Below are 144,179 nucleotides of genomic sequence, written 5' to 3' on the forward strand. Positions count from 1 at the left end.
CTGAATGGCCTCCTTCTGCACTATGATTCTAGGTGCTAACTCTTTTATGGCCTCACTTAGAAACATAGAAAATAGGATAATGAGTAAGCCACTCAGCCCTTCAAGTTTGCTCCACCATTCATTATGATCATATCCAACTCAATATCCTGATCCTGCCTTTCCCCCAAAAACTTTGATCCCTTTCGTCCCAAGAGCTATATCTAATTCCTTCTTGAAAACATACAATGTTTTGGCCTTAACTACTTTCTGTGCTAGCAAATTCCACAGGTTTATCACTCTCTGAGTGAAGAAATTTCTCCTCATCTAAATCCTAAAAGGTTTACTCCTTATCTTGAAACTATGACCCCTGGTTCTGGACTCCCCCACCATCAGGAATGTCCTTTCTACATTTACCTTGTCTAGTTTTGTTAGAATTTTGGAGGTTTCTTTGAGATCCCCCCTCATTCTTCTAAACTCCAGCAAATATAATCCTAACAAACTCAATCTCTCCTCATATGTCAGTCCTGCCATTCCAGCAATCATCCAGGTGAACCTTCTCTGCACTCCCTCTATAGAAACAACAGTTTTCCTCAGATCAAGAGGCCAAAACTGTACATATCCCAGGTATGGACTCATAGTCTCACCGAGGCCCTGTATAATTGGAGCAAGGTATCCTTGCTCCTGTACTCATCCACTCGCTATGAAGGCCTACAGACCACTTGCCTTCTTTACCGCCTGCTGCACCTCCATGCTTACCTTCAGCAACTGGTGTATGATGACTGCCAGGTCTCATTGCACATTCCCTTCTCTCAATTTATAGGCATTCAGATAATAACCTGCTTTCCTGTTTTTGCTACCAAAGTGGATATCCTCACATTTATCCACATTTATACTGCATCTGCCAGGCATTTGCCCACTCACTCAACTTGTCCAAATCACTCTCTGTATCTTCCTCACAGCTCACTCTCCCATCCAGCTTTGTATCATTTGCAATTTTGGAGATATTGCATTTAGTTCCCACATCTAAATCATTAATATATATTGTGAATAGCTGGCATTCTACTGATCCCATTCGGCCCATCGAGTCTGCACCAACCACAATCCCACCCAGGCTCTATCCCCGTAACCCCATGCATTTTCCCTAGCTAGTCCCCCTCAGCATGGCCAATCTACCTAACCTGCATATCTTTGGGCTGTGGGAGGAAACCGGAACACCTGGAGACACTGGGAGAATGTGCCAACTCCACACAGACTGTGACCTAAGCCAGGAATCGAATCCAGGTCCCTGGCGCTGTGAGGCAGCAGTGCTAACCACTGTGCCACCACGCTGCCCCTGCTGTGAAGTTAACAAGATTATGGAAAGCAATGAGTGAAAGCTGATGAGCCTCAGTGGTGTCAGCCCTCTTTCAATGCTCTTCTGTTCTACTACAGTCCCATCAGGCACAGGATGACCCATCAGGCACAGAGAGACCATGGACAGGATTTTATGGTGCTCTGACCTTGTTGGACATTATTGTTCCGCAGAGTAAATGGCTATTTCACAGACTTGCCGAATCCGCCAGGGCGGGAGACATGGCATGGCGGGGGCTGTAAAATCCTGGCTGTAATTCAATATATAAATAACATACTGGTTTGATTGGATGACCCTTAATTGCCACGTCAACTACCCACTGCAAAATATCAGCCCTATCAATCCTCAATGCATAACACCTCCAGAAAGCACTGGAGGATGTAAGATCAATATTTATCAGATTTTGCTAAATATGGGGAAGCGATTATCACTAGACTATTAATCCAACTCATGGTCTGGGGACCCGGATTCGAATCCCACCACAGCTGTGGAATTTGAATTCATTTAAAAAAGCCCGGAATTATGAATCTACTAATGACCATGAAGCCATTGTCGATTGTTGGAAAAACTCACCTGGTTCACTAACGTCCTTTAGAGAAGGCCATCCTTACCTGGTCAGGCCTACACTTGACTCCAGAGACACAGCAATGTGATTTACTCTCAACTGCCCTCAGGCAACTAGGGATGGGCAATAAATGCTGGCCAGCCAGCAACGCCCATATCCCACAAATGAACAAATAAGAAAAAAATATAGTACCTCATGTTGTACCTCATTAGTTAAACTTGTTTGTGCACATTTAGATTTTAAAAAATACCCCCTCCAGACTGTGAGCTGAACTCAGTGAAGCAAGGGGAAGATCATTTGGTTGTAAGGATAGCCTCAGCAATTACAGGCCAGTCAGTTTAACATCTGTGTTGCACAAGCTTCTAGAAACAATTATCCGGGATAGCATTTATAGTCACGTGGACTATAGGAAGAGCCAGCTTGGATTTTCGAAAAAGAAATCATGTTCAGCAACCATACTGGAGTTTTTAGAAGATGAAGGGTCGATGAAGATAATGCTGTTGATGTGGTGTCTATGGACTTTCAAAAGGTACTTGGTATAGCACCACACAGACGTGTGAGAAATTTAGAGCTCATAGTATAAAAGGGACAGTAGCAAATTAGGTTACAAAATTTGTTGAACATTAGGAAGCATAGAGTACTGGTCAATGGATATTTTTCAGGCTGGAGGGAGACTTGTGGTGTTATTCCCCAGGGGTCGGTATTGGGTCCCTTACTTTTCCTGATGCATATTAATGATCTAGGTCTTGGTGTACAGAGGATGATACCAAACATGGAAGCATTGTAAACTGTGAGGAGGGCAGTGTAGAATTTTAAAAGGTCAGAGACAAGTAGGTGGAGTGGGTAGATAGGTGGCAGATGAAGTTCAGTGTGGAGAAGTGTGGGGTGATGCATATAGGTATAAGGAACAAGGAGAGACTGACAAAATAAGGTGTAAAATTCTTCAAGGAATACAGGAACAAAGGGTCCTGTGTGTATATGTGCATAAATCATTGAAGGTTGCAGGATAGGTGGAGAGAGCAGTTATTGAAGCATATAGTATCCCAGGCTTTATTAAGAGGGGCATAGAGTACAAGAACAAGCTGAGCTTATATAAGATACTAGTTGGGTTTCAGCTGGAATATTGTGTACAGTTCTGGCTGCCACTCTTTAGCAATGATGTGAATGCATTGGAGATTGTTGAAGAGGTTTCACAAGGGTGGTTCCAAGAATGAGTAACTTCAGTTATGAGGATTGATTGGAGAGGTTGGGTTAATCTCTTTGGGGAGAAGAAGGATAAGAGGAGATTTGATAGAGATGTTCAAAATATTGAGTGGAGTTGACAGAATAAATAGGGATAAACTGTTCCCACTCTTAAAAGGATCAAGAAGGCGAGGACACAGATTTAAAGTGATTTGCAAAAGAAGCAAATGAGACAATGGGAAAACCTTTTTCACACAACAAGTGGTTCAGGCCTGGAATGCATTCCCTGGAAGTGTTATGAAGGCAGCTTCAATTGAGTTATTCAAAAGGGCATGAGATGACTATCTGAATAGAAACAATGTGAAGGGTTACAAGGAAAAGGTAGGGGAATGGCATTAAATCATGATGCTCATTTGGAGAGCTGGAGCAGGTATGATGGGCCAAATGGCCTCATTCTGCACCATAACAATTCTGTGGGACCTCGGTGAACTTCAGCAGACAGCTTACAAATTATATGAAAAGGTTGAAAATTAAATGGAGAAAGAAGAGCAGGAGAGTTCAATTTAAAACCAGGTGTGAAAGAGAAGAGAAAAGAAAAGTAAGATTGGCAGAAAAAAAAAGCAACAGAAAGGAAAAGTAAGAATCATTTCTAAATCTCTGAAATAAACCAGTCTGAAGGAATGAGGCTTCACACTTGCAATAATTCACTCTCTGGCAAGCGAGATTGATTGTTACCATTAACAACTATCCCACCATTAAAATGGCACATACACTAACATTTACTAGACTTAATTTTATGTGGTGACTTAAAGGAGTGATTAGGTACAAATTTATTACTCAATGAAAGTCGTCACAAGGTTAAGCATGAGATAGTATTTTTCTGTGGTATTGTCACTGGACTAGCGACCCAGGGAGCCAAGGTATTGCTCTGTGGACCTGGGTTCAAATCCCATCATGGCACAAGGTGAAATCTGAATTCAATAAAATTCTGAAATTAAAAGTCTAATGATGACTATGAATCAATTGTCGATTGTCAAAAAAAATCCCCAGCTGGTTCCTTTATGAAAGGAAATCTGCCGTCCTGACCTAGTCTGGCCTACATGTGTCACCAGACCCACTGCAATGTGGTTGACTCTTAACTGCCCTCTGAAATAGCCTAGCACTCAGCTCAAGGCCAATTCAGGTTGGGCAATAATTGCTGGCCCAGCCAGCACTTCCCACATCCCCTGAATAAATAACAAAACAGCATAAATCAACCAATAGCCTGTGGCAATCTGCAATTCAGCTGGCATAGACCCCTTCAGGGCAGGTTGCTGGTTGTACTGTGCTATGGTAACAGGGAATATCATTCAGATACTTAACGTTTTCAGCAAAATCTAGTTCATTATGTTTTGTGCTGAACATAATCTTGAAATAACAACGAAGGAATGAAAAGATGCAATTTTAATTTGAGGGCTTAAAGTCTATTCCTGATAATTTTGTCATTTCTTGTGCCAAAAGCTTCAATAATTTGAATTATAAAATATAAATAACACAACAGTGTGCTTTTAAAAAATTACTCACTAGGTCATTTCAGCAAAGTAACTTCCCATTGAGGGGATAATCTACAGAGGAATGAAAATAGAAAATGCCATAAACATGTTGTCCGGTGTATTTCTAATGTCCGTGGACTCATTCAACCAGCACTGTGTACAATGGATTTTACTCAAACACCTCTGCATATATCAGGCAAAAGGACTACACACATGAACCAATAATAAATAACCAAGTCACAATGTTATTCCGGACAGTAAAAGATTTAAGCTTTATAACTTTAACAATTCCCTCTCTAGCTAATTGATTATTTAGAAATTCATATACTATCCCAGATCCTCGTGATTCCATCAGTGCGTTGAACTCTTAAGTCTGTGTCTGTCTCCGTCTCTGTCTCTAGAGAAAAGCTGCTCTTGTTGCTGCCATGTCCTGACGCGCTTCTGGGGGAAGCTGGAGAGGTGGATTCACTCGAATGCTGCATAGGTTTCTTACACGTGTCTGGCTATCTTCCGGAATCTTCTGAGGATTTGGCCTATTAGTGCTTAAATCTGATTAGTTTCACATTATTGTTAATGAGTTTCAATAGTGTTTGTGTGCTACAAACCTACCTCGATGTCTAGTTTCAGCTTCTAATATGCATCAAATCTTTTGTTTCACTGCTGCATGTCTGTCCCATGTATCTCGTGGTCATTCGTTTCTCAGGAAATGTATAACTGTTCTTTTACACATGCCCCTTTTACACATTACACGTGTCCTGGTGCATCTTTGGTTTTCAGTTGTCTGAGCTCAAATCTTGCAAAGGGCCTGTCTCCAGGCAGACTGTTTTGGACTGAGGTAATCCCAGCATACCTTGCTTTTAGGCCAATTTCAATGTCAGGCTCTTTGTCATTTTGCTGTGCCTGCACCCCTGGCTCGCCTGCAACTGGCCTCCCCCCAACAATTCCACCTACTCCCAGCTGTTACAAACACTCAGCATGTCAGGCAACATCGGTAGAGAGGGAAACAGAGTTAATCACCAGAACCCTTCGACCTCGTCCGCGGCTGGGAATCTCCGGTCCCGCTGCAGTCGGTGGAGTTTTGGCTGAGCGCCGAATTCTCTGTTCTCGCTGGCAGTGGGCCGGGTCTGAACGGGATCAGAGAATCCCATCCCAAGGTTTCAACTCAATGACCTTTTGTCAGAACTAGAAAATAGTTGGGGATTTGACAGGATGTGGGCAAGCACAAAAACTGGAAAAGGTGTGGCTGTGAGATGAACAGAAGGATCCAGGAAAGGGACGAGAAATACGTGTCAAAAGGGATGATGTTGGGAGGCAAAAGGAGATGGTAACAGGACAAGTAAAGGTTCAAAAGATTGGGATGGTGGAAATGTGAATGTGAGAGGCAGAATGATAACTAACAGCTGCCATCTGAATGAAAAATGGGATAGATTTTAGTTTAAATTTGTGGAACTCACTGTTGAGACTGAAAGGCTGTAGAGTGCCTAATTGACAGATGAGAGGGTGGCACGGTGGCACAATAGTTAGCACTGCTGCCTCACAGTGCCAGAGACCCAGGTTCGATTCCCAGTTTGGGTCACTGTCTGTGTGGAGTTTACACATTCTCCCTGTGTCTGCGTGGGTTTCCTCTGGGTGCTCCCGGTTTCCTCCCACAGTCCAAAGACATGCTGGTTAGGTACATTGGTTATGCTAAATTCTCCCTCAATGTACCTGAACAGGCGTCGGAGTATGACAACGAGGGGATTTTTCACAATAACTTCATTGCAATGTTAATGTAAGCCTACTTGTGACACTAATAAATAAACTTTAGATGCTTTTTATTTGAATGACTGGAAAGGCAGTTATAAGATTCACACACTATTCAATAACTTCAGTTGACGCATTGTGAATGGTTGTGATGCTACCAGGAATGGCTCTCCCAGGGCAACAGTTCAGTATATGGGTGATAACCTGCCTAGGGTGGCCACAGTCACAATTTGAGCTTCTCCACAGGTTGGTGAAAGTGACCACATCTTCCCTGTCCCGTCCTTAAGTGATTGAGGGTTATCCAAATTTTCCACAGATATTTGAAACCCGGGACTTCACCACTCTGGTCAGTGGCCAGGGCATGGTTGGTGATGTTTGCAGTCAACCAGGAGGTACGCCATCGAGAGCTGGGGCTGTCCTCAGTTTGTGAGTGTGGAGTTTGTTCCAGTCGTGCCTACGGGATTTGGAATGGGGGTGTGGGTTTTTTTGTCAAGGTTCTGTGTCAATGGGAGTACTTTGTTAGCTGTCAGATGATGGTGTTCCTTTTCCCAGATGACATCAGGAGGTTCAATATGCAGGAGGCCACTCCAGCTGTGTTGGTCTCAATGTCCCAAAATAATCCTCATGAGCTCCCTGGGGTGGATATCTACCAGGTTTGCGTGCCAGCTCCTGAGCTTGGTTGGGCAGCAGTACTCTGCTGTTGGGGAGGCCAACGTGAATGAAGCAATGCATCATATGTTGGCTCTGCTGCCTAGGTGGTACCCACGTTTTTGTCCCCTTCTGCTCTGAAGAAGTCATACCAAATCGAAACATTAACTCTGCTTCTCTCTCCCCAGACCTGCTGAGTTTTTACAACATTTTTCTCTTTTTATTTCAGATTTCCAGTATCTGCTGTATTTTGCTTGTAACATGCTACAGTTGTAAATCGTGATCACTAGGTGGGATTTTAGCGCCTCTGAACCTGAGAACCACACCCTGACATACCTAACACCTCCCTGAGAAATTTATTAGTGAATGTAAAATTTATTTGCGTAAATAGAGTAACAGTTTTTTACTGCTCTCCTATTCAGGTGGTGATGAATTAGGGGAGGTGGTGGTGTAGTGGTATTGTCACAGGAGTAATAATCCAGCAGAACCAGGGCAAGATCTGGGTGACCCTGGTTCAAATCCCACCATGGCAGATGGTGAAATTTGAATTTAATAAAAATCTGGAATTAAAAAATCCAATGGTGGCCATGGAAACATTGTTGATTTCTGTAAAAACCCATCTGGTTCACAAATGTTCTTCAGGAAAGGAAATCTGCCACCCTTACCTGGTCTGGCCTAAATGTGACTCCAGGGCCACAGCAATGTGGTTGACTCTTAAACACACTCAGGGATGGGCAACAAATGCTGGCCCAGTCTATGAACAAATTTTTAAAATGAATTAAGTGGTAGTCTCTGGAAGCACTATAGTGAGTCAAAAGGATTTTTAAAAACAATCATCAATGTATATTTATATTTTTGAAAATCATTTGTTAATTTCAACATTTTCCTTTAAATAATTTTGCAGGATTCTTGTACTTGAGTTATCAATATATCATATCAATTCTATACTTCCAGAACAGTTAATAATAGAATCATAGAATCCCTACAGTGCAAAAAGAGGCCATTCAGCCCATCGACCTTGCACCGACAACAATCCCATCCAGGTCCTATTCCCATAACCCCACATGTTTACCCTGCTAACCTCCCTCACACTAAGAGGCAATTTAGCATGGCCAATCAACCTAGGGAGGAAACCGGAACATCCGGAGGAAACCTAGGCAGACAAGGGGAGGACGTGCAAACTCCACGCAGTCAGTTACCCGAGGCTGGAATTGAACCCGGGTCTCTGGCACTGTGAGGCAGCAGTGCTAATCACTGTGCCAGCATGCTGCCCATGAGGGATTCCCAGGTCTTGCCCTGGGACTCTGGATTACTACTCCAGTGAGAATACCACTACGCCACTGTCTCCCCTAATTCATCGCCAACTGAATAGGGGAACAGTAAAAGGTGTTACTCTATTTACCCAATTATACCCATGAGGGATAAGAAACTGGGCACTGGTACCTCTTTTCTATCTCCCCTGCAGTGCTTTTGTAATGATGATCTCTTAATTCCTCCTCAATCTGCTGATATTCGATGGAACCCATTTCTCATCATCCCATCATTAACCCACACACCACAATGGTACTAATGTCACCTGGATTTAAATATAAATATGTCTGCAAGATATTGAGTTATAGAACATAGAACATAGAACAGTACAACACAGAACAGGCCCTTCGGCCCACGATGTCGTGCCGAGCTTTATCTGAAACCAAGATCAAGCTATCCCACACCCTATCATCCTGGTGTGCTCCATGTGCCTATCCAATAACCGCTTAAATGTTCCTAAAGTGTCTGACTCCACTATCACTGCAGGCAGTCCATTCCACACCCCAACCACTCTCTGCGTAAAGAACCTATCTCTGATATCCTTCCTATATCTCCCACCATGAACCCTATAGTTATGCCCCCTTGTAATAGCTCCATCCACCCGAGGAAATAGTCTTTGAACGTTCACTCTATCTATCCCCTTCATCATTTTATAAACCTCTATTAAGTCTCCCCTCAGTCTCCTCTGCTCCAGAGAGAACAGCCCTAGCTCCCTCAACCTTTCCTCATAAGACCTACCCTCCAAACCAGGCAGCATCCTGGTAAATCTCCTCTGCACTCTTTCCAGCGCTTCCACATCCTTCTTATAGTGAGGTGACCAGAACTGCACACAATATTCCAAATGTGGTCTCACCAAGGTCCTGTACAATTGCAGCATAACCCCACAGCTCTTAAACTCCAACCCCCTGTTAATAAAAGCTAACACACTATAGGCCTTCTTCACAGCTCTATCCACTTGAGTGGCAACCTTTAGAGATCTGTGGATATGGACCCCAAGATCTCTCTGTTCCTCCACAGTCTTCAGAACCCTACCTTTGACCCTGTAATCCACATTTAAATTAGTCCTACCAAAATGAATCACCTCACACTTATCAGGATTAAACTCCATTTGCTATTTTTCAGCCCAGCTTTGCATCCTATCTATGTCTCTTTGCAGCCTACAACAGCCCTCCACCTCATCCACTACTCCACCAATCTTGGTGTCATCAGCAAATTTACTGATCCACCCTTCAGCCCCCTCCTCTAAGTCATTAATAAAAATCACAAAGAGCAGAGGACCAAGCACTGATCCCTATGGCACTCCGCTAGCAACCTGCCTCCAGTCCGAAAATTTTCCATCCACCACCACCCTCTGTCTTCGATCAATCTGCCAACTTTCCCTCTATCCCACACCTCCTTACTTTCATCATAAGCCGACCATGGGGGACCTTATCAAACGCCTTACTAAAATCTATGTATATGACATCAACTGCCTTACCTTCATCAACACACTTAGTTACCTCCTCAAAAAATTCAATCAAATTTGTGAGGCACGACTTTCCCTTCATGAATCCGTGCTGACTATCCCGGATTAATCCGCATCTTTCTAAATGGTCGTAAATCCCATCCCTGAGGACCTTTTCCATCAATTTACCAACCACCGAAGTAAGACTAACCGGTCTATAATTACCAGGGTCATTTCTATTCCCTTTCTTAAACAGAGGAACCACATTCGCCACTCTCCAGTCCTCTGGCACCATCCCCGTGGACAGTGAGGACCCAAAGATCAAAGCCAAAGTTATCTCGATCTTTGAAGGAAGGTATGAAAATAGGTAATAGCCTCACAGCGCCAGGGACCCAGATTTGATTCCCAGCTCGGGTCACTGTCCGTGTGGAATCTGCATGTTCTCCCCGTGCCCACATGGCTTTCCTCTGGCTGCTCCCACAGTCCAAAAGATGTGCTGGTTAGGTGCATTGGCCATGCTAAATTCTCTCTCAGTGTCTCCAAACAGGCGCCAGAGTGTGGCAATGAGGGGATTTACACAGTAACTTCATTGCAGTGTTAATGTAAGCCTGCTTGTGACACTAATAATAAAATAAATAAATAAGAAAGGGTATATGTATTTAATTAACTTACATTGACTTTTTCAGTTCAAGTTTAAGTAGAGATGTTCCACATGATCAGGTCTACTTATCATGTGTGTTTTGTATAGAAAATGGTAAATCCATTGAACGTGCATTGAATATATCAATGTGTTGCACATAGATTTGCATTACTGACAAATGTAATAGCAATGTATATCTTTAAATGATTATCAGGTGACATTTTTCAAATTGTCTCATTTTGAGTACTCAAAACCAAATTTTATCCATGCTATTTGGGCGATATGGTGGCACAGTGGTTAGCACTGCTGCCTCACAGCGTCAGGGAACCAGATTCAATTCCAGCCTTGGGTCACTGTCTGTGTGGAATTTGCACATTCTCCCCGTGTCTGCGTGGGTTTCCTCCGGCTGTTCTGGTTTCCTCCCACAGTCCAAAGATGTGCAGGTTAGGTAGATTGGCCATGCTACATTGCCCCTTTGTGTCAGGGAGATAAGTAGGGTAAACACATGGGGTTACGGGGATAGGGCCTGGATGGGAATGTTGTCGATGCAGACTCAGTGAGCCGAATGGCCTCCTTCTGCACTGTAGGGATTCTATGATTCTATTTCAGTGCCAGTGTTAACCTATTAAAAGCAAACAGATTTAACAGTTTTCTTACAATATTACAGTCAAGAATGTGGTGGGAATTTGCTGTATCTCAGTGGGCAAGTGGAAAATATGCCTCACTCTCATTTTGAAAGTATATTCAGACAGTCTGAATGTCTGTAAAAAAATGTTCTAAGTCGCTTTAAAAATTTACCTTCAGAGTATTGTCAATCAAGCAAGTACTGCAGGACTGCACACAGATTTGCTCATTTATTTCTATTAAATATAGTATCATATTTCTGATCGTGCTGTTACTTAATCTACTTACTCTAAATTCTGTTGTTTTTGTAATGTCAGGTATTAACTATTCTAAAAATGTGAGGACCCATTCAGTGTGAGTGTACCCTAGCTTTAATGGTTTTACAATACGGCCAGTAACATTTTAGCCATCAACATAATTGCGGATGAGATTATGGCTCTTCTGTTCATAAAATGAGAAGCAACTTTTATCAAGAGGACAACAGCCTGTTACTAACAAAATAATAATCAGAACTAAAAAAAAATGAGAAAACACGTAACAAACAGTATGACGAGGACGCAACGCAGAGCTAGGAAAAACTGAGTCAAGTCAGAAAATTGCCTTTTTAAAAATTCTTTCATGGGATGTAGGCATTGCTGGCTGGGTCAGCATTTGTTGCTCATCCCTAAATTGCCCATTTCAGAGAGCATTTTAAGTGTCAACCACATTGCTATGGCTCTGGAGTCACATGTCGGTCAGACCATGTAAGGATGGCAGAGTTCCCTCCCCAAAAGGACATTCGTGAACCAGATGGGGCTTTTTTTTTACAACAATCGACCACAACATCATGGTCATCATTAGACTTTTAATTCCAGCTTTTTTTTTATTGAATTCAAATTTCACCATCTGCCATGGTGGGATTCAAACTCGGGTCCCCAGAACATTGCCCTGGGTCTCTGGATTACTAGTCCAGTGACAATACCACTATGCCACTGGTTCCCCTCGATTTAACCAGTAATTAAATGTAGCCAACGATTAAGATCTAAAATGGTCGAACAGTGTCGCACCGTTTAAATAAAATTGGGGATAAACGTAGCAGCGTGTAGTTGTTCCGTCTCCTGTTTCTTGTTTTTGCGTTCCCAATATATTCATCGAAAACCTCTTCCTAGTTATTCATAGCCACCTTATTGACATTGAATACGTGATTCAAATGTATGTTGCAGTAAGGGAAGCTGAAAGATCTGAGCTCCGAGGCCAAATATCACCAACGCTAAATCGATTTTACTGCTGCTTTAACTGTCTCAATTACGATCTCAATGGCAAAAATCGGCATCGACACCGCAAAGCGAGTCCGTATAAACTTCACAATTAAACTGACATTTGCTTTAATGACGTGCTGCCACCTCACTGAACAGCCTGCCTTGAAAACTGCGTGGAAAGAATGTCTTATTGTGTAGCTCGAGATTGCCTCCACTATTCTGGTTTGAACTTTTGCCATTCAGAGGAATGACCAATGCACCAGACTGTCCACAAAACCTCTTCAAATCCCAATTTTGCAAATTCTTCAAAACATTAAAGGAGGGAAGGAAAAAAAATCAATCATTTCTCATAGATAATAATATGTAGCCTGTAATAAGAATAAGTATTTGTGCTGCTTTTTTGTAATTTGAGTAGGATACATGAAATTGACACTGTGGGTGAGTTAAAAGCAAATCACTGCGGACGTTGGAACCCGAAACGAAAACAGAAAATGCCAGAATGCTGTGGGTGAGTTGTACTTGTATAGAAAACACATGTATCGCAGAGTAAGTATCTGATCTAAATGAAAAAGGAATTGATCAAGAATATTGTCTGTTGGAGCTAGTTACTCGAGGTAGTTGTATACTTTATTAAGAGTGAACACTGTGCACAGAGTGAATTCTCCCAAGGCATGAACGGAAATATCAAGAGGTCAAAACCACCTTACGACTACTTCTCTTAAAAATAATCACTTTGTAATGTAGAAGGATGTAAATCATGTATTACAATGATTTGGTACATGATTTATGCTCGCACACGAGTGTTAGAAAAATGTCTCAGTGTTCAAGCACTACCTCAGCACAATGTGCAGAGCAGTAGGAAGAAGAGAGATGCAAATGCAATTGACACTGAAGTTGTATTAAACCTCCCCATCAAGGGCAATAATGGATTAAAGGCCGCTACGGTGCTACAGTTTTCCAGTCAATATTCTTTATTTCCTGCATAACCTCTATTTCATCTTCTTCACACACCATTAGGAGGAGTCGATTTGCTGTCAATTGCCATCTCAGGCAGATGCATTAATGCAGGCTCACAAAAAGACGACGCACTGCATTATCACTTCACTCCCTTTCAAATTAGAGCATAATGCTGGCTCCTCACAGCTTGTGACATGTTAACACTATCAGCTATTTGTTGTGATTGGGCTTAATGCATTGTGTCTAAAGATTTCATCAGACGTTTGATGACAGAAATAAACCACTGCCCACTGGGAAATTGGACTGATTAATAGAATTAGACATTGTGTGGAATCAATACGAAAGAGGTGGCCATGTGAGCCCCTTGGAGACTCGGCGCTTCAAGGAGACTTTTGTCAACGTTCGAGAGCTGGCAGCCTCGCTTAGTAACCTGGAATCCTGTGTGTGTTCCGCTAATGGAACCCTCATTCCTCATCTGTAAAAGCTAGGATCAGGCCTCTGAGAGCAAAATTACATGTACATCCTGCTGCATTTGCTCAGCCACATAATCGCGATTCAGAATAATGATAATTTGTCATTAGTGCTGAGATATTGTTTTAAATTGCATTTTTTTTTTAAGATGTGAAGCATTTTTTAGATGGGGCCTCTGAGCTTATCCAACCATTTTTGACATGTTGTGCATCGCAATCATTTTGTTTCAACATCTGTAACTTAGATTTTCCGCCTGGCACCCAAAAAAATTCAAGTTCATTATTCAGCTGGAAAATAGATTTGAGAGGCCCAGCACTACAGAAAGTTTGGATTGGGTCCAGGGCAAGATTTAAGGTAGAAGCAGAATTATGAAATGTCACTGAAAATATAGAATCATAGAATCCCTACAGTGCAGAAGGAGGCCATTTGGCCCATCGAGCCTGCACCAACAACAATCCCACCCAGGCCCTATCCCTGTAACTCCAAATATTTATCCTGCTAATCCCCCTAACACTAAGGGACATTTTTTTTAGCATGACAAATCCACCTAACCTACATATCTTGGGGGAATTTAGCATGGCCAATCCATCTAACTCGCACATCTTTGGAGTTTGGGAGGAAACCGGAGCACCCGAAGGAAACCCACACAGAGACAGGGAGAATGTGCAAACTCCACACTGACAGTCACCCAAGAATGGAATTGAACCCGGGTCCCTGGCACTGCGGGGTAACAGTGCTAACCACTGTGCCACCAACATAAAGCATCACACTGAAGACAGAAAAACACTATACTTATATAACACTTGATCTCATTCTCAGGGCCTCTCAACATTATTCACAACAAAGGATTGTTCTTGAAGTGCAGTCACTGTTATTATACGCAGTGAAAACAAACTTGTAAAAGGTTATGCTTCACAAATGGCAAATGAGATAAATGATCGTTAGTATTCCAATTCGGAAAGTCAGTTGGTGAAGGAGAGCACAAGAGGCAATATTTACACAATCTTACATTTAATTACAGAATCAAATCTTTGCAAGTATACATTTCCTAACCCAATTTCATTTTTAATCTGAAAGGTAGCACAAGATCACAAGATAACCATGGTTGAGAATGGTCAAATTAATTCATCCATCCAGTTAGACTCCAATATCCCCATGTCCGCCACTGTAGTTTCCAATTGTGTTTTCAATGATTTCGGAATTTATGCCTCCACTGTTCCACTTTGAAATTTATCGCATTTAATTATTGCTTCTTGTTCGAAGATAATGGGCTGGGATTCTCCAATCCTGATCGCCCCTTCACCACTGCCAGTGAGAATGGAGAATTTGGCGCTCAGCCAAAACTCCATTCACTGCAGCAGGACTGGAGAATCCCAGCCGTGGACATGGTCAGAGGTTTCCGGTGAACATTTTTCATATCAGTCCTAAATTCGCCTGTAATTCTACCATTTTGTTTAAAGTATTGTTCCTGGTTAATTATTCATTTACTGCTAATCCCATCCAGGCCATCACATCTCACTTCTTCTTCCTGGACCAAAAAGCACAAGTTTTTCTCTTCTTTGTCTCAGGTCCCTGACAATACTTTTCACTGTATGTTAATACATGTGACAATAATAAATCAAATCAAATCAATGGCGTTTAGTCCAGTGGCTATTACCATCAGTTACAATTCCGGCCTTGGGTCCATAAGACCATAAGACATAGGAGCGGAAGTAAGGCCATTCGGCCCATCGAGTCCACTCCACCATTCAATCAGATGGGGTCACCATCTGTGTGGAGTTTGTACTTTCTCCCTCTGTCTGCATGGGTTTCCTCTGAGTACTCTGATTTCCTCCCACAGTCCAAAGTCCAAAGATGTGTGAGTTAGGTTGATTGGCCATGCTAAATTAACCCTAGTGTCAAGGGGATTAGCAGAGTAAATATGTGGGATTGTGGGAATAGGGCCTGGGTGGGACTGTGGTTGGTACAGACCCGATGGGCCAAATGACCTCCTTCTGTACTGTAGGCATTCTATGATTCTTCTATGATCATTGTATTCAGTGTTTGAATGTATCCCTTAATTATTGATGAACAACATGGATATGGCATTCATGGTATGGACTGACCAGATATAATCATTACCTCCAATGACTTATTGTTACTTCATTCACAGAAAGAGAGTGTCATTGGTATTTACTGCCCACCCCTATTTGCTCCTGAGAAAGCGGTGATGAGCCGTCTTCTTGAACTGTTGCTGTCCATCTAATGTAGGTCCATCTACCATGCTGTTAGGAAATGGGTTCTGGGATTTTGACCCAACGACAGTGAAGGAATGACGATGTGATTCCAAGTCAGTATTGTGTGTGACTCGGTGAGGAATGCACAGTCAGTGCTGTTCTCACTTGTTTTCTGAGCTTGTCTTTCTAGTGAGTAGAGTTATAGGTTCTGGAGGTGCTGTTGAAGAAGCCTTGGTGAGTTGCTACAGTGTTGATGTGGTGTGCCAGTGATGTAGTGAGTACATGTTCAAGGTGGTGAATGGGGTGCCACTCAAGCAAGTTGCTTTGTCTTGAATGGTGTTGAGCCTCTTAAGCGTTGTTGGAGCTGCGCTCATCCAGGCAAGTGGAGAGAGTATTCCATCACACATCTAACTCATGCCTTCTAGATGATGGACAGACTTTGGGGAGTCAGGAGGTGAGTCACTCACCACAGAATTCCAGCCTCTGGCCATCTCTTGTAGCCACAATATTTATGTGTCTGGTCTACAAAAGTTTCTGCTCAATGTTGATCCCCAGGATATAAATGTTGGGCAGGGGTTCAGTGATGATAATGTAACCAAATATCTAGGGAAGGTCGTTAGATTCTCTCTTGTTTGAGATGGCAATTGCAATGGCAATTAGTTTGGCATAACTGTTAATTGCCACTTATCAACGCAGGCCTGAATGCTGTTCAAGTCTTGCCACATGCAAGCATGGAAACTTCAATTTCTGAGGAGTTATCAATGGATCTTATATTCTACTGTTTTGGTCATGTATCCATTTGGCAATTGCTGCTCGACATTTATTGAACAAGTTTACTGTCAAACCTCCAAAAGCTCTTACATTTATTTCTGTTGTGGCTACTGCAACACTATTCAACTCTGCGTGTTGTCTTTGTTCATCTCCCAGGAGAAAAGGTCATGACTGAGATTTTATGACCTCGCTCTGGCGAGGCTGGTGAAATCCCGCCCGAGACCAGCAGAGAATTCCGTTCTGCGAGCCTCGCCCTCCCCGATTCCCACACGCCATGGCAGTAAACTTGTGGCACATGTGTTTTTGGACAGTTTATTTTTCTTCCCGGTTTAAAATTTCCGTTTTGAGAGTTCTGAGGCTGCAGTTTAGTTTTTAGTTTTAGCAGGGGCATCAAGGAAGAAAGAAGCTGAACTCTCTCTCTCTCTCTCTCTCTGTCTCCCTGTTCTATTTGGAAATTCTGCTGGTTATCTCAAGGCAACGTTTTGCCTTCCGGAAGGAAAGTGCAGCCTTCAAAAAGACTCAATTCCAGTCAAGTGAGATTTTAATCTATGCTGCGTTAAGCCTGAGAAAAGGGTTTTGTCTATGAAAGGATTTGAATTGATGGAACAGCTTTAATATTCAATTAAGGGTTAATACATTCTTGTGGTTGCTTTCTTTCTGTTTTTGTTTGTAATTGTTAAAAGTTATTGCTAATTTTCTTTCTATACATGTTAACTATTTTCTTAAATAAGCTATGTTTGATAAAAGCTCCCTAGTGGGTTGTTGAATCATACCTGAAGTGAAACATATCATGCTCATCCTAGCCAAATTCAAGATGCAAAACCTATGGTTTGAATGGTCTCCATAAAGTACTTTGGAGTTTCTAACCTGACCCATAACAGTACACACTCTTGTGGTAGTAGACTGTGGAGTCAGTCTAGATTACGCGCTTGAGACCTTGTGTAAAGGTTGAGGCCTTGGCCTGAGAATGGCACCAAAAGAGCACAAAAATGATTTACATTTTCACGGGATGTGGACATCACTGGTGAGGCCAGCATTTGTTGCCCATTCCTAATTACCCTTGAACTGCCTGGCTTGCTAGGCCATTTCAGAGGGCAGTGAAGAATCAACAACATTACTGTGAATCTGGAGTCACATGAAGGCTAGAGCAGGTAAGGACAGGTTTCCTTCCATAAAGGATCTGATGGGTTTTTACGACAATGGATGATCGTGTCATGGTCACCATTATTGAGACCAACTTTCAATACCGGATTTTATTGAAATCAATTTGTATCAGATAATTAAACAGCCTCATGCTGAATTTGAAAAATAAAAACAGTGCTGATTTTTGAAAGATGATTAATCTAGCTTAGAAATACAATCTGCAATTGGACAATTCACAAAATACGGGCCGGAATTATCTGGCCGTTCACGCCCCACCGCTGTTGCCAGCGAGGATGGAAAATTTGGCGTTCAGCCAAATCTCTGTTCATTGCAGTGGGACTGGAGAATCCTGCCTGTGTCTTTTGTCGTTTCCATTTCAACAAAGTGCAATCACCTGGTTACATAAAATGCAGACGCAGAACAAAAAAAATGTCAATTTCAATGCGACCGGTTGGCTGCAATAAATCAGATTTAGGGGCAAAAGATCTCCCTTCATGTCTTGAGAAATGACCCCAATCAGATCCTCATGTCAATAGACCTGTCGGCACAGCATTTCTACAGTCATTAAAACGGGTCAAATTTTACTTTTCAGTTCAGCATACTCTCACTCAGTGAACTGTTCAGTATCTGTTGTAGCCTAGTGGCCTCTAGAGTTCTTATATTGTTATTGCATGTGTTGTAATCAAGCAACACAATCTATAGTTATCCAGCATAGTGGGGCATTGTAAGCCTGGAGCACTGTAAGATTTCCTTTAGGATCAGATTTAAGATATTTGATAATTTACTGTAAATGTATGACAGCCTTAATCCTCCCACCACCCACCCGCCTCTTCCCCACCAAGTGGGCAGTGCCGGGAGAGAGGGGTTAGGGAGGGCAGGGGCGGGGGGGGGGGGGGGGGGTGGCGCTTGCTCTGGGGAAATCTATGGGGGGGGGATTTCCCTGTGTTCCCGTGTGTGTAGGGGTTTCCTGTGTGAGTGTGGGGTCCCCCTGTGTGGAGGTGATCCCATGCCTTTGGGCAGAAACTTAGGTCTTATTTTTGTACTTGTTGGGTGGGGATGCCCTTTAAAAAGGGTGCCCCGATCTCTAGAAGGCCGATATTGCCAGCAGGGCAGAGCCTCCAGTGTGATGGCGTGGGACCAGCGTCCAATAATCAGCACTTTTTTCCCCCCCCACTTGCTGGAGAATATTGTGGGGAAAACCGACAGTGCAGTTGGCGGGCTGCATTCTGCTTTCCTCGTCTGAAATAGCATTTTGAAGAAAAAATGGAAATTTCTGTCAATTGTATGAGACTGGAGTCACATTAAAGTTTTTAATTTTACTTATTACTCACAAGTAGGCTTACATTAACACTGCAATGAAGTTCTTGTGAAAATCCCCTAGTCGTCACACTCCGGCACCTGTTTGGGTACACTGAGAGAGAATTTAGCATGGCCAATGCATCAACCAGGCCCTATCCCCATAACCCCACATATTTATCCCGCTAATCCTCCTAACCTACACAGCTTGGGACACTAAGGGGCAATTTAGCATGGCCAATCTACCTAATCTGCATGTTTTTGGACTGTGGGAGGAAATCAGAGCATCCAGAGGAAACCCATGCAGGCATGGGGAGAACGTGCAGATTCTGCACAGACTGTGACCCAAGCTGGGAACTGAACCCGGGTTCCTGGTGCTATGATGCAGCAGTGCTAACCACCGTGCCGCCATGTAGCCTAGAACAAATAGACTGCATTATTGAAGGACATTAATATGCCAGTTTGATTTCTATATAATTGTGCAGCTTTCATGTTTGCATTCCTAGTGGCAGCTTACAGGTAATCAGATTTATTAAAACTAGTTTAACCATTTGTCATGGAGGTGGGGTTTGGACACAAATATCTCACTGCTATATTTTCCCATCAGCACTTAATGCAGTAAGTATGGTGCATGTTGCACAGGTCAATGCGGTGACCTTCTAAAGGCTATAACTACAGAATGGGACCAAGTTGGAATGAGGTTCAAATCGATGGGCAGTTTAAAGTAACTCAATCAATGAATGTTGTATTTAATAGTGTGGAAATGCTCATGAATTGGTGCTGTCAGAATTGCCAAGGTCAAGAATTGCAAATAGCAAGAAATGTGCATTAACACAGAGTATCTGGCAGCCTGACATTAGTTTGGAAAAATATTGTGGCTTTCAGTGAGATGGTCCACAAGAGATTTGGCAGAAAAATTCAAGCGGATGGTGCATGAGGAAATGAAGAAGCATGGATAGAAAATTGGATGATTGACAAGAGAAGTTGAATGTGTATGGCTCAGATTGGAGTAGTGTTGGCAGTGGTGTATCCCATTGCTTGGACTTTCATCGATGATTTGAACTTGAGTCTATGCAATACAATCACAAAATTGGCAGATGAGACAAAATATTTTCAGTAATGATGCTATCTTTGAGTAAGTTATGTGGCCTGTATGGAGGGGGAAAGTCAGGTTGGTGCACAAGTCGGATGGCATTGGTTGGCAGTTAATTGTAATCTCTATTTCGGCCTTGCGCAGTCCCAGATTGGATAACTAAAGGTTCCAATCAACCAATAAAAAATAGTGCAAATCTCAACCTATGGCTGGGTAGGATTCACAAATGGCAATCATGCCACTTCTGGAGAATATTAAAGATTTTACTCTAATATTACTAGCCAGGAGAATGTCCATATATTGATAAGATGTACAGGGAAAATGTCAGGGAGTGGCATTTAGTGAAATGTTCCTTTGGAGAGTTAGCACAGACGCAACAGGCTGAATGGCCTCCTTCTGTGCTGTAACAATTCCAAAATTTGTTATAAGGTGCAAATAAGTTTGTTAGCATTTAAATCCCAGATGATCAAGGTATGCTCTCAAGGTCTTAAATTTGGTTTTCTAGTTCGTTGCATCTTTTGTTCGGTCCCAACAAAATGAACGTGTGTCTTGGAGTGATAGCACTGCTAGGGTGGGATTTTATGGCCTCGCTCGTTCAGAAACTGCAAAATCCCACCCAAGATCAACTGACCTTTCCATAGTCCTTGCCTTTCCTGCTCCAAATCCTTTGGCGGGTGGGACAGAATTTAAGCGAGGCACGGGGTGCTCGTAACTCAGATTTTAGTACCTGACCTCCATTATTGAAGTTAAAGATTTATTACTTGATCCTAGTTGTCCAATTCTGATAATGACCCTGTAACTCATGTTCCTCGCTTTTTAAGGAAATATCTAAGTTTAAGCTTAGGCCCTAATCTTTGAGTTGCTATACTATCTTTCATATCATAAAACAGAGGTCGAAATGTTACGGCCGTCCATGCTGATGGGATTTTCCCATCGTGCTACGGTGGACGGAGATTTGGCTGGGCGCCAAATTCTCTAACCTCACTGTAATGGGAGTGTTGCATAAATGGCTGTAAAATCATGTCCAGAGTGTTCCCAAGAGTTCTAGGATGCTATAGAAAGATGTAGTAGCTGCACAGCAACTCACTGTACATTTGGTGTCTCCCAAAGAGAAAATTTTGAAGATCCTTGATGTGTAAATGTATTTTTAAATCCACCAAGAAGTTGGGTCTCCGACCTCATCACAATTGAGCGAGTGAACTGCAGACATTTTAATGGATATCATCAGGAGGTTAATGGGTGAGAAGGATTGGAGATTGCACTACCAGCAGTGACCCTCTGGTAAGTAGCCAAATTCAGCTGATGAGGAAGGGTGAATGAGTTGGGAAGACAGGTGACTGGGTCCAGAAGTGGGACCACTTTTGAGAAAAGTCGCTGCTGAGACATGAGAAGTGACCAACAGCTTCTGGAATCTCCTCATCACTGAGAATAGTTTCAGATGTAGGTGCTTGTCCAGTGGAGGGTTGGTGGAGGTTTTTAGCCTTGTTGGTATTGAGTGGGAATGCAATTCTTTTTTACGCGGAGTTAAACAATGGGACTTTCTGGCCGTGCTCGCCCCAAAACTGGAAAATCCCACCTGAGGTCAACGAATGTTCGCATGGTCCGTAACCCGCCTGCTACGATTCCCGTGGCGGTCGGGACGGTAAAATTCTGCCCAAAGAGTCTGAATGCCACTTGTAGCATGGGCCACAACTGCACAGTCATGGATGGGTCAAGGGTCACTTTCATCCTGGATCACTCTGTGTTGAGTCAAAGGAAATGTTGTGCCTCTAAATAATGACTCCTGATTTAGTCCGAGACCAAGATTGTCTGTTCCTTGCCACATGAGGAATTGTGTATACAGAATTTGACCTCTTTGCCAGAATTTTTAGCCTTGAAAGAGCAAGTAAGAGAAGTTGACATCCTTCATTTTAAAGCTTTTGAACTTTCAAGTAAACATAATTGCCGATGAACAGGTTGTTTAATTTATAATCAAAGAACTCTGATCTGTGCTTTCCTGAACACGAGGTGCTTTTCTATGGCAGATTCTGCCTAATGAATAAACTAGACCCCTGATCCCCCCCAACTGTTACACATCTCCAAACGGCAACTAATCCCTGTTCTCTTTTTCTCTGTACCAATTCATGGAAGAGATGAGAAGGATCCTAGTGCTTTATCTGACTCCAGCTCAATTAGCTCCAGTTGTCCAGTTCAGATAGGTTTAGCCGAACACTGAAAGCAGAGCTTTTGCTAATCACCGAGTCTGGCATCAGCTTGCGTCTAAAACCTTTAGCTCATTTGTTTCAGCAGAAATAAAGAAAGTATGAAACTACAATTCTTCTGTTTTGGTGTGGAAAAGATGTTGAAGAGGTATACACTTCGGTCTCCACAATGGCTATCTTTTCCGCTGTATGTTAATGTTAGTAACATCACGGACGTGGGTGAATTGTGGTGAAATGCATTGAGAACACTTTAATGGAACAGACACGTATGTTTCATTCTGAATAGGATTGAGCATTTGCTAAGGCCAAATTGCGTTGGGAAGTTGTGCTAGGCATTCAAGTGAGCTGACCCTGAAAATCTAAGTACAGTCAGCTGTGGGCTAAATGCTTTGGGATGGCTTGTGTTGAAAATGCAAATCGGCACATTTGATTACACAACACATGCCTATCTTAATGCATATACTTTCATTACAGTGTCATAATGCAGTGTGTGTTGATTTAACATGTACATACCACTACTTGTTTGTAACTCTTCAAGGTGCATAGTCACCATGGCTTCTGGAGTGTTCCTCCTGAATAACCTAACTGCTGCTGCTACCTTGTATGAAATGAGTTGTTTCTGGTCTTTGATACATGCTGCTTCCTTCACGCTCCACCATATTATCATTTTGAGGTTTTTTTTGCTTTCAGATGTTCAAAGTTTACCGTTTAAAGTTTATTTATTAGTGTCACAAGTAGGCTTTCATCAACACTGCAATGGAGTTACTGTGAAAATCCCCTAGTCGCCACACTCCAGAGCCTGTTCGGGTACACTGAGGGAGAATTTAGCATGGCCAATGCACCTAACCAGCATGTCTTTCGGCCTGTGGGAGGAAACCGGAGCACCCGGAGGAAACCCACGCAGACGCAGGGAGAACGTGCACTGACCCAAGCCGGGAATTGAACCCGGGTCCCTGGAGTTGTGGTAAGGCATTCTTCCCTCAACGCCATTTCATGTTTGATTCCTCCCCTCACTGGCTGACACTCAATTCTTAACCTCCATTGCACCTCCACATAATTGAACATTGTTGAATTCTAGGGGCTGGAATACTTATTGGCAATTCGTATTTCAGTGCACCTCGTGTCTGTCCTGTGCAGCAGACTGACAGTAACCAGGAGGAGAAAGACTGTCATCTTGAAATGTCACATGAAACATTTCAACACAATCTAACAATCATAGAATAGAATCATCATGGAATAGAATCCCCACAGTGCAAGCCCATCAAGCTTGCACTGCACTAACAACAATCCCACCCAGGCCCTATCCCTGTAACACCACATATTTACCCTTCAAATCTCTGACACTAAGTGGCAATTTAGCATGGACAATTCAGCCTAATGTGCACATCTTTGGAGTGTGGGAGGAAATGGGGGCACCCAGAAGAAACCCACGCAGTCACATGGAGAATGTGCAAACTCTACACTGTCACCTAAGGCCGGAAACGAACCCGGGTCCCTGGTGCTGTGAGACAGCAGTGCTAACCACTGTACCGTCAAATCAGTCCAATGCCAATATATTTTCAAACAAACCCACAATATTTCTGTGTCTTTCCAATTTTACTGCAATTTTTCTTCCTATAACAGTGATGGGATGCATCTTAAATGTTGACAGCTCTGCGTACCATTGTCCTTTCAGTACTAGTATATTTTTTCCTAAGCCTATAATCAAGGTCAGTGAGCTTATCTGAGATGGTGCGATTTCGTTTTGGAAACAGTTGGTCAGGTTCCATATTGGCTTGTGCATGGACAGTCTTTTGACAGTCTACATTATGTTGTTAACTGAGGTCCCTGGCCTATTTTTAAAGTGTGACAAGTATGATACGTCATGAAGGTAAGTTGTGCGATAAAAATAAATGGTTGCAACATGGAGCGAGGTGATCCAGGCTCACTTGCAGACTGATTTTTTAATAAAGCTCTTTTTCACATTGTCATCATAGTGGACGTGTACAGATATTAGCAGTCACCACGGAAGGTAGATGCCCTTCCAGGTTGTATGTAACTTTTACCCCCACACTCTTTTCCGCTTTGTAATTGAATTTTCCAGACGATTTTAAGAAGAGGCTCCAGTGTCCACTTGCCTGATTATAACCGCTGCACTAAATCTGGAATTAATGGTCACAAATTCAAACAGAACAGAAGACCTCATTGTGTAGATTTCTGGCAGATGCTTGAAAATTGCGAGAGGGAAGAAAAGAGACTATGACTTAATTGCTAAAGGTTTGTTCCTCGCTGGCTTCCATTCTTTGTGTCAAGATCAGCAACACACGGTCTGCTGGTTTCAATGAGAGAAGCTAACTTAAGTATATCGGGCTAATAACTTCAAGCAAAAAAAGGAATTAAAGAGTCTTATGATAATGGCTATAGATCAAAACATTGGTTCTGCTATTAGTATGCACCAAGCATGTACTAAAGAGGGAAATTGTGAATTTTGTGAAGTATTATGATCATTGATAATCATTATTTTATTAATAGCTATTATTTTGTTAAAAAACTGTAAATGTTGGAAATGTGCAGATGGCCTGGCAGCATCCGAGGAACAGAGTTAGCGTTCCAGGTCAATAACCCTTCATCAGGTAAAGGCAAAATACTGCGGATCCTAGAATCTGGAACAAAAACAGAAAATGCTGGAGAAACTCAGCATCTGTGGAGAGAGAACAGTGCCAACGTTTCATAGAATCATAGAAACCCTACAGTGCAGAAGGAGACCATTCGGCCCATCGAGTCTGCACCGACCACAATCCCACCCAGGCCCTACCCTGATGCGCGACAATCAAGCACGAGGTACAAGGCTTCAGCTATTGAAGGCTTTTATTAGCAAACAATGGAACTAACTAACACGAGTACACCAATTCAGACTGGAGGGGTCCCGCCTGAGCAGAGGGTCTTATACCTCTCCCCAGGAGGCGGGGCCCGACCGGGATGTGCCATAACAACATCTACCACAGGTAAACACCCTAACCCAACAACATTATACAACCCCCACAGTGGCAACACCCTAACCCAACAGTAACATAGGAATAACCCCACAGTGGTAACCAACGATGGTTCACCACATTCACCCCTCCTTTAAAAACAAAGGCCGGCGGGGTGCGAAAACAGGTCACATATATACAAAATTCACAAGTCCAGACGGTCTGGAGGACCGCACCGTCGCTGTGATCTCCTCAACACCGGTTGCGACACCGGAGCAGGTGCTTGCGGTGGCGTTCTCTCCAAAACAGCGTCCGGCTGTCCCCTCGAGGACTCCCGGGCCGGTTGGCCCTGGTGAGGCGATGGTGCAGGGGATCCTGGAACCTTCTGTGGTGGCGCCGATCTCCGAGTCTCAGGCAAGCTGTACATGGGAGTATAACTGTTATGCACTGGTCCCGGTGCTGACCGCGCCACGTCTGGGGAAGAAATAAGTGATAGGGGATTCGTGACAGGGGGTATGGGAGCGACAGGAGTTGCTACGTCCCCTGCGGGCGCCAGGTCTCGAATCGAGACTGTGTCCTCTCGCCCGTCAGGATATGCCACATAGGCATACTGAGGGTTGGCGTGGAGGAGTTGGACCGGTTCGACCAAGGGGTCGGACTTGCGGGCCCTCACATGTCGCCGCAGAAGGACGGGTCCTGGGTACGTCAACCAGGCTGGTAAGGAGATCCCCGAGGACGACTTCCGAGGGAATGAGAACATCCTCTCGTGGGGAGTAGCATTGGTTGCTGTACACAGGAGGGAGCGAATGGAATGAAGCGCATTTGGAAGGACCTCCTGCCAACGGGAGACTGGAAGGCCCCTGGATTTCAGCACCAGTAGGACAGCCTTCCAGACTGTAGCATTCTCCCTCTCCACCTGTCCGTTACCCCTAGGGTTGTAGCTCGTGGTTCTACTAGAGGCAATCCCGTATGAGAGCAGGAATTGCCTCAAGTCGTTACTCATGAACGACGAGCCCCTGTCGCTATGTATGTAGCAGGGGTACCCGAACAGGGTAAAAAGATCACTGAATGCCTTAATCACTGTGGCAGTCGACGTGTCCGCACAGGGGACAACAAACGGGAACCGGGAGTATTCATCTATTATATTGAGAAAATAGACATTCCGGTCCGTTGAGGGAAGGGGGCCCTTAAAATCCACACTCAGCCTCTCGAAGGGGCGAGTGGCCTTGACCAATTGTGCCCGGTCCGGTCGATAAAAGTGCGGTTTGCATTCCGCGCAAATCCGACAGCTTCTTGTTACTGACCTGACATCCTCCACCGAGTAGGGCAGGTTGCGGGCTTTTACGAAGTGGTAGAGTCGGGTGACTCCAGGATGGCACAGGTCATTGTGGAGGGCCTTCAAGCGGTCCTCCTGCATGATGGCGCATGTTCCGCGCGAGAGGGCATCCGAGGGCTCATTGAGCTTCCCTGGACGATACATAATATCGTAATTATAGGTGGAGAGCTCAATTCTCCACCGCAAGATCTTATCATTCTTGATCTTGCCCCTCTGCGTGTTACTGAACATAAACGCCACGGATCGTTGATCCGTGATCAGGGTGAACCGCTTCCCCGCCAGGTAATGGCGCCAGTGTCTGATGGCCTCCACAATGGCCTGAGCCTCCTTCTCCATCGCTGAGTGCCGAATTTCGGGACCTTGACGGGTGCGGGAAAAAAACGCGACGGGCCTGCCTGCCTGGTTTAGTGTGGCGGCCAGGGCGAAATCAGATGCATCACTTTCCACCTGAAAAGGGATGGATTCATCCACCGCGTGCATCGTGGCTTTCGCAATGTCGCTTTTCAAAGCCTTGAAGGCCAATTGGGCCTCCGGCGTGAGTGGGAAGGTCGTGGACTTGATGAGCAGACGGGCTTTGTCCGCGTAGTTGGGGACCCACTGCGCATAATACGAAAAGAAGCCGAGGCATCTCCTCAGTGCTTTTGTGCTAGCGGGCAAGGGAAGTTCAGTAAGGGGGCGCATACGGTCTGGATCAGGGCCGATGACCCCGTTTTCCACCACGTATCCAAGGATAGCTAACCTGCGCGTACGGAATATGCACTTCTCCCTGTTATAGGTCAGATTCAGGCGAGATGCAGTGCGCAGAAAGTTTTGGAGATTCGTGTCATGGTCCTGCTGGTCATGGCCGCAGATGGTGACGTTATCCAGGTACGGGAAGGTAGCCCGCAACCCGTTCTGGTCCACCATTCGGTCCATAGCACGCTGGAAGACCGAGACCCCATTGGTGACACCAAATGGAACCCTAAGAAACTGATATAGACGACCATCCGCCTCAAAAGCCGTATATTGTCGGTCCTCTGGGCGGATGGGGAGTTGATGGTAGGCGGACTTAAGGTCTATGGTGGAGAACACCCGGTTCTGCGCAATCTGATTGACCATATCAGATATGCGCGGGAGAGGATACGCATCCAGCTGCGTATAACGGTTAATGGTCTGACTGTAGTCGATGACCATCCGAGGTTTGTTCCCGCTTTTAACCACCACGACCTGCGCTCTCCACGGACTAGCACTGGCCTGTATGATCCCTTCTTTGAGGAGCCGCTGAACCTCAGATCTGATAAAGATCCGGTCTTCAGCGCTGTAACGCCTACTCTTAGTAGCGATGGGCTTGCAGCCTGGTACCAGATTCTTAAATAAAGAAGGTGTGGTGATCTTTAGTGTGGAAAGATTGCATGCGGGGCGCTTTGGGCAATTTGGAGGCTGCGGCTGATTCCCTACTGCCAGTGAAGGGAGTGGCCCACCGTACTGTAGGATCACACTCTTCATGTGGACCATAAAGTTTAGTCCAAGGAGAATTGGCGCACAAAGGTGCGGTAACACAAGGAGCCTGTATCGCTCGTACATTGTGCCCTGCACCTCTAGGGTTACCATACAACGTCCTTGGATCGGTACAGACCGGGACCGTGATGCCATGGAAATTGTCTGTTTGGCAGGTAGAACCCGGAGTCCACACCTTTTTGCAGTGTCAGGGTGAATAAAACTCTCGGTGCTCCCACTGTCAAACAGACAATACACAGTACGACCATTTACCTTGATGTTCATCATGGAACTGTCAAGCCTGTGATGCTTTGTCTGGTCCAGAGAGATCGACGCCACCGTTGGTCCCTGGGCGTCACTGCATGCAGCCGAGGTTGATACTGAGGACCCCTGCTGGTCGCTCCTAGTCGTCGTCGACCATGATGGCCGCCCCCATGAATCGCACGTGGGTGAGGGCGCCAAGCGTAGCGACTCCTGGTGGTCTTCCTCCTCCTCCGTCAGCCACGATGGCGCCGTCCTGGATTCGCACGTGGTCGGGCCTCGCGGGTACCGCGACGTCGAAGGAGATTGTCTCCGCTCTGGAGGGTCACAGGCTGCACTGCCGTTCTTGGGCTTCGACCTGCAAACTTTAGCATAGTGCCCCTTTTTACCACACTGACTGCAGATCGCCGTTTTTGCAGGACACTGTTGCCGTGGATGCTTGGCTCCGCCGCAAAAATAGCATCGCTGGCCGCCTGGAGCTGCCGCCGTCGTCGGATCGATATGGGAGCGCGAGCCCGTGGGACGAGGAGGGATTTGTGCTTGCTCCTGCCACGTTGTCTCCACGTGGTCCTCGGGGTACAGAGCCAAGCTTTTCGACGCTGCCTCCAGCATCTCAGCCATCTCCAGCGCTTGGGTCAAGTTGAGGTTCCCTTTCTCTAATAGCTTAAGCCGGATGTACGAGGACCCTACCCCTGCTACGAACGCATCTCGGGCGAGGTCGTACATATATTGCTCAGCCGACACATCTTTGCAGTCGCAGCCCCTGGCAAGCTGCAAGAGCTCATTGGCGTAGTCCTCCATGGTTTCGCCCGACTGCCGACGTCGTGTAGCGAGGAGGTAACGAGCGTGGATCTCGTTGGGTGGTCTCGTGTATCGTTTCTTCAAGAGCTCGATGGCCCTCGGGTAAGTGGTGGCCGCACGAATCGCAAGATAGACCGTGTCGCTTACCCTCGCGTGGAGGACCTGGAGTTTGTCGTCGTCCGTAGTAACAGCTGCAGAGGCTGCCAGGTAGTCCTCGAAACCACTTCCACCAGTGGTCGAAGGTGTTAGCGGCACCGACCGCACGTGGGTCCAGCGTCAGACGCTCTGGTTTTAGTATTTGTTCCATACTCCCTTTACTGTCGAGAGTTTTATGTTTGCTAATAAAATTGATGCGCGACAATCAAGCACGAGGTACAAGGCTTCAGCTATTGAAGGCTTTTATTAGCAAACAATGGAACTAACTAACACGAGTACACCAATTCAGACTGGAGGGGTCCCGCCTGAGCAGAGGGTCTTATACCTCTCCCCAGGAGGCGGGGCCCGACCGGGATGTGCCATAACAACATCTACCACAGGTAAACACCCTAACCCAACAACATTATACAACCCCCACAGTGGCAACACCCTAACCCAACAGTAACATAGGAATAACCCCACAGTGGTAACCAACGATGGTTCACCACATACCCCCACATATTTTACCCGCTAATCCCTCTAACCTACGCATCCCAGGACTCTAAGGGGCAATTTTTTTAACCTGGCCAATCAACCTAACCCGCACATCTTTGGACTGTGGGAGGAAACCGGAGCACCCGGAGGAAACCCACACAGACACGCGGAGAATGTGCAAACTCTACACAGACAGTGACCCGAGCCGGGAATCGAACCCGGGACCCTGGAGCTGTGAAGCAGCAGTGCTAACCACTGTGCTACCGTGCCGCCCCGAGTCAGGATAACCCTTCGTCGGAGCTGGAAGCGCTTTTGAAATGTAATACTTTTTCAGACAGGGAAACAGTAAGAAGTCTCACAAGACCAGGTTAAAGCCCAACAGGTTTATTTGGAATCACGAGCTTTCGGAGCAGTACTCCTTCATCAGGTGATCGCTGCTCCTTCATCACTCACCTGATGAAGGAGCAGCGCTCCAAAAGTTCGTGATTCCAAATAAACCTGTTGGACTTTAACCTGGTGTTGTGAGACTTCTTACTGTGCCCACCCCAGTCCAACGCCGGCATCTCCACATCAGACAGTGAAAGGAAGGGAAGGCAGAGAGAACAAAAACGGAAGGTCTATGATTCTTTGGAAGGCAAGAGAGATTACATGACAAAAGGGATCCATAGCGCAAGGCAAACGGAGTTAGAAAGAAAAGGTGGATGGAAAGCTTTGACAAAGGGTCATCTGGACTCGAAACATCAGCTCTTTTCTCTCCCTACAGATGCTGCCAGACCTGCTGAGATTTTCCAGCATTTTCTCAATTTTAAGGTGAAACATCATTTTATTGGAAGAAGAGAAGCCCAGAAATAGCTGACACATTCTGAATCACATGAAAATTACATTTTTGCAAAGCAATGATTTTTATATTGTGAGTGCCATCATTACGTGGAACATTTAGAAAACTTATGTTTAAGTTCATGAAACAATATTCCTTTAAATATTTTGCCCTGGTAATCATATAGTGCATCTTCAATGAACTAATCAAGGTTCAGAAAGCAGAACAAACCTGTTCTGTTGTAATTGGATTTATGCTGATGCTGTTCCAATAGTCCCAGACCAACTATGCATGAGCTAAATCTTTAGCTACACAATAGCTCACATTGTATTCAGAAATGCTATGAGATGTCATATTACCTCATTTTAACATAATGTAATATGATGAAAACTGCTTAATTAGAGCAAAAACATTGCCTGGAAATTATTATTGGAGATACTGAATGAGCAAACTTAGTTTGCTGAGTATCTTTCACATCTTTAAGAAATCCCAACAGATTTCAACAGTTAAGGAATGACTTTAGCCAGAACATGTGAACTTAACTCAAAGATGTGCAGGTTAAGTGGATTGGCCATGCTAAATTGCCCCTTAGTGTCAGGGGGATTAGCAGGGTAAAGACGTGGGGTTACGCGGATAGTGCCTGAGTGGGATTGTTGTCGGTGCAGGCTCGATGGGCCAAATGGCCTCCTTCTGCACTGTGGGGATTCTCTGATTCTATGCGGCTACAAAACCATACACAGCAATAACAATGAAATAATGATTATTTAATCTGTTTGGTTAGTGATGGTTGTGGGGAGAAGACTATTGACAATTACACCAAGATAATTCTCTTCAACTTATGATGGGAACCTTTACATCCTCACAAACCGATAACTAGAGACTGGCTTAAACAATCTATCCAAAACAAAGCTCCCCCAACAATTCAGCCTGAAAGTGTTACCAGAAATGATATGCTGAAGTAATCTATCTGACACAAATGCTTAACTTATTCATAGTAAGAAGTCTCACAACACGGGGTTAAAGTCCAATAGGTTTATTTGGAATCACGAGCTTTCGGAGCGTTGCTCCTTCCTCAGGTGAGTCACTCACCTGAGGAAGGAGCAACGCTCCGAAAGCTCATGATTCCAAATAAACCTGTTGGACTTTAATCTGGTGTTTGAGGCTTCTTATTGTGCCCACCCCAGTCCAATACCGACATCTCCACGCCATAACTTATTCATGACACATCTCTATGACCACAAGTAGAAACATCAGTTCATTTGGAATAAACAAGCTAACATCTACAGTAAAGAAAAGCAGAGACGTCATGTGAAATATGTCTGTTCTTTAATACACCGTAAGAAGTCTCACAACACCAGGTTAAAGTCCAACAGGTTTATTTGGTAGCAAATACCATAAGCTTTCGGAGCACTGCTCCTTCGTCAGATGGAGTGGATATCTGCTCTCAAACAGTGCACAGACACTGAAATCAAGTTACAGAATACTAATTAGAATGCAAATCTCTACAGCCAGCCAGGTCTTAAAGGTACAGACAATGTGGGTGGAGGGAGCATTCAACACAGGTTAAAGAGATGTGTATTGTCTCCAGACAGAACAGCTAGTGAGATTCTGCAAGATCAAATGCTGCAGGATTCTGTAAGCTTTAATACACCAACATGATTTCTATGCTTGTGTAACCAGTTGTAAGAAATATCAAAAAAAGCTAACAAACAAAATTGATGATTATATAAGAACATTCTGTTCATAATGAATTCAAAAGAACCTCCTAAAATCTACCCTCTTTTAAATAATCTTTTGCCATGAAACCCTATTTGAACTACATTAGTGTGTCTATGCAAAGAATTCATGCACATCACAGCCAGCTCTGGGGTTAGAGGCCCCAGTCAAACAGTAGGCCATCTGTGTAAAACAAGCAAGTTCTTATTCTTCTAAATGAAGCTCTTGTGCATGTCTTGTGTCTTAGAGTAAAACAATTCCAACAACAGGCTGCATTGAGTTACAACAAAATCCATGTGATTTATTGATTTGGACTCCAAGGAGCTATTTTGACTGCTTTGAGGATTGCCTGATAATTTTTGCACCAAAAATTGCAACAGTAAATAAAGGACTGGAGTTTATTAGCTTATTCTGAAAACTGTATGTTCCATATGTTCATTTACTTTTACTCGATAACATGCCTGGTGTATTTACAGGAACTTATTTTCGCCATGTGCCTAAATCAAAAACTTCAAAGGGTTAATTATATACAGGAGTTGAAGATGAGAGCAGGGCTCAGTGAGGAACCAGCATTATTGCAAAGACCCATCAGACTGATCATGTACGCGGTTCGTTCAAGAAGGATGTATTAGTTCCTTAAAAATGAAACACAAATTGGAATACAGTGGGAAGGATTTCCAAATTCAATAAAGCACAATGACTGGTAAGGAGACGGAATTCTTGAATAGTTCTGTGAAACACTCTGTCATTTAACTCACAGCTAATCTTTGCTGCATTCACTGGCGTTTTGTGAAGGCAATTACCCTGAATAATAATTGCAAAAGTGGTCATTGCATGCGGAAGAATTGCATTTTGTAGATTTTTGTGATTAAAAACCTATCACAACATCAGCAACATTTCCTTGAATGGAAGATAGGAGAATAGTCATAGGGCGGGATTTTCTGGACTTGCTCGCCCCGAAACCGGACAATCCCTCCCAAGGTCAATGAGCCTTTCCATGGTCCGCCCCTCACCTGCTTTGATTCCCGTGGCGGACGGGACAGTAAAATTCCGGCCATAGATTCCCTACAGTGCAGAAGGAGGCCATTCAACCCATTGGGTTTGAATCAACTCTTGAGTCCGGGTCACTGGCTCTGTAAGGCAGCAGTGCTAACAATTGTGCCACTGATATCTGTTCATAGTCGGAGTAAATTAATATATGACTTGATATAATGCTAGATTAAATGTTTGTGACAACATTACTTCATTATTTGCAAAAATCTGGGCTGAGTAAATCTGATAGTCTAAAGAACAAAGAACAGTGCAGCACAGGAACAGACCCTTCAGCCCAACATGTCTGTGCTGATGCAGATGCCTCTCTAATCTTATGTTTTCTTGCCTCTAAGTGGTCTATATCAGACCACCTACATTTTCCTAAAATCATTTATATATATTACAAACAGCAGAGGCCCGAGCACTGATCCTTGTGGAACACTGCTTGTCACAGACCTCCAGTTAGAAAAGTACCCTTCCACTGCGCTTCTCTGCTTCCTATGCACAAGCCAGTTTTTTATCCATCTTACCAGCTCACCTCGGATCCCATATGGCTTCGCCTTCTGTATCAGCCTGCCATGAGGAATGTGATCAAAGGCTTTAACTATTCCTCCAATGTCTACTCTGATGTCATTTTTGTGTCCCAGAAAATTTGGATTATTGAATGATTTGAAGTAAACAATGTGAGTGACACAGCAAAATGGAAAGTTCAGGATAAAAATGAATTAATGAATAATTTGCTTTAAGAGGCACAGAGTGGAGTAATGATTTATTGATAAATGGAAACACTGAACTCTTGGCTTCAGAATTTCTTTCTGAAGAATTAATGAGTTAAGCTATTTATTTTGTTTTATTTATATCTATACTAATATCGTCTGATCTATATAGAAATCATGGATACTATAATTAGATACCATGGCCGGAATTCTCCGTTTCCCACAGGTGTGGGGTGACATCAATGGGAATTCCCATTGACAACGACAGGATCAGGGAATCCCGTCGCTAGCAAACAACGCGCCACCTCCCGCTGGCAGGAAACATGCGGCTGGGAGGCCGGAGAATTTTGCCTCACATCTACAGTTTAGGCTACTGTTAACTATATTTTGTTTGATGTAATCAATTTCTGTTCCAATAAATCAGTTTATGAAAGTATGCAAATTAGAAATGTATGAGGCAGATATGGATGAAGGAAGGCTTTAGGTCATTCCCACCTCTCAATTCCAAAAAGAGGCATAACAATTTATTTCTGCAAGCACCCAAGTGTTTTCTACATGTTATCAAGCTTTTATCTCCACCGTCCTACCCCAAAGTGAGTTCCACAATGCTGATCATTCTTTCTGTGAACCCGCCGCAACTTTCCCAAGTTCCTTCGACAACATCTTCCATATTCCTGGCCCCTAGCACCGAGAAGGAGGAGAACAGCAGATGCATGCCACCACCCGCAGGGTACTTTCCAAAATCACACAACATCCTGACTTGAAGCTAGATTGCTTTTCCTTCACTGTCGCTGGGTCAATCCTGGAACACCCTCCCTAACAGCACTGTGGGTGCACCTACAGCACATGGACTGCAGCAGTTCAAAAAGGTGATTCACAACTTTAAGGACAAATAGGGGTCAGCAACACATGCTGGCCTTGCTAGCAGTGCTCACATTCCGTGAACAAATCATAAAACAATAACTTAAAAGCCGATGCTGGAATCTGAACCAAAAACAGTAAATGCTGGAAAATCTCAGCAGGTCTGATCCTCACTCACACAGTGTAAATCTTGTCTGATTTTCTTTGTCTTCAGTTCTGACAAAGGGTCATCCAGGCTAAAAAGATTGGCTCTGTTCTTTCTCTAAACATGCCGTAGGACCTGCTAAGATTTTCAAGCGTTTTCTGTTTTTGTACAAAACATTAACTGTTCTGGTGTGAGTCCTTAACTGATCTTGACTTGTTATTCCTTGTAAAATGGTCTAATTGTTTCCTATATTTCTCTGCAATCTCTTCTCAGTCATCTCCTTTCAAGGCTGAGGAGCTATTCCTCGTGATCCAATTTTCTGGCAATCTTCTGTCTTTTTATGCGTTACTATCAGATTTGAATGACCCACTTTGTATTTCAGTGACCAGAACACGTCATAGTAAACAAGCTGAACACATTCAAATAACATTGGTAAAAGATTATTTTAGCCTGATTATACATCAATAACTTTTTCCATATCCCTTACCATGTATTGGTGTGTGGCCAATCATGCTTTGTATACCTTGACCTCAAGGTTACAGGTGGAAATGTAACATTGTTCGCCCACTCTGTTATTCTTACACATGGGGCGGAATTTACCTGCCCCGCCTGCCATGGGAATCGCAGCAGGTGGGACATGGACCATGCAAATGTCCATTGACTCGAGCAGGATTTTCCGGCTTTGGAGTGAGGTGGCTGGAAAATCCTGCCCATGATGTTTGGACACCTGAGCAATTGTGAATCGAGACTGACATTATTCCAAATACAGTGCAGAATAAATCTGTGAAGTTAAAGCATTAAAAAATAAGAGACTGTTTCTTGAATCATCATGTCAATAGTTGGGCATTATATGTGAACAGAGACAGAAGCCGGAATTCTCCAGCCTCGCCTGCAGTTTTGATTTTTCAGTCCCGCTGCAGTGAATTGAGATTTGAATGAGTGGGGGGAACCTGCTGAGATTTTCCAGCATTTACTGTTTTTGGTTCAGATTCCAGCATCGGCTTTTAAGTTGTTGTTTTATGATTTGTTCACGGAATGTGTCAAATTCTTTGTTCTCACTGCAGAGTTCTGGCCAGAAGGCAGGATTTTCTCAATTTTCTTCAAAGTGCTTGTTCAGATGAATAAAATGGCGCACAGCTTTTGATGGCTGCACAGCAAGCTTTTCTCACCATAGCGAGGAAAAATATCCTGGAGGAGTGTCTTTGCCGTGACGCTGGTGGAGTGGAGCTGGAAAAAGCTGGCAAATGTCAGGTTTCCAGAGATCAGAGCGCCATTTTTGGAGAGCGCTCCGATCTCTTGTTAAAAATAGAAGAACCTCCTCTCCGCTCCCCCATTCCCCTCCCCCCATCACACACACTCGGAGAACCCTCCCCTCCCACCCCACAGAGCCAATCTCCCCCACAAACATAAAGAACTCCTCTCCCATAGACATGGGGAACCCCTCGCCCCGCGGTGATCCCCAAAGGGCCCTTCACCCTGGCACTGCCTCTTGGCACTGCCCATGCATGACCCCCTCTCCACTGGGGGCTGCACTTACCTGTAACCCCCCCCCCACCTCCCCCCCCCCCCCCCCCCCCCCCCGCGGGATGGTCTGTTTGCCAAGTTCACATTGTTCCAGACCTGTTCACATTGGTGAGGTGGGAAACAGTGATGTGGGGACAAAACAGTGGGGAAACCCTATAATTTGACGATAATATATTTAAACAACTTTCCTGGGTGGGAACCTCATTATGTCTATGGCGGGTGGCCAGGGGGGGGGTGGCCAGGGGTGGGGGGGGGGCATCAGGACTATCACGCTGTGAGGTCACACTAGTGAGATTCTCATTTTTTCACTCGTGTAGGATTTAGCACTCGCATCACTATTAGGGCGGCACGGTGGCACACTGGTTAACACTGTTGCCTCACAGAGCCAGGGACCCCCCCCCCCGGTTTGAGTCACTGTCTGTGCGGAGTCTTTGCATTCTCCCTGTGTTTGCATGGGTTTCCTCTGGGCGCTCTGGTTTCCCCCCACAGTTTGAAAGACATGCTGGTTAGGTGCATTGGTCATGCTAAATTCTCCATCAGTGTGCCCGAACAGGTGCCGGAGTGCGGCAACTCGGGGATTTTCACAGTAACTTCATTGCAGTGTTAAGCCTACTTGTGATACTAATAAATAAACTTTAAACACAGCAAACGCAGGCACAAAATCCTGGCCACAGATTGTAAATTTACTATACTCATTTTCATAAATATATTTTTCTTGCATCCTTAGGATTTATTAACCGTAGATCGATATGTGGGGATATTCCAGGACTGGAAAGGTAGGTGACGAACATTAAATCTTTTAATAGTATCTTTTTTTTAGTTGCTGCAATCAGGGATTCAGGTTCAAATATTTCCTGTAAGCTTTTCAGAGAAATGTTGAAATTAGATGGAATGAAATCTAGATACAACTCCCTCTGTTTGTAGAGATTCCAACAAGATTATGGCTGGAATTTTCCAACGTTGCCCATAGCTGGGATGTTCCAGTCCCGCTGCAGTGAATGGGGTTTTGGCTGAGTGCCGATTTTTCCGTTCTCACTGGCAGTGGTGGCAAGGTGTCCGGCATTGGAGAATTTCAGCCTATATTTGGGCTTCTTCCACTGGCTTACTCTTGCAGTGAAAATAGTTTGGGAAGATTTACTTAGCCTCTGTGTTTTTGTCATCTGTTGAAATACAAATATTGCACATCAACTTCATTTAACCAAACACTAATAAAGTCAAACCTTTAAAATTAGTCAATTTCTGGAAACAATGTTGAGATTTCAGGTTGTCAAAAATAAGCATTATCATTTGTAAAAGTCTGATTGAAGTTGTGCTTTTCATTAGTAAATATTTTAAATTAGGGAGGGGAAGATTAGCTCCTGAGCACTAGTTTGGTTTGAGCACTATTGGTTTGTGGACATATATGGACATGGGGTGCAGACTGCAATAGGCAGACCAGCATCAATTATCAGGGTTCACTTGGGGAATGGTCACTTGGGTGGGATTCTGGGGGCACATAGCACCATTGGAAGCATGCCCCACACAGAGGGCAAAAGGAACATCTCACTCCAAGCACTTATCAGTACTAACTGTGATTCTTTTACAGAAGAAAGTACCTGACAGTCCGTTCCTATGTTCGACTGATAGAAGCTGCATGTCCCACATGGTTGCCCCTCAACCTAGATTCCAAAGAGGAGACAGGTGAACTCCCTGGATTCGGACTTTACGCCATTGGATACAATACGCGCTGGAACCCCAGAATCCGCTATTATTTGACCAAGCTGAGTGGCAGAGGGTCAAAGCTGGTAGAGTCCTTCTTTACTCCAGGTGGCAAGGGTCACAAAGTCATTGTGAAGAAAGTTGAGGATAAAAAATGGAGAAATGTGTTCTACAAGTACGTGGACATGACAGTGAGTGAGATGGAATGTCTACAGCTTCTCCAGCGGGTGAAGTGGATGCCATTGCGCAGATGTACTTCTGAAGATGTTCTTTCTCGCATCACAGAGGAAAGTGGCCTTTTGGCATTAGGTTACAGTGGACTTAACACGGAGGTCAGTGTTTACCACATTTTGAAGATGAGAGAACCAGTCTGATAAGTACATGTCATATTTTCATACTGATTTAGAAACATAGAAACTAGAAGCAGGAGTTGGCCATTCGGCCCTTCGAGCCTGTTCTGCCATTCATTTTGATCATGGCTGATCATCAAATTCAATATCCTGATTCCCCCCCTTCCCTCCATATCCCTTGATCCCGTTAGCCCCAAAAGCTATATCTAATTTCTTCTTGAAATTGGACAACATTTTGGCCTCAACTACATTCTGTGATAGTGAATTCCACACATTCACCACCCTCTGGGTGAAGAGATTTCTCCTCATCTCAGTTCTAAAAGGTTTACCCCTTATCCTCAAACTATGATCCCTAGCTCTGGACTCCCCCACCATCGGGAACATTCTTTCTGAATCTACCCTGTTGAAATCTGTTAGAATTTTATAAAGTTCGATTAGATTCTTTCTCACTCTTCTAAACTCCACTGAATATAATCCTAACCAACTTAGTCTCTCCTCATATGACAGACCTGCCATCCCAGGAATCAGTCTGGTAAACCTTCGCTGTACTCCCTCTACAGCAAGGATATCCTTCCTCAGATAAGGACACCAAAATTTACTTTCTCTCGTTGTTTTTCTCTCGTTCTCTTGAAGGCACTGGCCCCGATTTTCCTGCTTGACTTTAAAACAGCATCAGGGACAGCGTGCCTGAATTTGAATGGGCTGGTCACATCTCTAGCACTCTAGCCCTGTACTTAGAACAGGGCTGAAATCAGGAGTGCACTTTATGGCTTAAGATGTAAGCAGCTTGAGGCTGGTCACTGGCCTCAAGCTCTTTGCATATGTCATTAAAAAAATCCAGAGATGCTGGAAAAGAAAGCTAGGGCCTACATTTATCCAGACCTCCCTTGTTTCCCTCAGATTGTCTGATGTGAGGAGAGCCAGTCACAAGACACATTGGTAGCTCCTGTGTTTCGGTGCCCTTACAGGGCAGAATGGTGGCACAGTGGTTAGCACCGCTGCCTCACAGCGCATGGACCTGGGTTCGATTCCAAGCTTGGGTCAATGCCTTTGTGGAGTTTGCACATTCTCCCCATGTCTTCGTTGGTTTCCTCCCACAGTCCAAAGATGTGTGGGTTAGGTGGGTTGGCCATGCTAAATTACCCCTTAGTGTCAGGGGGATTAGCTAGGGGTTGTGGGGATAGGGCCTGAGTGGGATTGTGGTCAGTGCAGACTCGATGGGTCGAATGGCCTCCTTCTGCATTGTAGGATTCTATGATTCCACAGGAAATCTTGTGCAAAATGAGATGGAAAGGGTGGGATTGCTATAAATGCGCTTGCCCTGTCCAGGCCTCCATGCAGGCAATCTGAGTCCTACTTTGGGAGAGACTTCAGCAATCCCACTGCAACGTATCAGAGATAAAGCCCTCAGTAACAGAGCCATCTCTGCCATAGCCATTCCCTGCTGCGGCATTTCTAAGACAATGAATTCTACTCCTGTCTTTGTTTGCACCGTTAATTATTTATGGTCAGATCGCAGACAAGTACAAAAGAAACATCTGAACTGACTTTGCAAAGGCATTTTCATGAAGAAAACTGGTGCCTGAATTTAATCAACAGACTATTTTAAACATAAGTACCAGGAAACACATTCAATTAGCACAATGCTTTATCTCCCTGAAAACTGAGATGGTGTATCTAGCCCAGATAGTTGGGATGATCACTCTTCTTTCAGCCTCCATATTAATCTTGAGAGGTCACACAACACCAGGTTATAGTCCAACAGGTTTATTTGAAATCACAAGCTTTCGGAGTGCTGCTCCTTCATCAGGTGAAGTGCAGCGAGGTTCACTGGCACAGAATACATAGGCGGAGTGACGATAGCCCGACACTAACAGGTAATCAAGAGGATAAGAACAGACAGTGTAGTGCAGTGTAGGCCAGCGGAATAACAAGTCTTCACAGGTAATCACTTGTTATTCAGCCAGCCTACACTGTATATTCTGTGCCAGTGAACCTCGCTCCACTTCACCTGATGAAGGAGCAGCGCTCTGAAAACTAGTGATTTCAAATAAACTGTTGGACTATAACCTGGTGTCGTGTAACCTCTCATCTTGTCCACCCCAGTCCAACACCGGCATCTCCACATCGTATTAATCTTATTTGAGACAAATTTGAGAGTCTCATGATTGTTTATATCACCACATTGCAGTTGATGGCTGCCCAACTTCAATGACAGTGCTGCAAAATTAACCAGGTATCATCTGATTGTCTAAGTGTGCAGGCAGCAGTAAATATTAATAGGCTAAAGTCTGTTTATTAGTGTCACAAGTAAGCTTACATTAACACTGCAATGAAGTTACTGTGAAATCCCTTAGTGGCCACACTCTGGCGCCTGTTCGGGTACACTGAGGGAGAATTTAGCATGGCCAATGCACCTAACCAGCACACCTTTCAGACTGTGAGAGGAAACTGGAGCACCCGGAGGAAACCCACACAGACTCTGGGAGAACGTGTAGACTCCACGGTTTATAAAGGAATGGCCATTTAATATAACCTGGATAATTAGAATATTACACACTATTAATGACCTGCTACTCATGTTGTTTTAGAACCTCAATTAATAACAGTAGCAAAGACAATTACGCATTCATTAAAACCACCAGTGGCGCATTTTATCGAGAGCAAGAGCTCCAGCCATTCTCTAATTGCTTTAGCAATCACGATTTGCTCTCATGTTTCTCAATTCAGGTAGGAGCAGATGTGTCAGACCAAGTTGGGAATCGAACCCGGGTCTCTGGCACTGTGTGGCAGCAGTGCTAACCACTGTGCTACCGTGCCGCCTAATAGACCTAAGCGATAAGACTGGATACCAATAGTTCTGGGCAAACTGGCCACTCGCAGACCTGGTCCTTGATATTGAAGATGGTACATAGCTTAAAACTGAAAGTGTTTTCTGGAAATTTGAATCAGCCATGCATACGCAATATGACTGCCAGTCCTTGCAATGTAAATATTCCGCATGAGGCACGGGGAATGAACAATTTGCTTAGCTGTTTCACTAAGAGGTAATTCTGTAATATTAAAGGACATTACTGAGTGATAGAGAATGCCAAAGTGCAATCGTAATATAAACAGAGCAATTGTGTAAATTGATTACAGTCTGAGGACATCTCTTAGTGGAAGGACAAGATCCGATAATAGGATGAATGTCAGGGAACTAAATAGGCCTTAATCTCCAATCTCACTCACAATACAACATAATGTGGACATAGGGGTGGCACGGTGGCACAGTGGTTAGCACTGCTGCCTCACAGCGCCAGGGACTTGGGTTTGATTCCCAGCTTGGGTCACTGGCTGTGCAGAGTCTGCATGTTCTCCCCATGTCTGTGTGGGTTTCCTCCAGGTGCTCTGGTTTCCTCCCACAATCTGGAAGATGTGCTGATTAGATGATTGACTATACTAAATTCTTCCTCGGTGTACTCAAATAGGCACCGGAGTGTGGTGACTAGGGGATTTTCATAGTAACTCCATTGCAGTGTTAATGTAAGCCTACTTCTGGCACTAATAAATAAAGGTTAAACTTTTAAACATCGGTTTATAAAGGAATGGCCATTTAACATAACCTGGTTAATTAGAATATTGCACACTATTAATGACCTGCTACTCATGTTGTTTTAGAAACACAATTAATAACAGTAGCAAAGACAATTACGCATTCATTAAAACCACCAGTGGCGTATTTTGTCGGAAGCAAGAGCTCCAGCCATTCTCTAATTGCTTTAGCAATCACGATTTGTTCTCATGTTTCTCAATTCAGGTAGGAACAGATGTGTCAGACCTGGATGCCACTGACAACTGGGTTGATGAATCAGCTGAAGACCAGGCTGCCTCCCCAGAGTCCGATACCGAGCGAGACAGTGAGTTCAGTGGAGTAATTCCGGTCAAATATTGCTACATTGAAGCTGTGATGTCAAACATCCGGGAGCAGCTCATGAGACTGCTCCAAGATCCTGTGAATATAATTGATTATCATCATGCCTGTGCAGATATCCATCACTTCATTTGGCACCCGTCTTCAATGGACCAGAGTAAACTTTACTGCAAATGGTATCCAGTGAAACCCGAGGTCCTCAGACAAGGCTGCATCCAGGAATGCCTGGAGTCAGCACTGGGCTATCGACTCAAGTACAAGAAACCTGGGACTTGCAGAACAAGATAGGCCAAAGTAAAAATGTTGTGAATCGCATGCCCAAATATTTAGCTCAATGTTGATGATCTTACTCTCATTTTCTAAGATGTCCCATTAAGAAATAATACCTTATGTAGATTTGAAAAATGAGCTGATATCACAAATGCACTTCCGTAAGGGAACTCTGATACGATCATTCATGATTTTTTAAAATACTGCCTATAACCACAATTTGCAAAGTCGCACAGTTCCCCTGAACAAATATCTATACCAATAAAATTATTCAAAGTGTTTCTTTTTCATATTTTTCATAAGCTAATCAAAGTTATTTCAGAACTTTTGCCTGAATTACACTTTGTAATGATATGGAGATGCCGGCATTGGACTGGGGTGGGCTAAGTAAGAAGTCTGACAACACCACTTTAACCTGGTGTTGTGAGACTTCTTACTGTGCACACTTTGTAATCCCCACTGAAAAGTTGTAGTGATTTGTTAATGGGAGGTGGTGGCATGGTGGTAATGTCACCAGACTAGTAATCCAGAGACACTTATTCTGGGAACTTGGTTCGAATCTCACTGCCGCAGATGGTGGAATTTAAGTTTAGCGCAAATCTGGAAGTAAAAGTCTGATGTGGAGATGCCGGCGTTGGACTGGGGTAAACACAGTAAGAAGTTTAACAACATCAGGTTAAAGTCCAACAGGTCTATTTGGTAGCAAACTTTTTGCTACCATATAGACCTGTTGGACTTTAACCTGGTGTTGTTAAACTTCTTACTGAGTAAAAGTCTGACCAGGAAACCAATGTTGATGGTTGTAAAAACACACCTAATTCACTAATGCCCCTTAGGAAAGGAAATGTGCCGTCCTTTTCTGGCCTACATGTGGCTCCATACCACATGTATGGTTGACTCTTAAAACTGCCCTCTGAAATGCCCTAGCAAGCCACTGAGTTCTGGGAGAACGCTTACCTGAAGATCCAAGGCTGAATGCCCGTGACTGCTGAAGTGCTCCCCCATAGGAAGAGAACAGTCTTGCCTGGTGATTGTCGAGCGGTGTTCATTCATCCATTGTCGTAGCGTCTGCACAGTTTCCCCAATGTACCGTGCTCTCATCCCACGTACTCCATGCGTTGGAGATCTCTACTGCCTCCCAAAAATACGCAAGGCAAACACACCCGGCCGTCCCATCGTTTCAGGAAATGGAATCCTGTGCGAGAACCTCTCCGGCTATGTCGAGGGCATCCTGAAACCCATTGTACAAAGAACCCCCAGCTTTTGTCGTGACACTACGGACTTCCTACAGAAACTCGACACACATGGAGCAGTTGAACCAGGAGCACTCCTCGTCACAATGGATGTCTCGGCACTCTACACCAGCATCCCCCACGATGATGGCATTGCTGCAACGGCCTCAGTACTCAATGCCGTCAACTGCCAGTTTCCAGAAACTCATCCGCTTCATCCTGGACCACAATATCTTCACCTTCAACAACCAGTTCTTCATCCAGACACACGGAACAGCCATGGGGACAAAATTCGCAGCTCAATATGCCAACATCTTCATGCACAGGTTCGAACAAGACTTCTTCACCTCACAGGACCTTCAACCGATGCTATACACTAGATACATCAATGACATTTTCTTCCTTTGGAGTCATGGTGAGCAATCACTGAAACAACTATATGATGACATCAACAAGTTCCATCCCACCATCAGACTCACCATGGACTACTCTCCGGAATCGGTTGCATTCTTGGACACACGCATCTCCATTAAGGACGGTCACCTCAGCACCTCACTGTACCGCAAGCCCATGGATAACCTCATGATGCTCCACTTCTCCAGCTTCCACCCTAAACACGTAAAAGAAGCCATCCCCTACGGACAAGCCCTCCGAATACACAGGATCTGCTCGGATGAGGAGGATCGCAACAGACACCTCCAGACACTGAAAGATGCCCTCATAAGAGCAGGATATGGCGCTCGACTCATCGGTCAACAGTTCCGACGCGCCACAGCGAAAAACCGCACCGATCTCCTCAGAAGACAAACACGGGACACGGTGGACAGAGTACCCTTCGTCGTCCAGTACTTCCCTGGAGCGGAGAAGCTACGGCATCTCCTCCGGAGCCTTCAACATGTCATTGATGAAGCCGAACATCTCGCCAAGGCCATCCCCACACCCCCACTTCTTGCCTTCAAACAACCACGCAACCTCAGACCATTGTCCGCAGCAAACTACCCAGCCTTCAGGAGAACAGTGACCACGACACCACACAACCCTGCCACAGCAACCTCTGCAAGACGTGCCGGATCATCGACACGGATGCCATCATCTCACGTGAGAACACCATCTACCAGGTACACGGTACCTACTCTTGCAACTCAGCCAACATTGTCTACCTGATACGCTGCAGGGAAGGATGTCCCGAGGCATGGTACATTGGGGAAACCATGCAGACGCTACAACAATGGATGAATGAACACCGCTCGACAATCACCAGGCAAGACTGTTCTCTTCCTGTGAGGGAGCACTTCAGCAGTCATGGGCATTCAGCCTTGGATCTTCAGGTAAGCGTTTTCCAAGGCAGCCTTCACGACACACGACAGCGCAGAGTCGCTGAGCTGAAACTGATAGCCAAGTTCCGCACACATAAGGACGGCCTAAACCGGGATGTTGGATTTATGTCACATTATCAGTATCCCCCACAGCTTTCCCCCTGATCTTGCAGAATCTCACTAGCTGTTCTGTCTGGAGACAATGCACATCTCTTTAACCTGTGTTGAATGCTCCCTCCACCCACATTGTCTGTACCTTTAAGACCTGGCTGGCTGTAGAGATTTGCATTCTAATTAGTATTCTGTAACTTGATTTCTGTGTCTGTGCACTGTTGGAAAACAGATATCCACTCCATCTGACGAAGGAGCAGAGCTCCGAAAGCTTATGATATTTGCTACCAAATAAACCTGTTGGACTTTAACCTGGTGTTGTTAAACTTCTTATTTTAACATGGGCATTAATGCAAAGTTCAGTTGTAGCCTGTTTGAAGAAAGGCAAATAGGAATTTCAGGTAATTCAAGTGAAATATTTATATAAAAGCAGCACTAATTTAAGTTAAACTTCCCAAATTTGCAGCAACTGTTACATTCAAATTGGAAGTTTAAAATACATCGCTGTTAAAGATACATCCCTTTGCTCTCCCCACTTCTACCAGCCCTGCCTATGTGGGGGTGATTCTCCCTGCCCGCTGTGCTGTGCCAGTACTGTGTCTCCCAGGCTATGTTTCATAGTGCGATGGGGGTTCGCACCGGAAATCATCGCGGCGGCAGTTTAAATGTGTTTCCGTATATTTCGATATCATTAGCGAGTTCAGGATGGCAATGTCCCCACTTCTCCCTGCTAGCATCTTCTCCCTATCCGGCATGATGTCATGCTGGCACCGTCTGCAACTGTCAATAAAAGTTGGAGCCTGGTCCAACACAGCACAGAAGAAGAGCGAAGACGTAAGTGGAATGGAGCTGCAGCCCCTGGAGTGCTGGAGCCCGGGGAGGTTGGGTGGTTTGCGGGGTGGGATGCAGAGGGGAGCGTGTGAGGCAAAGTTGCCGGATGGGGTGGGGGACTTTACTGAGTGCTGGTGGGGCTACTGTTTCCAGGCACAGGGATGTTCTATTGATGTCTCTGTGGGGTGTGTTGAGGGTCTTTACTGAGTGCTGGTGGGGCTACTGTTTCCAGGCACAGGGATGTTCTATTGATGTCTCTGTGGGGTGTGTTGAGGGTCTTTACTGAGTGCTGGTGGGGCTACTGTTTCCAGGCACAGGGATGTTCTATTGATGTCTCTGTGGGGTGTGTTGAGGGTCTTTACTGAGTGCTGGTGGGGCTACTGTTTCCAGGCACAGGGATGTTCCGTTGGTCAGGCTATCTACTGGGGTGGGAGAATTTACTGAGTGCTGGGGTTTTAGGGAGAGGGGTAAAAGGCGCCATGCGCTGCTTGTGGGCTCATCAAGTCAGGCAGCTGGTGCCCCAAGCAAGGGGGCCCATGTTAACACAGACACTCAAACTGCGTGGAGTCTGCTGAGAATTGGAACCCACATTGTGATAATCAGGAGGCTGCCCCTGCCCCGTCTGCCTGACCTGCAACATATGTCTGGAAGGCAATGCTGTAATAGCACCCATGGCAATGGCTCAAGGGTGCGCAATGGCCACGCCCACACACCAACCTGCATGTTCTCCCTGCCAGCTGTGGCCAAGATGCCAATGGCAGGTGACCTATTCAGGTGACGCATGGCACCCCAGATTGTGTCGGGTTGCCAGCATCCAACAGTGGTCCCTGTGATGGACTGGGGGTCCCGGGATAGTAAAAAGGAAACTCTTTCCCTCTCTCTCTCTCTGTAACCCTCACCTTGCAGATGGATTTTGTTGGGCATTGAGAGGGCCATCATTGTGGCAGTTGCAGAGGATGCTGAGGAGGTGGAGGAGGGTGTTGCACGGCCACTGCAAGGCTGACCAGTGCTGGAACCTGCAGGGGGAGGGCAGGGAGCTGCCAGTGAGGCCCAGGAAGTGGCAGTGCAGTCTCCTGTGGGGGTGGGGGGATGGGGTGGAGGAGGTGGAGATGCAGGGTGTACAGGACAAAGGTGTCTGAGGCCGTGAGCATCGGCTCCCCCCTGAGCAAGGAGACAGTGCGGCACCTGTGTCAGGTCCCGGCAGACCTGGCGCCTCAGGGGAGGGGAGGGCACAGTGGAAGTGAAGGTGGCCTTAAACTTCTATGCCACAGGATCATTCCAGACACCCAATGGGGACATCTGTGGCACATCACAGGCACCTGGGCACAGGTGTGCGCCAGGTTACGGATGCCCTGTAAGCCCGGGCAGACCACTACATACAATTTGATGTTGGCCAGGCGCAACAGGAGGCCCAGTCTACAGGCTTTGGCGCCGTTGCTGACATGCCCCATGTGCAAGGGGTTTTGGATGAGATGCACATCGCCCTGTGGTCCACACGAGGTGAGGGACAGCAGTTCATCAACAGGAAGAGCTACCACTCCCTCAATGTCCAGATAGTTTGTGACTACAGACTGATAAGTATGCAGATAATTACCCAGGGGGCGTGCATAATAGTTACGCTTTGAGGAGTTTGGACATGCTTTGGGCCTTTGAGGACCAGCCCAAGGCTGCTGGGATGGCTCGTGGGAGACAAGGGAGACCCACTAACATCATGGCTGATGATACCAGTGTGGAGGCCCGATACTGAGGCGGTGACCCGTTATAATGAGGCCCTCGCTACCACGCAGTCCATCATGGATAGGCCTGCTGAAGATGCAGTTCCGGTGCCTGGACCATTCTGGGGGTGCCCTCCGATATGTGTGGGCCCCGTGCATCATCATAGTATGCTGTATACTCCACAACGTTGCACAGCAGTGGGAGACCACCTGGAGGAGGAGGAGTGCCAATGGCAGTGTGTGGAGGAGGAGGCTGATGAGGAGCCGGAGGATGGAGGACAGGTGGCGAGGGAGGCATTCATTGCAGCCAGGTTCACTTAGTTGCTGCCGTAAAGTGTGGCGGCTGTTACTACCACCCGCCCACACACCCCAGGAGAGGTTACAGCCACACCAACCCCCAAAACTGCTCCCTCAAACTCCTCCATTACCCTTCCCCTCCTCCATGCCCCCCCCCCCCCCATGGGCCCAAGTTGCATCACAACAAGGTGGCGGCCTGGGCTGGCCGTGTTAGCGAGTCTTTGGCCAAGGTTGAAGGGTGATGACGACTCGCTGTGAAGCACACTGAGGTGCAGACCTAGTGCCACGCAAGTCTGACTCCTACCTGTTCTCCGACTGCAAACCTGTGGGCTATTTCTCAAGGAAACTAAATCGTCACCAACATAAATATTCCACCATTAAAAAAAATACTTTAAGCCTGGTATTACTGGCATTGCAACATTTTGAGATTTACCTTGCTAGCAATCCCACAGAAACAATCACATATACGGATCATAATCCCCCAAAATTGCTGGAAAACTTTTGAGATCAGAACACTAGGTTATTCCAATGGAGTCTATTGTGACAATGATTTAATTTAAAGTTATTCATGTGGCCGAAAGAGAGAACGTCATTGCGGATGGGGACATTGGGTGTAAATTCTTTGGGGTAAATTGACGAATGTATCTTTGGGGTATTAACATAGAAACATGGAAACCAGAAGCAGGAGTAGGCCATTCGGCCCTTCAAGCTTGCTGCGCCATTCATTTTGATCATGGCTGATCATATTCAATATTCTGATCCCCCCCTTCCCCCCCATATCCCTTGATCACTTTAGCCCCAAGAGCTAATAGAATTTATTCTTGAAATCACACAACGTTTTGGCCTCAACTACTTTCTGTGGTTGTGAATTCCACACATTCACCACTCTCTGGGTGAAGAAATTTCTCCTCACCTCATTTCTAAAAGGTTTACCCCTTATCCTCAAACTATGACCCCTAGTTCTGGACTCCCCCACCATTGGGATCATTTTTTCTGAATCTACCCTGTTAGAAGTTTCTATGAGATCCCTTCTCACTCTTCTAAACTGCTGAGAATATAATCTTAACCAACTTAATCTCTCTTCATATGACAGACCTGCCATCCCAGGAATCAGCCTGGTAAACCTTCACTGTACTCCTTCAAGAGCAAGGACATCTTTCCCCAGGTAAGGACACCAAAACTGCACGCAATACTCCAGCTGTGGCCCCACCAACGCCCTATACAATTGCAGTAAAACATCTCTATTCCTACGCTCAAATACTTTCGCTATGAAGACCAACATACATTTTCTTTACTGCCTGCTGTACCTGCGCGCTTACTTTCAGCTAATGATGCACGAGGACACCAAGGTCTCACTGAGTATCCATCTCTCTCAATTTGCACCCACTCAAATAATAATCTGCCTTCCTATTTTTGCTGCCGAAATGGATAACCTCACATTTATCCACATTATACTGCACCTCTCATGCATATGCCTACTCACTCAGCCTGTCCAAATCATGCTGAAGCATCTCTGCATCCTCCTCATAGCTCACCCTCCGACCCAACTTTGTATCATCCGCATATTTGGAGATAATACATTTAGTTCCCTCTTCCAAATCATTCATATATATTATGAACAGTTGGGATCCTAGCACAGATCCCTGCGGTACTCCACTTGTCACTGCCTGCCAATCAGAAAAAGACCCATTTATGCCAACTCTTTGCTTCCTATCTACTAACCAGCTGTCTATCCATCTCAAGACATTACCAGCAATCCCATATGCTTTAACTTTACATAGTCGTCTGCTGTGTGAGACTTTGTCAAAAGCCTTCTGAAAGTCTAAATCAACCACATCTACTGATTCTCTTTGGTTAACTCTATTAGTTATATCTTCAAAGAATTGGGTGGCACAGTGGTTAGCACTGCTGCCTCACAGTGCCAGGGACCCAGGTTCGATTCCCGGTCTGGGTCACTATCTGTGTGGAGTTTGCAAGTTCTCCTTGTGTCTGTGTGTGTTTCCTCCAGGTGCTTCGGTTCCTTCCCATAGTCTAAAAATGTGCAGGTTAGGTGAATTGGCCATGTTAAATTCTCCCTTAGTGTACCTAAACAAGCACCAGAGTGTGGCGACTCGGGGATTTTCACAGTACCTTCATCACAGTGTGAATGTAAGCCTACTTGTGACTAATAAATAAACTTTACTTTAAGAATTCCAGTAGATTTGTTGAGCTTGATTTCCCCTATGTAAATCCTCCATGCTGACTTTGTCTGATTATACCACTGCTTTCCAAATGCTGAGTTATGAAATCTTTGAAAATGGACTCTAGCAACTTTCCCCGTACTGATGTTAGGCTCACTGGAGAGCTGCATTGTCTCTCTGATGTTAGTGTGCCTTTAAGAAATGTTTTTTTAAAATGATGTTCTCTGCAGTTAGAATCATAGAATCCTTATAGTGCAGAAGGAGGCCATTCATCCCATCAAGTTTGCACCGACCACAATCCCACCCTGGCCCTATTCCCGTAACCCTCACATATTTACCCTGCTAATCCCCCTGACACTAAGGGTCAATTTAGCATGGCCAATCAACCTAACCAGCACATCTTTGGACTGTGGGAGGAAACCGGAACACCCGGAGGAAACCCACGCAGACACGAGGAGAATGTGCAAACTCCACACAGACAGTGACCCAAGCTGGGAATCGAACCCGGGTCCCTGGTGCTGTGAGGCAGCAGTGCTAACCACTGTGCCACCGTGCCGCCCCATAAGTAGCTTTGATTTTTTTTTCATTGTTGCCGAGCTGTCTGCAAGGACTCCTTTTATTGCTGCTTAATTGGTTGAAATGGGGTTTTGCTTATTTTTACCTTGGGCCTCAGGTACTTTCTGGGATTTTTATGACCCTGCATTGTTCGGGGGAAGAATGATTGACAGGTCAGGTGACAGGAGTTCATTCATTTTCAGTTTTGGGCAGTTTTATTTCGTTAGAAGATGTTTAGACATCAGACTGAAAAACAGTGTTTCTCTCTCCTTCCCTGGAATTGTAAATTCTGCGAGCTGTTTGGATTCAGTCAACATAAAAGTTTGACGTGCCTCCATTCTCCTGTATCTGACTTTCTCTTCACTGCGTTAAACAAAAACACTTGAGAGAGCTTGTAATTACTTTCACAACTGAAGAAACTGCCATTTGATTCTTAATAATTACTATTCAGCAAACAGAAAAGGTAGCAAAGCTAATCTGTTGCTGCGCTAGAATTACTTCTGGAGAAACAGGTTTCAGATTGAAACTAATATCTCATTGAGGTTCTTGGGTGTGTTGTGTTTGCAACAGCAAGATGACAATTAACTTAGATGTGTTTCATCTATGGGCGGCACGGTGGCACAGTGGTTAGCACTGCTTCCTCACAGCCCCAGGGACCCGTGTTCAATTCCGGCCTTGGGTCACTATCTGTATGGAGTTTGCACGTCCTCCCCGTGTCTGCGTGATTTCCTGCAGGAGCTCCGGTTTCCTCCAACAGTCCAAAGATGTGCGGGTTAGGTTAATTGGCCATGATAAATTGCCCCTAGGTGTCAGGAGAACTAGCAGGGTAAATAAGTGGGCTTACGGGGATAGGGCCTGGGTGGGTTTGTGATTGGTGCAGACTCGATGGGCCAAATGGCCTCCTTCTGCACTGTAGGGATTCTATGATTCATGGAAGAATGTGTCTGTACCAAAGCCAGGACTGGGATTGGCATCACTCACCCACCGCCACCCTGGCTATCTACCACATACATGAACATTGAGGAACAAAGCGTAGCCAATACCAAGAAGTGTCCAAGTTCAGCGCTAAAGTAATCTCCCCCCCATCATGTGGTAAGAGAAACTAAAGGATGTTTGGATTTATTGCTCTAGCTGCTTCGTCTAACAATTAGAAACATGTTAATTTTAATTTCTTCCCCTAAAATGTCATATTACTACTGTAACCAAACTTCTATCATTACGTAACACTGGCACAAAAGGCTAAGATTCCATTAGCCTCCCGAATTTTTGAACCAGTTCCATCTATGATTAGAGCCACGGAGGCCTGCTCCAGCTAACATTTAAAGCCACGGCAGAGAGTCTCATCTAAAAGATGCAGTTTCATGTCTTCGTTGATCCAGCAAAATACATTTTCCCAGACTTGGACATCTAAGCTGCATTGTGTGTTAACTATGAGCTGGATTTGGCTTATACAGTTACTATAGCGGATGCTGTTTGGGAAAAGGGGTGTCTTAGTTCAGGGAATGTGGGAATATTTTGGTAGCAAGAGATAATTTCAGATAAAATGGAATCAATCTCATAAAATTCTGCCCAATATCTCTTTCTTTGGCTCTGTGTCATATTTTGTTTTATATTTATAATGTTCCTATGGAGCGTTCTGAGCCATTTGATTACATTAAATGTTTTATGTAAACTTGCTGTTCTTTACTTCCAATGTGTATACACCATTTGCTGTACCCTATTCATTCTAGCCTCTCCTTCCATAGAATCATAGAATCTCTACAGTACAGAAGGAGGCCATTCAGCCCATTGAGCCTGTACTGATAACAATCCCACCCAGGCCCTATCCCCATAACCCCATGTATTTACTCAACTAATTCCCCTGACACTAAAGAGCAATTTAGCATGGCCAATCCACCTAACTGACACATCTTCGGGCTGTAGGAAGAAATGGGAGCAGCCAGTGGAAACCCGCGCAGACACAGGGAGAATATGCAGTCTTCACCCAAGGCTGGAATCAAACCCAGGTCCTCGGCGCTGTGAGGCAACAGTGCTAGCCACCATGCCGCCCCACTGTGCTACCGTGTCACCCCACTGTGCCACCCCTTCTAGGCCCATTAGACTCATTCTAATCTATTTCATAGTCAAATCTTACTTTAGTTTGCATTGTGGTTAACCATAAACTTCTACAGCTGTCTGGAATACTGCTTTCTATCTAATCTCAGCCAGTTTAAACTGCTCAAGGATGCCTCATCCTGTGTCAGCAGAAATACATGCTGACTACGGTAAGTATTCTTTTGGGCTCATGTCATTTACCCATGATTCCAATGCTCGCCATTTTCTATTACTGTATCTCGAACCTACCGATTTGAGAATCCAGCGATAGAAATCATTCACCTACTTGAGATCTTTAGACTTATACAACTCATACCTTGAAGAAAATGAGACCAGGAATTTCACAGTATGTAATTTATCTGGAGCCCCTTCACTAGCAGCACCCAGAGTGCACCTATACCACATGGACTGCAGCAGTTCATAAAGGCGACTCACCATCACCTTCTCAAGGGCAATTAGGAATGGGCAATAAATGCTGGCGACACATAAATCCCATGAATGAATGAAAAAAATAGTGTCAGGCAAATATATATGTAACATGGTCACAATAGAATATCATAGAATCATTACAGTGTAGAAGGAGGCCATTCGGCCCATCGAGCCTGCACCAACAACAATCCCACCTTGGCCCTATCCCCGTAACCCCACATATTTACCCTGCTGATCCACCTGACACTGCATGGCCAATCAACCTAACCCGCATATCTTTCGAGTACCCGGAGGAAACCTATGCAGACATGGGGAGAATGTGCAAACTCCACACAGACAGTCACCCGAGGTCGGAATTGAACCTGGGCCCGTAGTGCTGTGAGGCAGCAGTGCTAACCATCGTGCTACTGTGCTGCCCCTATGCATTGTAAAATGTTCTGGTACATTTGGAACTACAATCATTTTCTTCCCCTCCACATCCATCAACATATTATGCCAACAATTGCTTATCTGGGATTAACTGCTCCTTCTAAATCTGATGAAACCCATTGGTTAATGAAATAAAATTCATTATTTGAACATTAAATACTACAATCGACCGGTGGATCAAATTCAGTCACTGAACTGGCAGAAAGGTGAGTGTTTAAGTGATTAGTACTGCTGCTTTACAGTGCCCTGGACTCGGGTTCAATTCCCGGCTTATGTCACTGTCTGTGCGGAGTCTGCACACTTTCCCCGTGTCTGTTTAGGTTTCCTCCGGGTGCTCCGCTTTCCTCCCGCAGTCCGAAAGACGTGCTGGATAGGTGCATTGGCCATGCTAAATCCTCCCTCAGTGTACCCGAACAGGCGCTGGAGTGTGGCGACAAGGGGATTTTCACAGTAACTTCATTGCAGTGTTAATGTAAGCCTACTTGTGATACAAATCAATAATCTAAACTTTAGCAATGAACTCATCTATCTGCAGTAATGGAGCGCTGAATGTTCCCAAAGTTCCAGGATTTCAATGATGAAAAGTAATTATGTAAACTTTGCTCTTTTCTGGAATTTGCAAGGAATTATTTGGGTAAATTTAAATAATTTGCAGATGATGCTAAACATGAAAGTATGAGGAGGATAGTGATGGACTTCAAAAGGGCACAGACAAGAGGTGGATGAAATTTAATGCAGTGAAGTGTGAATGATTCATTTGGGTAGGAAGAATGAGATAAGGCATGATGCGCGTCAATAAGCACATGGAATCAAGGCTTCGGTATTGAAGGCTTTAATAAAGTAACAAGGGAACTACTAACACGAATACACCAGTTCAGACTGAAGGGGTCCTGCCGGAGCAGGGGGTCTTATACCCTGCCACCGGAGGCGGGACCCCACTGGAATGTGCCACGATAACTCTCATAACAGGTAAACACCCTAACCCAACAACATAGTACAACCCCCACAGTAATAACACCCTAGCCCAACAGTAACATGGTAACAAACCCCAGTGGTGAACCAACGATGGTTCACCACATTCACCCCTCCTTTAAGAACAAAAGGTGGCGGGGTGGACGAAAAACAGGTCATATAACAGACAATAACAGAAAAGTCACAGGATTCACAAGTCCAGACGGTCTGGAGGACCGCACCGACGCTGCGATCTCCTCAACACCGGTTGCGAAACCGGAGCAGGTGCCGATCTCTTCAACACCGGTTGCGAAAACGGAGCAGGTGCTTGTGGTGGCGCTCTTAAAGTAACGTCTGGCTGTCCCCTCAAGGACTCCCGGGCCGGCCGGCCCTGGTGAGGCGATGGTGCAGGGGATCCTGGAACGTTTGGTGGTAGTGGTGGTGGTGATGATGATGGTGGCGCCGATCTCCGAGTCTCAGGCAAGCTGTACATGGGAGTAAAAGTGTTATGCACTGGTCCCGGTGCTGACCGCGCCACGTCTGGGGAAGTAATGAGGAGTAGTGGATTTGTGACTGGGGGAATAGGAGCGACAGGGGTTGCTACGTCCCCTGCGGGCGCCAGGTCTCTAATGGAGACAGTGTCCTCTCGCCCGTCAGGATATGCCACATAGGCATACTGAGGGTTGGCGTGGAGGAGTTGGACCGGTTCGACCAAGGGGTCGGACTTGCGAGCCCTCACATGGCGCCGCAGAAGGACGGGTCCTGGGTACGTCAACCAGGCTGGCAATGAGGTCCCCGAGGACGACTTCCGAGGGAATGAGAACATCCTCTCGTGGGGAGTAGCATTGGTTGCCGTACACAGGAGGGAGCGAATGGAATGAAGCGCATTTGGAAGGACCTCCTGCCAACGGGAGACTGGAAGGCCCCTGGATTTCAGTGCCAGTAGGACAGCCTTCCAGACTGTAGCATTCTCCCTTTCCACCTGTCCGTTACCCCTAGGGTTGTAGCTCCTGGTTCTACTAGAGGCAATCCCGAATGAGAGCAGGAATTGCCTCAAGTCGTTGCTCATGAACGATGAGTCCCTGTCGCTATGAATGTAGCAGGGGTACCCGAACAGGGTAAAAAGTTCACTGAAAACCTTGATGACGGTGGCAGTTGACGTGTCCGCACAGGGGAAAACAAACGGAAACCGGGAATACTCGTCTATTATATTGAGAAAATAGACATTCCGGTCCGTTGAGGGAAGGGGGCCCTTAAAATCCACACTCAGCCTCTCAAAAGGGCGAGTGGCCTTGACCAATTGTGCCCGGTCTGGTCGATAAAAGTGTGGTTTGCATTCTGCGCAAATCCGACAGCTTCTAGTTACTGACCTGACATCCTCCACCGAGTAGGGCAGGTTGCGGGCTTTGATGAAGTGGTAGAGTCTGGTGACTCCAGGATGACACAGATCATTGTGGAGAGCCTTCAAGCGGTCCTCCTGCATGATGGCGCATGTTCCGCGCGAGAGGGCATCCGAGGGCTCATTGAGCTTCCCTGGACGATACATAATATCGTAATTATAGGTGGAGAGCTCAATTCTCCACCGCAAGATCTTATCGTTCTTGATCTTGCCCCTCTGCGTGTTACTGAACATAAACGCCACGGATCGTTGATCTGTGATCAGGGTGAACCGCTTACCTGCCAGGTAATGGCGCCAGTGTCTGACTGCCTCCACAATGGCCTGAGCCTCCTTTTCCACCGCTGAGTGCCGAATTTCTGGGCCTTGAAGGGTGCGGGAAAAGAACGCGACGGGCCTGCCTGCCTGGTTTAGTGTGGCGGCTAGGGCGAAGTCAGATGCATCACTCTCCACCTGGAAAGGGATGGATTCATCCACCGCGTGCATCGTGGCTTTCGAGATGTCGCTCTTCAAAACCTTGAAGGCCAATTGGGCCTCCGGCGTAAGTGGGAAGGTCGTGGACTTAATGAGCGGACGAGCTTTGTCCGCGTAGTTGGGGACCCACTGTGCATAATATGAAAAGAACCCGAGGCATCTCCTCAGTGCCTTCGTGCTAGCGGGCAAGGGAAGTTCAGTAAGTGGGCGCATACGGTCTGGATCAGGGCCAATGACCCCGTTTTCCACCACGTATCCGAGGATGGCTAACCTGCGCGTACGGAATACGCACTTCTCCCTGTTATAGGTCAGATTCAGGCGAGATGCAGTGCGCAGAAAGTGTTGGAGATTCGTGTCGTGGTCCTGCTGGTCATGGCCGCAGATGGTGACGTTATCCAGGTACGGGAAGGTAGCCCGCAACCCGTTCTGGTCCACCATTCGGTCCATAGCACGCTGGAAGACCGAGACCCCATTGGTGACACCAAATGGAACCCTGAGGAATTGGTATAGACGACCATCCGCCTCAAAAGCCGTATATTGTCGGTCCTCTGGGCGGATGGGGAGTTGATGGTAGGCGGACTTAAGGTCTATGGTAGAAAACACTCGGTACTGCGCAATCTGATTGACCATATCAGAAATGCGCGGGAGAGGATACGCATCCAGCTGCGTGTATCTATTAATGGTCTGACTATAGTCGATGACCATCCGAGGTTTGTTCCCGCTTTTGACTACCACGACCTGCGCTCTCCACGGACTAGCACTGGCCTGTATGATCCCTTCCTTGAGGAGCCGCTGAACCTCAGATCTAATAAAGATCCGGTCCTCAGCGCTGTAACGCCTACTTTTAGTAGCGATGGGCTTGCAGCCAGGTACCAGATTTTTAAAAAGGGATGGTGTCGTGATCTTCAGGGTGGATAAATTGCACGCGGGGCGCTTTGGGCAATTTGGAGGCTGCGGCTGATTCCCTACTGCCAGTGAAGGGAGTGGCCCACCGTACTGTAGGATCACACTCTTCATGTGGACCATAAAGTTTAGTCCGAGGAGAATTGGCGCGCAAAGGTGAGGTAGCACAAGGAGCCTGTATTGCTCGTAAACTGTGCCCTGTACCTCAAGAGTTACCATACATCGTCCTTGGATCGGTACAGACCGGGACTGTGATGCCATGGAAATTGTCTGTTTGGCAGGGAGAACCCGGAGTCCACACCTTTTAGCAGTTTCAGGGTGTATGAAACTTTCGGTGCTCCCACTGTCAAACAGACAATTCACAGTTCTGCCACTAACCTTTACCTCCATCATAGAATGTTCCAGTCTGTAATGCCTGGTCTGATCCAGAGAGATCGACGCCACCGTTGGCCCCTGGGCGTCACTGCATGCTGCCGATGTGGATGCTGAGGACCCCTGCTGGTCGCTGCTGCATGCTGCCGATGTGGATGCTGAGGACCCCTGCTGGTCGCTCTTAGTCGTCGTGGACCATGATGGCCGCCCCCATGGATCGCACGTGGGCGAGGGCGCCAAGCGCAGCGACTCCTGGTGGTCTTCCTCCTCCTCTGTCTGCCACGATGGCGCCGTCCTGAGATCGCACGTGGTCGGACTTCGTGGGTACTGCGACGCCGAAAGAGATGGTCTCCGTTCTGGAGGGTTACAAGCTGCACTGCCGTTTTTAGGTTTGGACCTGCAGACTTTGCCGTAGTGGCCTTTTTTACCGCACTGGCTGCAGATTGCCGTTCTAGCCGGACACTGTTGCCGTGGATGCTTGGCCCCTCCACAAAAATAGCATCGCTGGCCACCTGGAGCTGCCGCCGTCGTCGAATCGGTCTGGGAGCGCGGGTTCGCGGGGCGAGGAGGGAGCAGAGCTTGCTCCAACCACGTTGACTGCACGTGGTCCTCGGGGTACAGCGCCAAGCTCTTCGACGCCGCCTCCAACCTCACGGCCATCCCCATTGCCTGGGTCAAGTTGAGTTTCCCCTTTTCTAGCAATTTAAGCCTGATGTACGAGGACCCTACCCCTGCTACGAACGCGTCTCGGGCGAGGTCGTACATATACTGCTCGGCGGAGACGTCCTTACAGTCGCAACCCCTGGCAAGCTGCAGGAGCTCATTGGCATAATCCTCTATGGTTTCGCCCGACTGCCGACGTCGTGTAGCGAGGAGGTAACGAGCATGTATCTTGTTGGGTGGCATAATGTACCTATTCTTTAGGAGCTCGACGGCACCCTGGTAAGTGGGAGCTGCACGAATGGCTAGGTAAATCGTGTCGCTTACCCTCGCGTGGAGGACCTGGAGTCTATCACTGTCCGTAGTGATAGCTACCGAGGCTGCCAGGTAGTCCTCAAAGCACTTCCACCAATGGTCGAATGTGTTAGCTGCACCGACCGCACGTGGGTCCAGTGTCAGACGATCCGGTTTTAGGATCTGTTCCATACTCTCTGTTTTTTTTTCTTCTTGTTGCACAGTTGTGAGTTTTCTGTTTACTTTATTAAATTGATGCGCGTCAATAAGCACATGGAATCAAGGCTTCGGTATTGAAGGCTTTAATAAAGTAACAAGGGAACTACTAACACGAATACACCAGTTCAGACTGAAGGGGTCCTGCCGGAGCAGGGGGTCTTATACCCTGCCACCGGAGGCGGGACCCCACTGGAATGTGCCACGATAACTCTCATAACAGGTAAACACCCTAACCCAACAACATAGTACAACCCCCACAGTAATAACACCCTAGCCCAACAGTAACATGGTAACAAACCCCAGTGGTGAACCAACGATGGTTCACCACAAGGCAAAATTGAATTAATGTTGGAATTCTAAAAGGAGCACAGTCGTAGAGAGCAAAAGAGAAAACGCTGGAAAATCTCAGCAGGTCCGGCAGCATCTGTAAGTAGAGAAAAGAGCCGACGTTCCGAGTCCAGATGACCCTTTGTCAAAGAGAGACCTGGCAGTATATGTACACAAATCATTTCAGGTGACAGGGTATGTTGAGACTGTCATTCTTAGAGAAGGGAAGGTTGAGAGGAGATTTGACGGAGATGTTCAAAATCATAAGTGATCTGGACAGAGTGATGGAAAGCGAGTGTTTCCATTGGTGGAAGCATTGAGAGAGGACGGCAGTTTAAGATGATTGACAAGCAATAAATTAGGTTCATTACTGTAATGCAAGAAATGTGGCAACCAATTTGCTCACAGCAATATTCCAGAAACAGCACTAAGATAATGACCAGACTGTCTGGCCGGTATTTTATGACCTCGCTCGGGCGAGGCTCATAAAATCCCGCCCAAGGCCAAAGGAGAATTCTGTTCTGCAAATCACGCCCATCACGATTCCGGGGCAGGCGTGCCGATAAAATTCCGGTACCAGCCGTCATTCCTGTCTGAAGGATGGTTTTAACATCCCTTCCATGCTGGCTATCCATTACTGACCTGTCAGTTATACGCAGTACCTGATATTTAATTCTATTGCCAGCAGTGCAACTGAATATCAGGCACTGCATAAAATGGGCGGCTGATCTGATACTGCCCATCTCCAGAGAGACACGTCTACCTCCAAGACCCAAATTTAGAACTTTGGAAGTTTCCCTACACCCCCCCCTCCCCCCCCCCCCCCCCCCCCCCGCCACCCCCACCCCCCCACTCCCCACCGCCACCTCCACCTGACATGCTTTGTGGCAACAATGATAGCCTGCCATTAGAGGGTGTTCAGTTTTGGTCCCCTTACTTGAGGAGGTATACAGTGACATTGCAGGCATTTCAGAGGAGGTTTACTGGATTGATTCCAGAGGTGAGGGGTTTGTCTTATGAAGAGCGATTGAGCAGTTTGGGCCAATACTCCCCAGAGTTCAGAAGAACGAGAGGACAGCTAATCGAGGTATATAAAATGATAAAGGGAGTAGACATGGAGAAGATGTTTCCTCTTGTGGGGCTATCTAGAATGAGAGGTCATAGTTTTAGGATAAGGGGTAGCAGATTTTAAACAGAGATGAGGAGAAATTACTTCTCCCAAAGGGTTCCGAATCGGTTGGATTCTCTACCCCAGAGTGCGCTGGATGCCGGGGCATTGAGTAAATTTGAGGTAATAAACAGATTTTTAATCAGTAATGTGTTGAAAGATTATGGAGAACAGATAGGAAAATGGAGTTGAGACTGAGATAAGATCAGCTGTAATCATATTGAATGGCGGAGCAGGCTCGAGGGGCTGTATTGTCTACTCCTGCACCTCGTTCTTATGCTATTATGATGCATTCTGTTAACTGCATTAATTCATGAAGGATCTCCGGTTTAGCTTGTATAGAATCATACAGCACTGAAGGAGGCCATTTTGACTTCATAGCACCTGTGGCAACTCTTTAATGGAGTTATTCAACTAATTCTATTCCCATTCCCTTTCCCTATTGTCTTTCAAACATTTTCTTTTCAAGGACATATCTAATTCTCTCTCAAATGTTCCTGCTGAACCTGTGTCCATTGTCCAATCAGGCTGCACATTCCAAGTCATAGCAACTTGCTGCAACGAAACGAAAGCTTCTCACGGACTCCCGACTATTTACTTTGTTTAAAAACAGTTAAAAGAAAACCTGGTGAAGCAGATTGCAAAATCAAGTGTTGCTGCTTGTGTCAAATATACTGTAATGATGCCTAATGAGGGATAGTTAAAAAGTAGGAGGGATTACAAGCCATAAAGGAATCGCACTGAAGACAGGCACTTGTGTTTTCCTCACTGCTAGTGCCTTTCTGAAGCACTTCAAAACAAATTGTACTTCCCTGTGTCTTGTACTCCTTCAGAAGAAACACATCGGAATTTGGTACTGATATTCTGCAGGTATGGCTTGAGGGAAAATGATTTGTGTAATCTATTTCTGCATAACTACATTTGTTTTATTTTTAAATGCCAACATCCAGAAACAGTTAATAGTACAATAGTGCCAAAGGAAATGGCAATATATTTTTTAAAAAAGAGGGAATATCTCAGCATTGGTCGTGGCATTTGTTATGACGATGTGAAGCTTGAAACATTTATTGTTTTTTGATGGAGTGGAATTGCTCTGCAGTTGCAAATCTTGGGCTAAAGTCATCAATTGGTGTCAGAATTAACTCAATGGGCAATCATTGATTTGCAGGGAATAAAATGTGGCAAAATGAAGCATCAATTTCTTTTATGCTGTTAGAGGGTTTTTCTAATTATGAGAGGGAGCTCATAATTCATGAGTTACATGTCAAAGGCTTCTTAAAATCTAAAGTTAAAGTTAACATTTCTTCATTAGTCACAAGTAATACCAAGTTAGTCTTTATGAAGCTGATTGTGGTGTTGTTGCAAAGTTACATTTCCACCTTCCACACATCGAATAGAGGAGATTCCAAATAAGACATGATATGGAGCAAATGAAGGCTTTTTGAACAATTACTTGTGGAGTTAGTGATTCATACACTTCGTGTTGATATTCTGCTTTGAATTGCAATTCCCACTATTCCCGCAGTACAGTTACTCTGTTATTCATTCCTTGTCTCAGCTGAACATACCAGGCAAAAGAAATACTCCCTCCGATTCTTTTTTAAATCGTGCTTTAAAAAGGCATTTTGCTTTGTTAAAGTTTATTTCTTAGTCACAAGTAAGCTTACATCAACATTGCAATGAAGCTACTGTGAAAATCTCCTCATCACCACATTCCGGCACCTGTTCAGGTACACTGAGGGAGAATTTAGCATGACCAATGCGCCTAACCGGCATGTCTTTTGGACTGTGGGAGGAAACTGGAGCACCCGGAGGAAACCCGCCAGACACGGGTAGAACGTGTCGACTCCACACAGAGAGTGGCCCAAGCTGGGTATTGAACCCGGGTCCCTGGCGCTGTGAGGCAGCAGTGCTAACCACTGTGCCACCGTGCCACCCTCCCAATCTAAGGCAGGCCTGCTCAATGAACTAGATGTCATAGAGTAAGTAGAGTTGGATAGTTTTCCAAATGCTTAATTTGTTTCCCTGTGTTGCTTGATTTGGAACGCGTTTTGCAAATGTACAATAAAAGTTGGACAACCTGACTGCTTGATAGACGACATGGGAATCTTGTTTGATATTCAAAATAGTGTTTCAGAAAGGCCACAGATATGGTGTTAGGTCAAATTGGTTGAGTTTCATTGACTATATGATAACCTGCTGACTCTCTGAAATCTAGCATACCTGGAATGTTCTTGCACAACCCCCACAATATACTGCCCAGAGATTTCTATCAAATCACTTTAACATGTTGTAAAATCATCAGCAACAACTTGCGTTTATGTTGCACAAGTTTCTGGTATAGAAAAATGCTCCAAAAAGCTTCAAAAGGAGTGAGGTCGGATGAAAATTCACACTGGTCCAAAGAAAGGATGCTAGGAGGGTTGACAATTCGGTTTGCTGCCAGGGGACAATTGGAATTATTGGGGTTGAAAGACAATAAAGGTATAGCAGAGAGGATTTCAGCTGCAGGTAGCATGTGGCAGAGACAATATTACAGAAATGGAAGTAAATGATTTTGGTGAATGGGATTGAAGGAGATAAGCATTTGGAAGGCAGTGGTATAATCAGACAAAGTCCGCATGGATTTACAAAAGGTAAATCATGGTTGACGAATCTATTGGAATTTTTTGAGGATGTAACTAGTCGAGTTGATCGAGGAGAACCAGTGGATGTGGTTTATTTACACTTTCAGGAGGCTTTCAACAAGGTCTCATATAACAGATTACCATGTAAAGTTAAAGCATGTGGGATTGCAGGTAATGTCTTGAGATGGATAGAAAGCTGGTTAGCAGATAGGAAGTAAAGAGTTGGTATAAATGGGTCTTTTTCTGATTGGCAGGCAGTGACTAGTGGGGTTCCACAGGGATCTCATAGAAACTCATAAAATTCTAACAGGGTTAGACAGGGTAGATTCAGAAAGAATGTTCCCGATGGTGTGGGATTCCGGAACTAGGGGTCATCGTTTGAGGATAAGGGATAAACCTTTTTGGACTGAGGTGAGGAGAAATTTCTTCACCCAAAGGGTAGTGAATGTTTGAAATTCACCACCACAGAAAGTAGTTGAGGCCAAAACGTTGTGTGATTTCAAGAATAAATTAGATATAGCTCTTGAGGCTAAAGGGATATGGGGGGTAGGGGAGATCAGGATATTGAATTCAATGATCAAAATGAATGGCGGAGTAGGGTCGAAGGCCGAATGTCCTACTCCTGCTTCTAGTTTCTATGGGTGGGATTTTATGGCCTCGCTCGACCCGAGACTGGAAATTCCCGTCCGAGGACAACGGACCTACCCAATGTCTGCCCCTCGCCTGCTCCAATTCCCCTGGCAGGCGGGGCGGTAACATTTCAGCATATGTTTCTATGAGAGACAAAGTGGCTCAGCTAAGAGTCAAGTATGACTCCATGTGAGGCGAGGAATTGAAGCAATGGAGGAGAGTCCTGTTCATATATATTGATTCTTGCCTTTCCAAGCTTAATTGGAACTAACTTCAGTTATCTAGGACCACATTCTGGGCAAAAAAAGCAATCACGGTTGATAACAGCCTGGTTTGAGCTACATATATGTGGAATCTAATGTGTAGTTTTGGTGATGTTGTAGAGAGGCAGCATGTATATGAGAACTAGGGGGACGTCAAGCAAAGGTGGTTCTGGCGGTCTCAGTGTTGAGAGGATAATCAGTCCTGGAGATTCTCTGGCAACAAATAGAACTAGGTGACAGCAGTGCCAACCTGCCCGTCACCAGAAGAGTATTGTAGGAGGATGATCATAGAATCCCTACAGTGCAGAAGGAAACCATTTGGCCCATCGAGTCTGCACCGACCACAATCCCACCCAGGCCCTACCCTCTCCACATCATGCAGTTACCCTAGCTAGACCCCCTGACACTAAGGAGCAATTTAGCATGGCTGATCCACTTAATCTTTGGACTGTGGGAGGAAGCCAGAGCACCCGGGGGAAACCTACTCAAACGGAGGAGAACGTGTAAACTCCACACAGACGATGACCCAAGCCGGGAATTGAACCCGGTGCTGTGAGGCAGCAGTGCTAACCACTGTGCCAGTGTGCCGCCCAATGATGTATGTGACTGAATCAAAAAGGTTGAAGAGACATTGAGCAGAGCCCATTGAATCATTACTTTAAGTTAAAGGAATATCAAAGTTTCTGTTCCTGACTCACTATCCTCCTTAACAAGATTCGTTCCATGCTGCTCATTATCCAGACAATGCCCAGGTTAATGCCCAGAAATGGAGATAAAAATGTATCCCACACTTCTCAGCAATCAGATAATCAAATCCAGATCAAGAGCTGGATCACTGGCCGAATTTTCCCCTTCTCAAATAAAGCATTGAGGCTCATCGTGTTAGCAGTATCAGCAGACCGAGCAGCGAATTCTCCACCCTCTGGAACATGGATTGGGGACTAATTTGCATAACTTGTCCATTTTCGAGACTTGAGTTGTAGACTGGGCAAAGCTATTGGAAGCGTAAAGAATACTGAGACAATTTTTTCATTCCCTACTGTTGACAGGATGACCTCCGGACAGAGTAACGGAATGGAAGATTTCCAAATGCAGGCAAAGCAGCAGCTGAGGATGCCAAACCTTCCATCACGCTGCACCTGGAGTCTGGGGACACTTGCATCCAAATCTCCACATACCCAAGACAAGATGTGAGTATTTCATACGGTTCGGAAATGTAGGGTCAGAGTAGAAAGATGCATGTCATTTAAGGCTATATAAAGTGAGGTATTACTTTGAAAGGCTCTGAAAAAGTCGAGTATAATTTTATCAGGAGTTTTTGATCTAATTTTTGAGGGATCACATTCAGTTACTCTACTTATTTTTATGTATAATCATTGGAGATTACCAAGATGATTCCATTTGAAAGATTAAAGTCCAAACACATTCAATGTATTCAGATCATTTCTCAAGTGAAGGACGAACTGTTCTGGTGTTTTTCTCTGCTCATTTAGCTAACTCTCTTGATTAAGAGTGTAATCTATTGTCTGCAACTGCCTCAGCCAGAGGAATCATCACCCGAGCCTGTAAAGTAAATACTGAATAGATTACAATTGGTCGTAATCTAATCAAAGGTCCCGTAAACATCAACTAGAAGAGTCTAGACTTAGTGGCCTGTAGTCTTCAAGAGATTTAATGTTGCCCCACCACTGCGTTTAAAATTCAGAGTTCTCGTTGAATGATCTGCATTCAATTAATGACCATTTAAAGGCCAAATTCCCACATCCGCCAAAAGTTAATTGGCGACAGGAGGGGCTAAGCACCCAGGCTGGCAAGTTTCCCTGGGCCCATTGGAGCACCCCTCAATTTCTAATGTCTTAGAATCCCTACAGTGCAGAAGGAGGCCATTCAGCCTATCAAGTCCACACTGACCCTCCGAAGAGCATCCCACCTCGGCTCAAAACCCCTATCCCATCCCCACAACCCCGTGCATTTACATGGCTAATCCACCCAACCTGCACATCTTGGATGTTACCCGTCCTCTCTATGACCTTTCAAACCCCAGCCCCCAATTTACCTGCACCCCTCACCAGGGCCCACCAACCTGGCCTGAGTGAGACACCTGAGGATATATCCAAATCCTGTACCAGCTCCCCACATTTGTTTCCCTGGAGACTAGGAGAGCTGCTGGCGTCTGTTTGACATTGGATCTGTTATAACGTAACCAATGGTAACATGCTGTGAGGGTCAGCTGACTAGTTGACCTGGTAGACAATGTAACCAATGCAGCACGGTAGCACAGTGGTTAGCACTGCTGCTTCACAGCTCCAGGGACCTGGGTTCGAATCCTGGCTCGGGTCACTGTCTGTGTGGAGTTTGCACATTCTCCCTGTTTCTGCGTGGGTTTCCTCCGGTGCTCTGGTTTCCTCCCACAGTCCAAAGATGTGCGGGCTAGGTTGATTGGCCATTCTAAATTGCCCCTTAGTGTCCCGGGATGTGTAGGTTAGAGGGATTAGTGGGTAAATATGTAGGGATATGGGGATAGGGCCTGGGTAGGATTGTGGTTGTTGCAGACTAGGTGGGCCGAATGGCCTCTTTCTGCACTTATAGGATTCTATGATTCAATGACAAAATGATGTCGTGGTCAGCTGACCAGCTGACCCAGTATAAATAAGAAGCAGATGGGAACTGTGGGGAACTTGTATGGCCTAGGGTGTGGCCTCACGTGTTGGAGTAATGAAATTTCTTTATTAAACCTTTTTCTTGGATTTACTTTCTGAAGTAAGCTCCTTTTATTGCTTGCAACTGAAGAATTCCTTCTGCTGGATGAACATTGGTGGTAGAGGAAAACCCATCTTAACTTGGTGTTGTTCTTGAAGATTCAGGATAGAACCTTGGCAGATGGTAGAAATAAACTGACATTGTTTGATTGTCCCTCTGTCTTTTCAGATGTCGAACCATATCGGCAATGGAAGGCAGAGGTGGAAATGTGGACCCTTGGCACCTCAGTACCAAGGAACAAGCAACGTATGGCCTTACCTTACCTTAGTCACTTCTGACTAGAAGTAAGATAAGGAGTAAAGTGTTTTCCGAGTGGACTGCAGGTGCCCTAAATAAAGAAGAAGGGTTACAGCTCCTGCTGCGAAACCGAGATACATTTTACTAAAACAGATGAGTTTTTGGAGAATTATGAAGGATGGGTGATGTTTGACAGGATTAGGAGACAAGGGACCCAGTCCATGGAGGATTTTAATAGGGGCCGTAACAGGCTAATGAAATTTAATTTGGAGATTCCAGATGCAGTATTGGCCTTTAAGTTGTTGGACTGTGCATGTCTGTTGCAGATGGATAGTCTTCCAGTAAAGACTGGAATACAATTAAGGGAAACAGAGCGCCTCTTTGCTCAAATGACAAATCCATTAAAGAAGTCTTTTGGGAAACAGTTGTTCCCCGCCACCTCTTTCAATCCAGATCGGAATGCCATAGCGCCCAGAATACAGGATTCAATGGTAGCTCAGCTGCGTGGCAGACTAAATGGTGCACAAAGGCCCTTAAACAGAGACAGTTATGCTAACAACAAACCAGATATAACCGATTTGATAATGGGGCAAGAAGACGCACATGGGAAAGTGATAAAAGATGCTTTAGTCAAAAATGCTGAAGGGATTGTGAATCGCTGTTTCCAATGCGATTCCCCATATCACTACATAGTAAACTGTCCGAAAAGAAGAAATCATGCCTTTGAAACTACACATGACATAGAATACGTAGAAACCGACAGTGACAAAGATAAGGATCATGAAGGCATTGTTTTGCTCACAGAAAAATGGAGTCCTATAATGAGTGTCCTGATGATAGACTCTTTCAACTGTGCTGTTTTGGATAGTGGATGTACAACCACTGCCCGTGGCCAAGATTGGCTAAATTGTTATTTAGGGTCTCTTGATCATAAAGACTGAAAAATATGATAGTTCCACCTGTTTTTGATTTGGAGATGGCAATACTTTAATGTCTTCTGAAAGGGTGGTACTTCCTTGTAGGATTGCAGGAATCAGCTTGTTCGTAAGTACAGATGTTGTTTCCAGTGAATTATTAGGCAGGTCTGCGATTGAAAACAGGCCAGATGAGCATTGATTTGAAACATGATAAAGCTGTGATATTTGGAAAAAGTGTAGACCTACATTTTACAAGATCAGGCCATTATTGTCTTCCCTTAAGAGAACCGTAATTATCAGACCAAAGGATTCATGACACATTAGTGTCACTTATAGACAACAGCATGATGGACAAAAAGATTATTTTGAAACTTCATAAGTAGTTTGCTCACCCAGCACCATAGAGACTGAAAGCATTGCTGCAGGACGCAGGTGTGCTGGACAAAGGATATAATGATCTCATACAGCAAATATCAGCCCAGTGTGAAATTTGCATAAAATATAGAAGGACACCTCTGCATCCAGTCGTGGGTCTACCATTAGCACAAGATTTCAACAATGTAGTGGTGATGGATCTGAAGATATGGGATAAAGAGAAAGGCGTCTATTTATTGCACCTCGTGGACATGGCCAGTCGATTTGGCATATCCAAGGTGATTTACAGCAAAGATAAAAAGACTATTATGGATAAAATTGTGACCCATTGGATTGGAACAGGGTTGGGGACACCGTCTAAATTCTTGACGGACAATGGGGATATGTGCGGAAATTTAAATACTGTAGTAATGCACACTGCAGCAGGAAGCCCATTCAGTAATGGCCTCTGTGAAAGGAACCACGCAGTTATAGATGATATGCTGCATAAAGTTTTGGCTGTAAATTGCAGATTGCATTAGCGTGGACAGTGCATGTGAAAAATTCTTTACAAATGGTGGGGAGGCTATAGTCTGTATCAGTTGGTATGCAGGAGGAACCCAAAATTACCATCAGTATTGACAGAAGCTCCTCCAGGAGTAGAAAGGGGAGGCATTAGCTCCATTTTCTCTGCACATCTAATTGCCATGCATGCAGGAAGAAAGGCCTTCATTAAGATTGAGGTTTCAGAACGGATAAGACGAGCCCTAAAGCATCACAAAAGACCATCGGGAATACTTTTCGAAAAAGGTAATATGGTCTACTTTTAAAGAGAAGATATAAAGAGGCCCAGGAAAGTGATAGGGACAGATGGCAAGGTAGTTATACTACAACACGGTAACCAGACAGTGCGAGCCCACTCTTCGAGAGTAGTGGGGATTGATTATGAATTTGGAGCATTTGAACAAGATGTAGTAACACAGGAAGCACCTTGTACCTCACATACACTCACCTTCAGCAACTCTGATGATCAAACAGCTGTAGATGAGAGGAAATCTGATGATCAGCTCAGTAACAGTGAGGCAGGGGATGAAGCTGTTACTTCAAATGTTCAGTTACCCAAAGTGGGCACAATGGTATCATAGGTACCCGAAAGGTCAGGTGAGTGGAGGGATGCCACTATAATCGGAAGGGCAGGAAAATATAAACACTGGCTCAACGTCCCAAGAGCAAGGGCAAAAAGCAAAAGCTATAGATTGGGAAAGTAGGGTGGAAAGATGGAAGCCATAAAAGCGGGATTTAAGTTCTGAGGATGAGTCGTGAACTCAGGAAAAGGTCACGGATCTGTGACCGAGGTTGTGTCAACAGAGAACAGCGGTCTGAGAGTAGCAGGGACAGACACGGCACGAGATGTCGGAGTCTAATGAGGAAGGCTAGGAATCAAAGCAATGTCAGTAATAGGAGTAGAACTCCCATGATAGAGAAGTGTTGGTGGCTGCCAATAAAATGGAGCTTATGGAAATAAGAGAGGCCAAACAAAGAGAATTGGACAGTTGGAAAGTGTTTGGGTTGTACACCGAGACACCAGACGAAGGGCAGCCTTCCCTGTCCCATCGGTGGGTTTGCATAAAGAAAGTTTTGCAAAACGGGACTTATAAAGCAAAAGCCAGATTAATAACCCATGGATATGAGGAACACTTGGAGGGGAGAGACATTAGGGTTCATTCACCACAGCAGGGAAAGTGACACTAAATTTTTTTCTCTGCCCTAGCCTTTAACAATTGGGAATGTCAGTCGATAGATATCAAAGCAGTATTTCTGTAGTGCAAAACATTTCAAATAAAAGTTTTTTTGAAGCCACCCAAAGAAAGAGGTAATACACGGGGACATTTATGGAAATTGAACAAATGCGCGATGAAAAATGAGAAACTAGCCAACGAAAAAGAAACAGAATTGTTGAGGAGTATAATAGGACAGCTAAATTGGCTATGCACATAGACAAGACCGGACGGGATCTATAATGTCCTACAGCTAAGTAATATGTTGAGGCGCACTTCAGTTAGAGAGATCTTGCAGGCAAATAAAACTGTGTAATTGAATTTTCAGCATTAGGACAACCAGAAAACATGAAGTTAGTTGTATTTAGTGATGCTTCACATGCCAACCTACCAGATGGGCATTCGAGCGGTGCCAGATTCATAATATTCTTGCTAGGTAAGGGAGGAAAATGTTGCCCCTTGGCCTGAGAAGCAAATAAAATAAAAAGGGTAGTCAAACTTGCGCTGCCTCAGAAAAGCAGCCAACATAATTAAGGACCTCACGCAGCTCGGACATTCTCTCTTCCACCTTTCTCCGTCGGGAAAAAGATACAAAAGTCTGAGCTTCTTCCCTGCTGCCATCAGATTTTTGAATGGACCGACCTCACACTAAGTCGATCTTTCTCTACACCCTAGCTATGACTGTAACACTACATTCTGCACTCTCTCCTTTCCTTCTCTATGAACGGTATGCTTTGTATAGCGCGCAAAAAACAATACTTTTCACTGTATACCAATATATGTGACAATAATAAATCAAATCAAAATGTATATTGGCAGCTGAAACTCTAGCGTTAGTGGAGGCCGTAAATATGGGGATATATTTGTCTGATAAATTAACAGAGTTATTTTTCATGGCAACGTTGTGAAAGAAAGTACCAATTCATTGTTATGTGGACAATCGGTCTTTATGAGACTAATATTCATTCGATAAAAAGTGTAACAGAAAAGCGACTGAGAATTGATTTGGCCAGCATTAAACAAATTCGAGAAAACAAGGAAGTTTCAAAGCTCAACTGGGTTGGTGCAAATCGACAGGTATCTGACTGTTTTACTAAAAGGGGTGCAGGTACTGGAAAGTTGTTAAAAATACTGGAGGATGGTTGTCTTAAATTAATTTGGAAAAAAAGGGAAACTTTTAGAATGTAACCAATGATAACATTGGATCTGTTATAATATAACCAATGGTAACATGCTGTGAGGGTCAGCTGACCAGGTAGACAATGTAACCAATGACAAAATGATGTGGTGGTCAACTGACCCAGTATAAATAAGAAGCAGATGGGAATTGTGGGGAACTTGTATGGCCAGGGTGTTGGAGTAATGAAGTTTCTTTATTAAACCTTTTTCTTTGATTTACTTTCTGAAGTAAGTTCTTTTTATTGCTTGCAACTGAAGAATTCCTTCTGCTGGATGAACACGCTCTGCCCTATCTACGTAGCACCATGGCTAATCCACGTAGCCTACACATCATGGATCACTAAGGGGCAATTTAGCATGGCCGATCCACCTAATCTGCATATTTGTGGACTGTGGAAGGAAACTGGAGCACCTGAGGGAGACCCACGCTGACACGGGGAGAATGTGCAGACTCTGCACAGACAGTGACCCAAGGCTGGAATCGAACCCAGGTCCCTGATGCAGTGAGGCAGCAGTGCTAGCCACTGTGCCACCGTGCTGCCCCATTGGTATGGGGCAGCAATTTGGCATGCAACAACATGAAATCCTGACCTAGTACTGCACCACACAAGAGCGGGAGTAGGCCATTCGGCCCCTTGAGCCTGCTCCACCATTCAGGAAGATCATTAATCCTTGACTCTGTGGCTGCTCAAAACTTTAACTCAGTCTTGAACATCTTCAATGGCCCAGCCTCTACTGTTCCCAGAGGAAGACAGTTCCAAAGACTAGTTGTCCTCATCTCAGTTTTGAATGGGAGGCCCCTAATTTTTAAACGGTGTCGCTTAATTCTAGACTCTCCTTGTGTTGCCTTTACTGGCAGCTCCGATTATTTAAGATGCTATCGTAGTATTATGTTAAAATGTATGCAATGTTCTTTTGCAGAAAGGATTCGTCCAAGATCTTGCCCAATGTGCTTTATAAGATTGGTGACACTCCCCTCATCCGAATCAATAATATAGCAAAGGAGTTTGGACTGAAGTGTGAGCTATGTGAGTAATATTAAGTTTCCGTCTCCCAGGAACGAGCTCCGATTCTTCGATAGACCTGTAACTTCTAAAATAAAACACTTCTTTGTGGTTTTGCAGCATATAAAAATGAGAGACTGGAGACAAGCTTCTGTGTGACAAGCGAGCTTGGAGCTGTAGCATTAAATTTATGCTACAATCATATTGCTGCAGCATTTTAAGGAGCTGTTAGAGTTCAAGTCATTGTATAATAAAGATAGTGGGTGGCACAGTGGTTAGCACTGCTGCCTCACAGCACCAGGGACTCAGGTTCAAATCTGCTCTTGGGTGACTGCCTGGGTAGCGTTTGCACATTCTCCCTGTGTTTGCGTGCGTTTCCTCCGGGTACTCCGGTTTCCTCCCACAGTCCAAAGATGTGCAGGTTAGGTTGATTGGCCATGCTAAATTGCCTCTTAGTGTCAGGGGATTAGTAAGATAAGTACGTCGGGTTACGAGGATAGGACCTATGTGGGATTGTTGTTGGTGCATGTTCGATGGGCCAAATGGCCTCCTTCTGCACTCTAGGGATTCTATAAAGATACAAAATTTCTATTGATTACAGTCAGATAAAAATCTGCGGGTTCACCCTTCAATCAAACGATCTTCAATTTGTTTATACATTTCACAGGAATACTCATTTTTCAAATCAATATTCTGTAAAGTGAAAGTTTACATTAGAATATTTTAGAATGAGCTGCCAGAGGAGGTGGTAGGGGCAGGTACAATCACAATATTTAAAAGACATTTGGACAGGTACATGGATGTGAAAGGAATATGAACCAAACCCAGGCAAATTGGCTTAGTTCAGTTTGGGAAACCTGGTCGGTATGGACGAGTTGGGCCGAAGGGCCTGTTTCCGTGCTGTGTATCTCTATCTGTGATGACTTCAGCCAAGCTAATGAGGTTGGCTTGCGAGAGTATGAACTACCTGATGAGTCCTTAAATCACCTTTTGGTTTGATGTTTTAAGTTTCCTTTCGACTTTGTTTTTGGTTCGGGCTGTTCCCCCTTCCTTTTGGGGAGCTGCCCCTTTTACTTTGTCCCTAAGTTAATTTGAGTTCGTTTACTTGGTTGGTGTTGAAAGAAATACCTGATGAGTCCTTATCAAAAGACATATTAAAAGACATACCTGATGAGTCCTAATTGATGGTTAAATCAGGGAGCCTCATGCTCCCTATTTAAAGCAGGTGTGTCAGACTCCCAGCCTGCATTCAGCAGGGAGCAACTGGAGAGCTAGCTGTGTACAGATGTATAATGTAAATAAAGTAACTTGGTGACGGGACTTTCGCATCCGTGGACTTATTATACTATGACTTTATGACTCTATGATTAAAGGAGATCTCTCCCTTATTAGTAGGCTTATAAAAGTGGAGAACAAGAACAAAGAAAAGTACAGTGCAGGAACAGGCCATTTGGCCCTCCAAGCTTGTGCTGATCATGATACTCTAACTAAACTTTAAAAAAATCTTTCGGCCCTTACTCGGTCCGTATCCCTCTATTCCCTCCCTATTCATGTATCTATCTAGATGCCTCTTAAATGTTGCTAATGTGCCTGCTTCCACTATCCCCTCTGGCAGCGCGTTCCAGGCACCCACCACTCACTGCATGAAAAACTTCCCCCGCACATTTCCCTTAAACTTTCCTCCTCTCACCTTGAACCTGTGCCCCCTTGTAATTGATACTTCCACCCAGGGAAAAAGCCTTTGACTATTTATGCCTCTCATAATTTTGTAGACCTCCAACGGGTCTCCCCTCAGCCTCTGTCTTTCCTGTGGAAACATTCCTCATAGCCAACACCCTCGAGACCAGGCAACATCCTGGTGAACCTTCTTTGCACTCTCTCCAAAGCTTCCATGTCCTTCTGGTAGTGTGGTGACCAGAACTGCACGCAATACTCCAAATGCGGCCTAACCAAGGCTTTATATAGCCGCAACATGATTCTCCAACTCTTGTACGCAAAAAGATGAAAGATTGAGGTTTGACTTTAATCTTCTCACCCTGACAGAAACTGGGCTGCTTTTGGTTACTTTGTGTTAGAATGCTTTTGTGTTAGAAAAAGAAATGCAAAATATTATTTTTAAAAATAACAATACCACTACCAACTTCCATTATTTAATACAATACAAACTCTATATCTGATGCTACTTTTTATTTGCACCGCCATCATTTTGGTTCTTTATAATAGATATTGATGAAATGTTGGAACAGACATAGCTGGACACCCAATTCCCCTAAGGAGACTTTTCTATCATTTTTTCTAGTGGCAAAGTGTGAGTTCTTTAATTCCAGTGGGAGCATTAAGGACCGCATTGCTTTACGGATGATTGAGGATGCTGAGAAGCAAGGCATTCTGAAACCAGGAGATGTAATCATTGAACCGACCTCAGGTAACACAGGTAAGAATTATTTTGACATTGGATAAAAGTTCCAAGTCTAAGTGGGTCACTGGACTACAACAAAGTAGAAGATAACACTACATCTGAGGAGGTACATTAAGAAGTCTCACAACACCAGGTTAAAGTCCACCAGATTTATTTGGAATCACAAGCTTTCAAGCACTGCTCCTTCCTCAGGTGAGTGGAGAGTTGGGTTCACAAATACGGCATATATAGAGGGACATAATTGCAAGATAATGGTTCGAATGCGAGTCTTCACAGGTAATCAAGTCTTTACAGGTACAGATGGTGCGAGTGGAGAGAGGGGTACTCACAGGTTAAAGAGGTGTGAATTATCTCAAGCCAGGACAGTTAGTAGGATTTTGCAAGCCCAGGCCAAATGGTGGGGGTTACATGTAGTGTGACATGAACCCAAGATCCCAGTTGAGGCTGTCCTCATGAGTGCAGAACCTGGCTATCAGTTTCTGTCAGAAACCCACCATTTGACCTGGGTTTTCAAAATTCTACTAACTGTCCTGGCTTGAGACAATTTACACCTCTTTAACTTGTGATTATCCCTCTCTCCACTCGCATTGTCTGTACCTGTAAAGACTTGATTACCTGTGAAGACTCGCATTCCAACCATTATCTTGCAATTGCATCTTTGTCAATATATGCTGTGTTTGCGAACCCAACCCTCCACTCACCTGAGGAAGGAGCAGTGCACCAAAAGCTCATGATTCCAAATAAATTTGTTGGACTTTAACCTGGTGTTGTGATACTTAGAAACCCTACAGCACAGAAAAAGGCCATTCGGCCCATCGAGTCTGCACCAACCACAATCCCACCCAGGCCCTACCCCCATATCCCTACATATTTACCCACTAACCCCTCTAACCTACGCATCCCGGGACACTAAGGGCAATTTTAGCATGGCCAATCAACTTAACCCGCACATCTTTGGACTGTGGGAGGAAACCGGAGCACCCGGAGGAAACCCATGCAGACACGAGGAGAATGTGCAAACTCCACACAGACAGTGACCCAAGCCGGGAATCGAACCCAGGTCCCTGGAGCTGTGAAGCAGCAGTGCTAACCACTGTGCTACCGTGTCGCCCCACTTCTTACTGTGCCCACCCAAGTCCAACACCGGCGTCTCCACATCTGAGGAGGTAATCAATGTAATCCTTCCTCCATTGTGCGTCCAGGTTTTGTACTATTTTCCAGGTCTTTTGTCCAATTTGCACGACTGCGTCTGAAGGTCTCTGAAGCCAATGGAACAGGACCTGATACATAATATGCCAATTGCCCGGGAGTAAAACGACTGCAAAGAATATCAATGTCCTTCACCAATCTATGCTAAATTTGTGGGGAACATTTTGTAGATGTCCCGTGTGGCAAATTGGTGCAGCTTTCAATGCATCCTGGGTGTATTTTGCCAATTGCGCTCCTAGCAGATGTACCACATCAATGAGCTTCCAAACACAACAGTCAAAGTAACCTGTTCCATTTCATTGCTGCGGAACATCAGTCGGAAGATCCCAAAACACAATGAATAAACACTCACAGTACACTGATTTCTGTGTTTAAATATTTGTCCAGCTCCTGGAATGTGAAGGAAAATTGAGGATATAATGAAGCTGATTCTATAACATGAGATGGAGCAAGTTGTCATGTTTCTAGATGCGTACCCTTCCAGCTTTGCCATTGCCCACATCCTGGGGCACACAATATCATAGCCAACATCAGCAAGGAATGTTGGTGGCACAGAATGGTTGTACGACTGTTCTTGCCAGCAATGTAAGGATTAGAATACATACCCTTGCATTACATGTCAAATACTGCCCACAGCAAAATAGTTCGATTTTGAATTAACTTCTCTCTATCTTCAGTGCGTTATGTACTCCAGTTGCCATCAATTATATCAGGAAAAGGTTCCACTGTCCTGGTGAGCCAGGAAATCAGGGGCCAGAACCAATATATTCCAGCATGTAAGCCGTTAGATTTGAGTGATTAATCATTTTTGATGTTGAGGACTACATTCTATCTGTCCTGAGTGATTAAGTAATATCTTCATCAATTCATATTTTCACAGGCATTAGCCTGGGATTGGTGGCTGCTGTGAAAGGTTATCGCTGTATCATCGTCATGCCAGAGAAAATGAGCTTAGAGAAGGTAAACGCAGCGTGAAGTAACCCTGAAAATGAATTAAAGGAAATACCCGACAGGGGGGCAACTATCAATTTCAGATGCAACAAAGTTCCTGCTGGGGAAATTAATCCAGAGACGGATTTACAGTTCGTGGGGTCCTGTGCTCCGTTTCATTTTTGGAGTCTGCGCTACCAAGGGATCAGAAGGCTGAAATTTACCCCTTGGACACACTTTCTCTTGTCCCTTGCATACACTCTCGCTTCCTCCCCACCCCTTGCGCACACAGATTCCCACTTACCTAAAAAAAGAAGTATGGGAAATAGGACAACTCGAATGGTTCTTTCTGACAGCAGGTTAGTGCCAATAATGGGCCAGATAACTACCATTTTCACTGTGAAACTCTATAGTTCCCACATGGAAATCTGATATCATCTCAGGTGTATTGCCATCCATTATTTCCCAACATGTTGAGTAAAGAAGGAAATTGTAGCCTGTACCGTCAACAATCTATTTTCCTGCCACACTACCTATTGAATAAGGTAACCCTAACCCTAATCTCCAACCAGTTATCATTGTTTCATAATATACATAGCTAACTCTAGGTATTGTGCTTATGCTTCAAATAGGATAAAGGAAGTGATTGACAAAACGTCTATTGAAACCTATACATTCGTAGAACTTGGCTGTATGTGTATCAAGTCTAGATAATTATAATATTTATTTATTAGGTTGGAAAGCCTAAAGAGCTTGTTGCCCTGGTGTTGAGATTCTATAATAGAAATCATTGCCTTGATTTGCTAATGCTTGCGAGAACACAAAGGAAGGAGGGGAGATGGTGCTGAAGGAAGAGGGATGGGGTTGAAGGAGAGGGTTGAGATGAAGGAGCTGGTTGGGGTGAAGGAAGGAGATGGGGGGTGAAGGAGGGGGATGGAAGGTGAAGGGGGAGAGTTGGGGGGTGAAGGGGGAGAGTTGGGGGGTGAAGGGGGAGAGTTGGGAGGTGAAGCGGGGAGTTGGGTGCTGAAGGAAGAGGGATGGGGTAGAGTAGGTTAAATGCCTGTGATTCAAATTCCCGCTGCCTGGGCTGGATTTACAATTGCACACCTCACATTCAAACCCTGCCCGTGTACAGCCGCTCCTGCTCATGCTCTCTCAGGCACCATAGAATGGGTCTCCGTCTGATTTCATACCGATGCTCCTCACGGCACAGACGCTCAGCCATGTGCAGTAAGGGTACTGTGGTTCCCAATTGGTGAATGTCTCCACAATGCCTGTGCAGAACCTAGAGTTGCAGTCGTTCAGATAAGGCCTATCTATACTTGGCTGAGACTTTTGAATTGTGAGCATGTATAAGGTATGTCTCTTAAAGAGTGACTTGTGAAAGATATCAGAGAGCCAAAACTTGGGGCCTCCCGGCCTTTGGAGGTCCCATGCCAGAGCACAGTGTGTTTCGTTGTAAATCCATCCCTGAATTAATCTGATGAATGTTTCCTCACAGCGACTCTTGGCCCATTTTATAGAAATATCCCGTGGCAATCTGAAATAACGTCATTCAAAGTGAAGTGTGGTCATAGAGAGAGTGGATAGGGAACCAGGGCTATCGGTTATTACATAATAGATAAAATAACTCTATTGCTTCTGTAATGAAGAGCATTCTGTCTATACACATCCCTTCACTGAGGTCCTTAGATGAGTTGTGTTGTTTGCATATTCTTTGGAGCAGTGGAGTAGTCAGTGAGGAGGAGGGGAGGGGGGTTTGCATGGGGGTGGGGGGGAAGGTGGGTGGGCTGGGGTGGAATATCTGACCTTAGCCTTCTTAAAATGCTGTCTGATCTTTTTCCTTTGCAACATCCCACATCCCTGCTTCTCTCACTCAGTGAACATTTTTATTTATTCATTCATGGAACATGGGCGTCACTGGCTGGCCACCATTTATTGCCCATCCCTAGTTGCCTTTGTTCAGAGGGCAGTTGAGAGTCAACCACATTGCTGTGACTATGTAGGCCAGATCAGGTAAAGACGGCAGATTTCCTTCCCGAACATTCTTCCGATCATCACGAACCCCTCATTTCCACCAATGTCAGCTGATCCTGGCAACTGTTACACCTTGTAATTCACAAGCACTGAAATCTAGGAGGACATTTTGGTTCGATGCAGTATTTGAGGAAGTGCTGTCTTTTGAATGAGATGTTAAATAGAAACGCTTGCTGGGATTTTACTACCTTTCTCGGCCGAGGCTCGTAAAATCCTGCCCGAGGCCAACGGAGAACTCCTTTCTGCGAGCCTGCCCTGGGGGGGGGGGGGGGGGCATGCCAGTAAAATTCCAGTACCTGTGTTAATGATGTTGGCTGAAGAATAAGTACTGGCCTGAACATTGGGAGAACTCACCAACTCTTCCATGATTTAGGCGGTAAAATCCCGGCCACTGTCTGCTCTCTTGTTGGATGTAAAAGATCCCATGGCACAATTTCAAAGGTAGACATGATGTGGAGATGCCGGCGTTGGACTGGGGTGAACACAGTAAGAAGTCTCACAACACCAGGTTAAAGTCCAACAGGTTTATTTGGTAACAAATACCAAATGTTCACATTTCCACTCCAACTGACGAAGGAGCAGCGCTCCGAAAGCTTATGATATTTGCTACCAAATAAACCTGTTGGACTTTAACCTGGTGTTGTGAGACTTCTTACAATTTCAAAGAACAGGGGAGTTGCCCTCAGCACCCTAACTAATAATTATCCTTCAATCAATGTCACTCAGAGATTGTGTAGTCATTTTCACATTGCTGTTTCTGGGAGTTTGTTGGGCAAAGATTAGTTGCTATATTTCCTGCTTAACATGAATAGGGGCTAGGGGAAGAAAGAAGATTTGAGATAAAGGGTGGGATTTTACACACACACCGAAACTGTAAAATCCCACCTGAAGTCAATGGGCCTTCCCATTGTCTGCCCCTCACCCACCCAGATTCTCATGGTGGGCCAAAAGATCATGTACAATCTTATTGAATGTCAGAGCAGACGCAAGGGTCTTAATGGTCTTTCCTATTTCTTATTGCAATTAATGGCTACACATCAAATTTATCTCATTGGCTGAAAAAAGCTTTGAGATATCCTGTGATCATCAAAAACACTATTTAAGTGCAAGCGTTTTTTTCTTTTTCTTCACTGGCCACCATTGTCACACACTTAAATGACCTGGCCAAAATGTCGTGTGATTTCAAGAAGAAGTTAAATTTAGCTCTTGGTGCGAAAGGGATCAAGGGATATGGGGGAAAGGCGGGATCAGGATATTGAATTTGGTGATCAGCCATGAACACAATGAATGGTGGAGCAGGCTCGAAGGGCCGAATGGTCTACTGCTTCTATTATCGATGTTTCTGTTTCTCACTTTGGACTTGTGGGCCAAACAAAATGAGCTCAGGAGATTCAAGGATTTAATCTCTGAAAGGAAAACTGGAATAAAAATTTCCAACAACATTTTGTGGTCAAAAGTGGATACTTGTCTTAATTAGACATTGGCTTTACACAAAAAGGCGGCACGGTAGCACAGTGGTTAGCACTGCTGCTTCACAGCTCCAGGGACCAGGGTTCGATTCCCGGCTTGGGTCACTGTCTGTGTGGAGTTTGCACATTCTCCTCGTGTCTGCGTGGGTTTCCTCCGGGTGCTCCGGTTTCCTCCCACAGTCCAAAGATGTGCGAGTTAGGTTGATTGGCCATGTTAAAATTGCCCCTTAGTGTCCTGAGATGCGTAGGTTAGAGGGATTAGTGGGTGAAATATGTAGGGATATGGGGGTAGGGCCTGGGTGGGATTGTGGTCGGTGCAGACTCGATGGGCCGAATGGCCTCTTTCTGTACTGTAGGGTTTCTATGATTTCTATGAAAAAAGGATTGGGTTTTTCTAGTTCATGAATGTGTTTTCGCATGTCAGTATGTTTTTATTATTGGAGTTACTTGCAGATTTCAACAGTGTTTATTTTTGGTATCATTACACTGATTAGCAACTATTTCCCTAATCATCTCCCTTTGTGTAGGCTGATATGTTAAAAGCCTTGGGGGTTGAAGTGGTGAGGACACCAAATGCTGCAAATCTCAATAGTCCTGACTCTCACATTGGAATGGCCTGGATGCTGAAGAGCAAGATTCCAAACTCGCATGTTTTTGATCAGGTGCAAACTCATCTTTCAGTATAACTACTATAAATCTGCCACCCTCTTTATATTACAATACATTGTGCGATATATATTTCAAAAAAATGCATCTAGCAAAACACTGAACCTCCCATCCATTGACCCCGTCTACACTTCCCGCTGCCCCGGGGGAGAAGCCAGCATAACCAAGTACCTCACACACCCCAGATATTCTCCCTTCCACCTTCATCTGTTAGGAAAAGATACAAAAGTCTGAAAACAGACAGATTCAACAGCAGCTTCTTCACAGTGTCATTGTGGTTAGCACTGCTGCCTCAGCGCCAGGGACCCAACTTGGGCCACTATCTGTGTGGAGTCTGCATGTTCTCCCTGGGTTTCCTCCGGGTGCTCTAGTTTCCTCCCACAGTCCGAAAGACGTGCTGATTAGGTGCATCGGCCATGCTAAATTCTCCCTGAATGTACCTGGACAGACGCCAGAGTGCAGAAACTAGGAGTTTTGCAGAGTAACTTCAGTGCAGTGTTAATGAAAGCCTACTTGTGACTAATAAATAACTTTTCCCTGCTGTCATCAGACATTTGAATGGTCCTATCATATATTAAGCTGATATTTCTCTTCACCCTACCTGTAACTGAAACACTATATTCTGCACCCTATGTATTTTATGAACAGTGTGTTTTGCCTGTGTCTTGCACACAAGAAACAGTACTTTCCACTGTATCCCAGTACATGTGACAATAAATCAAATCAAAGTAGATACCCTCATGGGACATAAGGGGGTGCAAGCCATTTAAGTTCAAATAAAGTATAGTATAACTTTCAGAAAGTTTTGAAACTGCAGCCTCCCCAGCAATTCTGAAGGCTTGTCTCTAAATCTATTGCCTTGATTTAAATGGGAAACTTAGCATCAATATTTATTTTATCCACAGTATCAAAATGCTGGCAATCCATTAGCGCATTATGACATTACTGCGGAGGAAATTCTGGAACAGTGCGATGGTAAGTATAATGGATAGTGATTCTTTGCAGGAGCTATTCTTAACTTGTCCAAGAACACACAAAACACCTTGTGCCCGAATGGTATTGTAGGTTGGAATAATGGCTGAGCAATAAGCTCTGTTATACTCATGCTATCCTTGCATGTTAGCTTTCAGTGAAAAAATAAAGCAGGTCACAATGTAGTTGCCAAGCGGATGGAAGTCTTCACACCCTTTGTCCACCTGAACATGAGGTCTAATGCAAACTAGGATGAATTTCCAGGAGTGTTCATGCCAGTGTTCCAGGATGTCATTGTCACAATCAAATGGTTCGATTGTGCACAATTTTCTTATTTTCTAAATTTGCGCACAGCTAGAATTTGCATTTAAACCAGAAACATTAATGCTGGAGATTATTTTATTTATTTGATTTTGATAGATAGTTAATACACCCCCACACTGAGTTTAATACAGCCCACACTGACACCGTGTGGAGTCTGCACGTTCTCCCCGTGTCTGCATGGGTTTCCTCCGGGTGCTCCGGTTTCCTCCCACACTCCAAAGATGTGCACATTAAATGGATTGGCCATGCTAAATTCTCCCTCAGTGTGCCCAAACAGGTGCCCAAGTGTAGCGACTAGGGGATTTTGACAGTAACTTCATTGCCTACTTGTGACTAATAAATAAACTTACTTAGTTTCTCCTTCTGTGCTTATGGATTTAATTTGGTGTAACCCAGAGTGATTTCAAGATCCTTCCTATTCATTAGCTACAAGCTATTGCCTTGTACCAACACCTACAAGCACTGGAATTAGCTTCTATACGGACATTGACAGCAAACTCAAACTCTCTCCCAGCACCATCATCTTTAGGGCGGTTGTACCAAATGACTGAATATCTCTCAAGTGTTGGATGCCTCCGCAATGTCAGCAAAACTGAAATCATCTTACTTGCCACTACTCTCTGGTATTGACTCTATCTTATCTGGCTGTTTAGGAAAACCCCTTTCATATCACAGTATTCTGTTCAACCCAGAGGTCAGATTTGTGTGCCATATTTGGTCCACTGCAAGCTCATAGAAATCATAGAAATCATACAGTACAGAAAGAGGCCATTCGGCCCATCGAGTCTGCACCGACCACAATCCCACCCGGGCCCTACCCCCATATCTACCCACTAAAGCCTCCAACCTACGCATCTCAGGACACTAAGGACAATTTTTAGCATGGCCAATCAACCTAACCCGCACATCTTTGGACTGTGGAAGGAAACCGGAGCACCCGGAGGAAACCCATGCAGACACGAGGAGAATGTGCAAACTCCACACAGACAGTGACCCAAGCCGGGAATTGAACCCAGGTCCCTGGAGCTGTGAAGCAGCAGTGCTAACCACTGTGCTACCGTGCCGCCCCAAAGTATTTGCCAGCACACCCCTATGCCACACCATGTGCCAAAATGTATGTCAACAACTGCATGGCATTGAGCAATGAGTTCTCAAATGTCAAAGTTTCCCACCTCCCCACAACTTCTGCTAATCCAAATCTACTCAGCCTGAGAATTTATCTGTCCACAGTTCTGAACATTTATTACGCTTTCTTTGCTCCCCAATTCAGACTTCAGGACCTTTGTCTTCATGTTTAAATCCTATCTTCTCCACCATGTATTCCAGTCCAAGCGCTGGATGATCTTTTATCCTTTGTGATCCACCAATGAATGGTAACCTCTCCAGCCCCTATGGCCCAGTTTCTGGAACTCTCCTCTGAAATCATTCAGCTTTTCTGCTCCCACCTTTCCAAATAACCTTCCATCAATCGACTTTTTTTATCATGACTTTTCTCTCATTCTTACCCTTTCTCTCTCTCTTCAGGTACTAGGTCCTAGGAGGGCATTGGTAACCTTAGGCCTCCATGTTAATCTTGCTCTGGAGGAGTGGATCATCTTCATTGGCAGATGTTTACAGAGTGCGGATTATTTGTGGTTGTATAGGCATATCTTTCGACTGAATTAATCAAAAGAATGACAGTGCCTACCCATGTCTCTTAATAAGGAGCAAAGAGTAACCTCATTGAAATAACTCCTCAGAGGCCGGTGTCCCTTCACCAGATTCCCTTTATTTACAAACTTATCTCCACTCAGAAGAGTGCTTCAGGTACAAAGTCAGAATCTGGAGTGCCAGTAGCTCTGATGATCTTTAATGTGTTTGTGAAATCATTGGCTCATTACTAATTCCAACATTTGACGGATTTTCCATTTTGTTTGATATTTATAGGACAAGTCGACATTTTGGTAGCAGGTGCTGGAACTGGCGGTACCCTCACTGGCATAGCAAGGAAATTCAAGGAAAAATGTCCTGAGTGTCAGGTACTTCATGTCATAGAAAATAAATGAATGCCAAATGAGTAAGCCTATTCACTAATATTGAATCGGCCACTGCCTTTGCAATGAAAGAGATACTTGAAAAAGATGATAACTTTCTATTGCCTTTTAGAGGGTAACAGTATCCGTGTAATAATCTGCCAGCCTTGCCTGTCAACTGTAATTACTAATGTTAGAATAATTAATTTGTATTTGTTGAGGGACTGCAGATATCTATCCGGTTATGTGTGCATGAATCCAGAGGTAGGTCACTTTCAATTTTGGGAGTTCGGGTGCCTTGAATTTTATGCTCATAAAAAGAGGGAATATTTGGCCAAGAAAATGAACCACACTTGAAAGCACAATGGCCGAACTTTTATGAAGGCAAGGACTAGGGCCCCACATTCTGAAGAGACAGCAGAGAAAACATTGCCTCTAACTCTGAGAGACCCACTGCCATTTTACACTCTAAGGAGCATTGATTGCCTCAGTTAGAAGGAAGCCCCACTTTGCAGAGTTGCCGGCCAGTCAGATTGACTGACAGTTCTCCAGTGCCTCCGACAACAGCGCTACAGTGGCTGGAAGAGGCACTGCATGGAGCTGTCAGAGCCTAAGTCCTAGGAATCAGAGGTCCAGCTAAGTGTTGGGGTCTCAGGCTGGAGAGGGTAGGAAAGTCCTGGAGGATTAAAAAGGGGGGTGATCGGGATCTCAGGGGATAGGCTGAGAATGCAGGGGCGGGTGATGGGCGGTCTGGAGGTCACCTGGCCTTAAGGGGAGGGCACCCCCCAGTCAGAAAGGGGCTTATGATAGAGGCTCTCACCCACACCTTTTTCCTGCCTAAGATTGATCTTCTTTCATATCGGGTCTCCTCCCTGAGCTGTCATCTACCCGTCACCCTACAAATTGAGGCAGAGCAGGATACAGCCATTAGTGTCCAATAACTGACCAGTTAAGGGCCTCAACAGGGGCAAGGGGGGGGGGGGTGGTGGGGGGCAACCCATCTGAGGTTCTGCCTGCCCCAGCATAAAATCGCTGTGAGATCAGTGCAGGTGGATATTCCTCGGGGATCCCGTCTATGTAATTTCACAGTCCCCCTCACCCCACCCCTGCCAATATCACAAAGGCGTGTCCTTTTTCTCCATGCCATCATAAAATACAGAAGTTTATCTATTTATTCATTCATCATAAATAGGCATACATTAAAACTGCAATGACGTTACTGTGAAAATCCCCGAGTTGCCACACTCCGGCGCCTGTTCGGGTACACTGAGGGGAGAATTTAGCATGGCCAATGCACCTAATGAGCACATCTTTTAGACTGTGGGGGGAAACTGGAACACCCGGAGGAAGTCCATGCAGAAACGGGGAGAATGTGCAGACTCCGCACAGACAGTGACCTAAGTGTGTTGTTACCAAACTCTTGCAAATAAAGTATTGTTGTGTCATATTTACTAGTCTCATTTATAATGACAGAGGTCTGCGCTACCAACATTATATGGCTCTTAGAGCATATACATCACTGAAATCTCGGCATTGTGATGGTGCAATATTTGACGAAGAGCTCACTAACCTCATTCCAAGGTTGAAACCGTAGAAAGTGGTCATTTTATGTAACCAGAACTCTGCTGCAATTTTAGCTAAGTCAAGTCAGGAAAATGTAATTCACCTTCTTTATCCTTGTTAGATCATTGGTGTTGACCCTGAAGGATCAACCATGGCTGAACCAGACGCACTGAACCTGACAGTCAAGACTTCATATGAAGTGGAAGGAATTGGCCACACATTTATACCCACAGGAATGGACAGAAAAGTATGTCCTGACACCCCAAACAATGGTCATAATTATTTAACGGTCTCACTAACCGTAATTTATGATAAAATGAGGACAATATGATATTTCGAATTCATTCAGCTTGAATCTTTGTTTAAAATGTGCAACATTTAAGGCTAATTTCATTGCAAGTGCTTTCCATTTGAAAATAGATCCAAAAATTGCTTTCAGTAATGATGGTCTGGAGAAGAACCACTCTTGCTTCTGCTTGGCATTATAATTTAGAAATGATTTATTGGCATAGCTTCCCTCAGCAGACAGTAAACATCACTCATTTGAGATTTGAGCTGTTTAAAATTTGGAAGAGCCCAATATAAATGAATAAGGAGGTGCTATTCAGCTGAATGTTCCTGCTGCTTCCAACAGACCATGACAATTTTTTCCTCATAGGCTTTTGACGTATGAACCAATTAAGGATATATCCCAACTTGTTCCAAAACCTTTGCTTCTGCTTTGAACAAAATACATGGGGCTGGCAGGATGATGGTTTCTTTCTCTGATGTTTCTTTAAAGTTTATTTTTATTAGTGTCGCAAGTAGGCTTACATTAACACTGCAATGAAGTTCCTGTGAATCATTGAATCCCTACAGGGCAGGAGGAGGCCATTTGGCCCATCGAGTCTGCGCCGACCACAATCCCACCCAGGCCCTATTCCCGTAATCCCACATAGTTACACTGCTAATTCCCCCTAACACTAGGGTCAATTTAGCATCTAACCAGCATGTTTTTTGGACTGTGGGAGGAAACCAGAGCACCCAGAGGAAACCCACGCAGACACAGGGAGAAGGTGCAGACTCCACACAGACAGTGACCCAAGTTGAGAATCAAACCCTGGTCCCTGGCGCTGTGAGGCAGCAGTGCTAACCACTGTGTGACCCCTCTGGAGGAACATAGCTGATTCATATCACATCTCATGTGGGATAGGCAAGAACCCTGCCTATACCATCACAAAATGTAGAAGTGTGCCATTACCAAGCTCTTACCAATGCAACACATGCAATATTTCCCTACCCAACAACAGTGTCTACTTAAAGATGTGTTTAATTAAATGCTTTAGTGGCAAATTGGTAACTTCTGATAGAACCAAATAGCTAAATTATAAATATTATGACCTTTAGCTTAATTTTAAAGGGTGGCACAGTGGCTAGTACTGCTGCCTCACGGCGCCAGGGACCTGGGTTCAATTCCGGCCTCGGTCACTGTCTGTTTGGAGTTTTCACGTTCTCCGTGTGTCTGCGTGGGTTTCCTCCGGGTGTTCCGGTTTCCTCCCACAGTCCAAAGATGTGTGGGTTAGGTTGATTGGCCATGCTAAATTGACCCTAGTGTCAGGGGGATTAGCAGGGTAAATGTGTGGAGTTACGGGAATCGGGCCTGGGTGGGTTTGCGGTCGGTACAGACTCGATGGGCCGAATGACGACCTTCTGTACTGTAGGGATTCTATGATTCTTCAGAGCAACATTCTCCCACATAATAGTAACAAGAATGTTCTTTCTCAAAAAGGTGATTGACAAATGGGTGAAGACAAATGATGAGGAAAGCTTTGCAATGGCTCGGATGTTGATCAAAAAAGAAGGATTGCTGTGTGGTAAACCATGTTTCAGACAGTACTTACATGATCTTATTCCTGCTTTTGTATCAAATGATATTCACAATGCACATCTTCCCAACGATCATGTTTCCCAGGTGGGGGTGTAATTGAATTGTGGGACTTATTGCTTTTGATCTAAATATAACCAAATACAGATGTCCTGAATTTGGTCCAGAGCACAACTGGAAACTTAAATGGTCGATCTCTCGCAGGATGTTATTATCGACTAGCGCAGCTCCTTAATAATTACCAGCACTGGAAACAGACCTTGGAAAAGAAACGTTGCCTCAAATGTTCCATAAAGGGATACTTGAGTCTTAACAATAGTCATGGTTTTAAAGCATGCCTCAGTACTTGTGTTGCATAGCATGTATTCATCTGATAGGTTGTAGCAGCTACCTTGGGGAATTTGATGGACACTTCTGTCACGGAGCCATTATCTTTAACTCAATGGTCTATCAAAGAAGACACTGGTGTTATATAAACATGGCATCTACTGAACCCTATGGTGGGGCCTAAAAATGTAATTGATAATGCCGTCGCATTTCCCACATCCTTATACAGTTGAAATCCCATCAATAGAGAGCACTTTATAAAGAGTGAGTCCATTCTACAGCTAGCATGAATGAAATGATAGAACAAGTAGTTTGAGGAAAGTGGTTTTGGATTTGCTTCCTGGTTATTATTGAACAGATTTTGTTTAAATTGTGAGACAAGTTTGCAAGTAACAAATGATTATTGCAAAATTGAAAATTTCATAAAATCATAGAATGCCTATAGTGCAGAAGGAGGCCACCGTCTGCACCCATCATAATCCCACCCAGGCCCTATTCACGTAGCCCCACATACTTACCCTGCTAATCCCCTAATGCTAGGGTCAATTTAGCATGGCCAATCAACCTAACCCGCACATCTTTGGACTGTGGGAGGAAACCAAAGCACCAGGAGGAAACCCACGCAGACACGGGGAGAATGTGCAAACTCCACACAGACAGTGACCCGAGGCCAGAACTGAACCGGATCCCTGGCACTTTAAGACAGCAGTGCTAACCACTGTGCCACCATGCTGCCCATTTGCTCTCCACTATTGTCTGTTCATTGATATCTATGTGCTGGGAGATAGCCTCATAATTTTCCCTTAATGTCATACTATTTTGATTATAAAATTAACTAAGGAGAAAGGATGCCTCCTAGACAATTGTCCAAAGATGTGCAGGTTAGGTTGAATGGCCTTGCTAATAATTTCCCCCCAAGTGTCAGGGGGAGTAGCACGGTAAATACTTGGGGTAAGAGGGATAGGGGCTGGGTGGGATTGTGGTTGCTGCAGACTCGATGGGCTGAATGGCCTCCTTCTGCACTGTAGGGATTCTAGGAATTGTACATTGCAAGAAGTATCTTTTTCAAGGTTTTGAATAGTATCCCTTCATCTAGTTAAGGGAAAGAACCAAAATGGCATTAGTGAGGCAGCTGAAGATTTGCTTGTCTTCTCTGAAGCACCTTCACATTAGAGTCAAATTGACATTATTGGTCTGACAGAATTTGGAGAAAACCAAAGTTTTCAGAGTCATTATGAGTTATGGTTTTGGATATTTGCAAAAGGGCCAAACTGGTCCCAGCATGACATGAGATCTTTTTGAAAAATTGGGCTCTATTGGTTTAGCTTTCAGGACAAGACTGGGCAGATCGGGGTACCACAATCTTGAAGCCACTTAACAGCTGTTACGGACACAGTTTAAACATAAAATGGTCTGCCATTTAAGACAGAGACGCAGAGACATCTTTTCCTTCAAATACTGTTAGTTTGTGGAGTTCTCTTTCCCAAAGAGCAGTGGAAGCTGGGTCATTGAATATCTTTAAGGCTGAATTAGCAAGATTCTTCACTGATATTTTGGCATGTCCACCAAAGTATCCTGATATACTGTGGGCTAAGTATTGGCCAGGACACAGGGGATAGTTCCCCCGCTCTTCAAAATAGTGTCATCACATCTTGACCATCTACGGAAATTCGGCATGTCCGCTACGACTCTCACCAACGTTTACAGATGCACCATAGAAAGCATTCTTTCTGGCTGTATCACAGCTTGGTATGCATCCTGCTCTGCCCAAGACCGCAAGGAACTACAAAAGGTCGTGAATGTAGCCCAATCCATCACGCAAACCAGCCTCCCATCCATTGACTCTGTCTACATTTTCCGTTGCCTCGGCAAAGCAGCCAGCATAATTAAGGACCCCACGCACTTCGGACATTCTGTCTTCCACCTTCTTCCGTCGGGAAAAAGATACAAAAGTCCGAGGTCACGTACCAACCGACTCAAGAACAGCTTCTTCCCTGCTGCCATCAGACTTTTGAATGGACCTACCTCACATGAAGTTGATCTTTCTCTACACCCTAGCTATGACTATAACATTACATTCTGCATTCTCTCTTTTCCTTCTCTATTAATCCCATGTGTATGTCCCAAACATTTATTTCACTGTAATGCGTAGCTCTACATGAAGAATAATCAGTTCACTTTACGAGTTGTCAATGGGAATACTTCAATGTGATTTGTTATTTGCCCTGCTTGATGAGATTATTATTGCGAGGCACATAGAAATCCTTTACCCTGGCAGATTCAAACTCGCATCAGGAAAATGGAAATCCATGCCTCAGCGATCGCTAAGTGTTTGTGGGCAGTTTTGTTTGATGTCGTGGTGAGCGTTGTTGCTTCAACATTGACTGAAAACATCTGGCCCAATGTACGATGAACATGAGCCTGTGAGTGACGTTTTGTTTCCATCTTTCCTGCCGTGTAGGTGGGAGTTCTGGTAGTGCCCTGTGTGGAGCCGTGAGAGTGGCGAAAGATCTGAAAGAAGGGCAGCGCTGTGTGGTGATACTCCCAGATTCTGTCCGTAATTACATGTAAGTCATGAAGTAGCATTTTTCTATCCAACACAGGAACGCTCATACCTGCCTTTTACCCGAAAGGCTTTCTTTTCATCTCCGAACCTCTGTTGATTTTGAGATGGGACTTTGGTGATATTCAATGTTGTTTCTTCTCCTGACGAAACTGGCAAGCAAAGAAACTAAACAGAATGCATGCACCCCAGGAAAAGTGAATGATCCCTTAAAACTATTCATCCTATCAGGATAAATTTGCAAGTCTGCCAGTCTTGAGGGACACAAGTTGGTTAGCACTGCTGCCTCACAGTGCCGGGGACCCAATTTTGATTCCCGACATGGGTCACAGTCTGTGCGGAGTCTGCACATTCTCCCCGTGTCTGCGTGGGTTTCCTTCGGGTGCTCCAGTTTCCTCCTACAGTCTGAAAAATGTGCTGGTTAGATGCGTTGGCCATGCTAAATTCTCCCTCAGTGTACCTGAACAGGTGCTGGAGTGTGGCGACTAGGGCATTTTCACAGTAACTTCATTGCAGTGTTAATGTAAGCCTACTTGTGACACTAATAAATAAACTTTAATACTTAAACTTTACAAGTTGAGCACAGAGGATGCACCTGTATACACGCTGCCAGATTTCAATTACTCCAGTCTTTGTTACTTCTTCAAGCATAAACCCGGAGTGAAATAGCAGAAACCCTGCAGTCTTTCACCGCACTCTGTAGAGTTGTCTGACCAAATGTTGTTTAAGCGACCTGATTGCATTTACATTGACCAACGCGTAGCGAGGCATGAGTGCAGAGTTATTACCACTGAACAGTGAAGCTGGATTAACCATCACTGAGAGTAGCCTGCGAGTAAGCCTTGATAGAGAAATGGAACTTTTAGCACAGTTGACATCTAGATTTGATCTTAAAATCATGAAGATGGCAGGAGAAGCTGAAGAGACCACTCTGAGGTTCAGGGAAGAGGAAGTTTATCATAGAAATCATAGAAACCCTACAGTACAGAAAGAGGCCATTCGGCCCATCGAGTCTGCACCGACCACAATCCCACCCAGGCCCTACCCCCATATATTTTACCCGCTAATCCCTCTAATCTACGCAACTCAGGACACTAAGGGGCAATTTTAGCATGGCCAATCAACCTAACCCGCACATCTTTGGACTGTGGGAGGACACTGGAGCACCCGGAGGAAACCCACGCAGACACGAGGAGAATGTGCAAACTCCACACAGACAGTGACCCAAGCCGGGAATCGAACCCAGGTCCCTGGACCTGTGAAGCAGCAGTGCTAACCACTGTGCTACCGTGCCGCCCTTTATAGTTTACAAAGGAAGTTGTGCATTGAGCTGAATTTCAACTTGGATAGCTAACATTCATGGAACTTCCCGGAATCTCCAGGAGATCGAGATTAATCTCCTTGATACTCGGTGAAGGACACAGGGAGATTTTCTGATAATCCATCCATCCATGCGCTCGAGGCACGTCCTCTTTGCAAACCTGAAAATGTTCAGCACTTCCCTTTACATTGTATGACTTTGTTTTGGTAAGCTGCAGATAGACCTGGCATCCTGTGTTCCATGGAATTAATTCCATGACGAAGGTATGGAATTCCTGTCCAATTGGAAAAAACAGTTTGAACCAGTATTCTTATTTCCCTGATTTTACTGGTGTTCCATTTTAAGGTCTACATGGGCAGTTCAGATGAGTATTCTTATTTCCTTGTTTTTACTATTTTCCACCTGGGTAAGTTCTTGCCGATACTCTGTTTACTCACACTTGCCTCTACGGCAGGTCTAGGCTGTAAAGGTTGCCAATGGAGGCAAACATTTCCTGCCACATGTTGACCAGTGGGATCAGGTCCTCCAAGACCCAGTTCAATATGCTGCAGCTTTTCCCGGTGACTTTCTCCCAAATTTTCCCATTCACGTCAAGTGTGGAAAGTTATGTGGTTTCAATCGATACATCAAATCTGAATTGCCAATTTTAATTTCAACTCGGTGTCATAGAATTATACAATCCCTAAAGTACAGAAGAAGCCATTTGGCCCATCGTGCCTGCACCAAACCTCTGACAGTTAAAGTTACCCATGCCTTCTCCCCCGTCCTATCCCTGTAACCTCACACATTTGCCATGGCTAATCCATCTAACCTACACATCATGGAACACTAATGGATGATTTAGCATCTCCACATCATGATTTAGCATGGCCAATCCACCTGACCTGCGCACCTTTGTGCTGTGGCAGGAAATCAGAGCACCCAGAGGAAACCCATGCAGACACAGGAAGAACATGCAAACTCCACACAGGCAGTCACCCAAGGCCAGAATTGAACTAGGTTCTTGGAGCTGTGAGGTAGCAGTGCTGACAACTGTGCCGCCCGCCAGAAATAACATTAATGAAAAGGCTTTGGTGGTGGTGTGTTACAGTTCACGCAGCATGCCCGAGTTGCCGTGGCAACGTGCACTTTTACATGCATATTGTAGTCTGAAGCTTTGAATTGTGATGATAGAGGGCTGTTTTCAATATATGGCTGACCAGGCATCTCATCCAGTCTTACTGCTTGCCATTGGTGTGCATTGGAAGGAATTGCCAGTTACTACTTAGCCTCTTTGGTGGCATGATGAATGCAGTAAGGTTTAGCAGGGTTGATAAAAATATTTCAGCAAAATGTGGGTGGCATGGTGGCACAATGGTTAGCGCATTGCCTCACACGCCAGGGACCCGGGTTCAATTCCAACCTTGGGTCACTGTCTGTGTGGAGTTTGCACATTCTCCCTGTGTCTGCGTGAGCTTCCTCTGGTTGCCCCGTTTTCCTCCCACAGTCCAAAGATGTGCGGGTTAGGTTGATTGGTCATGCTAAATTGACCCTAAATTGTCGGGAGATTAGCAGGATAAATATGTGGGGTTATGTGGAGTTGAAATCAACCATGATTGAATGGTGGAGTGGACTCAATGGGCCGAATGGCCTTACTTCCGCTCCTATGTCTTATGGTCTTATGTGGGCCTGGGTGGGATTGTGGTCGGTGCAGGCTCGATGGGCCGAATGGCCTCTTTCCGCACTGTAGGGATTCTATGATTAATTAGACAAAATTATTTAAATTTAGGAAGCTTTTTGACACCATTATAGTAACAACCTGAGAAAAATAATCCGGCATTGGGCATTTATGTTTGAATTTCTGAAAATTAACTATTCAATTGTTATTTATCCTGCACTAATACAGGTCAAAATTCCTCAGTGACAATTGGATGGAAGAGAAAGGGTTTCTGCAGGCAGCCTGTGACCAAAAGAGGTACAGAATTAAAGTGAGCTGATTGGTTCTCCAATGTGCTGAGGTATAGTTAATCAAACAATTCTCTGGGTGGAATTTTCCCGTCCTGCCCACCATGGGAATTGTAGCAGGTGGAACATGAACCACGCAAAGGTCTGTTGACCTCGGGTGGAGTTTTCTGGTCTTGGGGCGAGCATGCTCGGAAAATCCCATTCTCCAACGGTAGGCACTGACCTCCTCACTAACCCTCACTGATGGAGTGCCCGAATCGGACTTTTATGGAGCATATCTTTTCCAGGCTGATTCCAGATTGGGCAAGTACAGTGGTAAAGGCAGATGTGCTGGTAAGGTGGGCATGCATCTCATTAAGTGGATTGAAATCCATGCAAAAACATTTAAATTGACATTGTGCCCATTTTGAACGGGTTCCCGATCGCGGCCATTTTCGGGCCTTGGAACCGGACGCAGATTGCGCTACTCGCCTCACGCCCGACTTTACCAAATTTTCGCACTCGAAAACAGGCGCAACATGATGGCAAAATCGTCCCCAGTGTCTCATTTGTCAGGTAATGATTTTAAACAGGAGATATTCACACAGTGGCGTAAGTACATTTCTGAGAAAGAAACTCCTCCACTGGAAAATTATAGATAAATTATTTAGTGGTCATTCTGAATAAAATATTGGCACCCTTATCAGTTGCGTTGCAACTCAGGTTTCCAAACGTACAGGTTCCAATGGTGTGGCCAATGTATTAGAATATAAGGAGTAGTAATGGTTGCTAAATATTTGTAACCAAATAGGATTATCTTGTCTTATGAAGAGAGATTGAGCTGTTTAGGCCTATACTTGCTAAAGTTTAGAAGAATGAGAGGAGATCTATGTGAGATGCTAAAGGAGATTGACAGGATAGACATAGAATGGATGTTTTCTCTTGTTGAACATTCTAGAACGAGAGACTATAGTTTTGGGCTAAGAGATGGCAGACTTAAAACAGAAATTGGGAAAAATTACTTCCCTCAAAGGATTGTGAATCTGTGGAATTCTCTACCCCCGAGTGCGGTTGACACCAGAACGCTTTACAAATTTAAGGAGGAGATAGTTGGGCTTTCAATTAGTAGCGGGATGAAGGCAAATGGGGAGCAGGCAGGAAGGTGTAGATGAGGCCAAGATGAGATCAGCCATTATTGTGTTGGTCGGAGGGCTGAGGGCTGAATTACATACTCCTGTTCCTAATTCTTATGTTCTTATATATTTAGAGAAAGTTATCTGACCCAACTAATATTTACATTTATGGCCACTGTGAAGAGTTCAAGGGGTGACCAGAATGATAATTAGAGTGGCAGGGAGTTTAGCGATTAAATCACCTCAACTCTATTAATTGAATTGACCTGTGGTTTCTTTTGGATTTTGCAGCTGGTGGAATGTACCGATCAATCAGATGAAGATTCTCCCACCTCTGATTGTCCTTCCAGAAGTCACCTGTCAGATCATCATCCAGCTTCTCAAAACGAGTAGTATGGACAATGCAGTCGTTGTTGACTCCAATGGGTAGGCGCTATACCAAGAATTAATTTATGGTGAAACTGGGAATCTTATACTAAAGACTAATTAATTTTCACATGCAATTGCTAAAGGATATTAGATGTGGATATGGAATTCACAAGTATTCCCAATTCGATTCCCTATTACTCTCTGCAACTGTTTACACCATCATATTTTGTGTATGACAAGAGCTTTTAAATCCTTTTTTGAAAGGGATGCACGGTGGCATAGTGGTTAACACTGCTGCCTCACAGCACCAGGGACCCAGATTCGATTCCGGCCTTGGGTCACTGTCTGTGTGGAGTTTGCACATTCTCCCTGTGTCTGCGTGTGTTTCCTCCGGGTGCTCCGGTTTCCTCCCACAGCACAAAGATATGCAGGTTAGGCGGATTGGCCTTGCTAAATTGCCCCTTAGTGTCCAAAGCTGTGTAGGTTAGGCGAATTAGCCATGGTAAATGCACAGGGTTACGTGGATAGGGCCGGTGGATGGGTCTGCGAAAGTTGCTCTTTCGGAGAGACGGTGCAAACTCAATGGGCTGAATGGCCTCCCTCTGCACTGCTGGGATTCTATAGTTTGATGGAATCTATCAAGAAGAAAGACTATTAGGTGCATACAACGTGGTTACTATGTCATGTGAGACATTTTTCAATCTGTGCAGAATAGTCACTAACCTGCCCTAGTGGGCAGTATGGGAGCATAGAGATCCCACTGCTGATCCCACTGCTGCCTCACAGCGCCAGGGACCCGGGTTCAATTTTGGCCTCGGGTCACTGTGTGTGTGGAGCTTGCGCGTTCTCCCCGTGTCTGCGTGGGTTTTCTCTGGGTGCTTCGGATTCCTCCCACAGTCCAAAGATGTGTGGGTTAGGTTGATAGGCCATGCTAAAAATAGTTGAGGTCACAGCGTTGTGTGATTTCAAGAAGGAATTAAATATAGCGCTTGGGCTATAGGGACCAAGGGATATAGAACATAGAACATAGAAAGCCACAGCACAAACAGGCCCTTCGGCCCACAAGTTGCGCCGATCACATCCCCACCTCTAGGCCTATCTATAGCCCTCAATCCCATTAAATCCCATGTACTCATCCAGAAGTCTCTTAAAAGACCCCAACGAGTTTGCCTCCACCACCACCGACGTCAGCCGATTCCACTCACCCACCACCCTCTGAGTGAAAAACTTACCCCTGACATCTCCTCTGTACCTACCCCCCAGCACCTTAAACCTGTGTCCTCTCGTAGCAACCATTTCAGCCCTTGGAAATAGCCTCTGAGAGTCTACCCTATCCAGACCTCTCAACATCTTGTAAACCTCTATCAGGTCACCTCTCATCCTTCGTCTCTCCAGGGAGAAGAGACCAAGCTCCCTCAACCTATCCTCATAAGGCATGCCCCCCAATCCAGGCAACATCCTTGTAAATCTCCTCTGCACCCTTTCAATGGCTTCAACATCTTTCCTGTAATGAGGTGACCAGAACTGCGCGCAGTACTCCAAGTGGGGTCTAACCAGGGTCCTATAAAGCTGCAGCATTATCTCCCGACTCCTAAACTCAATCCCTCGATTAATGAAGGCCAGTACGCCGTACGCCTTCTTGACCGCATCCTCCACCTGCGAGGCCGATTTAAGAGTCCTATGGACCCGGACCCCAAGGTCCTTCTGATCCTCTACACTGCTAAGAATGGTACCCTTCATATTATACTGCTGCTTCATCCCATTGGATCTGCCAAAATGGATCACCACACACTTATCCGGGTTGAAGTCCATCTGCCACTTCTCCGCCCAGTCTTGCATTCTATCTATGTCTCGCTGCAACTTCTGACATCCCTCCAAACTATCCACAACACCACCTACCTTGGTGTCGTCAGCAAACTTACCAACCCATCCCTCCACTTCCTCATCCAGGTCATTTATGAAAATGACAAACAGCAAGGGTCCCAGAACAGATCCCTGGGGCACTCCACTGGTCACTGACCTCCATGCAGAGAAAGACCCCTCCACAGCCACTCTCTGCCTTCTGCAGGCAAGCCAGTTCTGGATCCACAAGGCAACAGCCCCTTGGATCCCATGCCCTCTCACTTTCTCAAGAAGTCTTGCATGGGGGACCTTATCGAACGCCTTGCTGAAGTCCATATAGACCACATCCACCGCTCTTCCTTCGTCAATGTGTTTGGTCACATTTTCAAAGAACTCAACCAGGCTCGTAAGGCACGACCTGCCCTTGACAAAGCCGTGCTGACTACTTTTGATCATACTAAACTTCTCTAGATGATCATAAATCCTGTCTCTCAGGATCCTCTCCATCAACTTACCAACCACTGAGGTTAGACTCACCGGTCGGTAATTTCCCGGGCTGTCCCTGTTCCCTTTCTTGAATATAGGGACCACATCTGCAATCCTCCAATCCTCCGGAACCTCTCCCGTCTCCATCGACGATGCAAAGATCATCGCCAAAGGCTCCGCAATCTCCTCCCTCGCCTCCCACAGTAACCTGGGGTACATCCCATCCGGTCCCGGCGACTTACCAACCTTGATGCCATTCAATAGTTCCAACACATCCTCTTTCTTTATGTCCACATGCTCGATCCTTTCTGTCCACCGCAAACCAGCAGTACAACCATGGTACATATGGGGGGTGGGGGGGTGAGGGGAGGGGTGGGGGGGGGAGGGGGGGGAGGCGGGATCAGGGTATTGATTTTGATGATCAGCCATGATCAGAGTGAATAGCAGAGCAGGCTCAAAGGGCCAAATGGCCTACTTCTGCTTTTAGTTTCTATTTTTCTATAATCCAAGCCAATTACAACTGCAAAAAGTTAACTGTTTTCTACGCAGTCTGTGCATAACTTTCTTATCACATGGCTCGCAGGACTGAAGGCAGAGTAGAAGCAATTGAGTTTGAGGTTGGTTTTTAACTTTGCAAAGGTACAAAGCAATGCCCATATAAATCATCCAAGATGTCCATTATATCACTGATATGAAATGTTACACTGGTTGATTGTGAAAAATACCAGGTACAGCCAATAGTTTTGCCAATTCCAGTATTCTAATTCTACCACAGAGCACAACAAGAGACGATTGGAAGTCATTCTTAATGCTCTAAATAGCTCCACAGAGTGACTTAAGAACATAAGAACATAAGAAATAGGAGCAGGAGTAGGCCATCTAGCCCCTCGGGCCTGCCCCGCCATTCAACAAGATCATGGCTGATCTGAGGCGAATCAGTTCCACTTATCCGCCTGCTCCCCATATCCCTTAATTCCCTTATCGATTAGAAATCTATCTCCCCGTGATTTAAACATATTCAACGAGGAAGCTTCCACCACTTCAATGGGCAGAGAATTCCAGAGATTAATTACCCTCTGAGAGAAGAAGTTCCCCCTCAACTCTGTTCTGAACCGGCCCCCACTTATTTTGAGGCTGTGCCCTCTAGTTCTGGTTTCCCTTCTAAGTGGAAAGAATCTCTCTACCTCTACCCTATCCAGCCCCTTCATTATCTTATATGTCTCTATAAGATGATCCCTCAGCCTTCTAAACTCCAACGAGTACAGACCCAATCTGTTCAATCTCTCCTCATAAGCTACACCCCTCATCTCCGGTATCAACCTGGTGAACCTTCTCTGACTTCATATCACCAAACTCTTTCTGAAGTATACGAGCCATTACAAACAGCTTAATGCCTTGATGGTAATGTAAGTATGTAATTATTGTTTTATTAATTTATCTGCAGCGCGATATTGGGTTTAGTCACTCTGGGGAATGCTGTGTCATCAGTTAATGAAGGAAAACTGCAGCTCACTGATCCAGTGTCCAAAATAATTTACCAGCAGTACGAAAAGGTAAGGGATTCTCTTCACAAACCACAGATGCGCTTGTTGACTTTTCCTGGCAGTCTATTGAGGAAATCAGTATACGCTCTGAAATAATTCTTAGCCACAATTTTATTGCTGATTTATCTTTCATTTGACATGGTTAGAAAATAAAATAGAATTTAAAACTTGACACCAATTTGTTCTATGAAAAAATGCAGGTATCCTCAATTTTAAAGCTCTTTAATGAAAAGGTATTTCTTGAATGACAAATTAGAGTACATTCTTGTCCCTAGGATATTCAGATTTTTCTTTCTACATTAACGGCAGAATTCTTCCATTCAGGATTATGGCATGGGCGGGGACCGGGAGTGCTTCCTGCTGTGGAGGCCAATGGGATACCAGGCCATAAGGTTGCAATGGTGGCACACTGGTTAGCACTGCTGCCTCACAGCGCCAGGGACCCAGGTTTAAACTGGCTTTGGGTCACTGTCTGTGTGGAGTTTGCATGTTCTCCTCATGTCTGCGTGGGTTTCCTCCAGGTCCTCAGGTTTTCTCCCACACTCCAAAAATGTGTGGGTTAGATGGATTGGCTGTGCTAAATTGACCCTTAGTGTCCCAGAATGTGTAGGTAGATGGATGGGAAGTGTGTGGGGTAATGGGGGACAGGGTGGTGGAGAAGGCCTGGGCAAGATGCTCTGTCAGAGAGTCGGTGCAGACTCGCTAGGCCAAATGACCTCTTTCTGCCCTGTTTGGGATTCCATCTGCCATCCCTGGTGTAATGAATGATGCATCCAGTGGCTTTGTGCCGTCTCCTGCGACAGGGCAATACCTGTGGGGCTGAGAATGGCTGGGGTGGGGTTCTCTAAGAGAAGGGGAGACCGGTGTCCACGTGGAGGGGGTTCCCTGAGGGAGAGGGTCCTGTATCCATGTGGGGGGGGGGGGGGGGATGGGAAGGGGAGGTTCCTGGGGTGGGGGCAGTTCTGTGTCCATGGGGGTGGGGGGGATTCCCTGGGGTGTTTCTGCTTTCACTTTTTATTTCTGCTTTAATTTTTTTTACAGATTGGTGCACACTTTTATTAGGGCGGAGTTTCTGGCAGGGTGGGCTCATCCAGAGCCTACCACCTCCCCGCCCCCCAGCATGAAGTTGTGGGACCCGCCCGTTCCATTTTTCTTTCAAAGTGTTAAAAAATATGACGAGAGAATGTGGCAAGGCAGCTGACCGACTGCCCTCCACTTTTTTCACCTGAGACAACGGGCACGATTTTACCATCTTCATTCTAAGTGCTGAATCTGGGCACAATTCAGATCTGACTTGGGAATTTGTTCTCAGGTGCCCCCATGCGCACTCAGCCTGAAAACAAATTGCAAGTCCGAATCGCGCTGTGGGCAGGGCTTATCGCGCCTGAAACGATCGGAGCTCAAACTGTGCGTGTGCAGTTTAAAAAAAAATTTGAAAATCACGCCCCTGTCACATCGCTCCCAGGCCGCAAAAAGCGGATAAAGCGGCTCAGGAGCAATGGCCGCCACAGACATCACTCCCACCCCTACAACATAGCTGTCCCCATTATCCACCCATGCCTGCCCCCCACCCCGCCCACTGCCCAAACCGATTGCGACCCTCTGTCCCCTTTTCCCCCCACTGACCACCCGCAGAGTGGCAGTAGACCAACCCTGCCCCCGCGCCCCCCCACCACCCTTCCCGAGATCCATCTGGCCTCCCTCCCTCCGCCCCCCACACTCCCTTGAGAATGATCGGGCCTCCCCCACCCCCCCCCCCCTCCAGAGAACGATCGGGTCTCTCCCACACCTCCTCCCCACCGCCCCCCCCCCCACCCCTCCCAGAGAATGATTGGGCCTCCCCAACCCTCACACTCATCTACCAGTGATACATTTCACCCGCGTCCTCCCCCCCACCCCCAACCAGGCAACAACCTGGCCTCCCTCCTCCCTCACCCCCACCAGAGAATGATCGGGCCGCCTCTCTCCCCCCCCCCTCACCAGACGACAATCTGGGCCTCCTTCTGCCCCCCCCCTCCCCCCCCCCGCCCCCCCCACCAGAGAGCGATCTGCCCTCCCTCCCCCCATCCACCAGAGATACATCTGACCCGCCTCCTCCCCCCCCCCCCCCTCCCCGCCCCCAACAGAAAATGATTGGGCCTTCCTTCTCCTGCGCCGCCCCCTCACCAGAGAATGATCTGGCCCACCTCCCTCCTCCCCCCCACCACCACCGATCTGAGTCAGAGAGCCGTTGGAAGCTCTGAACTTGCGTCTTCAGAAGCTGCAGTGCCAGAAACAGACCTTTTTGCGCTCAATCTGGACGCGCGAATGCGATGGTAAAGGGGGAAATGCTGATAAAGTTGGGCGGGCAGTTCATTAATTCAATTTAAATGCATGCAAAAGCATCTAAATTGCCGTTGCGCCCATTTTGGGCGTGAATTGGATCATGGCCATTCCCGGGCCTCGGTAAAGTGAGCATTTGCGCAGACGCAGGCGTGGATCGCATTAATGGCCTCACACCCGACTTTACCACATTTTCGCGCCCGTTTTTCGGGCACGATGCAATGGTAAAATCGGGCCCAACGTGTTGAAAACAAATTGTAAAATTCCACCCGTTCCAAGCTGACTGACCATGCTGTCTACTTCCAAACTAACTGCAAACTGCCTTCTGCCACCAGACTCTGTGATCACCACTACTGATTTCTTCTCCAGCTTCAAGCTAGGGAAATCTTCCAGCTACTTTTTCCCTCATGAAACTGAGCACGGGTCTCACCCACATTCCACACAATGAATGACAAAGTTAGCATTTTTTCTGCTTAAGTTGCAAGACAGACTAACGTATTTTCTTCGGCTCTTCCAACTCAAGTGATCCGCAGTCTAAACCAAAAGTGCAGCTGCCTGCTTTCTGAGCAAACCCATAGACAACAAAAGCCCCACACCCCATCTCTATGACTACGTGGAAATTTTTGAAGTGGTCTCAAACAGAAGTGTAAACAAATTATTTTACCTTCAACACAACTCTATAACCCTCTCCCCAGACTCCCTTGTTCCACTAAGGGGTCCAGAGATGTGTCACCCACTGTTTAAGTTTTTTGTTTCACTGTCAACTCTGACGGTGTATTATAAACAGTAAGAAGTTTAACAACACCAGGTTACAGTCCAACAGGTTTATTTGGTAGCAAAAGCCACACAAGCTTTCGGTGTATTATAAACACAGGCTGCAAACTGCTATCTGTTAAATATAATACACCCAGGCTTGTTTGAGTTGCATTTACATCAGTTTCTCCATCAGATGTCTCAATTTACCTACAGTTAATACATTAATTCCTAAAACTAAAAGCTATGCTAGTCTGAAACATAAATTACAAGCTAGATTATTGCAATAGTGCTCCAAACCGTTAATGAGATTGCATCAATATCTGGGTAGTTTTTTGCCATGTTACGATATGTTTACATAAAAATCACTGACAGTCCAAACATACCCCCATTTTATTCTCGAATATCAAGTGGCTGCTACATGGGTCACTCTTGGATTGTATAGGTGCAACCCCATAGGTATTTGGGCTGCCAATATAGCACTGTGTTCATGCACCATTATTGGATGTTTGATTTTAAAATAATTTCTCCTATTTTAACACCAAGTGTAGCAAACAGTGTTTAGGGAAAATTATGCTGCTGTTTTCTTCACGTTCGTTTCTGAATATTTAAAAATATTTACTGAATTCCTTTCCATGCTTGAGATGTACTCATGCAACTCTGACACATGAGAGGATTACCCCTGAGCCAAGACTGTCACTCACGTTTACAGCCATTATACCACTCCTGTTATTTGAATGCCTATATTGCTGTAGTTGTCGTGTGCTTATGGGAACACAAATATCTAAGTTGAAAATGTTTCAAAAGAGTCCGCCTAGGCCAAAACTTTCTGACCATTCACGTCCTGCCACTGCTGCAAACAAGGGCAGAGAATTTGGCGCTCAGCTAAGTCTGCGTTCACTGCAGCGGGACTGGGGAATCCCACTGGCGTGAACATCGAAACAAATTATTGTTGAGGGAATGCTTTGACCAATTTTTTTATTTTGTGTTTTACTTCCCTTCCAACTCAAAACATAACCTTTGCTTTTCCAGATAAATATATTTTCTTTAGATTGCGAGAATGCAATTCTATCTAAGGTAAATTGAGTAACCCCTTGCCTCTCTTTACAATCTGTACAACTCGATCAGCTAATCTATACACACTGACTTATTTACATGTTCAGGCAGAAGAATATCTTTGGGTGTTCAATATCGATAGGATTATTACTCAATGGCCAAACTTAACAGTTTAATGAAAAAGAGTCGTAATTACAAGAAGTGATCTTCCTCACTTTAACTTTGTAATGAAGGTAGCTGGCAATATTGTGACTTGTACCACTTCTAAAGTGTAATGAATATCAAACACACTGCCACAGTTTAACCACCTGTTTTCTCTGATAGGTGAAGTTAACTGATAGTCTTGGAAAGATATCTCGGACTTTGGCGCTGAATCACTTTGTCTTGATCATTCATCAACAAATACACTGTGAGTCATGACTGATTTTATTGCTCTTGTTATAAATGCATACTGTAAAGGGTGGCATGGTAGCACAGTGGTGAGCACTGCTGCCTCACAGAGCCAGGGACCCGGGTTTGATTCCCAGTTGGGTCACTGTCTGTGTGGAGTTTGCACGTTTTCCCCGTGTCTGCGTGGGTTTCCTCCGGGTGCTCCGGTTTCCTCACACAGTCTGAAAGACGTGTGGTTAGATGCATTGGCCATGCTAAATTCTCCCTCAGTGTACCAAAACAGGCGCCGGAGTTTGGTGACTGGGGGATTTCACAGTAACTTCATTGTAGTGTGAATGTAAGCCTTAATTGTGACACTAATAAATAAACTAACCTTGATCTTCCCCACCAGATCACTGCTCAGGCAGAGGGCAATGCAACTAGAAAATGCTGGATAAACTCATCAGGTCTGGCAGCATTTGTGGAGAGAGAAACAGAATTAATGGGCAAAATCATACCAAAAAAATGACAGTATGTTTGTTCTGGCACAAAACGGAATGCTTCATGCCGAAAGCGCCGGCATGTTTTTGGGCCTAATCTTATGGTTCATGTCGCCAGCACCATGCTTCACAGAGGGAGAACTGACCAGACTGCTCGATGGAACATTTGTGAAACAGGCCCATGGGGCTTAAGTGGCCTAGTTCCATTCGTATATCCGTATGTTCTGAAGTTATAGAGGTTCAGTATGGTGTCATCGAAACTTACACCATTATATCCTAACCTTTATTAATTTTTTTCTCTTTGTTTGTTTAGGTAACGTTGATGGTGAAAGTGGAAAGAGAGAAATTGTTCACGGCGTGGTAACATTTAATGATCTGATAACCTTTATTAAAGCCGAGGAAAGAAACGATGGCTACAACGGAAAAAAGCAAGCTACAGATTTAAGAAAGTGATAGAATATCAACAACATCAGCAATTTGTTTGATGTTTTGCCTAACGCAGCTTATCTATGATTGTGGAAACATTGCACCAATTGTGTCTCTATATAAAATAGTTGTAGCATTTGGTTCCATGTTATCAGCACATCCAGTATACCACAGCTTAGATCCATCAGAATTAATAAAAATTCAGAGCCTTAAGAGTTTCAGTTGAGTTGTACAGTCATTTACAGCACATAATAAGACCATTCGGCCCAACTGACACTTTCTAGAGTGTATACTCCATTTAAGCCGTCCCCTGTCTTTCCCCATCTAATTGTATCAGCATAACCCTCTATTCCATTCTCCCTCACATGCTTACATCCTCTTTAATGCATCTATACTATTCCTTTCAATTGATTCCTCCTCGCTATGTTAAATTGCTGGCCTCCACTTTTGCTCTTCCCTAAAATCGGACCCATTGTCTCTGCTTCTACTCTATCAAAACCGTTCAAAATTCGAATGACCTTTATTTGGTTACTTCTGCTCCCCAAGAGAAAAGAGATCCAGCCTGTTAATCCTCTGCTGATGCCAGTTGCTCCTTTGGTATAGCTGCTGATACATATTAATGATCCAGATCTTGGTGTACCGGGGCAATTTGCAGACGACACAAAACTTACAAGTATTGTAAAATGTGAAGAAGACAGTGTAGAACATCAAAAAGGATGTAGACAAGTTGGTGGAGTGGGCAGATTGGTGGCAGATGATGTTCAATGTGGAGAAATGTGAAGTGATGCATTGTGAAAGGAATAACATGGAGAGACAGTATAAAATAAGGGGTAATTTCTTAGCAGAATGCAGGAGCAGCGGGACTTGGGTATATAAGCGCATAGGTTGAAGATGGCAGGACAGGTGCACAGGGCAATGAATAAAACTTATAGTATTCTGGACTTTATTAAGCGGGGCATAGAGTAAAAGAGCTAGAAGGTTATGCTGAACTTATACAAGACAATAGTTAGATGTCAGCTGGAATATTGTGTACAATTCTGGGCACCACACTATAGAAAAGATGTGAATGCATTGGAGAGAGTGCAGACGAAGTTTACAAGAATGATTCCAGGGACAAGAAACATCAGCTATGAGGATAGATTGGAGCAGTTGGGACTGTTCTCCTTGGAAAGAGGAAGGCTAAGAGTTCTAAAGGGCTTACCTCCTATTCTGAAACTGTGTAAATGGCCTGATATAGGAGCCTTGGGGACACTACACTTAGAGTATTTTACACAGATTGGTGTTCTTACCTAAGGAAGGATACACTTATGGGGAGGTGATGGCCTAGTGGTATCATCGCTCGACTATTAATCCAGAAATCCAGATGATGTTCTGGGGACCCGGGTTCAAATCCCACCACGGCAGATGGTGGAATTTGAATTCAGTAAAAGATATCTGGAATTAAGAGGCTACTGATGACCATGTTGGTTGTAAGGAAAACCCATCTGGTTCACTAATGTCCCTTAGGGAAGGAAATCTGCCGTCCTTACCTGGTCTGGTGTACATGCGACTCCAGAGCCACCGCAATGTGGTTGACTCTTAGCTTCCCTCTGAAGTGGCCTTGCAAGCCACTCAGTTGTAACAATCGCTACAAAGTCTCAACAAAGAAATGAAACCGGACGGACCACTTGGCAAAAGTGGACCACAACGGCAAAACAAACAGTCCTGTCAACACTGCAAAGTCCTCCTTACTAACATCTGAGGCTAGTGCCAAAATTGGAAGAGCTGTCTCACAGACGAGTCAAGCAACAGCATGGCATCGTTATTCTCATGGAATCATAACTTACAGATAATGCCCCAGATGCCACCATTATCATCCCTGGGGATATGTCCTGTCCTGATATGGGGACACTACACTTTAGAGTATTTTACACAGATTGGTGTTCTTACCCAAGGAAGGATACACTTATGGGGAGGTGATGGCCTAGTGGTATTATCGCTCGACTATTAATCCAGAAATCCAGATGATGTTCTGGGGACCCGGGTTCAAATCCCACCACGGCAGATGGTGGAATTTGAATTCAGTAAAAGATATCTGGAATTAAGAGGCTACTGCAGGACAGACCCAGCAGAGGTGGTGGCACAGTGGTATACAGTCGGGAGGGAGTTACCCTGGGAGTCCTTAACATCGACTCCGGACCCCATGAAGTCTCATAGCTTCAGGTTAAAGATGGGCAAGGAAACCTCTTACTGGTTAGCACATACTGTCCTCCTTCGACTGATGAATCAGTATTCCTCCATGTTAAACAACACTTGGAGGAAGCACTGAGCGTGGCAAGAGTGCAAAATGTACTCTGGGTGGGGATTTCAATGTCCACCATCAAGAGTGGCTCGGCAGCAGTACTACTGATCGAGCCCTAAAGGATATAACTGCTAGTCTGGGTCTGCAGCAGGTGGTGAAGGAACCAACAAGAGGAAATAACATACTTGACCTCATCCTTACCAATCTGCCGGCTGCAGATGGATCTGCCCATGACAGGATTGGTAAGAGTGACCACCGCACAGTCCTTGCGGAGACAACATCCCGCCTTCACACTGAGAATAACCTCCATCGTGTTGTGTGGCACTATCACCGTGTTAAATGGGACAGACTTCAGACCGATCTAGCAACGCAAGACTGGGCATCCATGAGGTGCTGTGGGCCATCAACAGCAGCGGAATTGTACTCCAGCACAATCTGCAACCTCATGGCCTGGCATATCCCCCACTCAACCATTACCATCAAACCAGGGGATCAACCCTGGTTCAAATGGAGAGTGCAGGAGGGCATGCCAGGAGCAGCAGCAGGTATACCTAAAAATGAAGTGTCAACCTGATGAAGCTACCAAATAGAACTGCTTGCATGCCAAATGGCAAAAACAGCAAGTGATAGAGCTAAGCGATCCCACAACCAACGGATCAGATCTAAGCTCTGCAGTCCTTCCGCATCCAGTCAAGAATGGCGGTGGACAATTAAACAACTCACTGGAGGAGGCTCCACAATATCCCCATCCTCAGTGATGGAGGAGCCCAGCACATCAGTGCAAAAGATAAGGCTGACGTATTCGCAGCAATCTTTGGCCAGAAGGGCTGAGTGGATGATCCAGCTCAGCCTCCTCCAGTGGTCCCCAGCATCTCAGATGCCAGTCTCCAGCCAATTCCATTCACTCCATGTGATATCAAGAAACAGTTGGAGGCACTGGATACTGCAAAGGCAATGGACCCTGATAATATTCCGGCAATAGTACTGAACACTTATGCTCCAGAATTTGCCGCTCTTCTAGCCAAGCTCATCCAGTACAGTTACAACACTGGCATCTATCCAACAATGTGGAAAATTGTCCAGATATGTCCTGTACACAAAAAGCAGGACAAATCCAACCCGGCCAATTACCGCCCAATCAGTCTACTCTCGATCATCAGTAAAGTGATGGAAGGGGTCATCAACAGTGCTTTCAAGCAGCAACTGCTCAACAATAACCTGCTCAGTGACGCCCAGTTTGGATTTTGCCAGGGTCACTCAGCTCCTGACCTCATTACAGCTTTGGTTCAAACATGGATAAAAGAGCTGAATTCCAGAGAATTCACAAGTGGCAAATAACATTCACGCCATACAAATGCCAGGCAATGACCATCACGAGTAAGAGACACTCCAACCACCGTCCCTTAACATGCAATGGTGTTACCATCACTGATTCCCCCACTGTCAACATCCCTGGGGTTACCATTGACCAGAAACTCAACTGGACTCACCACATAAACACAGTGGCAATGAGAGCAGGTCAGAGGCTAGGAATACTGCGGCAAGTAACTCACCTGACTCCCCAGAGCCTATCCATCGTCTACAAGGTACAAGTCAGGAGTGTGATGGAATACTCCCCACTTGCCTGGATGGGTGCAGCTCCAACAACACTCAAGAAGCTTGACACCATTCAGAACAAAGCAGCCCACTTGATTGGCACCACATCTACAAACAGTCAATCCCTCCACCACCGACACTCAGTAGCAGCAGTGTGTACTATCTACAAGATGCACTGCAGCAATTCAGTGACATACCAGTGGTGAGCCGCAGTGAGAGGATCTCCAGCACTGTGTCCGCCTCTGTGGCTCGGGAGGATAAGGGGCAGAGCGGGAGGGCAATAGTTATTGGGGACTCGTTAGTTAGAGGGATAGATAGGAGGTTCTGTGGCAGCAAAAGAGACTCACAGATGGTATGTTGCCTATCGGATGCCAAGGTCCGTGACGTCTCAGACCGTGTTTTCCGGATTCTTAAGGGGGAGGGGAAACAGTCACAAGTCGTGTTACACATTGGTACCAACGACATAGGTAAGAGAAGGGACGGGGATTTAAAACAGGAATTTCGGGAGCTGGGCTGGAAGCTGAGAGCCAAGACAAAACATGTGGTCATCTCTGGTACGTTGCTGGTGCCACGTGATAGCGAGTTGAGGAACAGGGAGAGAGTGCAGTTAAACATGTGGTTGCAGGGATGGTGTAGGAGGGAGGGTTTCAGATACGTGGATAATTGGAACACATTCTGGGGAAGGTGGGACCTGTACAAACAGGACGGGTGCACCTGAACCAGAGGGGCACCAATATCCTGGGAGGGAAATTTGATACGGCTCTTCAGGGGTGTTTAAACTAATTTGTCAGGGGAGTAGGAAAAGGAGTTGTAGTCCAGAAGTCAGTGTTGAGGGTGGTGAGGTATTGGGGAAGGTATCAGGGTCAAGGGTGGGTACCGGTAGACAGGAAGGTGGGTTGAAGTGTGTCTACTTCAATGCAAGAAGCATCCGGAACAAGGTAGATGAACCTGGGGCGTGGATTGGTACTTGGGACTACGATGTTGTGGCCATTACGGAGACGTGGGTAGAACAAGGACAGGAATGGTTGTTGGACGTTCCAGGGTATAGATGTTTCAGTAAGTGTAGGGAAGCTGGTAAAAGAGGTGGAGGAGTAGCATTGTTAATCAAAGATAGTTTAACGGCTGCGGAAAGGCACTTCGAGGGGGATCTGCACACTGAGGTAATATGGGCTGAGGTTAGAAATAGGAAAGGAGCGGTCACGTTGTTAGGAGTTTACTATAGGCCCCCAAATAGTAATAGAGATGTGGAGGAAGAAATTGCTAAGCAGATTATGGATATGTGTGGGGGTCACAGGGCAGTTGTCATGGGGGACTTTAACTTTGCAAATATTGATTGGAACCTTTGTAGGTCAAATAGTTCGGATGGGACAGTTTTTGTGCAGTGTGTGCAGGAGGGTTTCCTGACACAATATGTGGATAGGCCGACAAGAGGTGAGGCCACATTGGATTTGGTACTGGGAAATGAACCGGGCCAAGTGTTAGATTTGGTTGTGGGACAGCACTTTGGAGATAGTGACCACAATTCGGTGTCTTTTGTTATTGCAATGGAGAGGGATAGGGCCGTACGGCAGGGCAAGATTTACAATTGGGGGAGAGGTAATTATGATGCGATTAGGCAAGAATTAGGGGGCATAAGTTGGGAACAGAAACTGTCAGGGAAAGGCACTAATGAAAAGTGGAACTTTTTCAAGGAACAAATACTGGGTGTCCTTGATAGGTATGTCCCTGTCAGGCAGGGAGGAAATGGCCGAGTGAGAGAACCATGGTTCACGAAAGAGGTGGAATGTCTTGTGAAAAGGAAGAGGGAAGCTTATGTAGGGATGAGGAAACAAGGTTCAGATGGCTTGATTGAGGGTTACAAGTTAGCAAGGAACAAGCTGAAAAAGGGGCTTAGGAGAGCGAGGAGGGGACATGAGAAGTCCTTGGCGGGTCGGATCAAGGAAAACCCCAAGACTTTTTACTCTTATGTGAGGAATAAAAGAATGACCAGGGTGAGGTTAGGGCCGGTCAAGGACAGTAGTGGGAACTTGTGTATGGAGTCAGTAGAGATAGGCGAGGTGATGAATGAATACTTTTCTTCAGTGTCCACCAAGGAGAGGGGCCATGTTTTTGAGGAAGAGAAGGTGTTACAGGCTAATAGGCTGGAGGAAATAGATGTTCGGAGGGAGGATGTCCTGGCAGTTTTGAATAAACTGAAGGTCAATAAGTCCCCTGGGCCTGATGAAATATATCCTAGGATTCTTTGGGAGGCAAGGGATGAGATTGCAGAGCCTTTGATCTTTGGGTCCTCGCTGTCCACGGGGATGGTGCCAGAGGACTGGAGAATGGCGAATGTTGTTCCTCTGTTTAAGAAAGGGAATAGAAATGACCCTGGTAATTATAGACCGGTTAGTCTTACCTCGGTGGTTGGTAAATTGATGGAAAAGGTCCTTTGGGATGGGATTTACGACCATTTAGAAAGATGCGGATTGATCCGGGATAGTCAGCACGGATTCGTCAAGGGCAGGTCGTGCCTCACAAATTTGATTGAGTTTTTTGAGGAGGTAACTAAGTGTGTTGATGAGGGTAGGGCAGTTGATATCACATACATGGATTTTAGTAAGGCGTTTGATAAGGTCCCCCATGGTCAGCTTATGATGAAAGTGAGGAGGTGTGGGATAGAGGGAAAGTTGGCCGATTGGATAGGTAACTGGCTGTCTGTTCGAAGACAGAGGGTGGTGGTGGATGGAAAATTTTCGGATTGGAGGCAGGTTGCTAGCGGAGTGCCACAGGGATCAGTGCTTGGTCCTCTGCTCTTTGTGATTTTTATTAATGACTTAGAGGAGGGGGCTGAAGGGTGGATCAGTAAATTTGCTGATGACACCAAGATTGGTGGAGTAGTGGATGAGGTGGAGGGCTGTTGTGGGCTGCAAAGAGACATAGATAGGATGCAAAGCTGGGCTGAAAAATGGCAAATGGAATTTAACCCATATAAATGTGAGGTGATTCATTTTGGTAGGACTAATTTAAATGTGGATTACAGGGTCAAAGGTAGGGTTCTGAAGACTGTGGAGGAACAGAGAGATCTTGGCGTCTATATCCACAGATCTCTAAAGGTTGCCACTCAAGTGGATAGAGCTGTGAAGAAGGCCTATAGTGTGTTAGCTTTTATTAACAGGGGGTTGGAGTTTAAGAGCCATGGGGTTATGCTGCAACTGTACAGGACCTTGGTGAGACCACATTTGGAATATTGTGTGCAGTTCTGGTCACCTCACTATAAGAAGGATGTGGAAGCGCTGGAAAGAGTGCAGAGGAGATTTACCAGGATGCTGCCTGGTTTGGAGGGTAGGTCTTATGAGGAAAGGTTGAGGGAGCTAGGGCTGTTCTCTCTGGAGCGGAGGAGGCTGAGGGGAGACTTAATAGAGGTTTATAAAATGATGAAGGGGATAGATAGAGTGAACGTTCAAAGACTATTTCCTCGAGTGAATGGAGCTGTTACAAGGAGGCATAACTATAGGGTTCATGGTGGGAGATATAGGAAGGATATCAGAGGTAGGTTCTTTACGCAGAGAGTGGTTGGGGTGTGGAATGGACTGCCTGCAGTGATAGTGGAGTCAGACACTTTAGGAACATTTAAGCGGTTATTGGATAGGCACATGGAGCACACCAGGATGATAGGGAGTGGGATAGCTTGATCTTGGTTTCAGATAAAGCTCGGCACAACATCGTGGACCGAAGGGCCTGTTCTGTGCTGTACTGTTCTATGTTCTAATTCACCAAAGATCCTTAGACAGCACCTTCCAAACCCACAAGCTCTTCCATCTTGAAGGATAAGGGCAGCAGATAAATTGGAACACCACCACCTCCAAGTTCCTATCCAAGCCACTCACCATCCTGACTTGGAAATATATCGCCGTTCCTTCGCAGTTGCTGGGTTAAAATCCTGGAATTCTGTTCCTAACGACATTGTGAGTCAACCCACAGAACATGGACTGCAGCGATTCAAGAAGGCAGCTCACCACCACCTTCTCAAGGGCAACTAAGGATGGGCAATAAATGCTGGCGAGCCAGCGATGCCCATGTCCCACGAATGAATAAAAAACAACTTGCCTTGGAGGGCACACATTAAATGTTCACCAGGCTGAATTCTGGGATGAGTGGAGAGCCCTATGAGGAGTGATTGAGTTGGCTAAGAATAATGGTGATCTCACTGAAACATATACAATTCGTAAGGGCCTCGTGAGTGTAGATGTTAGGAGGATATTTCTCATGGCTGTGAAGCCTAGAACTAAGAGTCATGGGCTCAGAATAAAGGGTCAACCATTTAGGATTGAGATATGGTGAAATTTCACTCCAAGGCTTGTAGATCTTTGAAGCTATCCATCATAGAATACTGTAGATGTTCAGTCATGGAATATGTACAGGAAAGAGTTTGAAAGAATTTTGGATACAAAGGAAAACAAGCCAGACGAACTTAAAGCAAGACTCACTTTCAAAAGAAAACTGAGGGACTGCTGTGTCCTCCTCCTTCACTGAACTGTGCCCTACAACCAGAGGGCTTCTCAATCCATCAAATGGACTGTACAGCAGCCTCAGGCAAGGCTAGGGAAAGTGGGGTCTGCTTCCTAATCAACACTTTGTGGTGCCTCGACATAGCAACATTGGCGGGTTTCTGCACCCTGGACCTATAATACCTGACTCTAAAATGCCATCCCTACTGTTTTGCGTGGGTGTTCACCTCCGTTATCCTGATGGCAGTTTACATCCCACCCCATGCGGACATGAAGATTGTGCTGAATGAAATATACACCTTAGCAAATATCCTTGCGACAAAACATCCCGAGGCCTTGTTCATTGTGGCCAGGACTTCAATCAGGCCAAGATCAAGAGCGTACTACCAAGTTACCACCAACACGTCTCCTGCTCCACCAGAGGCCCAAACATCCTAGACCACTGCTACACAAGTGTCAAACATGCCTACTGCTCTATCGCCCACTACACTTTGGCAAATCAGACCACAAGGCTGTGCTCCTGCTCCCGGCTTATAAGCAAAAACTGAAGCGGGAGAATCCGTCAAAGAAAGTCGTGCAATGTTGGTCTGAGGAATCGGATGATCTCCTACGGGGCTGCTTGGAGTCAGTGGAACTGGTCAGTATTTAAGAACTCTGTGACGGCCTGAATGAGTATGCCAATACAGTAACTGACTTCATTAGCAAGTGTGTAGAAGACTGTGTGTCACAGAAGCAAATCCGTGTGTTTCCCAACCGGAAACCATGGATGAACAGGGATATCCACTGCTTGCTGAAGTCCAGGTCAGAAGCATTCAATCAGGTGACCCTGAGCAATACAAGAAAGCCAGATATGATCTAAGGAGATCCATCAAAGATGCCAAAAGACAGTATCGGACCAAGCTAGAGTCCCAGGCTAGCCACACCGACCCCCACCGACTATGGCAAGGTCTGCAAGACATAACAGGCTACAAGATGAAGGCATGTAAAATTGCCAGCTCCAAAGCACCCCTCCCTGATGAGCTCAATGCATTCTATGCCCGTTTTGAGCAAGAGGTCAGCGAGAGCATGCCCTCCACCCTAGAAGTCTTGGATGAACCTGCATCTGGGGTCACCATTGCAGATTTCAGAGCAGCCTTTTGAAGGTCAATCCACGGAAAGCGACTGGCCCGGATGGGGTACCCGGACGAGCACTCAGATCCTGTGTGGATCAGCTGGTGGGGGTATTCACAGACATCTTCAACCTCTCTTTAAAAAAATCTGAGGTCCCTATCTGCTTCAAGAAGACAACTATCATCCCAGTACCAAAGAAAAGCCAGGCAGTGTGCCTTAATGACTATCAGCCGATGGCTCTGACATCCATCATTATGAAGTGCTTTGAAAGGTTAGTCATGGCATGAATCAATTCCAGCCTCCCGGATTGGCTGCATCCACTACAGTTCGCCTACTGCTGCAACAGGTCCACAGCAGACACCATCTCTCTGGCCCTGCACTCAACCCTGGAACATCCAGATAACAAGGACACCTATGTCAGACTCCTTTTTACCAACTACAGCTCAGCCTTCAACACCATTATTCCCATGAAACTCATCTCCAAACTCCGTGGTCTGGGGCTGGGCTCCTCCCTCTGCGACTGGATCCTGAACTTCCTAACTCACAGACCACAATCAGTCAGGAAGGTGCATTCTGGGAGAAGTCGGACCAGCAACATCTACCAAGAAGTGGGAAGCGAAAGATCACCTCCAGTGATAAACAGGAGTTAGAGCATCCGGTAGAAGCGGCTGAGGGACTTCACTGGTGCATTCTGGGAGAAGTCGGACCAGCAACGCCTACCAAGAAGTGGGAAGCAGAAGATCTGGTGTCAAGGAGGGGTAAGCCTGAAACACTACATTAGTGTTTCCCTCCCTCCCTCCTCCTCTAACCAAAAAAAAAGGCCACTGTGAGAAGGTAAAAGTGAAGGTAAGAGTTTTATAAATTTTTTCAAATAATTTAATTGGTGCTCGAAATGTCGGTCAGTGGGGTTAAGTGTTGCACTTGTGAGATGTGAGAGATCCGTGACGCTTCCAGCGTCTCGGATGACTATGTCTGCAGGAAGTGCACCCAATTGCAGCTCCTTACAGAATGCATAGCACATAGAACATAGAACATTACAGCGCAGTACAGGCCCTTCGGCCCTCAATGTTGCGCCGACCAGTGAAACCAATCTAAAGCCCATCTAACCTACACTATTCCAATATCATCCACATGTTTATCCAATAACCATTTGAATGCTCTTAATGTTGACAAGTCCACTACTGCTGTAGGCAGGGCATTCCACGCCCTTACTACTCTCTGAGTAAAGAACCTACCTCTAACATCTGTCCTATATCTCTCACCCCTCAATTTAAAACTATGTCCCCTAGTGTTAGCCATCACCATCCGAGGAAAAAGGCTCTCACTATCCACCCTATCTAATCCTCTGATCATCTTGTATGCCTCTATTAAGTCACCTCTTAACCTTCTTCTCTCTAACAAAAACAACCTCAAGCCCCTCAGCCTTTCCTCATACGATTTTCCCACCATACCAGGCAACATCCTGGTAAATCTCCTCTGCACCCTTTCCAACACTTCCACATCCTTCCTATAATGCGGCGACCAGAACTGTACGCAATACTCCAAGTGCGGCCGCACCAGAGTTTTGTACAGTTGCAACATGACCTCCTGGCTCCGAAACTCAGTCCCTCTACCAATAAAAGCTAACACACCGTACGCCTTCTTAACCACCCTATCAACCTGGTTGCCAACTTTCAGGGATCTATGCACATGGACACCCAGATCCCTCTGTTCATCCACACTACCAAGTATCTTACCATTAGCCCAGTACTCTGTATTCCTGTTACTCTTCCCAAAGTGAATCACTTCGCACTTTTCCGCATTAAACTCCATTTGCCACCTCTCAGCCCAGCTCTGCAGCTTATCTATGTCCCTCTGTAACCTGCCACTTCCCTCCGCACTGTCTACAACTCCACCGACTTTAGTGTCATCCGCAAATTTACTAACCCATCCTTCTACGCCCTCATCCAGGTCATTAATAAAAATGACAAACAGTAGTGGCCCTAAAACAGATCCTTGCGGTACACCACTAGTAACTGAACTCCAAGATGAATATTTCCCATCAACCATCACCCTCTGTTTTCTTCCAGCTAGCCAATTCCTGATCCAAACCACTAAATCACCCTCAATCCCATGTGTCCGTATTTTCTGCAAAAGCTTACTATGGGGAACCTTATCATACGCTTTGCGGAAATCCATATACACCACATCAACCGCTTTACCCTCATCCACCTCTTATGCACTTAGGAGCATGAAGGAAGCGGAAAGTGTCATAGCTAGGAGCTTTAGAGACATGTTCACACCGAAGGTGCAGGCAGATAGATGGGTGACCGCCAGAAGGGGCAAGCAGTCAGTGCAGGAGTCCCCTGTGGTCATCCCCCTCTCTAACAAGTATACCATTTTGGATACTGTTGGGGGAGATGGGCTATCAGGGGATACCAGCAGCAGCAGCCAAAGCAGTGGTACCATGGCTGGCTCTGTTGTTAAGCAGGGAGGGACAAAGGGGACTAGAGCAGTAGGTATAGGGGACTCTATAGTTAGGGGTGCAGATAGGAGTTTCTGTGGACGTGAAAGAGACTCCAGGATGGTATGTTGCCTCCCTGGTCTTGGTTAAGGGAAGGACAGGATTGGCAGCTTAACAGGATGTCTCTGAAGAGACAGAAAGCATTCTGAAGGGAGAGGGTGAACAGCCAGAGGTCGTGGTATATATTGGTACTAACAACGTAGGCAGGAAGGGTGATGAGGTTCTGCAGCAGCAGTTTGAGGTCGAAAGTTAAAAAGCCGGACCTCTAGGGTTGTAATCTCAGGATTACTCCCTGTGCCACGTGCCAGTGAGGCTAGGAATAGGATGATAGTGCAGCTCAACATGTGGCTAAACAGCTGGTGTAGGAGGGAGGGTTTCAGATATCTGGACCATTGGGGTCTCTTCCGGGGCAGATGGGACCTGTACAAGAAGGACGGGTTGCATCTGGAAGGGCACAAACATTCTGGCCGGGAGGTTTGTTTGTGTCACACGGGAGGATTTAAACTAGTTTGGCAGGGGGGTGGGAACCAAAGCAAAGGTGAATTAGTTGAAGGAGAACCAGGGAGTAGGGCCAGTAAGACTCAGAGAAACAGCAGGCAGGGTGGGATTGCTAATCAGAGAGGGTCTGGTGGACTGAAGTGCATTTGTTTCAATGCGAGAAGTGTAACAGGTAAGGCAGATGAACTTAGAGCTTGGATTAGTACTAGGAATTACGATGTTGTTACCATTACATAGACTTGGTTAAGGGAAGGACAGGATTGGCAGCTAGACCTGGCTGGCTGCAGGGATTCGCATTCTAATCAGTATTCTGCAACTTGATTTTGTGTCTGTTTGCACTGTTTGAGAGCACATTTCCACTCCATCTGACAAAGGAGCAGTGCTCTGAAAGCTTATGGTATTTGCTACCAAATAAACCTGTTGGACTTTAACCTGGTGTTGTGAGACTTCTTACTGTGTTCACCCCAGTCCAACGCCGGCACCTCCACATCATGACTATAGGGGAGGTCCCAGAGGATTGGAGAATGGCCAATGTTGTTCCTTTATTTAAGAAGGGTAGCAAGAATAATCCAGGTAATTACAGGCTGGTGAGCCTTGCATCAGTGGTAGGGAAATTATTGGAGAGGATTCTTCGAGACAGGATTTATTCCCACTTGGAAATATGTGGACGTATTAGTGAGAGGCAACATGGTTTTGTGAAGGGGAGGTCGTGTCTCACAAACCTGATCGAGTTTTTTGAGGAAACGACGAAGATGATTGATGAGGGTAGGGCAGTGGATGGTGTCTACATGGACTTCAGTAAGGCCTTTGACAAGATCCCTCATGGCAGACTGGTGCAGAAGGTGAAGATGCATGGGATCAGAGGTGAGCTGGCAAGGTGGATACAAAACTGGCTCGGTCAAAGAAGACAGAGGGTAGCAGTGGAAGGATGCGTTTCTGAATGGAGGGCTGTGACAAGTGGTGTTCCTCAGGGATCAGTGCTGGGACCTTTGCTGTTTGTAATATATATAAATGATTTGGAGGAAAATGTAACTGGATTGATTAGTAAGTTTGCGGACGACACAAAGGTTGGTGGATTTGCGGATAACGATGAGGACCATCAGAGGATACAGCAGGATATAGATCAGTTGGAGACTTGGGCAGAGAGGTGGCAGATAGAGTTTAATCCGGATAAATGTGAGGTAATGCATTTTGGAAGGTTTAATACAGATAGGAAATATACAGTAAATGGCAGAGCCCTTAACAGTATTATTAGGCAAAAGGATCTGGGTGTACAGGTACACAGGTCACTGAAAGTGGCAATGCAGGTGGAGAAGGTAGTCAAGAAGACATACGGCATGCTTGCCTTCATCGGCCGGGGTATTGAGTTTAAAAATTGGCAAGTCATGTTGCAGCTTTATAGACTCTTAGTTCAGCCGCACTTGGAATATAGTGTTCAATTCTGGTCGCCACACTACCAGAAGGATGTGGAGGCTTTGGAGAGGGTACAGAAAAGATTTATCAGGATGTTGCATGGTATGGAGGGCATTAGCTATGAGGAGAGGTTGGAGAAACTTGGTTTGTTCTCACTGGAGCGATGGAGGTTGAGGGGAGACCTGATAGAAGTCTACAAGATTATGAGAGGCATGGACAGAGTGGATAGTCAGAAGCTTTTTCCCAGGGTGGAAGAGTCAATTACTAGGGGGCACAGGTTTAAGTTGCGAGGTGCAAGGTTTAAAGGAGATGTACGAGGCAGATTTTTTGCACAGAGAGTAGTGGGTGCCTGGAACTCATTGCCGGGGGAGGTAGTGGAAGCGGATACATTAGTGACTTTTAAGGGGCGTCTTGACAAGTACATGAATAGGATGGGAATAGAGGGATATGGTCCCTGGAAGGGTAGGGGGTTTTAGTTAAGTCGGGCAGCATGGTCGGTGCAGGCTTGGAGGGCCGAAGGGCCTGTTCCTGTGCTGTGATTTTCTTTGTTCTTTGTTCTTTGATAGGCAACAACACCTCCTCCACGATCATTCTCAACACCGGTGCCCCGCAAGGCTGTGTTCTCAGCCCCCGACAATATTCCTTATACACTTACGACTGTGTGGCCAAATTCCCCTCCAACTCGATTTTCAAGTTTGCTGCTGACACCACCGTAGTGGGTCGAATCTCAAACAATGACGAGACAGAGCACAGGAATGAAAGAGAGAATCTGGTGAACTGGTGCAGCAACAATAATCTCTTCCTCAATTTCAACAAAACGAAGGAGATTGTCATCAACTTCAGGAAGCATAATGGAGAACATGCCCCTGTCTACATCAACGGGAGCCATCAACAGGGACAAAGTAGAAATGGTTGAAAGCTTCAAGTGTTTAGGTGTCCAGATCACCGACTACCTGTCCTGGTCCCCCCATGCCGACACTATAGTTAAGAAAGCCCACCTATGCCTCTACTTTCTCAGAGACTAAGGAAATTTGGCATGTCAGCTATCATTCTCACCAACTTTTACAGATGCACCATAGAAAGCATTCTTTCTGGTTGTATCACAGCTTGGTATGGCTCCTGCTCGGCCCAAGACCGCAAGAAACTACAAAAGGTCGTGAATGTAGCCCAATCCATCACGCAAATCAGCCTCCCATCCATTGACTCTGTCTACAGTTCCCGCTGCCTCGGCAAAGCAGCCAGCATAATTAAAGACCCATGCACCCCAGATATTCTCTCTTCCACCTTCTTCTGGCAGGAAAAAAATACAAAAGTCTAAGGTTACATACCAACCGACTCAAGAACAGCTGCTGCCACCTGACATTTGAATGGACCTACCTGACATTAAGTTGATCTTTGTCTACACCCTAGCTATGACTGTAACACTACATTCTGCATGCTCTCCTTTCCTTCTCTATGAACAGTATACTTTGTCTGTATAGCGCGCGAGAAACAATACTTTTCACTGTATACTAATAAATGTGACAATAATAAATCAAATCAAATCAAATGATGGGATATGGGGATAATGCAGGAAGGTTGAGGTCGATGATCATCCATGATTGTATTGACAGACGGAGCAGGCTTAAAGGGTATAGAATCATAGAAACCCTACAGTGCAGAAAGAGGCCATTTGGCCCATCGAGTCTGCACCGACCACAATCTCACCCAGGCCCTACCCTCTTATCCCTACATATTTACCCACTAATCCCTCTAACCTACTCAACTCAGGACACTAAGGGGCAATTTTAGCATGGCCAATCAATCTAACCCGCACATCTTTGGACTGTGGGAGGAAACTGGAGCACCCGGAGGAAACCCATTCAGACACGAGGAGAATGTGCAAACTCCACACAGACAGTGACCCAAGCCGGGAATCAAACCCAGGTCCCTGGAGCTATGAAGCAGCAGTGCTAACCACTGTGCTACCGTGCCGCCCAAGTAGAAGCATCTCCTCCCACTCTTATTTCTTATTTTTGCAAACCTCCTTGCCCAATACACAAAGTTCACATGTTAATACTTGGCCGGTTGATAACTGAACAGTCACACATATTTGCCTACAGCTTAGAGTGTGAACGATAGCTGAACTTATATCTCATTTGCAAGTTACTGTCACTGCAAAGCCATCATATTGCATTAATGCTGCATTTGCAATGTAAATCCAAACTTAGAGTCCAACTTTGACTACACAGCAGAGTGTAGATATCAGATAAATTGATCAGATTCCCTTCTCATACTCTAAATATTAAAAGGACACTATTAGAAGGAAAAGCAGCACTAACCCCGACAAGCACAGAGCCTGGACTAAGCATGTAGGAAATATGTGGACTAATATTTTGAGAAGGCCAGTTAGTAAGCATTGAGATCGATTAAGCCTGATCAAGTCTGATTAAGTTGGGGTAGCATACAAACTCCACGCTACACGCTCACCTTCATGATTGAGGTATACAGCCCAGTATTAAATGGATGAGTGGCTGCATGTTCAACTTGGGGGCCCAGTTCATGAGAGTTTAGCACCAATTAAAGCCAGCCTAATGGTACACTGGGTTGGGGGTGTTGTGGCTGGACTGCCCGTTCTAGCCCTGGCAGACCTGAAGATCACCCCGGCACTGTGATTTCAGACAGCCCTGTGATCAATATCTTCATTGCTGCCTGTCAGCTGTGCATATTCTGAAGTGACCAGGTCACTTTAATCTCCATGGCCCCCCAGTCACCTGGCAAGATTTTAAATCATTACAGCACTCCATTCTGCAGCAGAGATTTTCCTTTCTCACTGTCAGAAGTTGCAGGTGAGAGCAAACCCCTTTGAAGTCCTCTGACAAAGAGAAGATATCAATTTCACCTGTGTGTGTGTGTGTGGGGTGGGGGGCAGGGGGGGGGGGGGGGGCGGTGGTGCAGTTCTTCCCAGCTGTGCTCTCATCCCCAGTGTATGCACACAGTTGCTGTGTGGCTTTGCAGTGACAGTAACTTGCAAATGAGATATAAGTTCAGCTATCGTTCACACTCTAAGCTGTAGGCAAATATGTGTGACTGTTCAGTTATCAACCGGCCAAGTATTAACATGTGAACTTTGTGTATTGGGCAAGGAGGTTTGCAAAAATAAGAAATAAGAGTGGGAGGAGATGCTTCTACTTGGGCGGCATGGTGGCACAGTGGTTAGCACTGCTGCTTCATAGCCCCAGGGACCTGGGTTTTATTCTCGGCTTGGGTCACTGTCTGTGTGGAGTTTGCACATTCTCCTCGTGTCTGCATGGGTTTCCTCCAGGTGCTCCAGTTTCCTCCCACAGTCCAAAGATGTGCAGGTTAGGTTGATTGGCCGTGCTAAAATTGCCCCTTAGTGTCCTGAGTTGCGTAGGTTAGAGGGATTAGCGGGTAAATATGTAGGGATAAGAGGGTAGGGCCTGGGTGGGATTGTGGTTGGTGCAGACTCGATGGGCCAAATGGCCTCTTTCTGCACTGTAGGGTTTCTATGATTCTATACCCTTTAAGCCTGCTCCGTCTGTCAATACAATCATGGATGATCATCGACCTCAACCTTCCTGCATTATCCCCATATCCCATCATTTGATTTGATTTGATTTATTATTGTCACATTTATTAGTATACAGTGAAAAGTATTGTTTCTTGCGCGCTATACAGACAAAGCATACTGTTCATAGAGAAGGAAAGGAGAGCATGCAGAATGTAGTGTTACAGTCATAGCTAGGGTGTAGACAAAGATCAACTTAATATGAGGTAGGTCCATTCAAAAGTCAGGTGGCAGCAGGGAAGAAGCTGTTCTTGAGTCGGTTGGTATGTAACCTTAGACTTTTGTATTATGTTCCTGCCAGAAGAAGGTGGAAGAGCGAATGTCCGGGGTGCGTGGGGTCCTTAATTATGCTGGCTGCTTTGCTGAGGCAGCGGGAACTGTAGACAGAGTCAATGGATGGGAGGCTGATTTGCGTGATGGATTGGGCTACATTCACGACCTTTTGTAGTTTCTTGCGGTCTTGGGCCGAGCAGGAGCCATACCAAGCTGTGATACAACCAGAAAGAATGCTTTCTATGGTGCATCTGTAAAAGTTGGTGAGAATGATAGCTGACATGCCAAATTTCCTTCGTCTCTGAGAAAGTAGAGGCATAGGTGGGCTTTCTTAACTATAGTGTCGGCATGGGGGGACCAGGACAGGTAGTCGGTGATCTGGACACCTAAACACTTGAAGCTTTCAACCATTTCTACTTTGTCCCTGTTGATGGCTCCCGTTGATGTAGACAGGGGCATGTTCTCCATTATGCTTCCTGAAGTTGATGACAATCTCCTTCGTTTTGTTGAAATTGAGGAAGAGATTATTGTTGCTGCACCAGTTCACCAGATTCTCTCTCTCATTCCTGTGCTCTGTCTCGTCATTGTTTGAGATTCGACCCACTACGGTGGTGTCAGCAGCAAACTTGAAAATCGAGTTGGAGGGGAATTTGGCCACACAGTCATAAGTGTATAAGGAATATTGTCGGGGGCTGAGAACACAGCCTTGCGGTGCACCGGTGTTGAGAATGATCGTGGAGGAGGTGTTGTTGCCTATCAAAGAACAAAGGACAAAGAAAATTACAGCACAGGAACAGGCCCTTCGGCCCTCCAAGCCTGCACCGACCATGCTGCCCGACTTAACTACCCCCAACCCTTCCAGGGACCATATCCCTCTATTCCCATCCTATTCATGTACTTGTCAAGACGCCCCTTAAAAGTCACTAATGTATCCGCTTCCACTACCTCCCCCGGCAATGAGTTCCAGGCACCCACCACTCTCTGTGTAAAAAATATGCCTCGTACATCTCCTTTAAATCTTGAAGTTGCTGTGGCTTCCCAGCAAGCTAAAAATATTTAAACCCTCACCTTTGCACTTGAAGCCTTTGATCTGTAACAAGTTCAACTGCAGTGCCTTGTAAAAGATCCAGCTGTCAGGACAAGGGCTTTCCATCATCCTCCAGCCATTCCTATTTATTTTGAATTCCCTTTGCAGTTGACTGTACCTCAAGTACCCCATTGACCTGACTGCAATGTTTACAGAGCCTAATCCTGATTGACAGCATATGGTTTCTCTATCTGATCCCTAGGACTTAAGTGAGGGCCTAAGTGAGGTTTTGAGGGGGAAGGAGGCCTGAACGGGGCGGTTTGAGGTGGAAGGGGGCCTGAGTGGGTGGTCTGAGGGGGAGGGACCTGAGTGGGAGATCTGAGGTGGATGGGGAACTGAGTGGGTGGTCTGAGGGGTAAGGTGGCCTGAGTGGGTGGTCTGGGGCGGGGGATGGGGTCTGGGTCAGGTAGGATAAACCTCATGCCTGCATGGTGTGGCAGGGAGGATGCTTCTTATTGCTGAGGGGTTGGTGGTGCTTCCTCAACCCTAGGGGTTCAACAAGCCAGGTCCTCGCTTGTGAAAACCTCTCCCAAATGTCGCCTCGTGCTGATGCCTCTGGTGAGGTGGTAAATAGCGAGGACCATTGGATTCAGTGCCAGCTTGCTAATGACAGCTGAATGGATATATTTAAATGTCAATAGTCTTTCCTTCCGCTCTGGCCAGGAACTCGATCGGAGCTGGCAGCGTGACTTGGGAGCAACGCAACGGGCTCAGCGCCTGGTGCAAAAACCCGCTTTCCTGCCAACTCCCGATTCTTCAGGCCATTGTGAATCGCATTGGAGGATAGTGACCCCACCCCCCCCCACCCCCCTCCACCCCACCCGGCGGGATTAACTACCACCCGGACCCCTAGGCTGAGCTTTAGTAAGGCCCCCTGACCTTGCCCCCTGCCCCACCCTTCGTTGAATAGAATAAAGTGACATTAAGTGACGTTAGATAACTTATATCGTTGTACTATGTATAATGTGCTACATGTATAATATCATAAAGTTATATGAATCAATTACAGCCCTTTTATTCATTTATTTTTCATTTTCTTTACATTTGTACTTTAAAAAGCTTCCGTGTTTTTTGGTTTACAAAAGTGTCGATAACAGCATGTAAATCAACAGATCGAAGCGTGTCTGATTCAATGTGCATGAGTGCCAGATGACTAAGTTTCTCATCGCTCATTGTTGAGCGCAAATAGATTTTGATCCTCTTCAGTGCCGAAAATGAACGCTCACCCGAACAGTTAGTGATTTTTTTTGCTCTCGGGGCCCCCCTCCCTTCCGGGCCCCTAGGCTTAAGCCTACTCAGCCTAATGGTTAATCCGCCACTGCCCCCACCTCAATACCGTTAAAACAGTGAAAACAAAATGGAAAGGTGTCTGGCACATTTTTAAATTTAGATATTGATGCTTTTCCATCTGCGGAAGTGAGATGAAATAAAATGTGAAATCTTGCTCAAGATGTGTCGACGGAAATTTTCATTTCCACGTAAATGCAAAGCAGCGTTACGCATGTAAAGTACCAATTCTTGTTTCAACGGAGTTAATTACTTTTTGGAAATATTGCCACAGGATTTCCATGAAGCTAATCACAGTCCACTGCCGTAACCTCACTTGGCAAGTAATGAAAATCGCCTTTACGTTTGGAAACAGAGCTCGCGCTGGATTTCCATGCAGTTACAATGGCAAATCGATTCGGAGAAAGTTGCCATCCATTCTATTTTCACAATCTACGTAAAGAAACAAGAGATGGGTTTAGAGGAGGATGTGCTGGCCTTGGAAAGGGTCCAGATGAGGTTCACAAGAATGACCCTTGGAATGAAGAGCTTGTCATATGAGGAACGGCTGAGGACTCTGGGTCTGTACTCATTGGAGTTTAGAAAGATGAGGGGGGATGTTATTGAAACTTGCAGGATATGTGAGGCCTGGATAGAGTGGACATGGAGACGATGTTTCCACTAGTCGGAAAAACTAGAACCAGAGGGCACAACCTCAGGCTAAAGGGACGATCCTTCAAAACAGAGATGAGGAGGAATTTCTTCAGCCAGAGAGTGGTGAATCTGTGGAACTCTTTGCCACAGAAGGCTGTGGAGGCCAGGTCATTGAGTGTCTTTAATACAGAGATAGATAGGTTCTTGATTAATAAGGGGATCAGAGGTTATGGGGAAAAGGCAGGGAATGGGGATGAGAAAAATATCAACCATGATTGAATGGCGGAGCAGACTTGATGGGCCAAGTGGCCTAATTCTGCTCCTATGTCTTATGGTCCATTGATCTTATTACCAGCAACTGCTCTCCAAAAGAATGGGGGTTGTTGTAATGATCTGATATTATTGAATTCAGCATTGAGTTTGGTAGCTTATAAAGTGTCTTATTGATAGATGTGATACGGTTCCTCAGGCTTCCACTGAATTCCATTGGAACAGTGTAGGATGTCGAGGGCAGAGAATGGGAGTGAGGTGAAGGATTAAATTGGTTGGAATTTCAGGGTCGCAGAACTGAACTGGTGTGTTCAGCAATGTCTTCACCCAGTCTGTGTTTGGTCTCCCCAGTGTAGAGGGGACCACTTTGTAAAGAGTAAATAACAGTTTTTTTGCTTGAAAGAAATATAAGTGAATTTCTTTTTCACCTCGCGCCTGAATGTTGGCGACGAGGGGATTTTCACAGTAACTTCATTGCAGTGTTAATGTAAGTCTCCTTGTGACGCTATGTTCTGGCCTCTCATAGTGTTTCTGTGCCACCTGAACTGTTTTGGGATTGACAGTCGATCCTGCAGCTGGGCCTCAAGTTTGGGATTTCCATTCCCCAGGGTCCTCAGCTGGAACACAATCCAGCCGATTGGCTGCAGATTAAATGACTGATTATTGCTTCCCTATCATTCAATCCCATTAGCTGAATTAACTGTTGTCTCTATGCCTCAATGTAAAAGATGATTCAGGCAAAGGTAGTGATCTAACTCAATTTGATTCCTGTGTGTATGTCAAGGCTGTCAACTATGAAAGTGATGCAGTTCTTATCTCAGAGTATGGACAATGAAAGAATCCTCTACACCACCGCCGCCCCCCCCTCCCCACCCCCCCCCCCTCCCCCGCCCATTAGCAGTGGTGGAATGTGATGCATTCAATGAGTAAGGGGTTCCATTGCCTTCCTCCTTACAGTTATTCTTGGATCCCGGAATTACGAGAACAAAATGCATGCAGCAAACAGGGTTCTGTTCAACTTTAGGTTCATCCACTTATTGAACCCATAAAACCACAGCACAAACCCCTGTACAGTTTGACTGAGATTTATAATCACCCATGTGGTTGGTAATTATTGGTGTTGAGGGTAAGCCCTGTGTTGTGAAAGTGTGACTTGAACAAGAGACAACATCCAAGTGTGGTTACTGTAGTCAGGAGAAGACTACAAGGGTAAGGGTAAGCTTGGATCTAGAGGTGACCAGTCCCTGTCCTTCTTCTCCTGACTACAGGAACCATACTTGGATGTTGTCTCTTGTTCAAGTCACACTTTCACAACACCTGGGCCTCAGACGAAGATTCTGTTAACATTCTGCTGGGATCTTCCAGCTCTTCTAGTGCTGTGAGCAATGCCGAACTGTGAGGGCATAGGCAAATCTCCCGCTGTTTATACAAAAGAGAGATAATATAATTAACCTCCCACCGTGAGCAACATTTAGCTTATGGCTTATTCTGGTGTAAATGTTCCTTTCATTCTCAAAACAGGAACTGCTGACAACTTGTAATTATAGTTCATGTGTGTTGTTCCCCAGTTTCTAAATCAATCATCAGTCAGTTTTCTCATTCCCTCTGTGCTGAGGGTTAACTGTTTCATGTCTTTCAATTCAAGGATTAACCGTTTCATGTCTTTTGGTTCGTGGATTAACTGTTATAGAATCATAGAATCCCTACGGTGCAGGAGGAGGCCATTCGGCCGATTGGGTCTGCACCGGCCATCATCCTACCCAGGCCCTATTCCCGTAGCCCCTCATATTTACCCTGCTAATCCCCCTGACACTCGGGTTAATTTTAGCATGGCCAATCAACCTAACCCACACACATTTGGACTGTGGGAGGAAATCGGAGCATCCGGAGGAGACCCATGCAGACACGGGGAGAATGTGCAAACTCCACACAGACAGTGACCCGAGGCCGGAATTGAAACCGGTGCCCTGGCGCTGTGAGGTAGCAGTGCTAACCACTGTGCCACCGTGTCGCCCTGTTTCATCTTTCAAATGGAAGACCTCAATTTAGTGAAAAAAAGTTTTTAGAACAAAGAACAAAGAACAAAGAACAATACAGCACAGGAACAGGCCCTTCGGCCCTCCAAGCCCACGCCGCTCCCCGGTCCAGGATTGAATCCTGAATCCAGGATCCCCGCCCAATTTTCCAGCCTATCTACATACTAATATCCTATCCACCGAGCTGTCCCTCACAGCTACGATGCTTTGTTCATCACAACCTATTAACTCACACCCACCCCCCCATTTCAGACCATGTGATCTCCAGGAAGAGGCGAAAACCCAGAGTGAAAACCCCAGGGCCAATATGGGGAAAATAAATCTGGGAAATTCCTCTCCGACCCCCTGAGGCGATCGAAACGAGTCCAGGAGATCACACTGGCCCTGATCGGAAAATGCTTCCCAACCCTAGTCATTTCCACTTCCACGAACACCATATGAATTCCCTGCCCCCGAGACAGGTTCCCAACTATCCGCAGTCTCGCTCTGTACTGGCACCAGCAAGATGATCATAGAATGAAGCCTTGAAACGAGAAACAAAGAACAATTAGCCCGCGCCGCTCCCTGGTCCAAACTAGACCACTCTTTTGTATCCCTCCATTCCCACTCCGTTCATATAGCTGTCTAGATAAGTCTTAAACGTTCCCAGTGTGTCCGCCTCCACCACCTTGCCCGGCAACACATTCCAGGCCCCCACGACCCTCTGTGTAAAATATGTCCTTCTGATATCTGTGTTAAACCTCCCCCCCTTCACCTTGAACCTATGACCCCTCGTGAACGATACCACCGACCCGGGGAAAAGCTTCCCACCGTTCACCCTATCTATGCCTTTCATAATTTTATACACCTCTATCAAGTCTCCCCTCATCCTCCGTCTTTCCAAGGAGAACAACCCCAGTTTCCCCAATCTCTCCTCATAACCAAGCCCCTCCATACCAGGCAACATCCTGGTAAATCTCCTCTGTACTCTCTCCAAAGCCTCCACGTCCTTCTGGTAGTGTGGCGACCAGAACTGGACGCAGTATTCCAAATGCAGCCGAACCAACGTTCTATACATCTGCAACATCAGACCCCAACTCTTATACTCTATGCCCCGTCCTATAAAGGCAAGCATGCCATATGCCTTCTTCACCACCTTCTCCACCTGTGACGTCACCTTCAAAGATCTGTGGACTTGCACACCCAGGTCCCGCTGCGTCTCTACACCCTTTATGGTTCTTCCATTTATCGTGTAGCTCCTCCCTACATTATTCCCACCAAAATGCATCACTTCGCATTTATCAGGATTGAACTCCATCTGCCATTTCCTTGCCCAGATTTCCAGCCTATCTATATCCTTCTGTAGCCTCTGACAATGTTCCTCACTATCTGCAAGTCCTGCCAGTTTTGTGTCGTCCGCAAACTTACTGATCACCCCAGTTACTCCTTCTTCCAGATCATTTATATAAATCACAAACAGCAGAGGTCCCAATACAGAGCCCTGCGGTACACCACTAGTCACAGGCCTCCAGCCGGAAAAAGACCCTTCCACTACCACCCTCTGTCTTCTATGACCAAGCCAGTTCTCCACCCATCTAGCCACCTCCCCCTTTATCCCATGAGATCCAACCTTTTTCACTAGTCTACCATGAGGGACTTTGTCAAACGCTTTACTAAAGTCCATATAGACAACATCCACGGCCCTTCCTTCGTCAACCATTTTGGTCACTTCTTCAAAAAACACCACCAGGTTAGTGAGGCATGACCTCCTTCTCACAAAACCATGCTGACTATCGTTAATGAGTTTATTCCTTTCTAAATGCGCATACATCCTATCTCTAAGAATCTTCTCCAACAACTTCCCCACCACGGACGTCAAGCTCACCGGCCTATAATTACCCGGGTTATCCTTCCTACCCTTCTTAAATAACGGGACCACATTGGCTATCCTAGTTGATGTAAATGATGATCTGGCTGCACACTGTCGAGTTAGCTTTTCATGTGGCTTGGTGAGTCACCATGGTCTGCCCAACAGCCTGATTATCTGAGATGTCTCCACTCTAAAGCCGAGAAGGTCAGGTAGCCACTGTTGTTTGTATCTCAAAGTGTAGTCGTTGTTTATTCAGGACGAGTGGCTTTTCCACGGTACTGGGTTTTTATTGCTGGGTTCGTCTTTCTGTTGTTGAATAGCTCACTGTTCAGCACAACTTTCTTTCTAAGTAATAAAAGAAAGAAAGAGGACTTGCATTCATATAGCGCCTTTCATGACCACCAGGCATCTTAAAGAGTTTTGTAGCCAATTAAGTAGTTCTTTAAATGCAGCTGTTGATTTGCACACCGCATGCTCCACAAATAGCAATGTGATAATCACGAGCAATCTGTTTTTATGACATTGACTGTGGGCTAAGTATTGGCCAGGACACAGGGGATAATTCCCCCGCTCTTCAAAATAGTGTCATGACATCTTGACCATCCACGGAAATTCGGCATGTCCGCTACGACTCTCACCAATTTTTACAGATGCACCATAGAAAGCATTCTTTCTGGCTGTATCACAGCTTGGTATGGCTCCTGTTCTCACCAAGACCACAAGAAACTACAAAGGATAGTAAACATAGCCCAGTCAATCATGCCAACCAGCCTCCCATTCTTTGCCTCCATCTATACTTCTCACTGCCTCGGAAAAGCAGCCAGCATGATCAAGGAGTCCACGCTCCCCGGACAAACACTCTTCCACCTTCTTCCATCGGGAGAAAGATACAAAAGTCTGAGAACACATACCGACCATATCAAAAACAGCTTCTTCCCTGCTGCCATCAGACCTACCATATGCAAAGCTGATGTTTCTCTACACCCTATCTGCAGCTACAACACTATGGTGGGAGCTTTTCCTTCCCTCCTGCCATGGGACTCGTGACGGGCAGGATGGAGGGATGGTGTGGATCATGCAAAGGTCCATTAACCTGAGGTGGGATTTTCCCGTTTTGGGGCGAACGCAGCCGGAAAATTCCTCCCAAAATTCTGCGCCCTCTCCTTTTCTTCACCCCATGTACTCTATGAATGGTTTGTTTTGTCTGTATATCACACAAAAATGAATACTTTTCACTGTATCCCAATACTTGTGACAGCAATAAACTACATCAAATCAAGATGGGGCCTCGTTTTAATGTCTCATCCAATATGATAGTGCAGCACTCCCTCAGTCCTGCGCGAGAGCAGCAGCTATGATATCTATATCGATCTATATATCTATATATCTCATATAGCTATGAGAAATGATCCCTGGAATGAAGAGCTTGTCGTATGAGGAACGGTTGAGGACTCTGGGTCTGTACTCATTGGAGTTTAGAAGGATGAGGGGGGATCTTATTGAAACTTACAGGATACTGTGAAGCCTGGATAGAGTGGACGTGGAGAGGGTGTTTCCAATAGAACAAAGAACAAAGAACAATACAGCACAGGAACAGGCCCTTCGGCCCTCCAAGCTCGCGCCGCTCCCCGGTCCAGGATTGAATCCTGAATCCAGGATCCCCGCCCAATTTTCCAGCCTATCTACATACCAATATCCTATCCACCGAGCTGTCCCTCACAGCTACGATGCTTTGTTCATTACAACCTATTAACTCACCCCCACCCCCCCATTCCAGACCATGTGATCTCCAGGGAGAGGCGAAAACCCAGAGTGAAAAACCCCAGGGCCAATATGGGGGAAAAAAAATCTGGGAAATTCCTCTCCGACCCCCTGAGGCGATCGAAACGAGTCCAGGAGATCACAATGGCCCTGATCGGAAAATGCTTCCCAACCCTAGTCATTTCCACTTCCAGTAGGTAGTAATAGTAGGAAAAACTAGAAACAGAGGGCACAACCTCAGGCTAAAGGGACGATCCTTTAAAACAGAGATGAGGAAGAATTTCTTCAACCAGAGAGTGGTGAATCTGTGGAACTCTTTGCCGCAGAAGGCTGTGGAGGCCAGGTCATTGAGTGTCTTTAAGACAGAGATAGATAGGTTCTTGATTAATAAGGGGATCAGGGGTTATGGGGAAAAGGCAGGGAATGGGGATGAGAAAAATATCAGCCATGATTGAATGGCGGAGCAGACTCGATGGGCCGAGTGGCCTACTTCTGCTTCTAGGTCTTATGGTCTAAATAATACTTTTCACTGTATGCTAATACATGTGACAATAATAAATCAAATTAAATCAAATCAAATCTGTGCCTATGCGGGACTTGAAAATCCCAACTTTGTGATTCAGTGGCAATAGGAAAATATATCAAGCAATAAATCTTACTATGCTTCACCGTTTCGAAAGTAAAGAAAAATGTATTCTGAATCCAGCCTCAAGCCTATATAATAACATTAATTAAAGTAAAATACCTTCTAGATGCTACAGGTACAACTGTCAATATGTTGTAATTACTAGCTGCCTGGATTACAACGGGGCTATGTTGCAGCACCATTATCGGCCACCATTCTCTTAATGAGAATTGCAGTAAATCACTTTCGCCTCGGTACGTGATTCATGCCTGAAGTTGATTCTCCTGGTTTTTTTTCATAACCCTGTTCGATTGTTGGGATTGAGAAGCATGCTGGTCATTTATTCTTTTATCAGTGATCAACCAATATGGAATGATTTTTGATCTACAAGGGGGCGGGTCAAAGGTTATGGGGGAAGAAGGGAAAGTAGAGTTAAGGTCATAATCAGGTCAACCGTGATCTTATTAAATGGCGGAGCAAGCTTGAGGGGCGGAATGATCTCCTCCTGCTCTTGTTGCTTGTAATTTTGAAGTTAGGTCCAATGGCCTCTGTAGTATATTACCAACAGCAGAAAAATCAGCAGCATGGTTGCTCAGTGGATGGTCAACTGAAGAAATTAAGCATCCCAATTGAGGGTAATTCCCCACCCCAGTAGCATTGACATCATCATAGATTCCCTACAGTGCAGAAGGAGACCATTTGGCCCATCGAGTCTGCACCAACTCTCCGGCAGAGCATCTTACCCAGGCCCACCCCATCCCTGTAACTCCGCTAATCCCCCTGACCTACACATCTTAGGACACTAAGGGGCAATTTAGCGTGGCCAATCCATCTAACCTGCATGCCTTTCAGACTGTGGGAGGAAACTGGAGCATCCGACGGAAATCCACGCAGACATGGGGAGAACGTGCAAACTCCACACAGATAGCCACCTGAGGCTGGAATTGAACATGGGTCCCTAGCGGTGTGAGGCAGCTATGTGAAGCACTGTGCCACTATCCTGCCCTCATGGGGAGACCATTGCCTTGCAGCAGGTTCCTGATGGGAGGAAGGGAACCCCTCTATATGGCCACTCGATGACCCATGGGGCGGTGGGGGGGGGGGGGGGGGGGGGAGGGGAGGTGGGGACCCCAGCAGCAAATGTCTCCTCCTGTGGCTATGATGCTGCCGCTGAAAGATGTACATCCCTGCCGCACTCTCTTATTACCTACCTGACCCCAGCACACTGCTTAAAAAATGACCACTCCTTTAGGATCTTAAAGCAATAGAAGCTCATTTTATTTTTGGGTCAAATTGATTGCGACCAAAGGTGAAAAAGATGGTTAAGAGTGCTAAATGAATCAGAAATGATCCTTTAAGCAAATCACTTTGCTATCAGGTACAATGCTCATTATTTAGTTGGGAAGAGGGTCCTGTGGCATAGTGATAGTGTCTGTACCTCTTGAACTAGAGGCTGCAGGTCCAAGTCCAACACTTCAACCAATCTTCCTTAAGTTGGCCATGTCTGGTCAATAATTTAGATAAGGTTGAACTAAATTGATTTTTCCTCCCTAGAGCTTATTACTTGAGGAGAGGCTGGAGTTAATTTTTTCAGTGAGGTGAGGGAGGTGGAATGGAAAGTGAGTGACCCATTCAGTCCCCTCCCCCGCACTTTCCTCCACTATCTCCCCTGCCCTCCCCCAAACTCTCCATCCCCACCTCCCTCCCCCTCCGCCTCCACCTCACACCACGCCCATCCCAGTGCAGCGAATCAAGCACCAGATGGTTATTAACAGCTGCCCTGTGAGAAAATGGCCAATGAGTGGGGCGATGGGGAGTATAGGCCTTGACACTGCGTGGCAGAGGAGTTATGCTGTAAACACAGAGTTGGTCATGGAAAGAAATGTAAAAGCCCCTTGCCCCTCTGAACCTGTCTTTATTTCAGCTCCAACAAGTTAATGAATGATGTCCAAAATCATACAGATGATGCAAGCTTCACCAGCAGACCCTGCTGCTACATGCAGCCATGTGGCAGGGCCTTCTCATCCACCCTTGTGCTGCCTTCCCACACCTGTCATAAAGCACTCCCAAGCTTTTTCCTGTCCAATGCGCAAAAAGCTGCAACGGGCAACAAAAGATTAGATCTTTAAACAAGTTCAATATTTGCTAACTGGTGCTTTCAAAATGGTGGGTGGGCTTTCGATTTCCATGCCCACTTGTCTGCATACTATCAGAGACTTGTGTGATGATGTTGTATTGCCGATTGGAGGTCATTACAGCATGCTTTCCATTCATACAGGATGGCAAGGAGAGTATAGTTTGGGTGGTGGGGGGGAGGGTGGTGGGGGGGGGGGGACCTGACTTACAACCAGAAAAAACAGCCCTACATTTCAAGCCAGTATAAATTAAGTTGCATCAGCCACTTAAACTGAAAATCACATTTACAGGGTTCACAATAACGACTATTTGTGATGTATGTTGGGTCATGTGACCTTGGGTGTGGGGTGAGCTGTTGGGATCTGCCCAGGGCTGGGCAGTCGACGTTAGGAGTGTGGAGCGAATAGACCGAATAAAGAGCTGTGTTTCCTGATACCCGTTTGCGGAGTAGTTATTGAGGAGAAGTCTCAGCACAAGATTTAATACTATTAGTCACATATAAATCCCTGTTATATCCACTACAGCGACCTTGGTGTTAGCTTTAGAAACATGATTTCCAACGTACGTGGCATTATTACCACGATTGTTTAAAATAATATGGCCTCTGTAATTCTGATGTTTTGAGGTAGAACAGGTGCAATTTCCTGGAAACATTTGAATATTTTTATTGAGGTGTCATTTTAAATGTTTTGCCATGTTTGAAAAAAGTTCCAAAAGATAAGCAGTAACCCAGCAACCCCACCCACACATTTACTTAGAGTCAGACACCATGCACCCACTCACACAATCCACATACCCAATTTCAAATACTTGGTGAGTTTGTGAAGGGGCAACTGAAGGTAAACGTGTGGGCTTGACATTGCTAAGCTACACCCATTTCTGCACCAGAATTATTACAGAATCCCTACAGTGCAGAAGGAGGCCATTCGGCCCTTCGGGTCTGCACTGACCATAATCTCATCCAGGCCCTATCCCCGTAACACCACATATTTACCCTGTGAATCTGCTGACACTAGGGTCAATTTAGCATGGCCAATTAACCTAACCCACACATCTTTGGACTGTGGGAGGAAACCGGAGCACCCGGAGGAAACACACGCAGACATGGAGAGAACATGCAAACTCCACACAGACAGTGACCCGAGCCGGGAATCGAACCTGGGTCCCTGTCTCTGTGAGGCAGCAGTGCTAACCACTGTGCTACCATGCCGTGAATTTTTCCTTCCCTAAATAATGTTAGTGAACCAGATTTTTCTGACAATCGACAATGGCTTCATGGACATCAGTAGACTTTTAATTCCAGATATTTTTATTGAATTCAAATTCCACCATTTGCCATTGCAGGATTCGAACCCGGGTCCCCAGAACACTATCTGGGTTTCTGGATTAATAGTCGGACAATAATACCATTAGGCCATCGTCTCCCCAATCCTATCTCACTTACATCTGCACTTTAAATTCTCTAGTTCAATGTCTTTTGGAAAATGGTAGCTCATAGGATCCTTATGGAGTTACAGCAAGTACGTGGTCCAATGATTTTGTTCTTCTCGTGACCTTGTTCTTCATTAAACACACTACACATTGCTTTGATTTGATTTGATTTGATTATTATTGTCATGTGTAGTAGTGTACAGTGAAAAGTATTGTTTCTTCCACGCTATCCAAACAAAGCACACCGTTCATAAAGCACATAGGGGGGAAGGATAGGAGAGGGTGTAGAATGTAGTGTTACAGTCATAGCTAGGGTGTAGAGAAAGATCAACTTAATATATGGTAGGTCCATTCAAACATCTGATGGCAGCAGGGAAGAAGCTGTTCTTGTGTCGGTTAGTACGCAACCTCAGACTTTTGTATCTTTTTCCCACCGGAAGGAGGTGGAAGAGAGTATGTCTGGGGTGCATGGGGTCCTTGATTATGCTGGCTGTTTTCCCAAGGCAGCGGGAAGTGTAGACAGTGTCAATGGATGAGAGGCTGGTTTGCATGATGAACTGGGCTATGTACACAAACCTTTGTAGTTTCTTGCAGTCTTGGTCAGAGCAGGAGCCATACCAAGCTGTGATATATTCAGAGAGGATGCTTTCTATGGTGCATCTGTAAAAGTTGATGAGAGTCATACGGATATGCCAAATTTCCTTAGCCTCCCGAGAAAGTAAAGGCATTTGTGGGCTTTCTTAACTCTAGCTTTGGCGTGGAGGGACCAGGACAGGTTGTTGGTGATCTGGACACCAAGAAACTTGACTAGTTCCACTTCATCCCCATTGATGTAGACAAGGGCATGTCCTCTAATGCACTTCTTGAAGTTGATGACTATCTTCTTCATTTTTCAATTGATACTTGGGAGTAACTACACAAGGAATGGTAGAGACCTGGGAAGAGAAACATAGAAACAAAGTAACATAGAAAATAGAAACAGGAGGAGGCCATTCGGCCCTTTGAGCCTGCTCTGCCATTCATTGTGATCAGGGCTGATCATCAAATTCAATATCCTGATCCTGCCTTCCCCCCCATATCTCTTGATCCCTTTAGCCCCGAGAGCTTTATCTAATTTCTTCTTGAACGCTATAATTCTGCCACAATTATGAAGTTTATAAAATTGTTAAGTTTTTGAAAGGTGTCTTTAATTTAGGGTAAAATGAAGGGCAGGGTCATATGACCTATTCTGAAATCTGTGTGACAGCAAGGCTGGGTGGTTTGATTGTTGGCAATTAAAAGAGGCCAAGTTTGTTTTACTGCCGGTCTTGTGCTATGGATAGTGTTCCTGCTTCTGAGCCAAAAGTTCCGGGTTTGAGTCCCGTTCCAGGACTGGATGGTTCACAGAAGGTGCATTCATAATGTGGCCAACCAGACTGAGTATCAACATTCCAATGAACTATGGCAGGTGGTAAGAGTGTGTGAGTATTCTGGGTAGCCATGATTGATGCAGAATGCCACGCCTCAAACGTTAACTATGGAAACAGGCTGACAACCTCTTCCCAGTAAAAACTAGCCATGAAAACAGACATAAGGACACGATTTATCAGCTTTATGTGTCACTAGACACAGGAAAACCATAATTTGTACTGAGAAGAAGATGCTCACTTGGAGAACAATGGAGGAAACCAGTCTGCTAACAATGGGTAGATTGTGAGTCTCCAAAGTCCCAGAAAACTTGAGAATGTTGGGTTGCAAACAGTTGTGTTTTAAATTGTCATGGATAAATACAACATGGATTTATGAAAGAGATATCACATTCAACAAACCTATGGAAATTTTTTGAGGACATAACTCGTAGGATAGATGAGGGTGAACCTGTGGATGTAGTGTAGTTGGATTTTCCGATTGCTTATCAAAAAACCCACATAAGATGGAAACAGAGAGTAGGAATAAATTAGTCCTGCAGAGATCAGTGTTTGGACGCCGGCTATTCACAATACACACCTATAATTTGAATGAGGGAATCAAAATTAATGTGCTCATGTTTGCTGATGATACACAACTTGGTGGGAAGGAAAGTGGTGAGGAGGATGTTAAGAGACTTCAAGGTGATTTAGACAAGTTGAGTGAGTGGGTAAATACATGGCAGATGCAGTTTAATGAGGATAACTGTGATGTTATCCACTTTGAATGGAAAAACAGAATGGCAGAGTATTTTTTAAATGGTGATTCTGGAAGGGGTTAATAGACATTAGCAGCCAACAGTTAGGATAGACTGAGTTATATAATCAATCTTACCCAACACGAGCATTGTGAAAAGATTTGAAATGAAATTGAATCATGATCTATATGCTTTGTGTAAATTAAATCAATAATAATGATTTTGAAATAATCTGTTGTATTAAAATAATCCATTGAATTGTATTAATTAAGCTTATAAAACAAACCATGCAATTTGTCAGTTCAGTGACTAAAGAAATCATTAACATTGATGAAAGAATGCACATTCAGCAACATTAAATGTAACTTGCATTAAGAAAACAATGGATGGAAACAGATATATTCAAAATATATCTGTATGCAGGAACATTTGATGATACGTTTTATATGATTCAAGCTGCCCAGGCCTGGAATGACGCCGAGTGATGGGCCCACGTTTGACATTAGACCAAGTCTTGGCATTTAGCCAGTGCTGACCTAAGCAAAATAAATCTTCATGGATGCTATGGAAACAAGGAAGCAAGCTATGCCAAGAGGTGGACTTCCGCTCATCGGAATGAACTAACGTAATAACATTATTTAAGGTGGCAGATGTTAATTGATTTAAAGTACTGTCATGATTAGATTGACATATTAAATAATAAATGAATTCACACTCAGCTAATTAATGGGTTGAACTATTGATAACAGAAGAGTATAATTGTCTTGTATTTTGGCACGAAAGATGGAATCTTTTGAGAAAGCCCTGTGGTACTGCTGTGCTGCCTGGCATGTCTGAGGTTTCCCTTTGGCCAAAGTTATTGTTCTGTCTTCATGTATGTCATGTTTGATTTTTCTGTGTTTTAATAAACTAGTTTAAAATAAATTCTGTTATGCTTTTACAACTGAGTCATTTTATCTTTGCAAAGTTTGCATTTTCAGAATTATTTTAGTTTTTCTAAAGATATCCGGCCACCAAATCAAAATTCCCCACTGCAGTGATAGATTGGGAAATGTTGACATACAAAGACCGTAAGACCATCAGACATAGGAGCAGAATTAGGCCACTCGGCCCATCGAATCTGCTCCGCCATTCAATCATGGCTGATTTTTTTTTTCACATCCCCATTCTCCTGCCTTTTTCCCATAACCCCTGATCCCCTTATTAATCAAGAACCTATCTATCTCTGTCTTAAAGACACTCAATGATCTGGCCTCCACAGCCTTCTGCGGCAAAGAGTTCCACAGATTCACCACTATCTGGCTGAAGAAATTCCTCCTCATCTCTGTTTTAAAGGATCATCCCTTTGGCCTGAGGTTATGCCCTCTGGTACTTGTTTTTCCTACTAGTGGAAGGATCCTCTCCATGTCCACTCTATCCAGGCTTCGCAGTATCCTGTGGCTGGTGTCCTAGAACAGCAGCCACTGAAAGCATGCATGCAGATACTAAAAACAGGAAGGCAAAAGGTATGTTGGCCTTCATTGCAAGAGGACTTGAGTACAGGTACAGGAATGTCTTACTGCAACTGTACAGGGCCTTGGTGAGTACTGGAGTACTGTGTGCAGTTTTGGTCTCCTTGTCTGAGAAAGAATATACTTGCCATTGTTGGAGTGCAGTGACTGTTAACCAGACTGATTCCTGGAATGTCAGGATTGTCGTATGAGGAGAGAATGGGACAACTGGGCCTGTATTCACTGGAATTTAGGAAGAATGAGTGGAGATGTCATTGAAATGTATAAACTTCTGACAGAGCTGGACAGTCTGGGGGATGCAGGGATGACATTTACTCTGACTGGGAGAACACGAACAAGTGGTCACAGTTTCAGCATGAGGGATGGGCCATTTAGGACTGAGATGAGGAGAAACGTCTTTACGCAGGGTGGTGAATCTGTGGAATTCTCTACCACAGAATGTTGTGGAGGCCAAGTCACTGAATATATTTACAAGAAATAAATAGATTTCTAGAATCTAAAGATGTCAAGGGGTATGGGGAGAGTGTGGGGGTATGGTGTTGAGTTAGAGGATCAGCCATGGTCATACCTAGTGGCTCACAGGGTCAAAAGGCCTACCCTACTCCTGCTCCTATTTTCTATGTTTCGATGTAACACAAGTAGGGCAAGATTCGCCGGCCTCCCAGTCACTTTTTTCCTGCTGGCGGTAGGTGGCGCGTTGTTTGCGGGATTCTTTGGTCCTTGTCAATGGGAATTCCTGGGGAATTGCGGGGAAACCCGCAGGCAGGGGGACACTGCCGGTGGGACCGGAGAATCCCGCTGGTGCAAACAGCTGGAGAATTCAGGCCATGGTTTAACCATGTCTGGTGACCCTTGTGCCGAATAACTGACTCCATCCAGTTTGACCCTCTGGGTGTTTTTAAAAGGGATTGCTTATTGAATGGAGAAAAAAAAAACACTTGTGAAAAAATATTAAGTAGCAGTTATCAGAATCTGATGAGTTGTGAACTGATCATCCAGATCACTGTGTCGAATGCATTTCCTTTTATTCTTTATAGCTCAGCTCTTTCGTGTCATATTGAGTGGTGGAGGCTAGGGACATATTGCTTATCTTTAGGAATCTGTAACCTTTCTTATATTCTCTTCATGTTCGTCAGATGTTTAAATTCATCGGTAAACTTCACGTTATCAACACCTTCAAGAACAAAGAAAATAGCTGTGAGTCAGTGAAACGCTCTCTGATGGTTGGCATTTTCCACCTTCCGCACCAAAACCTTGTTCATTTGCAAACTTCAAGTTAAGGTTTCAATTAGGGACGATTTGGTCATTTCAGAGGCATTTTGCCATGGGTATAAAGGACATACGGCCTCAGGCATGTGGGCGCATCTACTGCCTCAATGGAGGTAGACCACTGGACAGCCATTGAAGTTATAATGATAGAATCATTGAATCCCTACCATGCAGAGGGACACCATTCAGCCCATCGAGCCTCCACCCACAACAATCCTATGCAGGTCCTATCCCCGTAACCCCACGTATTTACCCTGCTAATCCCCCTGACACTAAGGGGCAATTTAGCATGGCCAATCAATCTAGCCCGCACATCTTCGAACTGTGGGAGGAAACTGGAGCACTCGGAGGAAACAAACACAGACATGGGGAGCATGTGCAGACTCCACACAGACAGTGACCCGATGTCAGATTTGAACCCGAGTCCCTGGAGCTGTGAGGCAGCAGTGCTAATCACTGTGCCACCGTGCTCCAGTGATGAAGTCATGGTCAGGAAGGGCTACATCTGTGGCCCTATCAATATAAATATTGTGAATTCCTTCCCAGGGGCCTAACTTCAAAACCCAATGATCTTTTACTTACCTGAATGTCTCTGAGGGTGTCTTCATGCTCACCTTCCATGACTGAAAACTTAGTGACAACCAGTTTAGAAAACTGCCTCTCAAAAGATTGTGACACTGGTCTCGCTGCCAGGAAGTGTGGCCTCTGGATGCCCATTTTGTTCCAACATCAGGGTCCTGTTATGAAATCCATTCATTCTGTGTCTCTGTCTGCCATGCAAGCTTGTAAATCTGGTGGAGATTGTCATATTTAAGGTGCAGTGGGTTCCACTGATTGTTACATTTGTTCCTGCCTTGAAATAAGGGTGGGACTCTCTTGGAGTGTTGTGATAGGTCACCAGATCAGTTTAAGAGTCACTGAACAGCAGTTCTGGGAGTACGTTTTTAGTCAGTGAGTCAGTTTTTGGTCAATCAGCCAGCAAGAGTCCCAGGTAAGGGACAAGGGAGGGGGACAGGAAGAAGTTCCAGTTCAGTTAAACCGCATGCAAAGGGGCTGCAGTTAGCAAATTCTAAGTGAAATGAGCCTGGGAGAAGTCCTGAAAGTCTGCAAAGGCAGCCAAGGGTTGGTCACTCCAAGCTGTGGGCTGTTGGGGCAAATGGACCACTTTGGGGTAGTGGTGTTCTGCCTGGCATAGACAAAAATCTGAAAATGCGCTTGGGGGTTGATGCTTGCGTGTATTCAGAAATGCAAGGGATCCTAACCTCGTAAGGCGAGATTGAAACCCCATGAGGTTCACCATTGTTGGAGCTGTCTCAGTTGAAGAGACTTTTTGGAAAGAATTCCAAGGCAATGGGTGGGATTTTCCAGCTGCGCTTGCCCCAAAACCAGAAAATGCTGTCCGAGGTCAACGAACCTTTGCTTGGTCCGTGTCTCGCCTGCTACGATTCCCATGGCGGGCGTGACGGGAAAATTCCCCCCAATATCTTTGAAGGTGAAGATTGGAAACCATTGTGAGAATGAAAAAGATTCAATGAGATTGGGTGACTCACAGTGTGACTAACATCTAGGTGGATTGTTGAGAATCCCCAGCATCCATTTTGGTCAAATTTGACATTTATTCTCTCATGTGGTTCATTTGACACAGCTTGTTTGTTAATTCACATGTATAAAACAGACATTATAAATTGTTTTATCTTTCTGAATTTGTGTGGTAAAGTTTATTTTTGTTTGCTCAAAACTCATGGAATTTTTTGGCTTTATGCATCTTGAATCTCAAACTTTGCCTACTTCAATCAAAACATTAATGGCCTTTAACTGGACCGTCCCCATAACCCAGGGTCAGGCCAAGCTTTGTAACGTTCCCAATGCCCACCGGAAAATCCAGCCCACTCTGTCCGTGTGCCTGTACAACGCATGTAATACATTCATATAGCTTATAACACAGTCATAGGCTTGGCTTCTGTACTGGAAGGCACTGCTAGCAAGTGAACAAACACAGAAAGTTTCACCAGTGAAACAGCACTGTCCCCTTAGATAATGAGTTGAGTACGGCTTAAACCCACAACTTTCATTGGGCCTGAGCACAACCAACTGAGCTAAGTAAATAAAAATAATTCTCTTCACTTTATAAACTCGATGATACCCACTGAGAGGTACAAGCTTAGAACGTTTTTATTACAAATATCGAGTTGCTAAGCAAAAACTTGATTAGTGGTGGTGTGCTTTTAACTTCCTGGCCAGAATTTTACTGGCCCGCTTGCCACGGGGATTGGAGCGGGCGAGGGGCGGACAATGGTAAAGGTCTGTTGACCTCGGGTGGGATTTTATGGTTTCGGGAGGAGCGAGGCGGTAAAATCCCACCCCCGTGTTTTTCTTTTGTTTTTCAAGTTTTACAACATTTCTTTACATTTATATAAAGGTTTTACATACCGGTGGGGTTGTGGGGGGGGGGGGAAAAAAACTTGCATGAAAGTATCGCATGTTGCATAGCAATTGTGACTTACTCCTCTATATTCTTGTATGTCAATGGATCCAACTCTGGACTGTGAAACCATATCCATCCGTTCTAAACTGAAAAACCTAGGGGGCGGCATGGTAGCACAGTGGGTAACATTGCTGCTTCACAGCCCCAGGGACCCGGGTTCAGTTCCCGGCTTGGGTCACTGTCTATGTGAAGTTTGCACGTTCTCCCCATGTCTGCGTGGGTTTCCTCCGGGTGCTCCGGTTTCCTCCCACAGTCTGAAAGATGTGCTGGTTAGGTGAATTGACCCGAAAAGGCAACGGGCTGTGACGACTAGGGGAATTTCACAGTAACTTCATGGCAGTGTTAATGTAAGCCTCACTTGTGACTATTAAATAAACTGTAAAATATGGATTTTGATATGTTTTTGTTCTCTTCTAGGGTTGCTTTTCTGTTGCTGTATAACCACGGACACTGGCTCATCCATCTTCGCATTATAAACCAATAACAACAACGGCCCTGAAACCAATCTTATTGTGCCTCCCTGCATTGCAGTGGGGTCAATTTCTCTAACCTGATGCAGCTACATTAACTCTACGGTTAGCCGGAACATTCATTTTGATTTGATTTGATTGAATATTGTCACATGTATTAACATACAGTGAAAAGTATTGATTCTTGCGCGCTATACAGACAAAAAATACCATTCATAGAGAAGGAAACGAGAGAGTGCAGAATGTAGTGTTACAGTCATAGCTAGGGTGTAGAGAAAGATCAACTTAATGCAAGGTAAGTCCATTCAAAAGTCTGACAGCAGCAGGGAAGAAGCTGTTCTTGAGTCGGTTGGTACGTGACCTCAGACTTTTATACCTTTTTCCTGACGGAAGAAGGTGGAAGAGAGAATGTCCAGTGTGCGTAGGGTCCTTGATTATGCTGGATGTTTTG

The 144,179-nt window shown here is 45.3% G+C and overlaps 1 protein-coding gene across 2 annotated transcripts; it reads left to right on the top strand.

Moving 5' to 3' along the window:
- Window positions 1-46,267: 46,267 nt before the first annotated feature.
- On the top strand, window positions 46,268-105,222 carry LOC144480029 (cystathionine beta-synthase-like). Of its 2 annotated transcripts, none has more exons than XM_078199181.1 (17): window positions 46,268-46,395; window positions 49,498-49,569; window positions 65,425-65,565; window positions 72,522-72,628; window positions 74,904-75,038; window positions 77,113-77,192; window positions 81,196-81,330; window positions 82,240-82,309; window positions 84,557-84,648; window positions 86,327-86,452; window positions 87,974-88,058; window positions 90,858-90,963; window positions 94,166-94,234; window positions 95,628-95,762; window positions 99,478-99,586; window positions 104,033-104,117; window positions 104,891-105,222. In XM_078199181.1, exons 3-17 carry the CDS (start codon window positions 65,426-65,428, stop codon window positions 105,028-105,030), a joined length of 1,614 nt encoding a protein of 537 aa, XP_078055307.1. In that variant the 5' UTR covers window positions 46,268-46,395; window positions 49,498-49,569; window position 65,425; the 3' UTR covers window positions 105,031-105,222. The 2 variants fall into 2 exon arrangements, with proteins under 2 accessions (XP_078055307.1, XP_078055306.1); XM_078199180.1 differs by lacking the exon at window positions 46,268-46,395 and adding an exon at window positions 67,304-67,381 and having other exon boundaries at window positions 49,524-49,569.
- The last annotated feature ends 38,957 nt before the right edge of the window (window positions 105,223-144,179 follow it).

Source organism: Mustelus asterias, chromosome 27 (genome assembly GCF_964213995.1).
Source record: "Mustelus asterias chromosome 27, sMusAst1.hap1.1, whole genome shotgun sequence".
Taxonomy (NCBI): Eukaryota; Metazoa; Chordata; class Chondrichthyes; order Carcharhiniformes; family Triakidae; genus Mustelus; species Mustelus asterias.

Bases quoted from the DNA above. Each gene is read 5' to 3' on its own strand.
- LOC144480029 (XM_078199180.1), top strand. From the start codon at position 65,426: ATGACCTCCGGACAGAGTAACGGAATGGAAGATTTCCAAATGCAGGCA. The intron at 67,382-72,521 runs GTATGGCCTTAC...GTTCTTTTGCAG, and splicing joins AGTACCAAGGAACAAGCAAC to AAAGGATTCGTCCAAGATCT. The intron at 90,964-94,165 runs GTAAGTCATGAA...GCACTAATACAG, and splicing joins GATTCTGTCCGTAATTACAT to GTCAAAATTCCTCAGTGACA.